The sequence below is a fragment of the Thamnophis elegans genome, chromosome 4, assembly GCF_009769535.1.
Source record: "Thamnophis elegans isolate rThaEle1 chromosome 4, rThaEle1.pri, whole genome shotgun sequence".
NCBI classification, from domain to species: Eukaryota; Metazoa; Chordata; class Lepidosauria; order Squamata; family Colubridae; genus Thamnophis; species Thamnophis elegans.
The window spans coordinates 51002470-51146648 of NC_045544.1; the positions used below are offsets into that span (position 1 = coordinate 51002470).

General features: G+C 38.3%; 3 protein-coding genes across 6 annotated transcripts in view; 1 reads left to right on the forward strand and 2 right to left on the reverse strand.

Moving 5' to 3' along the window:
* Nucleotides 1-4800: 4800 nt before the first annotated feature.
* FBXO30 (F-box protein 30) lies at nt 4801-30937 on the reverse strand. The gene is made up of 7 exons (XM_032215560.1): nt 30796-30937; nt 18964-19013; nt 18580-18672; nt 17672-17711; nt 10550-10636; nt 6461-8513; nt 4801-5782 (listed from the first exon to the last, which is right to left on the reverse strand). Exons 4-7 carry the CDS (start codon nt 17701-17703, stop codon nt 5579-5581), a joined length of 2376 nt encoding a protein of 791 aa, XP_032071451.1. The 5' UTR covers nt 17704-17711; nt 18580-18672; nt 18964-19013; nt 30796-30937; the 3' UTR covers nt 4801-5578.
* Nucleotides 30938-37203: 6266 nt separating this feature from the next.
* Nucleotides 37204-98926, reverse strand: SHPRH (SNF2 histone linker PHD RING helicase). 4 transcript variants are annotated; one of them, XM_032215403.1, is made up of 30 exons: nt 98687-98926; nt 96232-96895; nt 93471-93600; nt 92233-92448; nt 91454-91532; nt 91157-91307; nt 83284-83389; nt 81174-81430; nt 79312-79983; nt 75416-75667; nt 73138-73216; nt 72675-72838; nt 72333-72589; nt 67871-67992; nt 56606-56694; nt 53993-54085; nt 53486-53593; nt 51420-51562; nt 50522-50695; nt 50087-50149; nt 49472-49697; nt 48094-48237; nt 47066-47167; nt 44784-44855; nt 43077-43265; nt 42540-42632; nt 41991-42077; nt 41537-41715; nt 40439-40519; nt 38385-38481 (listed from the first exon to the last, which is right to left on the reverse strand). In XM_032215403.1, the coding sequence occupies exons 2-30, from the start codon at nt 96868-96870 to the stop codon at nt 38385-38387; spliced, it is 5064 nt and encodes a 1687-aa protein (XP_032071294.1). In that variant the 5' UTR covers nt 96871-96895; nt 98687-98926. The 4 variants fall into 4 exon arrangements, with proteins under 4 accessions (XP_032071295.1, XP_032071296.1, XP_032071294.1 ...); XM_032215404.1 differs by lacking the exon at nt 98687-98926 and having other exon boundaries at nt 37204-38481; nt 96232-96870; XM_032215405.1 differs by lacking the exons at nt 50087-50149; nt 98687-98926 and having other exon boundaries at nt 37204-38481; nt 96232-96870.
* Nucleotides 98927-122358: 23432 nt separating this feature from the next.
* The window catches only part of GRM1 (glutamate metabotropic receptor 1), a 260622-nt gene continuing 238801 nt past the window's right edge, over nt 122359-144179 (forward strand). Inside the window, 1 exon segment of the mRNA XM_032214797.1 lies at nt 122359-123073. Within this exon segment, the coding sequence (XP_032070688.1) occupies nt 122374-123073 (700 nt within the window). The 5' untranslated portion in view covers nt 122359-122373.

Here is a 144179-nt window from a genome sequence, read left to right on the forward strand (position 1 = left end):
GCCGTGTCCTATAGCGAGCTCCCCTCCGCCTGCAGAGGGAAAGGGAAGGAAGAAGTGCCCACGTTTCCCTTTCTCCGCCGACCTTCCCCGGCGGGAGGGGAGACTCCGAGGACGGTGCGCAAAGCAGCTCCCAGGAGGAAGAATCGCTGCTGATTGAGGAGGATTTCCTGGGGGCTTGATAAGAAAGACCCAAATAGACTGGACGCTGCTTAGATTTGTCGATATTAATCTGGAGATACCCTAGCTTTCCCACTTCCAAGCAGAATAAATGTCTTGCTGATATAAAGGCAGGCTCCCAAATCCAAGATACAAAAACAGAAATCTCGCAGATTCCAGATCCCAAAAGTTGCCGCGGATGTATAAATTTTAAGGGAATTTGAGTGTTTTTTTTTAAATCCATGGGATTAAGCATCTCTATTGTATTTAAATTATTAAATTTTCCTGAACTCGCCTTCCTGTTGAAGGGTATCTCGTCTGTATATCAATTAAAGCCAAGTACGGCCCATTCCCCCCCAAACTTGTACCCACCTGAGGAATCAATTCAATCCTCAAAATGGAAATGCTTACTCTTAAGTAAGCATTACTTAAGTAACAATTACTCTTATAATTGTTACTTTTTTAAGACTTGAGATGAATGAAAATGCCATCATTTAGTGAAATAGACATATATTCCTCTAATTTTCAAAACTGGTAAGATCCGATGATGGAATCCAGGTTACAATTAGGTTTCTTGGAACCTTTCTTCTGCCTTCTCATAATTACTGGACAAAGCATTTACTATTTCATGGTGTGTTCTCAAATAATTTATTAAAATCTTGAATTAAGTATTGAGGTATGTAAGAGAACATCTTCCTACGAAATCAGGAAGTTGCTTTGCAAATCTAATAGATGACATTTGATCACGTGTAACTTTTCATAATCCTGTCTGTAAGATTATATCCAAATCATTATGCATTTTTGCTACTGCACATTTGCTTAACTAAACAAATATATAGTGTTTCTTGCTAAACATCAGTATTGGATATTACACAATAGTCTTATAGACGTGAAGGGTCCAAAATTATATGGCTCTGACACTTAACACTTTATTCCTTAACAAGAGGAAACACTTTTTGTTATTTGGACAAAGTTTTATTAAATTTGTAAACATCCTTAGGAAAATGCACTTTATTGACAAAGAAACACCTTTTGTTATTTGGACAAAGCTTCATTAAATTTGTAAACATCCTTAGTGAAATGCAGAACTAGTTTTGTAAAATAATGGATAATTTATGCCATCTTTTGGATGGCTTAGAACTGAATTGTCAAACTATCAAATTAAGGCCAAAATTATTTGAAGGCATATGTATGATTGATCAGTAGATACTGAAACATCTGATTGAAGTTCTTGCTAATTAAAGGAGCTGCCAACTATTACTAAAACTTCATTTATTTTCGAGAAAGATTGTGAATATTGGCTGTTTCAATGATGTCATGTCCCAGGACTTTCTTTGTGGTAGTGTTTTGTTAACCAGAATCTTTTTATATGTTATTAGGAGTTAAATTATTACATTGTAGCTCACACAGCACTGCAGGGCTATGGACAGTGCTAAAGAGTTCGTAGGATTAATCAACATATTAAGTCTATTTCATTTCATTTTTTTTTTTCCATTTTCCCTTTATTTGTATGCCGCCCTTTTCCCTGGGGGGACTCAGGGCGGCTCACAGTTCAAAAAAGGGGGGGGGGAAGACAAACAATTTCTAACATAAAGACAATACATCATTATTAAAAACACAACGGTCACACAATTCGAGTGGGGTTAGAATCTTAACCCCAGGCCAGCCGGGACAGCCAGATCTTTAGGGCGGCGCGGAAGGACTGGAGGGTGGTGAGGGTCCGAATCTCCACGGGGAGTTCGTTCCAGAGGGTCCGAGCAGCCACCGAGAAGGCTCTCCTCCGGGTAGTTGCCAGTCTACACTGGCTGGATGATGTAATTCGGAGGAGGCCTAATCTATGCAATCGTATCGGTCTAGTGGAGGTAATTGGCAGTAGGCGGTCTCTCAATTGTCTAAACAATTGTTAGGTCATATTGCTTTCACCTTCTAAAATAGCTGTTTTTAAAAATCTAATTTTAAAATCTATAGATTATAAACAACAAATAATTTATGACAGTATTACCACAATTGATAAATCATAGGGAGTTTAGTAGTAACAGGTAATATTGTTAACTATAGTGCTAGTGTTAGAATGAAATACAGTATTTAGCAACAAATACTTTCAAAATACAAGTTTTCTTCATACGTTTTAATTTACATTTTCAGTTAATGACCCTCTAAACCAGAGATCCCCAATCCCCCGTCTGTGGACTGACACTGGTCTGCAGCATGCCGGAAACTAAGCTGTGCAAACAAGTGAAGCCACTTCCATGGGATGAAGGTAGCATACAAAACTAGTCTGCGGAAAAATCTCTCTCTATAGAACCAGTCCCTAGTGCCAAAGGTTGGAGGCCGCTGCACTAAGATTAGAGAATAGCAAACTCCAGCAATAGAATCATATTTGATAGTGCTGTTGCTTCACCTTAACTTTTTAAGAGTGAAGATTTACTAAATAAAAAGTTATTTCTCAAATTATAAATAAAAATCATGTGCTAACAAAGAAATGTCAAGTGTTTTTATTAGTTATACTAAATATTGCAAAAAAAAACAAAACCCCAGCATTAAATGAACATTAAAACAAAGTAACGGACTAAGAAAAACAGCTGTATATGTGAAGTTTTAAAGGCAATTCAAATGGAACAAGTTAAGAAATGTTTCAGTGTAAGTTTAATATGGAGAGTATATTATCGTAGAGGAAATTAAGTACTGACAAACTATTACTTTGGAAAACTGCACAGCAGTATAAAATACTAATATCCTTTAATTGTATTCTTGTTTGCAAGAATATTTTAAAATATTGTTTAATAACTCAGGAATAATGTTTAATAACTCAGGAATAAAACAAGAAATGGTATTAGAATTTGAAGGCAAAAATGCAAGTAATATTAACAATGAACTGCTCAAAATGCTTAATGTGAAAAAATTAACCAAGCATTCATAGATTTAATCCACACTTCTTTAGAAGCCAAGAAATTCAAGATTTCTTGAATACTGCATGAAGCCTTTACAATTACAGCATATTCCTCTCATAAGGGCTGAGGTATACAGTATTTTGCCCATCTGTTTTTGAGGAAAAGGTAGAATGGTTTATGTATTGGTAAAATATTTGATGAATAACAATATGTGCATAAACAGCTTCCAACACCTGTGGAATGAGTATCCTTGGTTGTTTTAGGCTGATAGTACTTTTTCTGAAGACAGGCATACCTGCCCAAAGATTGCAAATGAAATCTTTGTATGTATCAGGGTTAAGTTTCCTGGCCGGAGACATAATCCAAAATGTTATCAAAACTAATATGATAATGATTTACCTTTCATTCTTTTTAAACTGCTAAAATTAGAATTGTTTTTGCAGCTGAAGGTTCCACTAATTGCAGGAAACTTTTTCTCTTATGTTCTTCAAAGAGAAAGGCAACATTGTGAAAATAATTAACTGATCCCAAGATCCAGGCATTATAGAAAATGGTTATATAAAATATATTCCTTAATGATCTAGCTATATGGCACTAGAGAACAAGGCTTAGCTTTTTTAATATAACTGCTTAATGATAGGACAATTACTTTCCAGATTAAATTTATATGTCAACATAGTCTGAAATCCTTAGTCTTAAATCAAGTATATTTAAATGATTTAATTACATATTACCAATATATAGCTAACTTTCCAATACTCTCTTCTTTAAAACTTGGTTTTTCAAAATTTGTGGCACCAAGCTCAATAAACTAGTTGTATAGGTATTAAAGCTTTTGAATAACATTAACAAAGGCATTTTGTAAGTAGAGAAAACAATCACCAAAATGTCTTCATTATGGAAGACTATGGAAAATATGGAGTTATGAAATAGATTTAAAATACACTTTTAATCCAATGAATTAGTTCTCATCTTATAAAGATGGCATATAAAGAGCACTATCCTAACCACAATTGCTAGGACAGAAATTCCAATGGAATTTAGTGTACTGAGAATGAGTCCTAAACACTTTATAAAGTAGCCTTGAAACCACATGTTACAGACTTTTTAACATAACAGAATGTATCTTAACACCATAAAACTTAAATGTATTAATCTAAGTATTATGAATCCTGTATAACTAACTGTTGTGGCCCAGCAGGAGCCGTTGGAGCTGCCACCAGACTGACAGCGAGGCGCCCTATGAATCGGCTCTGGAGGATGTGGAGGACCCTGGACAGGGTTCCAACTCTGAACAGGGTGCAGAGAGACTGGTTGGCCACCAAGTGGCGCCTGAGCCTTGGACCAGTGGGGAGGAGACAAGGGAGAGTGATCCAGAAGCCAGCAGTGAGTTGTTCCTGGATGCACGCCATCGAAGAGCTAATAGGCGTCAGGAACAATTACGCAATTACAGGAGGTAATTGCGCTCAGCTGATGGTCATTAGGCTCCTCTCCAAACTATAAAAAAAACTGCTTGTAACACGCCCTTCTTGCAGAAGTCAACACATTGACTAAAGAGAACATAACTAACTTGGCAGGTTGGATTGCTGCCAAGGTTTGTCTGAATTGCTGCCAAGGTCCTTTGTTTGCTTGGCTTTCAGCCACAGAGATTCTGGTCTTGTTATTAAAGGACATTCTAATTAAGCTTGTCTCGGCTTTCGTTACTGGACGGAGGAGGGGTCAGAACAGCTAACTACAGCAAACAATACAAATATTTCAAGATTACCTTTTATTAATACCAAACAATGAAAAAGGGAAAAAAGTATATTTATTCAAAATTCTAACCTAGATATTTGGAGCCTGAAATAAAATCGAATTTTGTTCCATTGAACTACTAATAGTAGCAATTTGTGTTGAATTTCGAGAAGGTACTATTAGGAAAAAAAGTTATATCTCAGGATTCATTTGACAGGATTTTGCAGCATTAAATGAGAAGTTTTGATGCTAACTCTGAATACTTGTGGATTATGCTCCTATTCATTTGCATTTAACATTAAAATCACACTTTGCAATCTTAACAAGAAATGATATTAAACAACACTGTATCAGCTTATATGAACACAGCAATCCATAGAATGAAAAGACTCATCAAAACATATGCTGCTAAATTTCAATTAGCATTCAATGTTACATTCAAATTTGCAAAGAGACAAAATTATACAAAGACTTCTTGTTTGGATGAGCATGTCTCTTGAAGTCAATAAAAAGAAATGGGTAAGTTAGTCAGGGAAACTCCAAAAGAAAAAGAAAAAAAACCCTACAAATGATAAAAAATCATACAGAACTCCCCTGACCAGCAAATTCCATTTTTAAGGCAATTTTTGTTGTTTCTAACCAGACCATGTTATAAAAAAATAAATGCCATTTCAAAACATGTACATTATGACAAATTTACCCAGAAATCATATTTAGTAAATTAATAAAGTGTCACAAATTATCATCCAGAGGTTACTTCAGGTGCTTGGGTGTGCAAATAGAATTATTCTTCATCTTTAAAGTACAGGCTTCAAGACTGAGCGCAACGACCTTCCTTCTTTTGTTAGTTCTCTTGTAACACACATACACGGCAGTGGCACAGCTTCTTCCCGTTTCTCTACAGCATTGTAACTGCATTTCTTCAAATGATCAGCCATGCTTACAATGTCTGCAAATTTCCATTCATTTACAGTACAAAATGCTGTGCTGAATCGCCATACCTAAAAAATAAATTTCTTTTAGCATGATGATATATTTATTAGGACTCACTCACATGCAAGTGATGTAGATCCTAGCTATAGATTACTATTACTATTATTACTATTATTATTATTATTATTATTATTTTTAAAAAAATGTCCAAACACCTTTTCCTAGGGAGGATAATGTAAAAAAATATGCCACAAATTTTAGTATAAGCATTAAAAAAAAACAACCCCTGCAAACTAATATGGAAATGTGATGACATACATTTAAACATATTCATTTATAAAATGAAACAGATATATCAGCTGAAAAGGCTTTGAAAAAGTGACCTGATTCCCCAAATTTCCATTTGGTTTTGCCATTTTTAGGACACACATTTTTGGTTGCTTTCTCTTAATTTAGCTATCTGATACTGAAAATCTGGATACAGAAAGCAGCTAGTGAATATTGTAGAGCAGATACCTGTATGCCCATCCCCTAAAAGTTGAACTCTTTCTTGTATTTACTATTATATTAACTATATTTAGTTATACTGTTCTCCAAGTTGTTTCTATCTCACTGCTCCCATACTCTAGACACCTGCCTCCCACATAGCACCCAAGAGAGAAATATTGGAATAACTCAATTTTTATGCAAAAGTCATTCCAATTCAAAACAGAGGTAAGCAAGTTCTCACAATTAAATATACAAACCTTTTCTTTTATTTGCCATGAAAAACTTCCATCTGCATATATCCTCTTTTCCCACAACAGAATGACCATTCCACGTGCCTGAAGTAAGCTTCCGCATACATCCCTCATTAATCTTGACACTTGTGACAGCTGACATAAACTGAAACCATCTAGAAAACCTGCAATGTGTTGTAGGACCTCAAAAGGAAGATTACTCAGATTGTCACTATGCAGCCCTAAGCAGCATCTCTTATCAGGCTCTGACAACACAGTCGATATAGAAGGCTGAACTCCAAAGGACCGAAGATGCCGATCATGAATAATTTTTGCTCCTTGTGTTGAAGGACAAAATCTGCGTTGAGAATATGTACATCCATAATATGCCAAAGGACATCGCTGCTCCATCCAGCCATTTAGGCCAGCGTGAATATCACCGTGTACATTCTTAAAATGTGAAGAAAATTCATTTCGTCTAAACAGTTGTCCACAGACAAATGTAAACATTGAACGCTTTGTTTGGTATCTAGTTACACATTCTAGTACCAGGTCTAGCCCAAGAGTCTGAAAGGGGCTTGGATTTGAGAGCTGTGGATTTGCATGATCACAGGCAGATGCTGAAGCAATTTCCCCTACCATTGTATTTGTGGCCAGAATTGCAGAAGGGAGAGAAAATGTCTGAGTCCCAAAATCAACATGGTATCCATCAATAATACGACAATCTGATATACCTCTGCCACCAGGAGAATCTCCAAGACAAAACAGCAATGCTGCTGTGATTAAGTCTATTCCCTGAAGGTCCATAGGATCCTCTGTTATTTCCAAGTCGGATGTATCTACTGCTTTGTCTTTCTTTGATGCAGATAAACAGTAATTTGCCAAGTAATTGTAGGTATGTTGAGGAATGAAAGAAAATACATTATTTCTGAGTTTTTCTTGTTCTATTTCTCTCTGTAGTTGTTCATCATTACAGTCATGTGACATATATATGTGGTCAGTGGTGCCATTAGACAAGCTGTGCAGAGGTATTTCATATTTAACTTGTGCTACAGGGACTGAGTTGCAAACATTCGCTGCTTTATCACAGGGAGATGCACTGTGAATACTATTTGCTACATTAAACTGGCTGGAATTACATATATTTAGTTCTTCATTCTGTGGCAGTTTCTCTGTGCTTGAATCATCTAGATGAAAACCATTACATAAAGGGATATTATCAAGGCTCATATTCAGTTTGTAGTGTTTTGTAGTATCATAACAAATGTCACTTGACCCATTTTGTTCTAATTGTCCATTTTGATTCAAAATATCCAACTTAATACCACCAACTGCTCCCATGCTATTTTCCTCTTCAGAATCATGTTCTACCATGGCTTGCATGCTGCTGTGTTCTTTTACACAGCAATCTGCATTTCTTTTACATGGTAAGATACTGAGTTTTGAACTCAATAAGCTAGTAGCAGTATTTAGAATATCTAGAGCTGTAGCTAAGCTTTTGGTTGTTTCCACAGTGGCTTGATAAAGTGCACCAAATGATTCCTCATCGACAGGCAATAATCCATTTGCAACTGCAGCATCTGGGGCACTTGCAACCGAAGATTGTTCTCTGGGTTTTAATATGGGGTCAGGAGTTTTTGATGTCATAGTTGCAACTTTGAGAGATTCAAGAAGCATCCGTTGATCTTGAAGGGCAAGAGCCATATCCAACTGTTCAATTTCATCAACATCTTTACTTAGATTCTCATAAGATTTTCGATCTGCATAACTGATTGGCCATCTATTCCATTCCATAGTGCAGCATACAACACTTGCAGGACAGGTTTCTAGATGTTCAGCAATTTTATTTCGGGTTACGGTAAATGGGCAGCCAAAGCCACTGTTGAGACAAGGCACTCGTTCAAGTGGACATAAAAGGCGATGCTCTTCAGCTTTACATAAATGAAAAACCGCTCCACAAACCATAGGGCAGCCAATTAAGTCACAAGAAATTCCAGCTTCTGATCTGGTCATACAACGCCGACTAATACAGTTGACACAATGTAAATGCTGAAGATCTTCCATGGTGGCAGGTTCAGTTCTATATGTAGAAAACAAGAAAGCCGGAGAAGGTATCAAACTATCTCTGCAAGGACCTAAAAGAAGAGCTACAGTGTTCAAAATTAGAAGAAAATTTTGAATACATCTTGTTTAAAAAATTAAATGTATACTTTTATTCCCCTCTCCAAAGAAATTTAGGACTATATGCAGAATATTAAAGTATCCAATACAATGAAAACAATATTAAATGAGGTAATAAAAGAGTAAAGCCAAGAAGAGAGGAAAGACAGTATAATTTTGGTGCCAAATGTACTAATCTGGGAAAGTAAGCAAGTTGCAGCTCACAATAGAGAAGACTCTTCAAATTGTCAATTGTTAATAGTTTTTACTATAGTCTACATGCTCATTTTTTAAACTTATTAAGTTGAAAAACTTCTATATTCACATAAAGCTATAGGACAGTGATGGCTAACCTTTTGGTCCTTGTGTGCTGAAAGCCGGTGCGCATGACAGCATATGTGCTCACACCTATAATTCAATGTGCGCGTCCCACCCCGCACATATTCAGAATGCTCTATGGCAGACCTCAAACTGACTAATTGGAAAAATGAAATTTCATCTCCATCTTTTAAGCAAGAGATGAACTTGCATACATTAAAAAAAATCAGACAATCACAGATTTCAACAAACACAATGAGATTCTAACAAATATACTTTTCAATTGATAAGATACCTTTTAATCTATCTCACATGTAGCCTGCATTTGCATAATCAACCTGTTTTTGTTTCCCTTCCTCTCTGCCTCAACCCAATTTAAATCCTACATCAGTATAGATACATAATGGCTCTGATGAAGTAAACAATAAAATCTGTCAGTTGGAAAAGGTGCTATTCAAATTGGGTGCTATTCCAATTTATAGTAATAATGTAAACTTGTAGAATCTTAAAACTTATTTAGAATCACATTGTAGAAATTTTTCAACTTTTCATTTTTCATCTGGTGGTAAAATGTAGAAATCTACAGGGCTCATGCCTTACTCAAAATTCAACATGGGTGTAATACTATTATAAACTATGATATTTTTTGCTCTACGAAAGGCAAAGAAAACAAAAACTCTGCCTCTGCCTCCCAGCCCCAGCACATGGGTCATCAGGGCTCTGCTTCGTTGCGCCCGCCACTGGCCAGCTGAGTGACAGCTGGATCTCAGCCTCCAGTAGCTCCGCCAATCAGTGGGCTAGCCAACCAGAAACAGTGCTATTGCTGCTTCCACTGTGTCTGCTGCCTCTGCCAGGGAATGCTGGAGCCTTCGAGAATGGTGGGGTGAACAGTGGTGGCGGCAATAGGTGGTGGCAATACCCACCGCCTGGAACAGCTGATTCCGGGAGGCCGATCCAACCACCAATCAGCACCGGCAGCGTCTGGTCGTTTGCTGCTGCACCAATCCCCTCCCCCCACAGCATAGTCTGTGAGGCAATATTCACTCCATAAGACGCATACATTTCCACCCACTTTTGGGGTACAAAAAAGGTGTGTCTTATGGAGCAAAAAATACAATATATTAATATATTAAATATTTCAGGTTTGTTTTATTTTTTCTTCGGGCCTTTGTTGACTCCTGGCAACTATATGAAGTAGTGCTTGCACTTTTCTAGGCCAGATTTTTAGAAGTGGTTTGTTACTGCCTTCTTTTTAAGGGTGACAGACAGACAGGCCCTAGCTGGCTTCATTTCTAAGGTTCTAAGGAATAGAACTCACTGTCTCCATTTTCTAGTCTGGTACCTTTAACCACTACCCTCCATTCAATTATTACACCAAACTGGTTCTCTTCAATCACTTACAAAATGTATTACAGCACAGAAATAGAATACAGCCTACAACTTAATTTTAGATACCATCAATTTTTCTCTGAATAGTCTTAAAGACAAGTGCACGTTGTTTTATTTATAAGTTTGCATTGCATTATTATATTATTGCATTGTATTATATTAGATTACTGTTACATCTAATTACAAAATAATCACCAGCTTGGAGACCAATCTTATCTGAAAATCAAATTAATACATAGTGGAACTTACTTTTCTTCAGATGAGCTCATAGCTTGCATAGAAGAAAGTCCAATTCCTACTGGCACTGCAAATATGATTTTTTTTTTCTGGTGGCACCTGTCACCAAAAGAAATTTTGACCAATCACCAAGTAACTTCAAAGACATACATTTTGCTCGTTCTACATTTACACACAGATTATAGTTGAATTTCAAAGTACATATGCTTTGATCATGTTCATGGTAAATTTGCCTTGATTTGATATTATTAATCTGGTTCTTGGTAGAAAATTAAGTTTAAATAATATTACTGTGCTGCTAAATTCCCCAAGTTTGGAATCTGTCTCGCCTTTGCATCCATTTTGTTAATCTGCATTTTTATATTTCATTTTGTTTGAATTGGATTGTTTGGAATTTTTTTTACTACCACATATATTTTTAACAAAATTTGTAACATGGTTGAAAAGAATGTTGGTCTTATCTGAACGTGTCTTTTAAGAGGAGGGGAGGGAGTGGTCACCTGTGGGTATTCTCAAAGCCTGATTGGTCCAAAAACTGAGAGCCAAGCCTTAAATACTGGTGCCTTCCAATCCTGGCCCAGGTCTCGAAGTCGAACGGTACAACTGAAACAAAAACAAAAACAAAACAAACAAACAAACAAAAAAAAAACCCAACCCCCTGGGACCACCCAGGCCCTCCCTTGGCCCCAACGGAGCACAACTCAGGGCGGGTTGTGACCATTCCCTCCCCTCCTCTTAAAAGACATGTTCAGGTAAGACCAACATTCTTTTTCCAGAGGAGGGGAGGGAGTGGTCACCTGTGGGATATACCCAAGCTATAGTCCCAGGGAGGGAGAACAAGAAACCACTAGGACCCAAGGGGAGCATCAGCCGCCACCCTCTGCAAGACCCTCCGACCAAACGACGCGTCCACAGACGCGAAGGCATCCAGACGATATTGTCGGATGAAAGGCGTCGGAGAGGCCCAAGTGGCCGCATGACAGATGTCCTCAAATGGGGCCCTCGTGGCCCACGCCGCCGTGGTCGCAGCACTCCTGGTAGAGTGGGCCGTGATTCCTGACGGGGCCGGTTGACCTGAAGCCCCGTAAGCTTCCACAATGGCCTGACCCAGCCAACGGCCGATGGTAGCCAAAGACACCCTAGAACCCAGCAACCCGGGCTGGAACGAAACAAACAAGGCCTCTGACCTACGGACCCCCTCGGTCCGCCGGAGGTAGATCCGCAGAGCATGGCGGACATCCAACCGATGCCAGAGCTTCTCCCTATCATTGGACGGACCCGGGCAAAAGTCGGGCAGGACGATCTCCTGAGCCCTATGAAAGGGAGTATTCACCTTCGGGATGAAGGTAGGATCAAGGCGAAGCACCACCCTGTCCTGGTGAAAATGGCAAAGGTCGTCCCTGGAAGACAGGGCCAAAGACACCCTAGAACGCCCAGTTCTGAAATACGACAGGCGGAGGTAACCGCCACCAAGAAGGCCACCTTCAGAGACAAGTACCGAAGATGAACAGACTGGAGAGGTTCAAACGGGGCCCCTGTCAAGGCCCTGAGCACCAGGGGAAGATCCCACGTGGGGAACCTGTGGATGGGGGGAGGCCTGAGATTAGCCGCCCCCTTCAGGAAACACTTGATCAGGGGAACATGGGAGAGGGAAAAAGACACCCCCCCCCAGGATCGAAGAACCATATTCTGCGAAAGCCCGCCTTCAAGGCCCTTATGGAGGAAATCCAAACGTTAGGAATGGTGACCCTATCGGGAGAAATGCCCACAGGAGAGCACCACCGGACAAAGGCTGTCCAGGTGGAATTGTAAATGTGGGTCGTCGATGGACGCCGGGACGCCTCGATGGTACGAATGACCCCAGAGGACAGATTAGCCCCCCTCAGAAGCCGCCGTTCAAGAGCCTGGCGGTCAGATGGAGCCACTGGGGCTCCAGGTGAACCAGAGCCCCCTACAGCAAGACCACCTCCCCCCACGGAATCCTCCACGGAGGGACCACTGACAGCTGGACCATGTCCGTGAACCAGGGCCTCCTGGGCCAATAAGGGGCCACCACAATGACCAGAGCCCTCTCCGCCACCACCTTCCTGACAGTCCCCGGGACGAGGGGAATGGGAGGAAACGCATAAAGAACGTCCGGGGGCCATCGGCTCCTGAGGGCGTCCGTGCCCTCCGCCGACCTGGACTGGAAACGGGTGAAGAACCGGGGAAGTTGGGAGTTTGCGGGCGATGCAAACAGATCCACCAGAGGAGTCCCGAACCTCTGACAGATCCTCCGAAACAGCGACAGGTGGAGCTACAACTCGCCATTGTCCAGAGTCACCCGACTCAACCAATCCGCCTGGACGTTGGAAATCCCGGAGATGTACTCCAACACCAAGGACCCCAGGTGTCTCTCCGCCCAGGCGCCCAGCCGCAGAGCCTCCAGCCAGAGGGCCCGCGAGTGGGACCCCCCTTGACGATTGATGTGGGCCTTGGTGGCCACATTGTCCGTCAGGAGGAGCACGTGATGCCCCTCCACCGAGGACTGAAAGTGACGCAGACGTGCGGCCTTCAGCTCCAGCCAATTTATGTTGTGGCGGAGGTCCGAGGCCGTCCACTTGCCCTGAGCCATCCGAGAACCCACCAGGGACCTCGACCTGAACAGACTCGCGTCTGTGGTGACCGTCACCCTGTCCGGCTCCCAGAAGCAGCAGCCCCACTGAATGGCCGGGGAGAGCCACCACGCCAGAGAGGCCCAGACCCCCGCTGGGAGACGGAGGGTCCGGAGAGAATTGCTCAATCGCCCCTCTGAAAGTGGATGAGCTCCCACTGGAGAGGTCGAAGGTGAAGCCTGGCCCACAGGACAATCCCGATGCAAGAGACCATCTTGCCCAATAACTGTGATAGAGAGAGAATGGAAGCGAACTGCCTTCCGCGAACACTGTCTTCCAGTTGACAAAGACTGCTCTGACGTTCCTGGGACAGACGCACCACCCCCGACATGGAGTCTATGACCGTCCCCAGGTGGAGAATACGCATGGAGGGGGAAAGATGGCTTTTGGTGAAGTTCACCGAAAAGCCCAGGCTCGGAACACTCCGAATGGTGAGCCGAAGGTCCGAGACGGCCTGAGGAAGAGACCCCGCCTGAACCAAGACATCGTCCAAATAACATTGGAGCCACACAGGGATAGAGCGCAGATGAGCCGCCAGGGCCGCTAGAACCTTCGTGAAGGCCCAGGGAGCCGAGGCAATAAACAGTCGACCAGGTCAAGCGACTCAGCCGGGCTACCAGGAGCCGGCGCCATGCTAAGCAGAGTCGGGGAGAGCCACACGGCGCCCAGACATGCTCTCCTCACCCCCACTTGTCCCCCTCAGCAGTAATAGAAACCTCCGGCGGAGCGGCAGCCTCCCGGAGCGATCAGCTGCTCCGCGGGCAGCTCGCACGCTCCACGTGGCGCTGAAGCCGCTGCTGCCGCCGATCCCTACAAGGGAAGCTGCTCCTCTAGCAGCTGAAGACTGGAGCTGGCACCCCCGCAATCCCAGGGATAGGGCTGAGGCTCCGGGCCCGCGGGGGGGGGGAGGCCAAATGCCACACAGGGCCCTCCTCAACCGCCCAAGGCAGAGATCTGTCCCTTGGGGCCGCAGCTGCACAATTTAGAATTTAGAAAAACTTTTAAAGTGCCCAATTAAGCCAAATGGAAAGCCAAATCGCAAACAAACAAAGGCCTACCTATGGAATATTCTCAAACAGTACTTGGACCAAGAAAGACTGAGAGAACTGGACCAGGATTGGAAGGCACCAGTATTTAAGGCTTTGCTCTCAGTTTTTGGACCAATCAGGCTTTGAGAATACCCACAGGTGACCACTCCCTCCCCTCCTCTGGAAAACTAATACGATTACAGAAACTTACATTTTCAAGAAAACAAATTAAGCTGACAACTGGTGGTTCATGCTATATACAGCCCCCAGATAATCACATTGAATTTTAATGGAACAATGTGAGGAATGATACGGGATGATTTGGGGTCTTTATTCCAAAGTATGAAGAATATATGCAAGTCTTAAAATACCTGTTTTCTCTCAGAATTGTTCCTCCAAATACTAAAAACTAATGGCATATAACTGTAATATGATGTCCTTATACCAAGATCACAATAAAATACCCATAGTTGGGAAAAATGGCCTCCAGAATTCTGAAATTCTACAAATACTGAAGATTCAAAGTGGGCAGAATATCCCTTTCACTAAGTCTTATTTCTGTATTATCATGAGAAGATATCAGTGTTGTATCTTCTGCCAAATCTATACCAATTCAGTCTGGTTAAAGTTTAAGAGCCAAGTAGATGTATAAATAATCATCCCATGGGACTAGAATAATGGAAGTTTGCCCAGAATAATGGCTGGTTAACATTATGTCTCTGAATTGTGAACAATTTAATTTTTTTACAATTTTACAATTGTACGTTCTCCTACATACTGGCTTAATCCATAGTGCTAAACAATAAAGTTATTTGTTTTTTGGCAGGATATATTATGGCTTCACAATATATGAATAAGGCCACTAGTTATAAGGGCAGCCGTACAAATTTAAAAAAAAATATATCTTAAAAATTTATTGATAAATCAGTTTAAACTTTCAGATTGTACAACAGACTCTAGAACATGAACAAAATGTTCAAGTACAAAATGTTTTTATCTTTTTCATTTACTATATAGATGACTATTAACATTCAAAAAGAAGTCTGATGGCACATTTTCAAACTAACATATTTTATTAAAAGGCATACGTTTTTGTGAGCTGAAGCTCATTTGCAACCAAAAAAGGGAAATAAAATATTTCATATAGAAAAAAAATCAATCCATTTTGACATCCATTTTAAACATCATTAAAATCTAACTATTTAATATTAATCAGTATTTTCATTACACCATATAAATAGATTTATGGATATCAGACTGAACAGGCTAAAGTTTAACTTATGACACTTCACCTCAGTGGTGAAATCTAAATTTTTTTCCTACCGGTTCTGTGGGCATGGCTTGGTGGTGGTAGTGGGGGGGGGGGGTGTCATGTGACTGGGTGGGCATGACTATGTAGTCATGGGACTGGGAGGTGGGGGTCAAAAGACAGAAACTCACTTTAACAATGTCCTGCTGGAGCAGGGGGTTGGACTAGATGAGCTCCCGGTCTCTTCCAGCCCTGGATTGTTGTGCTCTTTCAAGATATCTTCTGAAGCTGCGTCTACTGCCAGGTTTGTGGTCCTTCCTCTCTTTCCTTTTCCCCTCCCTCCCTTCCTTTTTCCCTTCCTTCCTTCTTTCCTTCCTTTCTTTTGCTCACGCCCCCCATTTTGACCTAGCAGGCCTCAGGGAAGCCTCCTGGGAACAAAAACAGACCCCACCCCCTATTTTTGGCCTAGCAGACCTCAGGGAAACCTCCTGGGAGCAAAAATAGACTTCTCCCATCCCCCGTTTTTGGCCTAGCAGGCCTCAGGGAAGCCTCCTGGGAACAAAAACAGACCCCCCCCCCCCACCACCTATTTTTGGCCTAGCAGACCTCAGGGAAGCCTCCTGGGAGCAAAAATGGACTTCCCCCATCCCCCGTTTTTGGCCTAGGAAGGCCTCAGGGAAGCCTCCTAGGAACAAAAACGGACCCTAAATGCTAAAAAACAGTTTTAAAAAGTTCCTACCATCGCACAGCACTGTTGAGCACCAGAACTTAAAAACTTTGTTAAGCATTTTTTTCACTACTGAAAAGTAGTGAACAGTAGTATTTTGTACTACCGGTTCAGATGAACCGGCCCAAACCAGTAGTATTTCACCCCTGCTTCACCTACGTTTAACATAGAGAGGTTTATAGTCATATTTAAATACTGTTTGGAATGTCCAATAGACATGAAATAAAAGATTCTGTTAACTTATTTTATCTTTTTTATAAGATTATAAGAAACAAAGATTCACTAATTTGTTTATGTAGGATAACCCAACTTTTTTTGAGTTCTTGCAAATATATTACCTACAATCTTCCCGTTTTTAATACCTTAAACAATATCTTGCCCACATCTCCTATATTGCAACAGCTCTATCTTGAGCAAGACAATTCAAATTTACAGAGTAAGAGTAAGCCATAATTATAAATGATGTTTGGAATGTATGCTTTATGGAAAAAGAAATTTGAACACACTTTGAATACCAACGTCAAACTTAAATTAAATTACCAAGAATTAGACACTACTTTTTGGCATTCTGCATTAAAGTCTTATATAGCAGTATTTATATGTATAGTCCTCAAGTTATGAATGGAATGGAGCCTGCCCATTCCATTTGTAACCTGAGGATTCGTGGGAGTGACTCTTGTACCTTGAATGGGATCACTCCTTCCATTTGCCCACACATTCACTAATCAAATGCAAGGCTCGTTAAGTGCACGGGATATTTCAGGGTGGAGAAGGTCATGGGGCGGGCCTACTGATAGAACAGACCACCTGCCTAAGACCACCCAAGGCCTCCTTGACCCACTGAAATACCTCATGCTCCACACAATTGCTTTACCCCCAACCTGCCACACCAGGTCAACTACCTTGTGAAGATGTAGCAAGCAGTCTCCTCTCCAGCCTCTCAGCCTCGTGTGTCCCTCTGCAGTTCCATTCAGGCCTCTGTAGGGCTCACCAGGCAGGGTTGCTGGCTGAAATGGAGCCGGATTTGCAAAGGTTTCATTTCAGCTAGAAGCTCCATTTCAGCCTGCAACGGGCTGGGGAAGGCTCGCAGAGGGCTGAACGGAGTGTCGGATCCGCCCCTCAGAAGTTCCATTTCAGTCAGCAATGTGCCAGGCAAGGCATCTGGATGCCCGGGGCTTCTAAGGACCAGATTCACCCCTCAAAAGCTCCATTTCAGCCAGCAACATGCAGAACAAATGTTGCAGAGCCTCTGCAGTTGTTCGTAAGGGTGAACAAATGCTGTGGTGGTGCAAAATTCGTAGTTTGGGGCCTTGTTCGCAAACACTAAGGGCACTTATCACGTAAATTTAAATGTTCATGAAGGGAACTCTCATAACCCGGGGATTATCTATATAAATACAATACAATATTCAAAATATTTTTTCCACATTTAACTATTCTTTATAGAAACCAAATATTGCATATATGTATACATACTTGAATCTGTTCTCTGAAAAGTCGTAAGTCATAAGAAATCCTGAAAGAAAGATGTTAGTCAATGAAACATATATTTCTAGAAAACCTCTACACATTATTACAAGCTTTACAGTGCCATAGTTGATGTTGATTCATATTTCACATGTGAATAAAATTTATAAAATTCCATCTTACTGTAAAACAGACAGCCCACAGCCAAAAAAGAAACTATACCAACTGTACTCTTAATCAATAGGAGCAGCTGAAATATTAAACATATGAAACATGAATAAGCATCTATTCATTTAGCTATTACACAGATAATCTAACCTTGAAGACTCATTATGTACCTGGGCCAGCAACACCACCACCCCCATGAGTGTGTTAAGAACCTCTTTCATGGTTATGTTAACATCTATTAATTATCATTTTTTCAGGTGATTGGTTGCTACTCAGAATCATTTCATTGAGATAGGTGGCCATATAAATTTAATGCGTGAATGGATGGATCTACAACAGAAGGCTTTCCAGCCTTTAAACAGATCCAGTAAAGAAGAATTGATCTCTAAATAATTAATCCATTTAAATAAATTTAGTCTTAACCTTCATTTGCTTTCTAGTAAATTTAAGGCATTATTTAAAATTTTTCTCACTGGTATGACAGAGAATAGATTTCGGTGTGCGGTGTGACATCTTTTCAGATACTAATCCCTGAAACTTTTGACCTTATTAAACTTTCATATTTTTGCATAGGTGTTTGTATTTTCAAATTCCATGATCATCCTGTTATTTTCAGAATGAGTTCGCTTGTCTGAATCATTTTTAAAATATGATATCAAAAATGAACCTATCAATTGGGGTAAAATTTACTCAATAGAAAATAAGCTAAAAAGATAAAGGCACAAAAAGAAAAGAAACAATCAACTTACCAGATTACAACTTTCTAAGAAACAATACAGCAGTGAAGTTCTTTTGTATAATCTCCATTCTTATTTTATTTAGATGTCGGCACAGCTAAAACACTACAAAGATAGAGAATCATATGGATAAGTTATTTTTAAAAACCCATAAAGCAAAGTCTGGAATATCACTAGGAAAAAAAATTCTTCTTAATTTTTTAAATTATAAAGATGTGAAGTAACTCCTTTTCTCTCTTAATTTATTAAACTACAACCACATAAACAGCACACATGTATAATTAAAACTGTAATATAAAATAACATTTTAAATAATCCCTCCCCTTGTAATTTAATTCAGTGCTTCTCCCCTACTTTCTTCCTCTCCACATGTTTTTAATTTTCTTGCTGTATTACCTTATTGCCAGAATAGATTTTCAGCTGTTGGGGGGGGGGGGAGGGTCCTCCTGCAACAAAAACAAATTAAGTTCAATAAAATGCCACCTCTGTTTTAGTACAGTTTTATTCTTTGGATTGAAATACACTGTGGTGATCCATGGAGAAATTGCACAGTCATCTGAATACTAATTTGAACTTCAAAAAAAAATTTAAAAAGAATTTTCTCTTGATAAACTAGAGAAAAGTGAGACAATGAAACATATATGGGCTATATCCAACTCAGATTTGTCTGCCCATGGAACAGAAATCCACCATATAAATAATTGCAAATTTATTCACAGATGAGTCAATCTCTTAACATATATTACTGAGCATACTCAATCTATTTTCTGGAAATAGAACAGATTGGCAATGAGCTGGCAAAATTTGAGCTGGCAATGAGTTTCTCAGCAAGAGAAGGGACTCAGAGACTGACAGAATCTAAGGAATTCCTAAATGCTATGAGGGGTTTTCCAGTTTCAGTGGTTAGTCATTCAGAGACCCTGATCAGTACTATCTGGTGTACTGTTACAATCAGAGAGCTGATAAGAGTACAAATGCTACATATCTTGTAATGAATGAAATCAAGCATATATCAGGGTGCACACTCAAATCTATAGTGTTGAATAGAAGTGGTGGTAAATGGCGTTTGTTTTTTTTAAAAAAAGCTCGCTTCTGCACCATCATTGCAGGGCTTCCGAAGGGGAGGGGGAGTTGTGTGGATCTAATCTGTTCAAGACTAGCCACAAGGAAGTTTCATTTGATTACATTGCTCACATCATCTCTTAGATACAGTTCTTGAGGATATAACTGACTTGGAAGGGGGTGTCATTTGGCCAGAATGTATAAATCAGTTTCAGTTATTTTGACTAGAAGTACACAAGACACTTCTGGGGGTTAAGCCAACTACCTGTATTCTGATCTCTAAAATTCAGCATGGATACCTTGAATGGGTCCATGGAGAGTCAGTAACCTTTTATGAAGAAATTGGGCCCACTGCAATGTAAGAGGTTATAATCCTCCAGATTTTGAAATTTTGGGCAACAAATGGCAGTTGCAAATATTACAACTATTCCTTTATTGGGGAAAGTGCTGTCCAATTATAAGCATGGAGGGGAGGTACTAACTACATAATTAGACTTTGATTTCAGACCAGCATATAACACAAAACTCTGTTGCCTTGAATGATTACCATGAGAGAAATGTGACTGAATCTTCTGAAACTCTCAGCAAACAGCCTGTAGACCCAATAACCATAAGATATCTACATGTAGGTGGTCTACATTTACATGATGTTTATCTAAAGACTTCAATGTCTATTTCTCCTTTTGAATTGAATCAGGGAAGATTGAACAGGCACTTGAGACTGATGGGTTCATAAGCACCAATAAACTAAAGTCAAATAACAGAAAGGTTCAGTAGAAAGAAACCTGGGAATTTAGCCTGTAGTCAACTGAAGCTACAGTTATCTTATTTGGGCTATCAGATACAAGTCAGTCTGGACCCAAACAGACTAAGTTTGGCAACCTATGCTCTAATAATCTTTTTATTGCACAGAACTATCTATTCCATGTAGGGTGATTGTTGGAGACTAACTAGAAGCTAGAACAGTTACCTATTTGTTATGTGGAACAGTGATATGGGACCATAAAGCACTCTTCCTTTAAACACTGCCCTGGTTGTTCTTGAGCCACCATTCAATTTAAGTTGTTTAACATTAGTCTATATAGCCCTAGATAGCTTATGATCAGATATGCTTCAAGTAATGTCATATGACTGATGTATTTATATCAAACTTGAAAATCTTGGTGCATGATCCCATTGGCTATTTCAGCTTATTGTGCAAAGGCCAAACACAGGTCTTCCCAGTGCTAGTTTCCTTTTCCAATGAACTGAAACAATTATTACCTTAGAAATGTATAGGACAATATCTCTCTGTTGTTATGCGGATGCATGATTTTAAAAATCTTTCTTGTTAATTGTTACTTACTGTTAATAATTGTTGGTGTCGTTGTCTTGATTTATCTAAGTCTAGTCTTTCCCCCCTCCTCCCCCACAAGTCTATTTCATGTGCAATTTGCTCTGGTTATTCTGGAAAGAAGGACAATATAAAATTAAATGCTATGTCAGTCCCAAGCTATGGAATGCATGTCCTCAGTAATTTTATTTCACTCCTGACTATCTCTGCCTTTAGGAATTGGAAAAAGCGTATTTTTGTCAAGTCTTTAACTTTAGCATTTTTTTTTATTTTCTAATCTTTAACAATATTAAACTTAAGAATATTTGAATAGGAAATGAGATATAAATCAAATAAAGCACTAAATAAACCACTTATTCTAATTATTATTATCAAATTTATCAGCACTTGGTAAACACTTATATTCAAGAACCTGTAACAAATGTCCAGCTATAGAGAACACTTTGTGATAGGGAAAGTTAGAGCAGAAAGTAGATAAAAGAAAAGCAGTTATATTCCCCCAAATCAGCCTGCCCTTCTCAAGCATTTTTCTCTAACAAATTTCCAGATGCATTAGTAAACATGCTTATAATGCTACATGAAGATCAGAGGAAGAAGTTACTTTCTTGGCTATTGCAACAGGTGCATATTTGTTTTAAAAAAACCAGACTGGGGAAATAATCGATACGATAAAAATATGCATTTTTCATATATATTCTTAGACAATGGTACTTCACTTCAACTGAAGCTAAACCAAATTCTATTAAAATTCTCAGATATAGGGGTATTTGTAGATTTGTAGTAATTCTATAGTTAGATTATGACATTGTAACTAATGTTGATGAGATGTTGCACACTTTCATAGGACACTCTTGTCAACTGGATGTTCAGTAACAGGCATCAGAACACCAAATACTGGCAAAGAATGCAGAGCTTTGTTAATACTTTACAACCTTTCATGGTTTAACTACTTAATTCTTCATAATCTTAGCATTAATCCAGTTCTTGGAGTCAAAGATACTGTCCTCTGCTATTCCATTGAACTACAAAAGACTACAGTGTCCCATAGGTAGCATTCAATTATCATATAATTGGAATATAGAAGACCTTCTTATTCATAATAGTTACATTCCAGCATACAATCATGGTTAATGAAACCACTTATGAGTCAGCAGGCCTATGAGACTTGGGAGTTAGACCTGGAAAATGACCAAAAAATTACAAAACAAATCATGAAAAATATAAGGAAAAAATTGAAATAAGGATAGGCTATAAAATTATTGAATCAAAATTGGAAGAAGGGGCGAACTCCTCCACTTGTTCCTGCTCTGAACTGTCAGTATTGCTTCCTGATGGAACTTTAGCTGTGGTAGGTGTGACTATATTTAAAAGTAGCAGATAATTATGCTTTGTCAGGTCTTGTTTTCAGAACCTGTCCTTGCAGAGTTGAAAAGCAACTTCTGCCTATTGAGCTTGATGCTGTTGCCTATTAGTGGGTCAAATTAAAACATTTTGTCCTCTACGACACTTCCCAGCTGCAGAATCTTACCTTTTCTCTCAAAGTCAAAGCTTGCATGAACATTTGCCAATCTCTCTGCAAAGTTCTCTGTTATACACTTACTCACTTTCATTATGGAAGAAGTATGTACAGGAAGAGAATGACCATATAAGGTCAAAACAGTGTAGATCACTGGGAAATTGGGAGAACAGAAGCCAAATATGTACCCTTTTGCACATGTACATAATGGTGAGGTTCAGAACTGAGTGCCAAAAACTGCAGACAGGCAAAGCCATTTATCACAGATAATGAGTTCTGGTTTATTTTATCAATGGTAGATATCTGAAATCCCAAACAACAAAGTCATGGATAATGAAGTCCAGGTATAGAATTTTCTCTTAATTGATCATCAAGATGTACTAATATCCCTTCACTTTTGTAAGAGAACACTTGACCAGAGTTCCTGTAATTGAGTCACCTTTTCTTATTAGTTTCCAATTAAATCTGCATTTTAAAAAAAAATACTAACCAAAAGAACAAAAATGCAAGAAAAAAGTATTGCAAATGAAATAAATCTTTTGCTGCTGTTTTGTAAACACTAGTGTATTAAATTGCAACAATACCATCCTTCAGTTCCTGGAAGTTGTACATGAAATATAGTAAGTGTGCTTTCATCTCAAGTTTCTAAAGCCCATAAATCCAACCTTTCATTTTCAATGTGTTTAATGAGAGAACATTTCCATCTACAGAGATATTGTTGAGAGAGTATTTGACATAAACCTCCGGGATTGGACAGCCTAGAAATTTAACAAACAAACAAATAAATAAATAAATAAAATAAAGGAGCATATTTTAAATAAATCTGCCAAAAGAACAACCTTAGTGAGATTAGCCAAAATAGCTGTCATATCCAAGGAAAGCAGGATGGAAACGCCCAAAATACTGAAATGTTTAAATCTTTCCAATGTATGTAATTTATTTCATTGGAGGAATTCTACCATATACACTTTACAATTTTGTTTCTGTTATCTGTTGCAATAAACTTTTAAAACTTTAGCAATGCACTTGAGGGACTTATTTTTTGGGAAATACTTTTGGCGCTCTCACTATTTGTGGATGATTATAGACTAAATCACAGTTGGGTTTAAAATTGAAAAATGGTTCAAATGAACTGGAGCCAAACCCATGAGCATGATTTTGAAATATTTCCGTTCACAGGTTGCTAGATAAAGTATTTCTGTGATTTCTTCCAGCCAACAATATCAACTTTTAATACAGTTCAACTATACTTTTGCATATAAATTATTATTGATTTGAGACACAAACTATCTCTATCTGTTGGGTAAATCTAGAAAATAAACATGGGAAATTACAGGGAGTAGAATGTGTGCGTAAGGAGCTGGCTTGTTATTCAGCAATGTATATTTAATTACACTGTCACCGCATTCTTGCTTGCAAGAACCAAGTTTCGCTTACTGCAATGAAAAAACCCAATCTTAATAACAGAATAATAGCCTTTGATATACTGTGCCTCATTAATGATCAAATCATGAAAAGCAGCTGCTCATTTCTGATTAGGCAATGTCAGCAAGTTGGTTCAGTTCATTAGATATGTTGAAGTATGTGTGCTTGCCTGTTACCAACCAAGAAACCTAAAAATACACACAGTTCTGGTGAGATGTACACTGCTTTTAGAAGGTTCAGACCACCTGATGTTATTGTACATATTACAATCAGCTGACTACAGTTGCCAAAGCATGTTTGGAAAGTCTGCTAGCACAAGTAAAATTCCAACTTTAACAAACAACCCAATCACCAATGTTTATACGAATAACAAAGATCATATTAATGACTTGAAACAGAAAATACCCCAAATATAATCTACCCCTTTGGTAACCAGTTACTTAGTGCAATAGAGTTAAACCCGATAGTTGAATTTTAATTCTACTTCTGATAATCTTTTATCCATTTTATTATTGTATTTTTATTATTTCATGTTTTATTATTTTATTTTGAATTTTTATCTTCCTGTTAACCAGATAAATTCAGACTTCACATTGCACCACAGTTTGTCCTAACAGCAGTTCAGAACTCACAATGCCACCAACAGGAGCCTCCAAGTAGATAAAAGGAAAAAAAGATATATTGATTTACTTTTTCTTCTACTCATTTCTAAAACTTGATATTTTTTTTAATTTAAATGCCTAGGGGCATTTGTCTCAATGATAATTTCAACCTAATTGGCATATTGATTATCAAACCGGATTTAAGACAAAAATTTTTGATGTTTATCCATAATTTGTAGCCCTTTCCCTTCTCTTGTTCCTTCCCAGAAGATACAATATTAGCTATATTTTCTTTGAACCCAGGAACAATGGCTATTAATTTTGAAAAGAATCTGAAGCCAACTTTAATCAAAGGCTTCAGATTCTGGTCTGAATGGAAACCTGCCGACTTCACATGTCACAGTCAGGCATAAAAAACAATGCATAATTTATTAATATAGTCTTCACATGAATGCATTAGCAAAACATTACATCAAAACTATGAATATGATCATATAAGCTATATAAAGTATTATGTGAACAGATTTAGCTAACAAACCTATGAAATACATAGGAAGTATGGGTATATCTCTTTTGACAATGATTTGTATTCTATAATGGAGAACTAGAACTGAATAAAATCCAATTAAAAAATTTGTAGAATACTCAATTTAGGCCAGATCTGTGATTTTAGGGATTTCTTTTAAATTAAGCAATATGATCAAGATTTTTATTCTTGATGTTGTATATCATAATGAAACTATATGTTTCAAGGTACCACTAGATCAGATGTGTTTAGCAAATATTAAGCCAATACAGTATAAAGATAGATATTAAGATATAGAAGAGATTGTCATGTTATCCTAAAAAATAACACAATAACACAATTAGTTACCTTAATAACTAATTTGCCACTTATTCATTAACAGCTGCTATGTTTTCCTCAAAATTTCAACAGAAAAATATCAAAACCAAAATTTGTAAAACTAGAGAAGCAATCTGAAAAAAACTCTAGCACAGGTGACTGAAGCAAACAGCCTACTTTCACTTGTGAGGCACTTGTTCACTTAGGCTCCAAATTTGCATCAGATTCTGTGGGGTAAACATTGTAATTGCTGAGTTCTCTATAGGAGTACAATTCACCAGACAAATGTATGAAATTCTACCAAGTCAAGGATACCTACTGGCAAGTTTCGGCTTTTCACTTCATGATGCACACATTAACACTTTAAATACTTCAGTTTCATTTTCTAAACCCAGTTAGAGATTCTCCTAAAATGACCTATCACATGGGCAATGGTCACTCTGAAGGATTTCAGTATTGCAGGCTGACTCTGTCCACAGGTAGGAAAAGTTCAATCCTGACCTGCTGAAGGTTGACTTAGGCTTCCATCCTTCCAAGGTTGGTAAAATGAGGACCCAGATTGTTAGGGAAAATATGCTGACACTATAAAGCATTCAGAGCATGCTGTGAAGTGCTATGGAGCAATATACAAATGCTATTGGTATTGCTACTTTATGACAGCTTTCATGATTAAGAAATATATCTAATATATGAAATGAGATGACAAAGCTATTACACATTACTCTAAACTTTGCCAACTACACATTACAAATAGATTTAATTTAGTTTGACAGAATCACAGAGACACTAAAGATATATTTTTATATAAATGATTTATCAAACAGTATCACAAGCCATCAATATTTAAAAACAATTTCAAAATGTTATGTACATTGATCCAAATGACAAATTATCTGGATTACTTCATGAAAAATACATGTAGTCCTCAACTTACAATAATTCAATTTAGTGATTTTTGTTCAAAATCAAAAGAACCCTGAAAAATGTGATTATTGTTTTTCACATTACCCTCATAGTTATGTGATCCCCTATTGCAACTGTCTGACAAGCAGAGTCAATGAGGAAGCCAGATTCACTTAACAACCATGTTACTAACTTAATAACTGCATGAGTCACATAACAACTATGACAAGAAAAGTCATAAAAATGAGCAAAATTCACTTAACAACTGTCTTGCTTAGCAACAGAAATGTTAGGCTCAATTGTGGTCATAAGTTAAGGACTATCTGTAGTCTTTGGTGGATGATGTCTAAAACAAAAAATTACCTACTTTATTTGAAGTCTACTACATTCATGTCTGTTAAATTGAGGGTCTATTTGTATATTTTACTAGAATTTTCCATAATCTAATAATAAATCATTTTAAAAACCCTACATGTATTTGGGTTCAATATCAAAAAATGACTTTTGTTTTCATTTCCTTTTTTTCCTGCATATCCTATTCATGGTTTTCTTTTTTGGATCAACCAAATCCATTGGTGGTGACAGGGACTGAACAATGGACTTGTTGCCTAAGCCTGATATCACAGACTGAAAAGAGATTGACTGGCCAAAAATCACCCAGCTGGGTTTCTTGCCTAAGGTAAGACTAGAACTCATAGATTTCTGATCTTGAGCCTTAACTACTAGACCAAACCAGCTCTCATCAAACATCTACATCAATATTATATTTTACTTCCGCCAAGCAATATTTCTGATTTGAAGCTCTTAGGGGAAATGGTATGTAGACACTTTTTTAAAAAAATGCCTAAATAAAGGTGCTGGCTAAACTACTTATCTGAAAATGAATGTTGAAAATTTAGATAAAGTGCTATAAAATATAAATTCTTTAATATGTGAGTCCCTGAATATCTGAAAAACAAACAATATAGCATAATTATTTAAATATTAGTTACATTTTAGTGACTACAAACAGCTTATTCTGTACTCAAAGATATAAATGCCATAGCTGAAAACAGAAATAAATCACCTGCCTATTGAGGCTGGAAATTATTGAATACTGAATGTTAATTCAGAAAATATAGCTTCATAATAAGAAAATTAAATATTCTCAAATATTAGTGGCTATAAGCTATATTACAACATTTGCACACTGGCAGTTTTCTAAACTAGAATAGACAAGAAAAGCTGCCCAGAAAACCCTGCACATTGTATCCATTTATTGTATCCATTGAGGGGAGGAGACTTACACTTAATTTATGACCAATAGATTCCAGACACATATCTCCAACTCAATAAAAAGAATTATCAATACTCTGTTTATCCATGACTTCCTGTACACAATAATTTACCTGTCAGCATATACAGATGTTCCCTGAATCAGAACCATAATATATTTTAAATAAAAGAAAAACACTTAAAAATCTTGTGAAACAGCTCCCAGAAAAGAAATGCAAATTAGGTGTGAAATATATTTCTAAATTAATTACTTCTGATCAACTATGATCTGAAAGTACAACAAACAATTCTATGCTTTATGTCTAGCTACTCACCAAAATGTTTTTACTGTGGTAATGTAGGTAGTCCTTGGCTTAAACAGTTTGTTAGTGACCATTCAAAGTTACAACGGCACTGAAAAATGGGACTTATGACTGTTTTTACAGTTATGACAATTGCAGCATCCCTATGATCATGTGATCAAAATTCAGATGCTTGGCAACTGGATCATATTTGCAACCATTGCTGTCATAAGGTTGCAAAGAGATAACTCTTTGCAACCTTCTGACAATCAATGAAGAAACTAGATTCTCTTAACAACCAGGTTACTAACTTATAGCTGCAGTGATTCACTTAACAACCAGGTTACTAACTTATAGCTGCAGTGGCAAGAAAGACTGTAAAATGGGGAAAAACTCACTTAACAACTGTCTCACTTGACAGAAATTTTGGGCTCACTTGTGGTCGTAAGTCAAGGACTACCTGTAGCTATTTAACCAGCAGTCAATATATCTCTTCACTGTCCTAGCTAACCTAATAGAAAATATCATATAATAGATTCAAAAGGAAACTCCTAGTTATTATATGAATGGCAATTAATCTGAAAAATTGGGATTAAAAAAATAGTTGTGATTTAAAATATTTTAAATCAGAATTAAGGCAATTGTGCCTAAACCTACATAGAAATAATTACTACAGATCTCAAAGACTAATTTCACGGGCTATTTCTCAATGTATATAAGTTTGCATTGTTCATGTTTTGTATTAAAAACATCATGCATTTCTGCATGTAATGTCAGCAGGTGGCAGCACTTCTGGACTTGGAAATGCAGCAGGATCAGGAATACCAAGGCTGTATGCCAGATGGGGAAATGAAAAAAGTGTCTCAGAAAAAGGCAATTTCTAACAATTTTAGTATTACTTCCCAGAATATTATGTGGACACGTTCATAAAATCACACATAAGTCTCACATTCTACCTGAATATGATTTGGGGTTTTTATTTCATCCTATGATTTCTGAAGAACTTTCAGAAAAAAATGCTTTAATGTGGAAGAAAATACAGAAGAGCTTAAATAGCAGACAGTATTTCAGCAGAGCTATTTAAAAATAAAACATGGTTCCTTCACATCCCCCTCCCCCAATGGAAACGTTAATTCTGAATTTCTTGGCTTACACAATAGTCCTTAGTCTATAGTACTGTACTTAAATTAAGAACTCTTCCAAATTTTATTTTCAAAGAACTGTTAACCATTATGACTCAGCTAAAGTGAAAACATTATTATATGACACATTCATATCTGATAATGAGTTTATGCTTCCATTTTCGCTAAAAAAAAATCCAGAGCTAGGCACACTAAATAAAATCCACTCTATTCTTTCATTGCTAGAGGTTTTGACATGTAATTTTTTTTCAAAATTTTATACTGTTCCCTAAGATACCAGCCCGAGGATGAACTGCTTCCTGATTTACTTAACAAGGAGAAGCACATTAGTGCTCCGTTTGTGGCTTCAATTAAAAACATTTGCTGTCCAAACTAGCTGCAGTTCTGACTATGTTGTCTCCAGCTTTCAGATTTGTCAGACCTACTTAACTTTCAGCAGAGAAAAAAGGTTTTTAAAATACTGTAAATTTCCTGTACATACAAGACTACAGTGCTTCTATGAAGGGTTCCCCTAAATAAAAACTATCCTATCTGTCCATCTTTACAAACAAATCAGGACTGGTACAGCACACCTTTCTCTACAGGTAAACACAAGAGTGCCTCTTTTTTAAGATACAAGTTTTCCTCATAGGGCAATTTATTTTGCCTCAATATCTAGTTTAGTTTACTTTATTGTCATTACACATGGTACAAAGCAATTAAATGCTGTCTGCAGTGCACATTATAACTATAAAAATAAAAACACAAAACATTATTACAAAACATAATATTACTTTCTATATAATTAAAACTGAAAACCCGATAATCTATCTAGAGCAGTGGTTCCCAACGTGGGCCCCACACCCCACAGAGGAGCAATTTGATTTTTAATGGGGGCAAAGTAAACCTCGTTTAAACCAAGTTAACGGCCTTCTAGGCTTCCTCCGCCTGAGTAGCGTTCACTTTTTGAGTAAAGTAAGAATTGTGTCAGAGGTGGGGGCATCAGGATTTTAAAGATGCTTTGGTGGGGCACGGCAAAAAAGGTTGGGAACTACTGGTCTAGAGGCTAATACAGAAGATGAGGGCCGCGCTATCGCTTATTCCGTTTCCTTATTCATTTTGAATATCCCCCTAAAAGGAAACCTTCGAGGGAATTATTTCTACCTCGCGCCTTGAAGGAAAGTCGGAAGGGCTCAGAAGAAAAGAAACGGCGGCGACTCGCAGCTGTTGGTTCCTGGGCGCAGTAGCGAACAAAAGAGCTCTTTTTTGGAGCAGCCGGAGCTGGGCGTGCCCGACGTTGTGTGAATCTGCGCACCTTCTCCTTAGTAAGGACCGATACAGCTAGGCGAATACATCAAGACCCCGGGATGAAGAAGGAGACGGCCTACTCGCCCACCCACCCACTCCCACGCCATTGTCTCCCGGGTGGTTGTGGTGGTGGTGGAAGGAGAAGAGGGGGCGGGCGCCCAGGAAAGAAAGGCACCCCAGCGGACAAATAACGCTTTCCTCTATCCTTTCCCACCGGACCCTGCCAAGGCAGCGAAGTCCAAAGCTGAGCAAAGCCCCTCTTCCCCACCCCCACCGTCCGACCAAGCAGGCTCCCCGGGGCCACCTTATAAAGGCACCAGCTGCCAAGCAACGGCGGCAACCCCATCTCTCCCGGTTTTCCAAAAGGCTGTGGCCGCCCGTCCTAGCCAGGCCCCGGACTCCGTTCGCCCGGGCAGGTCCCCAGCCGCAAGCAACAGCATGAACGACAGCCCCGCTCTTCGCTGATTACTCGTCCGGCCCCAGCAGCAGCAGGAGGAGCCTGAGCAGCAGCCGCCGGCTAAACCCCGGACCCTCCGCTTCTCGAGCACCAGGACTCACCGCCCAGCCGGTCTTCCGCCTCCTACGTGTGAACGAGCCCCAAAACGGTACGCCACCCGTCGCCGAGACGTTCTTGGACTCGTTCCGGTGAGGGGCGGGGCAGAAAAGGCCTCGTTCCGGGTGCCGTTCCTCCGCTCCGCCCCTCGGTCCCGACGCTAGCGGCGGCGTCGGTGACAGGGGTGGGGCCTCTAAAGACGTCGCGGTCAGTCACATTAATGACGTAAGACGCGACTCTCTTAACGCGCACGCAGCCCAGTTCCCCAGGGAGCAGGACGGGGTTATTCCAAAGTTGGTAATTGCGCCGCCTCTCCTATGCGGCGTTATGTTCGCTCGCGGTGTTTGATGAAACATTCAATATTCTTTTATTAACTAACGAGAAGTTGTTGACTTGAAAATCGCAGTTGTACATTTCACTTTATGCTAAGCCGCCAGCCTCTCTTGAATGAAAGAATAATGAACGTCACCAATGGGATCTTTTATTGGAGTAGATCAAGAGGTTTCAAACCAAATTGCAACTAAAGCTGAAAATTGCAAGACACAGATAAATATTGAATGTGATTTTTAAAGCATTCATTGCTATTGCTGTAGAACTCTGCACCCCAAGTCAAACAAATGATCTTAACTGCTAGAGAATTGTCTCCATAAAGTTTTCAAAATTTAAGTGGAAAATTAAAAAAATAGTGTGCATTTGTACTAGTAAAATATGATTATCAAAATTATTTGAAGCAACTCTGAATAGCATAAAATTGTTATGACATATTGTTTCTAGGTTGATCACACCAGATCTTTATGGGAAGGGAGAAGGACACAGAACTTTAGTTCAGTCATTGACCAATAAAAGTACAATCAGTAAAATGAACGAAAACTATTCCTTAATGAGGACTATTAGTATATAATTTTGCTACTTTTAAAGAAATTTCTCTGGATTATTTAACAGAAAATCACAGTTAACAGACTGCCTTGGAAATTTAAATAAAAGTGGTAATAACTAGTGGTAAATATTCCTGTAGGACTGGCAATACAGAAGAACATGGACTGTGATTTCTATGATAGCTATATCGCAGGGGTAGTATCCAATTTCACATAAGGTTTGTTATATTTCCAGGGCAGCTGTGGGGGAAAATGGGTGATCAATTCCTCTGCAATTCCTGGTGTATGATGGGTATCTGGTGATTTACAAGGGAGAGACTACACAAGCACAGAAATAATCTTATATTTCACTTTTTCATGGGTAGGGTTAGAAGTAATAGCATATACCTGTTGTCCTGTAATGATGGAGCAATGAGTTTTGCTCCCTAAATGTAAATAACCTAAGCCCATCTGTACTTTCCATCAATTTTTTCCAGTACAGTAACCAATTGTATTTTGATGTAAGAAATGCACAAAAATCTATAGGCCCCAAAATAGGTGTCACACACAGTTAAAATGTTAAAATTCCCAACTCTACAAAAACTGCACTGTTTCTTTAAACATCTTAGTTTCACCCATGTAGATGATGCTTTATGTTCCATTTGTATTGAACAGACAGCAAGGTAAACTGCACACCTCATAAAAGTTATCCATATGTTCTTAGAAGTTTTAACTCTTTTGATATTGTTGCTGTTCTAAAAATACTTCGAAAAGACCAGATTTCACCTTTTTCAAAATTAAGTTACAAAACAATTACTCATTAACTTCATGTATAATTAAATGCTTATAGGACTATGAAGATCTTCATAGCAGTTTGGAAAACAAATGAGGCATAGAGAGCAAGTTTATAAACAATTCAAAAACTGCAGTAGTGTTATATAGATGTTACCATTCTTGTTCCACAATCTGTGAAGTTGATGTTAATGCAGAACACATAGAGGTCTCTTACTTTTGAGCCATGAAATTCTGGATCAATAAGATGCAGATCAGAGCACCTCAAAGAAAAATATGCTTTAAAAATGAACATCAATAAAGCAGTTAACAGCCTATTTATCATTGTGCAATGTAATCAATGTATTTGTGGGTGCTGAAATGTGACTTTTTCAAGATCAGACATACTAAAATGAGGGCAGGCATTCTTAATGATCCATTATTATAAATTAGAAGGGCAGAACAAAATAAATGTCTTCTCCGTCTTCTCTTTTACACCCTTTTGCTTTTTACTTCACAAGCAACAAAAGACTAAGAAAAGAAAATATATAATTGCCAGGAATCTGAATTGTTGGCCCAAGGAATGCTAGGCCTTTGGCATTATGTGGCATTATAACTCTAGGTTGCCCACCTAAACTTGACAAGTTTTAAGATGTGTGGACTTCAATTCCCAGAACCCTTTGGTCAATATTGAGGCTCATAAACCTTAAAGTTGTTATGTTTGAAAAAACGATTGTAGCATCATTTGCCTAAAATAGCCTCTATTTTTTTCATGGTTGCATAATAGCTCAAGCTTTCCCAAATACTACATTTGCCTAACATTATTAAAGGAAGTGGATCTCAATCTATTCCCCACCCAATCCCATAATACATACAAACAAGGAAGACTAATTATGACCACTCACAAGATGAACGTACAGTCAAATTCAGAACATTTTTATTTATTTTTATCCCATCATTAATATATTTATAATTAACTCAAGGCGGCAAACATATCTAAACTCCTTCCTCCTCCTATTTTCTTCACAAGAACAACTCTGTGAGGCAGAGTATGTGACTGGCCCAAAGCCAGCCAGCCAGCTTTCAATCCTATGGCTGGACTAAAAATCAGAGCCACCCAGTTTGTAGCCTGATGCCTTAAACCCTAGACCAAACTGGTTCTTATTTCAAAAGAAGTAGATTTATCAGGCTGAAATAATGTTAATGTACTTTGACTAATTTTTGCCTTTACTGGTAGCTTCATGGAATCTGGATCAGTTAACTTCTTACATACTAAATTCTCTTGAATGTCACTGAGCCATTAGCTTGAAAGTGTAATTTATATTATCTGCAGCATCATTAGCCTTTTACATGTCTTGTCTTTAAAAAAAAGATGTTACCACTTCCAATGGAACACACACACACACAGACACACAAAATTATCAAAAGAAATAGCTAATCTGAACTATCACATTTCTATCTTGTGGAAGATTAGATTTTGCCATTGAATTATAAAAGAAGAATGCACTGATGACCAGGAGGGAGACATAGGAAAATAAAATAAACATCAATAAAAGATTGTTTTTAAAAATCTCAGTAATTCTGCCATTTTTTTAAAAAAATCATAGAAAAAAATGGAGCTATTATTCAGATGATGGTACAATTGAAAATTGAACTGCTTTCTGCCCTAATTAGCAACCTGATTTTGAGTGCAGATTGAAGGTTATAAGCAGTCTTGCTAAAGAACAGTCTTCATAAAAAGCATGCCTTAATAAAATTAGAATTCTCTAAGCAGACATGGTAGGCATTTTAAAAGGTCTGAGATAGAACACAAGAGGCTGGACTAATGAGGATGATCTAATTGCAAGGTAAAAATATTGGTGCAGGAAAGTGTAGCCCAGTCTTTTGGGGAGAAAAAAAAGCTGCAATATAAGATTTTGACTATCTGGTTGGTTTTGTGTGGGGGATGGTATGTGTGTGTAAAACAAAATAAAACTAGACTAATGCTAAAATGAAGAATTCTAGAATGTATTTGTGGCAAGAAGTGTTCTTTCTAGAATACTAAGCACAAGGAAAGAGAGGGCGGGAGCGCGAGAGAGACGGTGGGAGGAAGAGATTTTTCAAAATTCCTTCTTACAGAATCTATAAGTAAATGAATCCCTATTTCTACTTCTGCTGATATCCCAACTTCCAACACATTTAAGGTGTTTGAATGAATTGATTGTACCAAACAAAAATATAAAGAAAAATATATTACCAAACTTCTCTATCTCTTGAAATGATCTTAATAAGATAGAATTTAATTTGGACAAATAACAATTATATTTAATTGTTTAAACAACACAAGACCTGTTGAATTTCTGTAGTACTTTATACTGGCCTTGTCTATCGGCATTTTCCATAAAACCAAGATGAACAGCCAGCTGGCATTGTCTGCTGGACTGAAGCACAGTAGAAACGCAGGACAGAAATTCTTTGATTGTGTGTGTGTGTGTGTGTGTGTATCTGTGCTAAATACTTTTCTCAAAAGTATTTCACTCTTTTTACAATTTTAATTCTAAAATGCAGTTTTCATAACAGCCAGTTTATGAAGTGTGATCATCTACTCTTTTTCTCAAATTGAGCAAGTGAGGGGGAAAAAGTTATATCCTTGTCTCACCCATCCCTGCCCCCTCACTCTAGTGTGGTACTTCTTTAGCTTCTGTTAATAGTACATGACAATTCTTGTAAACAGCTTTTATGTTCCAGGCAACCAAAAAAGGAAGAAAATGCTGGTTCTACTGAGAAGGGATACTTTGCTAGCCAAGTCTTCAGATTGCCTGAAATGGTAGAAACATTTGTCACAACTGACCTAGCTAGCTTGTAGTTAAGATAAATGAGAAACACATAAATATTGCTTGTTTGATGGAGAAAGCTTATGTTATTTCCAGGTTTTGGAACATTACTTCTTCTAGATGTTAAAACGTTTCCTTTAAAAAATTAAACTGGTAATTTAAAAACTTTACAATAATTAAAAGTAAGCAGCTGAAAAGTTAGTTGTACTAAAATTGTGTTTACATACCATCCAAAAACAAACTGTAGCTCTAGCAACCCAGGACACACTGCCAAGCCACTAAGTCCCAGGGAATCTCTAATCCAGCCCTAAATCAAGGGCAGTTCCCAACAAGTCCCAGAATATGTTTCCAAAAATAGGAAGATTCAATTATTGGCATCGTGGGATAACTCAGATTTGCCATCTATTTTTTGTCTTCCTGTCAAGTCCAATAGCTAAATCACTTATTCCCACTTTAAAAGACAGGAACTGCTCACTATGTGCAAGAGTAAATATTTCAGGCAAATCAAATTTTGCAAAGGCAGCTTAATCAAATGGTGTTCAAGGTTACAAATCTAAAAATGCAAATAAGTTATATTTGCTCTATTATTTTTTAAATGTATTTGCTCAGTGGCAGGATTCAAAAATGTTTACTACCAGCTCTATGCGCGTGGCATGGCATGGCCTGGTGCGCATGGCAAGGGAAGGATACTGTAAAATCTCCATTCCCTCCCCGCTCCAGGGGAAGGTTACTGAAAAATCCCCATTTCTTCCAGATCAGCTGGGACTCGGGAGGCAGAGAATAGATGGGGTGGGGCAAGTCAGAGGTGGTATTTACCGGTTCTCCGAACTACTCAAAATTTCCGCTACTAGTTCTTCAAAACTGATCAGAACTTGCTGAATACCACCTCCGATTTGGCTGTTCTCAATGTCTATACATCACACTGTCCATTTTCTGCATAAAGGAGGGAGGGACCAGCCTTCCCCATTCAAAGAATCCTAATGGTATAAAGATGCAACAACCTTTTGCTGTCATGTCTAGGTCAATAGAGATTGTCATTGGGTTATGATGGCAATTGGGACTAGAATTTCTGTTACTAAGCAATGAAGTAGTAAAGCAGAATATTATGTGACTGCATCACTTAGCAATGGTAATCATGGAAGGCCTGGTTGCAATCGTTAACACCAGAATCATGCAGGTCATTAATTGAGTTCATATGGCTGCAACATGGAGAGAGGTGGGAGACCCAGGGAAACAGTCTACAGGTGAAAGCTACAGGAGGGCAGACTTTAGGGATTATGGGCAAATGTTGCCATCCTGCTGGAAGGGAAGGGTCCATAGAACCCAAGTCTTCTGTACCACAGCATGTACCAATGCCAGTTGGGGCAATCTTCCTGCTGCTTAGTGAGGCTGGGACATTTCCACGGTGCCTCCCGCAAGCGTGACCAGGATGCCTGGTAGGTTAGGGAATTCCAAGGTGGCCAGAGAGAGAGGTGGCAGCGAGGCCTTGCACATGGCTGATAAAGCCCATTCTTTGTAGGGCTTGAGGCTAGCTGGCACTGGCAAGCCCAATGGAGGGTAGCCAGATAAAAAATGAAGATATGCTAGCCAGGGCAGCAACAGTTGTAAATATAGGTAGATTACCAAGCACTTGGACCATGATCACATGACTGCAGGGGCACAGCAATGACTGGAACTTCAAGGATTAGTTGTAAGCCCATCTTTTTCAGCACTGTTATAACTTGAAATGGTCACTGAACAAATGGATGTAACCACTAACACACTGGGCCTGAATAGATAAACTTGTAAAAAAAATGGGACTGAACTTGATATCCCATATGTACCAGCATATGTGCGTAATATTTCTTTTACTTAAAAATATTTATTATTTTTTTCTGCCTGGAAAGAGGCCTCCAAGTTAGTAATACATAATAAATACAAACATGGTTAAGGGCAATGCTCAGGAACGAATCTTGGCAACATAAAATATCCACAATGAAACTTTCAGCTTTCAAATTTTACTTTCAATCTGCATCCTTGTCTTTATCCATAATTGTCAATTTTGTAAGAGTATTCTACACAGATACTTTCTAAAACATTCATATGAAATTTCAATGAGTTTAGTTTTATTATCATTAAATTCTTCACTGTTTGGATACATTTATCTTTTTATGTCTACTAATAATGGCTAATAGTAAAATTTGCTAGTAAAACTGAATGAGCAACACAATAAAACTAGTAATTTGCAAGTTTGTCATTCTTTGCTTACAATCGTATTAAAGTGAATGCAAGAGGAAGCATTGTCATTTTTAACAGAATACATATTCTCAAATTTTAAACAAAACAATACAAATGTAAGAATCTTTAAAAATGTGAACATATCTAAACAGATATGTATAGCTATCATTTTAAGACAAAGCTCATACAAAAGACATTAATTTACAAAGAGCACATTAACAGCAAGCTTATGAACAAGAAAAAACTAAATTGGAATATCATAGCATAAATATTATTGTATTATAAAAATTAAAATGGTATCTAAAGATTAGCAGATTAAGGATAAATGATACTGTTACTTGCATGATACTCTGTTACTTGCATGATATCATGGGAGCACCACTAGAAGTTCCTTCAAAAAGGTAACAGCTTATTTTGAAACTTATTTTAATAATTAACTGTAAAAAATAAAATGAAGACAATATCCTTACCATAAGAATTATTTCTTCAATGTTTAATCAAACATGTTGATGAAACAAACAATACATGCATCTTATTTAACTCTCTTAGATCAGAAATTCTAAGTAAAACTCATAAGCATCTAAGCAATGATGCCATTTATTTGCTCCCACTGCTTTGAAATATATTTTCTGATGTAACAAACTACATGGAATTAACTTTTTTTTCCACAAATCAAGATGGATTACGGTTCTTAGGTTCCTTGGAAGTACAAAGTCATAGTTTATTAATTTCTAAATAAAGTGCATTCTGATTCACCAAAATAATATGTTGAAGAAATTCACGATCACAGAACTTAAATTGTTTACTCGTATTTTCATCCTAAAATGAATGAGTAGTTTGTGACAGCTACCGGAATTTCTGACAGTTAGCTCATATTATCTTGTCTCTTAGATAAGTCATGGACCCCTTCCAACCTCGGTAAGTTTGAAATAGATTATTTCATTCGAGTTCTTCAGTTTCTTCTGAGAAAAGATCTGCCAAATCAGCTACAGTTAACACAGAGGCCTCCGACTGTTTCAGAGAAGAATTGGAATGACTTTGGAAACAAAACAAGAAAAAGGAAGAGAACAAATCAAGAAGATTGAGAAACAGACAATACACTTATATAGCAGTAGACTTATATACCGCTTCATAGGCCTTTCAGGCCTCTCTAAGCGGTTTACAGAGAGTCAGCATATTGCCCCCAACAATCTGGGTCCTCATTTTACCCACCTCGGAAGGATGGAAGGCTGAGTCAACCCTGAGCCGGTGAGATTTGAACCGCTGAACTGCTGATCTAGCAGTAGCCTGCAGTGCTGCATTTAACCACTGCGCCACCTTGGCTCTTTTTAGCTCTGCACTAGAGGTTTATTTTATAATGATCAGAGGAAAAGGCAGGTTATCAAAAACAGCACTTACGATGTTATTTAGGTTTGAAATGGTAAACTGTTTTCCAATCCCATTTTATCTAATTTTTAAGTAAAATTATAAAATAAAAAGTTGATATTTGATTCTCCCAACTGTGCTTTTTCAAGAGATAACTGGACTTTCTTGTTTTTCTTTGAAGACGTTTCACGTCTCATCCAAGAAGCTTCTTCAGCTCTGACCGGATGGTGGGGAATGGAAGGATTTATATTCCTTCCATTCCTCACCATCCAGTCAGAGCTGAAGAATCTTGTTGGATGAGAAGCAAAACATCTTTTAAAAAAAGAAGAAAAACAAAAACCTTTGGGACAACCATGATTTGGATGACTGAGAATCTCCATAGACATTGAGATTTGATTATACCATGTTACATAAGCCATACAATAACCAAGTATCATTCCTTAGTATTTTAAAAGCAGAAAAATATACACTATATTGCCAAAAGTATTCACTCACTTGCCTTTACTCACATATGAACTTACTGTAAGTGACATCCCATTCCTAATCCATAGGGTTCAATATCACGTCGGTCCACCCTTTGCAGCTATAACAGCTTCAACTCTTCTGGGAAGGCTGTCCACAAGGTTTAGGAGTGTGTTTATGGGAATTTTTGACCATTCTTCCAGAAGCGCATTCATGAGGTCACACGCTGATGTTGGACGAGTTTACATGGCCTACCACTTTGTGGCTGAGTTGCTGTCGTTCTCAAACACTTCCACGTTCTTATAATACAGCTGACAGTTGACTGTGGAATATTTAGGAGTGAGGAAATTTCACGACTGGGTTTGTTGCACAGATGGCATCCTATCACACAGTTCCACGCTGGAATTAACTGAGCTCCTGAGAGCGATCCATTCTTTCACAAATGTTTGTAAAAACAGTCTGCATGCCTAGGTACTTGATTTTATACACCTGTGGCCATGGAAGTGATTGGAACAGCTGATTTTGATTATTTGGATGTGTGAGCGAATACTTTTGGCAATAGAGTGTATTTGTGAGGGTTCAAAAAGATATCCTAATAATTAATCACCATAAATAAATAACCAATGAACCTGTAATGATTTATATAGACTTCCTATGCATAGAACCTTCTGTGATTCTTGGGAATTTGGCTAATAAAAATGGGATAACTGATTTAAGAGGTAAATTATTTTGGTTTGGAAAGTTAGCCTCCAAGATCAATTTCAGGAATTGATTCAGTTGTAGTAGCTTGAGAGTCCAAAATTACAAAGGTAATTTCTATGGACTTTCACAATCATAGGTTATAGCAAAGTCCAGTTCTTATTTGCTATATTAATCTGAGACATTTTCACTGAATAAAGCTTTCATTATGCTTCAGATTTTTTTTGCAATAAGAATATTCAAAATTTGAAAATGCCTGCAATTGAGAGTTCTTGGACAATGCCTCTCTTATCATAATTCTAATTCCTGATATAATTCTACATCTCCATTCCTGTTTAATTCCATGGAATGTGTGTGTGTGTGTGTGTGTGTGTGTGTGTTTTACAGAGTTGCAGTTACATGATTTTACATATTGGGTGGCTCACTTACACATTTGAATAACAATTTGGTTATCAACTTTTACCTACCTCCTTTCTACAGTTTTCATCATTGTCTGCATACGTTCTTCTATTGTTGCTTTAATCAAGAATCTATGAACAATGGTAGGTCTGCATTTTGAAAACAAAACATTAACAAAAATTATTATATAATATTTCTCAGAAGTAAATTTTACTGAGCTCCAAAGGCTTTATTTACTAGAAGGGAGTTTACAATCTTAACCCTTTTAATTAATGGTTTTAATAGTCATATTTTAAGAACACATTAGAATCAGTTGATATTATTAAAAAATCAAATTAACTAGTTTCAATTATATTTATATTTTTTAAAAAACGATATACAGGAAATAGTCATTATATTAAAGGGAAGGGCTGTTTTTTAAAAAAGCACCAGACCTATTTTCAATGTATTTTGTTCCATTAATTAAATTAACAATCCAAAGACATAGCTAATTGTAGTTACAGTACCTGCCAACTGGAAAAGAACAGTATTTTTTCTAGGTCAATCAAAGATATCGTTTTCCTTGACATTTCATGAAGGAGAAATACCCATAAGCACAAACAAGTGCAAACTATATTTATTTAAGATAAGATGATATTCTAAATCACACTTCCATAGCTTAGATGTCTTCCAAGCGTGTAGAGATTAATTTCCAGAATTCACCAGAAAGCATGGTTACTGTGTGAATGTTGGAAGATAAAAATAACTATATTTGAAGGATCTATAGACTGGTAATTTTGTTAATTTTTATTCATTTATTTTTATCCTGCTTATATTATTTTTACAAATAACTCAAGGAGGCAAACATGTTCAACACACCTTCCTCCTCCTATTTTCCCCACCAAAACAAGCCTGTGAGGTGGGTTGGATTGCAAGAGGGTGGCTGGCTCAAAGTTGCCCAACTGGCTTTCATGACTAAGACAGAACTTGAACTCACAGTCTCCTGCTTTTTACTTTGATGCCTTAATATTAAAACGGCTTTAATACCTTAGATATTCTCCATACATTCATGTTAATGTTAAACTACTTAGGGTAAGAAAGATGGAATCCAGAAGATGCAACTGATACAAAGCAAAATAATTGCATAATATCCATTATGAAATCTAAAATCAGATTTTAGAACATACTTTGTTTGCCCAATACGATGCACTCTGCCAATGGCCTGTAATTCATGTGCTGGATTCAATATGGGCTCAACCAGCAGTACCTGGGTTGCTTCAATTATGTTTAGACCATTAGAACCAGTATGGAGAGGCAAAAGCAGTATGTTGATCTTGGGATCATATTTAAATGCAGAGAGGTTTTCCTGGAAGATAAAAATATTGTTGTATCATTTTAGCAAAAGAAAAGGTTGGATGAGGGGAGAGAACAAATATAAATTCACCACTTTTCAGTACAACTTAATATCTTATTTATCTTTATTTTTTCCTTTTAATTTACAGTATTATAGTTACTTTAGAAACTAAATTAATTTCACCAGTTCAAATATGAATTACTTTAGTACAAATGTCTGTTATTCTTATTATATTAGTATTAGAAGGGAGGGGGGGAGAAAACATATAACAATTATGAAATCAATACCTGAAATTTGTGAATTCCATTGATTTGAGCAAAGTCCATATTATTATCATGCAAAGCTTTTGCAATAATATCAAGCACATCTTGCCACTGCAAAATATAAAAGAAAGTTGTTTACATACTACAAATAAGATGGATAGTTGTACTAGATAGCAATAGTAATAGTAGTTAAGACTTATATACCGCTTTACAGTACTTTACAGCTTTCTCTAAGAGGTTTACATAGTCGGCATATTGTCCCCAACAACTTTGGGTCCTAATTTTACCCACCTCGGAAGGATGGAGGACTGAGTCAACCATGAACCTGGTGAGATTTGAACTGGAAAATTGCAGGCAGCAGAAGTAGCCTGCAGTACTGCACTCTAACCACTGTGCCACTGAGATATGGGAGCTTTCTTCAAAAATAAAGTAGCAGTACGGCCAAATATACAGTTGTCAATGCTCATCAGATTTAGCTTCAATCAATTCTCATTTCATTTATTAATACTTAAGAGCCCTGTTGAATAACACATTTACAAACTGATCTTTTATAATTTTAAATGCTAGAAATACCGTTGAGAAAACTAGAGCTTTTGCCCCTGGATCTTTGAATTGAATTTTCTTTAGAGTTCGGACCACAGCTTCCACTTTAGTTGAGTGGCTTCCCTTTCAAGAGAAAGGAAATGAAAAATCGTTTTCATTTATTCAGTACAGATCATACCAAAATTGCAAAGTAACATTATGTATTATGTGTTTTACAATACTGTTTATAGCATATCAATTCATGTATACCAGGAAACACCCAAACATATGACCTGAGATTCAAGTTATTATGAACTGTTCCCATGAACATGATCCAGCCAATTGACATGTCTAGTTACTTTGGATGCCAAAATTAAGCACTAGAATAACTTAATGAATTACAATAAATAAATAAATTTCATCCTATGAAATGGCTTGCCATTTGGAAGGCCAGAGAATTGTCTCTGGATAACATATATTTTGACACAAAATTGTTATGGAAACTACTAATTCCACAAAACCAACTTCCAAATAAATAAACTGTAAATTTTTCTTAATGAAATCATCAATAATTGGTATCGAATTTACCTTCACAGGTATATCATCGTCCTGGTTTGAGGTCTCTGCTGTGAAGACATAGGAGATTTCTTTATGTGAAGTTGTTTGCCTGCAGATGGCACACTTGATTGAACTTCTGCGGGTGCCAACACTGTATTGTTCTATAATAATAGCTATGCATTCATTGCAGAAACAATGTCCACATGTCAACACTGCCCACTAAATGGAGAAAAATAAGAAAATATGTATTTGTTATTCATATAAACCAACAAGAAAACTAAAAAAGGACTACTCAATTGTTTTTTTTAAAAGTGAAAAGATGCATAAATATGAGATTTTTAAATTAATCAGCTAGCCTGAACAGGTAGGTGCTTAGGTGCCTAATGATAGTTTTTTCACTCAGATTTAAGTACCACATTAAAAATAATGAAATCTTGCAAATGACTGAAATACAAGACCTGGATTTCTTTGATTCTCCATGATATTTAATGATAATCATGATATTTAGTCTATATTTAATATTTTGTAATCTGTTTTTATATTGATAATTGTTTTATATTTCTATTTTTTTCTCTATATTACTATAGTAAAATATTATATGTTTTACGTAAGCTGCCAAGAGTTGCTTCAGATAGCAAGATGCATGGCATATAAGTTTAATAACTAAAAGCTAAATAAGCAAATACATTTATTGTTCAGTGCAGTCATATAAAAGTATGATGGGATGAGTAACAGAGAAATGTGTACTATACACATAAACATCTAAACACCACAAAGAAAAAATAATCAAACTTCTGAGAGAGGGTTTTTCATTTGGAAGGCAGGGTGGACACCCATTGTTAGAATGACATGAAGGCTCAAAAATTAACTTCCAGGGAAAAATATAATTTTGCATTTATTTCATGAAACTTTAAATTAAATTTATTTAAATACAACTCATGCATTTGCTGTAGAAGTCTTCTTTTTCTATCATATTAGAAATATAGAAACTGGAATTTAGCTACAATATTCAATTCCGGCATGCTGTTCCGGCAGGCCTGGGGCTGTTGACCTCATTGTTGAGGTCCAGCCCTGATTAGAATGAATGCATGTGGATTTGTGATTTTAAACTGTCTTTTTTTTTCTTTTTTTTTTCTCTCTCTCTTTTCTCCTTTTGTAAGCCGCCCAGAGTCCTTCGGGATTGGGCGGCATATAAATTTTAATAATAAATAAATAATAAATAATAAGTTTGAAAAACTATAGCCAAGGTTTCTTTTGCTTGTAAAATGTGCAATTATTAGAAGAAACAAACAGCTAATTATGTAGTTTTATAAAAAGCTACTTATGTTGACATCAACCTTTAATATTTATAAAAAAAGACAATTTTTTTTAATATAATACTGACATTTTATGAATGCCTATGATATCTGCTCAGCGGCCTGGTGTTTCATCAGGTAGTGCCATATACTTCAATCGTCATTTTCAGAATTTTAAGAGACAGATATAGAAACATAAATATATTTCTGAATTAAAATTATAATACTTGAGAATGTCAGGATGCAACATTTTGCATAAACATTCTATGTTTGGCAGCTACATGGTCCAACAGAATACATTTTAAAAAATAAATACAGAACTATAATCATATAGGATTGTTTCGAAGGACAACAGCTTTGTATTGTTGATGAAGGAAATTATTTCACATATGCCAATAATGAACTAAATTATCTACTAAAAAGCCACGGTGGAGAATTTTACCTGTTTTCCCAACTGGCGTGCACAAATTGGGCAGGGCTCTGGATTAACTCCTCCAGTTGTTTTATCTTGAGACTATGTGAACATTAAAGAAAAGCATTTTTACAGCGAAAGTAAAAAACTCGATTATTTTTTTCTTAAAATAATTAAGTAATTTGATGTTAATACTATTCATTTTTATGAATCAAATATGTTATTTCACAATAATCAAATGACACAGTTCTCAGAAAAATAAAATGTAGATGGATCAAAAGAGATATAAATAGAACTAAAAATTGAATGCAAAGTGATATGCAAACTTGAATGCAAAGATTTCATAGGAGTACAGCTTGAAAGCCTATTACAGTATGAAAAATACAGTGGCCAATTTCACTTAAGAGTCAGCATGATGACCTTATAAATATGTTTCAGAGATGATATGAAAGGTAATTTAAAGAATTTAAATTTAAAGAAAATGAAACTATACCTCTTTGAATTTAGTCATAAAGTGTTTTTAAATTCACCTTAATTCAAGTGTCTATTGAGCAAGAACCAATATTATGTATCTCATCTCTGCCTACCTGGTATACTCAAAATGATGCATGCACTTAAACAATGCCACTTTATGGGACCTTGGAAGTATGCCTATTGTGTTGCAATATCTGCTCTCTGGAATGTTGCTAAAAGGGACAATTGGAGACACAATGATTGTGGAGCCCTCTTCCACTATAGTTGGTTTATAGTTGGTGTTCTGTTCTTATTGTTGTTTATGTTCTTTCTTATATGTATTGCTTTTATTTATAAGATGCCTAGAGTCATCAAGATGTCAGATGACCTTGAAATTTGATAAAATAAATAAATAAAACCAAATATGTGCATCTTTTCTTAAGTGTCTGGATTTTATAACTCAACTGTAATATAGCTAAACTGTAATATAGCTATTATAGTGTCTGAAAAATTAGGCAGGCTGGCCATCCATCGATGAGTCCACATAAATTGCAATACACTATAATGTCTTGTTCTGTTCTATTTTATTTTAATATTTTAATTTTATTCTGTAGTTATAAAATATTGAATTGTAATATACAATTATAATTATGTGTTGATGTACAGTAAGGCAGATATTCAGATTAAATTTGGCATTTCTATTCATCTATCAAGTCCTTCTCCCAAGCATCTGGGATGACCAGATGTGGATATTTGATGGTGTTACAGATATGTTGCACAATTAACCTGTTCCAAGTAAACCTGCCTTTTGCAACTGACTGATGGTGAATTTGTTAATAGCTGTTGTGTTCAAGTGGGACTCCAATTGTTTTGGCATTGTACCCAAAGCTCCTATTAATATTGGCGCTACCTTTGCTTTCTTTTGCTACAATCATTCTTTTATATATTATTAAAGATGGTTAAAATACATACGGATTATTTTAATTTCTTTCTCTAGTTAGCAAAACAAGAAATATTGAAGACCATTAACTATCAAGGCTTAAACTAGATAACAACTCTGAAAGGCAATGCAAACTTGAAATAAACTCTAGTAGCAGTTATTATTGCTAATTCCAGGCAAGCTGGAATTTGCTGGCACGATCCTAGTGAATTCACAATTGTAAGCAATGCTTTCGTGCTGTTTAAAAACAGCTAGCAGACACTGTATTTAAACATTTTTAAATCCATGAAGAGAAAATCTCTTGAAAATTTTCTCAAGAGAAAATCCTGTCTTCAAAATAATTTCTCCTACCCTCATGCATTCCCATTCTATTGGTCTTTGGTTAGTTTATGGCCGGAAACTGTATAGGACAGTGATGGCGAACCTTTTTGTAAATGCATGCCAAAATTGTCTGTGTGCACATGATAGCATGTGCCGTGTGCTCCACACCCACAATGCAATCATCCCTCACCTGTGCATGCCTGCACGACCACCACCCCCGCGCAGGGGGAGTTTTGGCCCTCCCCAGGCTTCAGGAAAGCCTCCGGAGCTGGGGAGGGCAAAAAATGGGACCAATGGGCCAACCAGAAGAAATCCGGAGGCTTTTCTGAAGCCTGAGGAGGATGAAAACGGTCTCCCTTGGCCCTCTGGAAGGCAGAAAATCAGCTGGCTGGCATGTGCATGCACACTGGAACTGACAGCTCACGTTCTGGCAAATATGGCTCCACAGGTGGCACACATGCCATAAGTTTGTCATCACAGGTATAGGATCATACCAACTAAATATAAAACCCAATGCATCTGGACACACTGGCAGGGGAAGGATGTTTCAAAGTATTAGGCGATAATATAACGTAAACTCAGGAAAGTTCAATCTTACCTTTTCCAAATTATTGAGGTAGAGTAGCTGGCCTAGTTTCTTCTGGAGCTGTGATTTGGCAACTGCTTTGTCATTCAAAAGTTTCACTCTATTTTGTTCCACCTAGAAACCAAGTGTGGTTTGAAAAATCTCCTATTACATTGTGAAAAAACTTTGTAGAATGCTATCTTCTCTAGCATTATCACTAATTAACAAATATCTGTTTTGTTTAAAACTATTCTGTCCTTCAACTTCCATCAATTGCCTGAAACAGGAAGTTCAGATGGATAGAAGAGTGTTGACATACATTATATGACATGATTGTCTTACTATTGCTCCTCCTGTTTTAGTTTAAAATTGATTTAATTTTGAACTATTTTATGGTATTTTTATTGTTAACAACTTTGAAGACCCATTAAGGCCGATGAGCAACCTATCTACTATATACAAACAAATATGAAGCATATGACTTTCAACATTATAATGCAAGATTTGGTTTAAAAAAATGTTAATAAATACAGGCATATTTCATTTTATTGCACTTTGCAGATGTGTTTTTTTACAACTCTTTAGCAGCAAAATCATTATGACTGAAGGCTGAGATGATGATTAGCATTTTTTTTAACCAATACAGCATTTTAATTAAGGTATGTACTTTTTTAGACATAATGCTAATGCACATTTAATAGACTACAGTTTAGTATAAACGTAACTTTTATACACAATGGGGAGCCAAAAAAGTCATGACTCACTCTATTGCAATGATCTGAAACAGAACCTGAAATATCTCTGAGGTATACCTGTAACAGTGTGGAATGTTAGTGGTTTTTAGTTTCAGATTGTAGCCCGCAATGACTGCTAATCATTAGGGCTATGCAGTTTTGAACTAAAATGTCACTTCAGATCCACTGAAGCAATCTTTCAAAGTTAAGTAGCAACTTGTGCCAAAGCCCTCACTATTGAATAAGGTTAGCCCCAACTCAATGCTTTACAAACTGATTCACCTTATTAAGCAATATTCCAGCTTCTCAAGTATAAAGATACGTCACCTCATGTGGCTCAATTATGTGAAGAACAGGGTGATTGGGTTTCGGCTCTTCTGGATGACGCATTCTGAGGCGTTCGGTGGCCATAGCAAGTTCATCAATGGCAGAGACATGGTCTCTTAAGACCATCCAGTATTCATGAAGCAACTGAAAGGTCAATTGTTTTGATCAGGAAAAAACTCTTTAAGTTGTCTTCAATAAAACATAACATTTGTACAGATTCTATGATAACAGGGTCAGAAAATATAACAGGAGCAGTAACGTAGGTTTCCCTCTCTGCTTGCTGGACAAGCAATTCCATCTCTAAAGAACACAGGAAAACAATAAAACTATGCAAAAAAATCTCTTCCAGTAATTTCTACCTGAATATATTCATATATGTGCATATTTATGTGCATATATAGACACACATACCCAGATACACATCTCCTTAACATACATGGACACTGATGTTAATACAACCTTGCAACACCTAGAGAAGTAATCCAAGCAATTATGTCCCATTTGTAAATACGAATTAGGGACAAGTTACATCTTACTTAAAGATATCTAGCACATAACTCATAACTCAGATTATTAGTTAGTGAACGTTTTGGAGCATTCAATTTTCCATAATGAATTTTTTGGTATTGTGTTACTGGAAGAAATACACTTTACCTGATGTCTTAATCTCAAATGATACTGTTACGTTATGCAGGAATTAAGGATATAAATTACACTTAAATAATACACAGCACATGTCATGGAAATCAAACAGATAACTGTACATATATCATGGATATATTTAGCAGTTTCTCCTATGTATTTTCAAACAACCAAAAATGAAGAAATTTCCCCCCACTATTAATATTGATTAATGCTAGCAGTTTCAAATTCCTTACATTCTTTCCTTACAAGTTCCTCCCATTCCAAACAACTATTTCTTACTGGATAAAGCAAGTTGATGCATGAGCAATAGGATTATTCTAAAAAGTCAAGTATATATAGACATCCATCTCTGCCTTACATGCCTGCTATTAACAAATTATCCTGGACACTAGATTTATTGTTTAGCATACCTACTCTCAGATGAGAACGCATCTATCTCTCTAAATGTGGCAAAGTTTTCTACCATCAATAAAATTTGATAGGACCTAATGAATTAACACCTGATTAAATTCACAATATACAACGGCCTATTATTTCATTACTTTTTTATATATTACGAGCATTTTTAGTGTTTTGCAATGGCTTATGTAATAAAGTTAATCTGAATCTTGTGTCTTGCAGCTTACTTATAGTAATATATAATTTCAGGCTATACTCGAATTGTCCACATGCCTGATACCAGGAAACTATTTTTATATTAAGATTTCTCCGAGATTTATTTTTCTTGTTCTACCTTATATTCCTTTTTCCATGCTTCAAAAAGTTCCAAGAAGATGTTGCCTTCTTCAATTGCCTTGGAATCTAGCCTATGAGCTTTGGCAAAAGACAATATCGCTTTCAAGGAGCGCTCAGTTTCACTTGTTGCCCAGAGACCTCTACTGGTGGTAGGCAAACGATCATCAACTAGGCCTTCTTCATCTTCTATCATTTCTTCAAAGATCGCCATCTGGCCTTTTACACTTTAATGCAAAAACATTACAGCTGTCATCATATCTGAAGATTCCATACATCTTAATAAAAACAAAGATATTGGCAAAACAAAACAAAATACACTTTCTTAACTGGAAAGAGGTGCCACAAGGGCACGAGAACACATGATGTGATCTCATTATCTGAAAAAACAAACCCACCATACCCAAATATAATTCCTTCTTCAAAAAGCACAGTGACCGAAAGCAATTCATTTAAGCTCTACAACTGGATAAAGGGCACAATAGTTTCTAAAAAAAACGCATCCTTTTTTTTGCAGCACTAAAATTCAGAAAGTACACAGGCCTTTTTTTATCAATTTTTGATTAATAATTAGTTTTGGATGTTTGATGTTGTCATTAAAAAAAGGAAAGCTTACGTGTGCGAAAAGAGTTTTGATTCATATTCTGTGAACAATTCATCAGCTTTACAAAAGACGCAACTGGAAATACAAATTTTACAAAAAGATCAGTAAACAAACATGCCTGCTAAGTAAGGGGGCTTCTTCAACAGAAATATACAAAATCAATTCCCTTGAAATTTTAATGAGAATTCAACAATTAAAAAACTGCCTTTCTATCTAAATAAATCAAATAAGATAAAATGTATGTATTGTGTCAGCTGCACATCGATTATCTATCTTATGTTAATTAATCAATTAACTGAATAATTCATAACACACAGTATAACAACCAGAATTTTTTTTGTCATAAAGCAATAACGCCACTTACAATCTCATGACAATTTTACCACAACAAACAGAAGAAAAGCAGAACGAAATCTCTTTAATTTGGCCAATATTTTTTACACCTACTTGTTTAGTGGCAATCTTACTGGCCGCAGATGGCAGATCGTGGCAGCCTCAATAACTGCTTTGGAAGGAGGTCCTTCCAGATTTTTCACAGCTTCTCTCACTTGTTTCTGCAGTTTCTTCACTTCTTCCATTTGAGTTGTCAGAAGATACTGCAGTCCTCTGCAGTCACGAAATCTAGGAAAAGATAAATGGATATCCAAGGATTAGAACATTATTTTGGAACAGATTTATTCAGTCATGTATCTGAAATTGATGGGCTTTAGTTACAATCTGCTATTTTCAAGGTGGTGTCATAATTAATCACATAGATTAATGTGGAATAAGTTGTTTTTAGGGATGCACTAAAAGATATGTATAGATTCCATATTATATTTTCAGAACATAAAAATGGCTTTACACATACAACACCCACAAACATATGTAGCTAGAAAAAAAAGGAAAGTTGGGAAGATCAATTTAAAAGAGAGGTGCTATGAAAAAAGCTATATACACCAATTCCATAATAATTGCCATCTTTATGGCAGGACAGAAAGTTATTTCCATTTAATTTAAATTATTTTAATTCTCTTTACTCCTCTGATTGGCTATGGACAGGTAAAATAAGTTATCAGACAAACTACCCTGAGCAGACCCACTGGAAGTCTTAAACTGTTAGAGTAGGCCTTCTGGTATCACGAAGAAGCCAGCTCATGCAATTTGCACATTAACAACCAGCATGAGAATTTCTTACATCTCTCCCTCAAGTTAGTCAAGATTGCCCAGCATGAATGTAAAACCATACAGATCCACTTAATATTGCAAGTTTATTGCAAATGATTACGACTTCTCCCATAAGCAACATTATAACTGCAATGAAGAAGTTGAAATTTAGCAACATTTTTTTCTATTTGTGACTTACTTATCTGCCATAGAGAGCTTATTCATTTGCTGTTTGTAATTACTGGTCAGATCATTTTGTACTCGCTGTACAAGCTCCTCATCTATTGCATACTGTATTGCTGACTGAATCACATCCAACCACCAAGGTGAACTGGAGCGTATCTGGGGTATAGCAGAAAAGTTGTGACCATAAATAAATGTCTCTCATGCTTTCCTGGACCAGGTTGTATCATGACAGGCTTAACAGTACTATGAGTTCAAACTAATGATGAGAAAAGTTGTCTTCTCCAAGTATCAAAGAAAAAATAAATTATGCAGAGAAACTGAGTTAATGGCATAGTAGTATGACTTAAAAATAATAACCAAAGGAAAGAAAAACATCATATATGGATATGCAATAATACACATCTAGTCTGTTTTAACAAGTTCTTATGTAATGCAATATTATGCTAGGGAATCTTTAGCAACTTACTTAATAATTTTAAATGAACCTGAAAAATTCAGCTCTAGATATATGTTTGTCAATGTGTTTATGTGTATCAATTTTGATAGCTATTAACATTTCCATCTTGTGCCCATGTACAACCAGAGCTGCCTTTCAAAAATAGTCTGGCAATGTATTTTTTTCTTGTGCTTAGCATGTCTGGTAGAACAAAGGACTATAACAATAATTTCTTACTATTGGATAAATACTTGAGTTACAAAATTCCTATCACCACCTTACTTTGTGAAATTCTAAAAAAAAAAAAATAGTAAATGCTCCAGATACCTTAAGATACTTTCTGAAGAAAAAAATACAAGATCTACCTGAAGCACAGGTTTTTAATCACTGAAAAACAGCACTCTCAAAGACAATGCCTTGTGAATAATCCATTGCTAATGCTTCCAAAGATGAATGCCTCCATGATTCAGTGAGTCATTCCATAACTACATCTGTCATTTCTAGTGCTGCACAATGCTCTCTCTAGCATGGAGGAACAGTGTCAGACTTTGACCAGAAGGCATGGACGAAGTCCCCACTGAGCTGTGAAGCTCAACCATCTGTACTGTCTTACCTCATGTCAATTTTATGAAGTTAGGCTAAAACATCTGAGCTCATTGCAAAAGCAGAATGTAAGTATGATATCACATTTTCTAGAGATCCTAATTATAAAATGTCCTTAGTTTCCTTAGTGTAAAGATACCTTTTGATTTGGGATATAGAGGAAATAATCTAAGTATTGACTCTCACAACTGGTCTGAAAGATAGTTATCAAAGATACACATTTTTTTATCTCCATGCTGATGCTACAAAATTGCATTATGGTTGAACTTCACACAAAATATAAGTTAAGAGGTCGATATGGCAATCACCTTCTGATTGATTAGTATTAGTTTGGATGTCTGTATAAAATTAAATCTGGAGGAATTACTACACTCAGTGGGTATTGTTCTGTTCTCTGTTTGGTATAAAGGCAGCATCTAATAATAGCATATACACAAACTAAACTGATACCTAGAAAGAGAGACAATAGTTGAAACTATAATAAATGCATTACGTTTTTATAAAGAATTCTTTGAAGCACATGGCCAGAGACATAATGTAGTTACTGTCCTAGCAGATAATTCTAATGTGGAGACATTTTTAAAGTTACCTGACTTTACCATGACACCATGTGTTTTAACAATTTGGCTAAATTAGTCTTAGAACTATTTCTAAGCTAGATGTTTTTGTACTTTGTCTTCTTAATAAAGGAAACAAGTAAGATGTGACCACTATTTAAACATTTCTAAAGAACCTAATTAGCTTTTGAATGATAGGCTGTTAATAAACAATCATATTTTTAATTCACTAAACTTATAACAGAAGCTCAATTTGTGCTGTGCAAAACATTTCAAATTAAAGCATTCTTAATTTGGAATGCGACTATTTGAGTGTGAAAGTCCTATATGGGATGTGGCATCTTACCTGAACATGTTTCTAATATTTTCTAATTCAGAACATATACACATCCTGATTTCAAGATGCCCTGTAATAAAGGATGCAAAAACATAGTATCTCTGTATGTTAAAAAGATAAATCAAATAATGGCAGCCATGTCTTACTTTCCTTTGGAGTTCATGAATTGTCTGTAAAACTGGCTGCAAAGCCTGATGAGCTTCAGCAACTTCTGCATTTGATTTACTCATATAATGCTGGCGGAGTTGTTCACACTGCGTTTAAAGGAAAGATTAGGTAATCATATAACCTTAACAGGAAACCTTTTAACAAAGAAATACAGTTACTCCTTAGATATATTACTGTAATTAAACAATTCTAGAATATTAGCCTGGTTTGATTAATGATTTCAATAAGACAACAAAGTATAATTGACATGGGTGCTCCTAAACAGACAAAGAATCCCCATTCCTAATCCTGTGAAAATGTTTTACTAGCCCTGGACCAGTACAGATTTATTACTCCAGAGTTTATCATGAAATGTCCCATATGGAAATGTTCTATGTTTGTAGACACAACTTATCTATTTTTATAGACTTTTTAAATCTTTTTTTTTTTTTTGCAAATTGGTACTCCTTTACTCATACCCTGAAATGTATACAATGAACAAGTACCTCTTCCTTAAGTCTGCCATCTCTTAAAGTGGGTGGTATCCCAGGATGATTTGCTGTCAGAAGTTCCATCAGATTGTGTGTAGAATGAAGTCTCTGCCAATGTAACATATATGCCTGTCATGAAGTCGAATATATTCTGAAGACTGTAATAGGGAACCGTTTAATGCGTAACAGATTTGCACACTAAGAAAACTTAGAACATAATTTCTTACTTTTAATTGTACAGTACTGTATATACACATATACAGATCAGGGCATCTGACCAGGATGGCTATTTTGTATGGTCACTAAAGTAACTTTTATTTTTTTATTTTATTTTTTTAAAGTAAAGGTCTGTGAGGGCTGCAAGGAATATGGATTATGATGTGATGAAAAATTCTGTTCATTTGAAAGGATTTTGTGACAGAGGAATGAAAGGTTTTAAAATGGTTGCCTTAAGCCCTTTACCTCTTTTGTCCAAAACATGTTATTTCTGAACAGATGAAAACATTTTCACTGCTGAATTTAAATAGTGTACTAAAAGCAAAAAATTTGAGCCAGGGGGAAAGGCTCCTTGAATTCATGGCGTTCTTTGCTCCAGATTCTTTGTTTGACCTTCACAAACCCTGCCAATAGCCATATCAAAGTAATGGAGAGGGAGAAAAAATAGGCTTTTAAAATGGAAATGTATGATATGAAGTAATATAAATATTGTAAATCAATAACTGGAAAACACACACATTCTTTATTTCAAAAGCTTTCAAAGCATTCAGAAGCTGAATTGAAAGACCCATCATTTCAAATTATCGCTGTCAAACATGTGTATACAAATGTATCAGTCACCTGGACAATGACAAATAGAGCTATACAACCACACAAAATTGATTCAATAATTTGTTCCAGAAAATTACTGAACTCAATTCAATAACCATGGAGAACCACAGAAATGACCTTGGAGAAAGAATACAAGTAGTCCTTAACTCATGATTACAACTGGGGCTAGCATTTCCATTGCTAAGTGATGCAGCCATAAAGCGACATCACATGACCCTATTGCTTAGTGATGGCAATCCTGGCACTCCACACTGCAGTCATTCAGCAAATTCCACTAGCCCTTAGGTAAGGATCTACCCCAATCCAAGCCATCCCAAACTTGAACTCTCCTAGCCCTAAGCTTTGGTTCCTCCAAGGTAAAAGACTGCCTCTCCTTCAACTCCCCCCAACTGCCTATGCCCCTCATTTCTATTCTTTTGACCTCCCTGCACCCTGCCTTGCAGGGCAGCAAGCAGCCCCAGAAGCATGTGGCTCAGGTGTTTCATGGCATACCATGACTCTGAAACTGCAAAAAATCCCTCCGCTGCTGCACAGCATGAAACTGCAGCCGTCCTGGAAGCTTCAGCTACCCCAGGATGGCCCAGAAGCATAGCACAAAGCCACTGTGCCCTGGGAAACTCCAAAGATGCAGTGCAAAGCCTCTACATCCCGAGAAGTTCCAACAGCTGATCTATTGCAGGAAGCACCCCAGTCCAGGCCTAGTTGCACTCACCCTTGCCACCCTGAATCCCAGTGACCCTGCCATCTGAGCTGCCCATCACCATCTTCTTGATCTTGCTACTGATGAGATTTAGATGTTCTGGCTCTATGAGGCAGCTGCTGGCCATGTGTGGCCATCTTCTCCAGGTCTCACAAATAATGGGCATGCGACTTGGAGAACAGTGTATGTGATTTGGCGAATGGCACAAGCAGGAAGAAGTCCTGGCACGGCCAGCAGTTACCTTGCATAGTGCCATTCTAGAATACTGTGCCAGCAGAAGATCATAGAACTGCAGCTGGGGGGCAGCAGTTCTATAATTTGTAGGGTAGCAGGGGCAATTGAGAGCAGCCCCAGAGGAGCTGGGGAGGGTGCACAGTTAGAGGAGATTTACCCCAGCAACTTGCTATTTTCTCTGCTGGCTTTACCAATGTGTCCTACGGAAGCCAGTAAATAAGGTTGTGAATGGCAAATATGTGATTAAGAGGTACTTGGCAACTGATTATAAGTGCAAAAGAGTTGTCAATCGCCCAGATTGTAATCACCTGACAGCAGAAGTGCTGCAAGAGCTGTAACTTCAGGGATCAGTTGACCTACATTCAGCATTGCTATAACTTTGAATAGTCACTGAATGAACAGTCATAAATCAAGGATTACCTGTATATCAGTAAAGCAGAATACTGACATTTTTTCATGGAACCTGTTTCCTGACCTGGCATGCTCAAAGGGCTGACCCCAGTCCTGAAAGCCTGTAAAGTACCATGTTCCAAATAGACTGGTGCAATCACTTCAAAAATACCCATAAAGATTTTAAAAATATCACACACCAATAAACTAAGCTAAGTAATTCAATGCTAAGTGGAGTACAAACAGCTTTGTTCTAAAGAAAGAACTGCATTTAAGATATTTATGCCTTGTTTTTTAACAGTATTATTTAGATCCATCTGCATCAATAACAACCACCACATAAAACAAAATTGAGATGTAATAATTGCTCAGTATTTGTTTATTCATAAATGAATTCATAAAGGTTTAGATTTTTTTAAAACACATTTATTAGTCTATGCGCTCTTTCAAAAAAAAAACCAAATTAGTGTACATACTTGCAATGAATCTGTTTTGAGTTTTTCTTTATGTTCTTCAGAGGAACGTAGAACCTCTCTGTACAGGTCTGCTGCCAAAGCATATTCTCCTGAAAAATTAGCACATTTCAGACTAGATCATTGCATTTCTGTTTTCTGCTTACATAAAATTATACACCATCATTACCTTTTTTAAAGACCTTTAATGTGTGTGTGTGTGTGTGTGTGTGTGTGTGTGTGTACGTACTTCCATTCTCTGTCCATCGGCTCGTCACAAGAGACCATCCAGACAGAAACCCAATATTTTTACTGTTGCCTTTTGTTACATTTGTGTTGTATTTGTGCTGATAAATAAAAAATATTGGGTTTCTGTCTGGATGGTCTCTTGTGACGAGCCGATGGACAGAGAATGGAAGTAGTGAACTTCCTCCCATATTTGGGCATACCAGGGGTTGTGACTTTAAATATATACCTTTCTCCCTGGCTCAGCTGATAACGGAGGAGAGCCTGTGGCTTAATGGTTAACACATCTGCCTAAGATGCAGTACAGCCCAGGTTCGAATCCCAGTAAGGGTATGGCTAGCTGATGAGAGCTAAATAGCTTGAAATAGATCTATACTAGTCTCCCTTTATTTATTTATCAGCACAAATACAACACAAATGTAACAAAAGGCAACAGTAAAAATATTGGGTTTCTGTCTGGATATAAACATACATACACACACACACACACACACACACAAGAATACATGAATCTACTTGAAAAGTTCTTGAATTACCAAACTTCCACTCTGAAAATGAAGTTAAAGAAAATGTCTACCACAGAATTACTCTTCCCATAATAAAAAGATGACATTTCTTGAATCATTCTCTTCACTAAAGAGGATGTGGAGGAAAAATAATATGAAGCATTAATCAGGGAATTCTTTTGGAATTAACAAACCAAAATGTCCAAAATCCAAAGCCCCATCTTTGCCTTGCCAGTTCTACCTTGTTCAGCTAGTTCAGGGTGAATCTGCCATATATTTGACAAGTCTGTTTCAATTACCAGCTGGTAAGTCAAACTTCTTACCAAATACACTTGTGGAATGCTTCCACTGAATTTCTTTCCAATGCTATAATCCTTCTATTAAAACTCAGATAAATGAAGTGACCAAATAACAGCTTCATATTATTTGTGAAAATTGATTTCTGCTTGCTGTTTCTCAAAGTACTGTTCTTGCTGTTCCTTGCATGCCTCGTGGTTGAAGTTGGGGGGAAAAAAACAGGAGATGACTGTTAATGTGCTATACTTCAAACAATGAACCAGGCCCAATTCAAGTATAATAGGAAACCACTATCAAGTGATATCCATGTTTCTCTTCCTGTTGTAATTTTAGGACTCCAAAGAAATCAGTTCAATCTGTTTTCAAATTTAAACCATACTCCAATGTGCCTGATATTGAAAAGAATCTGGTATCAAAGTTGGATTTCAGATTCTGACGTGTTCTTTAAGTTAAACAAATCATAAATTTCAAAGCAGGAAATGTGTAATTGTGTTTTCTTAAGTCCAAGCTTCAAATCTTCTCCTTACAATCGTGAAAAAGTAGAGGGAAGAGGAAATATATAAACCAGAAATTCAGGAAGGTTTATTTATGTCCAAGGAAACCATGGTTTCCCATTGCACTTGAACTCTAAAATTGAAAACTTCACTTGCCACTCACTGTAACTTCCATGCAAAATATTATTTAAAGTTATGCTAAAGCTTGAATGACTTGGACAAGACAGTTCCCTGCATTATCAAAACTATCTGGTTGAAATGGTAAACATGAGTATGTAGTATTTTTAAACAATATTTAAATATACAACCTCTTTGAAAAATACAAACAACAATATGCTGAAACATTGTTTATATCCAGTTCATAAGAAATTAAATACAGGTAGTAAATGAGTTACAACAGTTCATTTAGTGACCGTTTGAAGTTACAACAGCGCTGGAAACAAGTGACATAATCATGTTTCACACTTACAACCATTGCAGCATCATGTGATCAAAATTCAGATGCTTGACAACTGGTTTTTATATGACAGTTGCACTATCCCAGGGTCATGTGGTCACCTTTTGCTAACTACTGATAAACAGTCAATGAGGAAGCCAGATTTATTTAGCAACCATGTCACTAACTTAACAACTGCTGTGATTCACTTAACAACTATTAACAATTAGCAAGAAAAGTTGTAAAATGAGGCAAAATTCACTTAACAAATGTCTCACTTATCAACAGAAATTTTGGGCTCAATTGTGGTTAAAAGTTGAGGACTGTCTGTATAACATCAAGATAATATTAAAAGGAGGAATTTATTGCAGTTCTGAGAGGACAAAGCTTATGCACTGTCAGTTTAATAGACAACATCCTGACATAATCATAATCTCCTCACATTAGAATTTACAATCTAAGAATCGTTTTCTTCTCTTCTCAGCACTTACGTCCTTTAATGAATTATTTTCCAAAATTCCACAGATTGAAATATTAAAACCCCAGATTTCCTAAATCGAAATCCATGTGTTTCTGGGAATTTCCCTTTCCTCCCTTCTAACATTGATCAGAGGTGGAAATCACTGTCCTTCCATAAAGACCAATTGGAAAAATAAGACAAAATTGTGACTCTTACTACACACAGAAGTAGGTTTAGGTCATTTTCCTCAATAAATAAATGTAATTTTGACACAATTGTTTAATTGGGTTATCTTTACCTAGTTTTAGAACTTATTTGGAGAACAGACCACATTTTAGATTCATAGGTTCACAAACTTTGAAACTCCACTGTATTTTATGCTGAAAGGTATGAGTGTGGGATCTATGTTTAAGAGACACAATTATTGGTCTTCCTACTTCAATCTGGTCTTTCAGCTCTCATTTCCTTGTTTTTTCCTCGCAGGAAGAATGATATGGATATGATTTTCTTCCCCAAGTTTGCTACCAGGGCAGGTACTATGACAAGTATCTATGAATGTATTATACTGTTCTTCTTCAAGGAAAAAAGTTGCCTTTTGGAAAAAAAAAACATTTTTGAGACAACTATGACCTGGATGACTTTGAAACTCCAGATGTTATACTGTAAGAACTCATTCATGACAAGGTATTAAATTTATTGGAAATGGTTCGTGAGAGTTTTCTTTTTATTTCATAAATCCATTTGTTGTTTTCAACTAAAGCAAACTGCAAAAAAGCTATTTCTTAAGAGTAATGTTTCCTTTTGGCATTAAAATCCAGAATTGACATTCACTTGATATTTAAAAGAACTGCAGGCAAACTACTATGAACAAAAAGAATATTTGTCACTTCATTTTAAAGAAATCCAGTGAACTTAAGACCAAAGCTGAAGCTGCTTCAAGTTTCATAAAGCCATAAAACAATATATAAGACCAAAGCCTTAACAAATGTGCTTTAGAATCAGCAACGGGGTGGGGTGTTCCTAGGGGGGATGAGCAAAGAACATCAGGAATGTATGCCAAGAGTATAGAATCCCAGCAAGGTCATTCAAGCATGAAGGTTTACCCAGTTGCCCAGCTGAACTATCAGACTCCTACATTGGGCAGCAGCGACATACAAGAAGATGCTGGAGGCCCAGGATAGTCAAGATAAACCAACTAACAATATAGTTCTGAATGAGGGCCCCTTCAGGTTGGATGCTCCTCAACAAGCAACTCAGAAGTGCAGAGAATCTTTTGAATTACTAAGGGTGCTCATGGCATGGCTAATTTAAAGATTTCAGGGCATCTAGTGTAGATGCCACAGTTTCATGCAGGAAAAAAAATCTGAAGTTACAATGATAAAATTATAGTCATAACATGGAATCTAAAAAGCATAAATATGGGGATGTTCACCATACTGAAAGATGAAATGAGGTTGACTGAATATTGTGTTGATATCTTAGACATCAGAGAATTTAAATGAACTGAAATTGGGTGCTTTCAAAAAGATTACACTGCTCACTATTTGGGCACAAAAATAGAGAACACACTAAGCTTTCAGTTAGGTAAAAGATAGCAAGAACAATTGACCACAGTGCAATTAATGATTTAATAGGGTCATTTATATGATGCACATTACTCTTTAATATAAAAATTATGCAAGTTAATGCTCCAACTACTGATGCAAAAGAAGAGGAGATTAATGAGTTTAATGCTGAAGTTCAATTTGAAATCAACAGAATATGAAAGCAAGATGAAATACCTGCTGGAGATTGGAATGCCAAAGGGGAAAATATTGAGGATGAAGATGTAATTCGACTATATGGAACAGGAGAATGATTTATCCATTTCTGCCAATGATTTTTCATTGCTAACAATCTTCAAATAACTAAAATGATACCTATAAACATGGACATCAATGCTTGCCATACACAAAAATCAAAGTAACCATATTATTGGTATAAGAAGATAGCAGAGCTCAATTTTAACACCCAAACATAGCTGGAGGCTGACTGTGAAAAGTTAAGCTAAAGTGAAAAAAAGAAAGTCAACCAGAATCCATGATGTGATTTTGAACATATAGCCACCATTTTTAAGGATAACATCAAAAATCATACTGAAGGCGTAAATCTCATTTATAGGGAACTAGAAGAACTGTGGAATGAATTCAAAGGATGAATGTGAAAAGAGACCAAACAATTGAACAAAGCAAACTAGATATCTGAAAATATATTCCCTACTAATACTAGAAGAAGTTAAATCACCATCCTAGTCATTACTAAATCAGAACAAATGGATATTTTTTTCTAAACACATTCCATGACTTAAATGTCTGGAATCTCCTTTCCATAAGGGGCTGTAATCTAGCACTACATTGCTAGAATGTGAAGTTGAAGACATTATACAATAGCTGCATACTCAATTATTCTTTCTTTGGAATTAGTATGAAGACTGACCTCTTCAATGGCCTCTGTAATTTTCCAGATTTGCTGTCATCTTTTTGGTTAGAACCTTTACAAGCTCTTCTTCTTGCCATATTTTTATAGATATTCCACCAATTCCTGTTCAAGCTGGCTTTAGAAAAGGCCAAAGAACATGAAACATTATTACTGCTGAACAATGGACAATTGAGAAAGCCAAAGAATACCAAGAAGTCAATATGTGCTCCACTGATTATAGAAAGATCTTTGATTCTGTTGATTATATCAAACTGGAAAGTGTTTAGAAAAATAAGAATCTCAAAACACCTCATTTGTTTTCATGCAAAACCTATTATTCATAGGTCAGGAAGCCACAGTCCAGATAGAATGTGTTTGGATAGTCTCCCCCTATTTATTCAATCTATACAGATAGTCCTTGCTTACTGAATATTCATTCAATGACTGTTCAAAATTATGATGGTGCTGAAAAATTATTATGACCAAATTACAATCATTTATGACTCTGACAGCCTCCTTCAGTTATGTAAATGCTATTAGTCAATACATATTGTTCTGGTATTTTTTCCCTCTACTTACAGAACAGAAAGATTGAAGAGAAAGGGATTGCAAGAAAGTAAGTTGTTTGCACCTCCACATATTGAAAGTAATGGAATTGTGCCAATAGCTCGGGGATGGGAGCCACGACACGCTATTTAAACAGATTACAGTATGCTCTTGAAATCTCTTCTCCAAACTCTCTGCTCTGCAAATAAGCCAGAGAAAGGAGCTGGCAAGAAGAGATTGCTTACAGAAATCATTTGCTCAACCATCCTCCACCCACCCAAAGAGTGGAAAGAGATTTCAAGAAAGCAAACTGTCCTTCTACTTATTTGTTTATTTGTTTGTAACATTTATTGGCCACCCACTGAAGCAGCTTACAATCACAAAAAATAAAATTGACATAAACTAGAAACATAAATAAGTTAATACAAAAAGCCAAATACTGCAGCCCAATTAAAAGATGGGAAGGGCAGAAGAAGGATGCGGGGGAAGTTGGACCTGTTGTTAATCTATCAAGTCCACTGTGATACTCCCCCATTGGAGCCCCAAGCTAACATGAAGAAGCAGATCTTTAGGTTCTTAGAGAAGGTTGGAGATGACCTCACTCCAGGGGGCAAGCAATAGCAGTAGACTTATATACCGCTTCATAGGGCTTTCAGCCCTCTCTAAGCGGTTTACAGAGAGTCAGCATATTGCCCCCAACAATCCGGGTCCTCATTTTACCCACCTCGGAAGGATGGAAGGCTGAGTCAACCCTGAGCCGGTGAGATTTGAACCGCTGAACTGCTGATCTAGCAGTAGCCTGCAGTGCTGCATTTAACCACTGCGCCACCTCGGCAGGTACAATGGCAGAGAAGGACTTTCTCCTGGACCCCACCAACCAAAATAATTGTGCCAATAAGCCCACAGCATGCTTTCTCTGCTAGCACGGGTGGGGCAGGACAGTCCCAATGGGATGAGATGGTCCCTCAACTAGCTTGGACCCATACTATGATGGGCTCAAAACATGATTAATTACATTGAATTACACCTGGAAACAGACCAGCAGCCAATGCAGTTCACAGAACAGTGGAGTTACATGGGCAATTCTTGGAGCTGTAGCTTCTGAGTGCCTTTTAAGGGTAGCCCTATTGAAAGCAATGTGATTGCATTGGTAGCAGGAAAGGGATAGGCAAAGGAGAAGTTGCCTACAGAAATTGTTGGCTTTTTTCTCTTTCCTCTTGCACAGCAGAAACACTGAAGTTGCAGAGATTTAAAGAGTATTGTAGGCTGCTTATGTAGTGCACCGAGTGTTCTGCTTAGAAAGCAAGAAGCAAAGTCTTGGGAGAAAGAGAGCTGACGTCACGACGGCACAAAGTGCGATCTTGGTGCTCCGAGATTGCAGTCGAATTTCTGCCGCTGGACGGTCCATTTGGACCTAAACCGTCCCGCAGAGACGGTGATTGAGAAGGGCACCTCCTGCTGATCTCAGGAACACCGCAAAGTCCCTGAAAGATCCAGGAATAGCCCCTTTTTTCCAGCGACAGAAATGCAGCTAATGAAGCTGCTGAAGTTGGGACAGCTTCGGAACTGGAAGAAAGCAGAAAGAGAAAGTGTGTCGAATTGGTGAGGAAATCTTATTAGACGAAGAGACTACCTAAGAAAAAAAATTAAGTTAAGATTGAAGACAGAAGACTGTAGGCGGCGAGATTGATCTGCATTGAACTTAGTGTGTTATCCAGTTGCTATTTTTTTTTCACGGATGGAACTTTTGCAGGGGCTCCCTATTTTTTAAACTGAATGGATTAGTTCTTTTTTCTTTTTTCACTTTCATTTATACCTATAGATTAAAATTCTCCTTTTTTTATAATGCTTGATTTGATTGATTGGATTGTTTTTGATCTCCATTTAAGTGTTTTTTTTCTTTCAACTTGGAATATAAAGAAGATAATAAGAAGGATTATAAAGAGGGTTGTAACAACAGGAGGAAAAGCAGTTAAACTGCCACTTAGAGGTTGGAGGCTGGATACATTGTTTTTTCTTCTTTCTCTTTGATCACTTGAGATTCAATGTTCTTTCAGTTTGTTTACTGACAGTGATAGTAGGAAGAGCACAAGTTGTTTATACAGGTGCCTTTTGGAAGTTCTATCACTAGCTATTGGAGGGAAGACAACATTTTGACTTGAAAGATAATAAATAAACCTGTTTGAAGTTTATTAAAATAGCCTTAAACCCTATAGTGGCAGTGTCTGCAAAATTGAAAGACTGGCTCAGCAGGAAAAAGAAACTGTAACATTGCAAATGATTATGTTTGAAATTCAAAATCTATTGTGACAGAGAGAATTGAAAAGAGATTGGAGAATATGGAATATAAAACAGAAAAATCTGATGGAGAAACTGAGGATGTTTACCAAATGAAGAAAGTGGAAGACAGAGTTCAAAAGATGGAAGAAAAAAATGAGCAGAGAGATAAAACTGTGGATACTGACAACAAAGTGAGCATGGTTGGTAATGGCAAGAGCGGAATATGGAAAAGGGAGATAGATGGATTGGAACTCTACCCCAGACTTCAAAGCACAGAAGAAGAAAAGAGAGAAAAATTGATGGAGATAAGGAGAGAAATCTTGACAGAAGCACTAGCGATAACCCAAAATAAGCTGATGGAAAGAACAGATGTTGGGTTTCAAGCTTTTATGAGATACGAAAGGAATAACATGTTGCCAAGAGAAGTTTCTACAAGATTTATTAAGAAAGTAACTAGAACATTAATGCTACAAATGGCAAGAGATAGAAGACGGTACTATTACTGGAAAGATACAGGTTGCAATAAAAATGTATAATACAAAATTAAGCTAAATTTAGTTTACTAGTAGTATGTATAAAATTAAGCGACAATAGCTATCGTTAAATAATGATTAATAATGATAACAATACATATAGATATATTAGTTTGATAATATGAAATTTTATATAAACAACACATGGAGATTATGAGAGGAGGTTTAAAAGTTTTATCTAGAATATGTTATAAAGATGTATTGTGATTGGATGATCTTAGGATGATTGAATGGAATGTTATATAATCCTATTCTAGATTTTGAATATTATATATAAAAGGATGTAAAAACAATTATAGTCAAATTAAGGTTGAGACATAATAATTGTGATATATATGAATATAGGTGAATTTAAAATATGCGATTTGATATGAAAAGCAGGTGGTGACTATGGAAGAGATGCATGGAAATACTGTAACCAACTGACACACTTTCTACAATTTGTAATGAAATATGGTTTTTTTATTTTTATGTCTGTTTGTTCTTGTTCAAAAACAAATAAAAATTGTTTTTTAAAAAAGAAGCAAAGTCTTGGTTCCTGCAAAACCTCTTTTATTTACATGACTGTGAATTCCTTTCATTCACAGTCAGCAACGCTTAGTAAACAGTCTTTCAGAGGAATGTTTATCCAAACATACCTTATCTTGTTTGATAAGCGCTGCCAGATAAATAGTTTCCAAATGCAGGACAAGGCAAACTTGGCAGTCTCTTCAAGTCACACACAGAACTTTCCACTCTTGAACCGACAGAATGAATGAATGGTTTCCTGCAAAAGCCCACTCCACATTCATTCCTCTTTTGTTTCCTATGGGAGGGGCCAATCACCTGCAATATGCGGCTTTACTCTTAAGTCGACCCTGCTTTCTTAGTTGTTCTTGTCTTCTGGCAGCTCTGCACATGCGCACACTGGGAACAGACTCCAGCTGTTCTTCTGCCTCACTGCTGTCTAACTCCCTCTCTGCCTCCAATGCAGAGCCCTCATCTGAGCTTTCCTCAACCCCCAGAACTGGCCCATGGTCTTCCCCAACCTCCTCACTGTCCAACTCTGCTGCCAGCTCTGCTGGTCACCAGCAGGCCACAACACTGGGACTGCAATTTCATTGCTTTTGATGTGTAGAAGAGCAAAGCTGAAAGTATGAAACTGACTAGTCTTGTCTCTTTTTAGCTTTACAGCACAGTTATGATTACATGATTTTCTACTAAGCCACTGTTTCAGTTAGTGTTAAGGTTTCAATTAGGATCATTAAGCGAGGACTACCTGTATACTGAATATGAGGAAAGTTGAAAAAGATAAGAATAATTTTAAAACTGGAGGAATACTTATGCTTGCAGCTGCTACTTTGACAACTGAAAATGCAAACAATGTGCAAATTCTAGTAATAAATGACAAGAACCACTGAGAAAAACTGGGACTAAGATTAAACATAAGGAAGACCAAACTAATTACAATAGGTCAGTGATGGCAAACCTTTTTGGCACCAAGTGCCCAAACCTGGAAATGCAAAAACCAACTGGCTGGCCCGCCTGGTCTTTTGATTTCCGGGACTCTGGCACACACAAAGATCAGATGGCTGGGGCACATGTGCACGCCACAAACCAGAAAAGCAGCTGGCGATGCCACGCATACCTACAGAGAGGACTCTGTGTGCCACCCTGGCACGTGTGCCATAGGTTCACCATCACGGCAATAGGTAGAACAACCATGATAGAATTGACAATAAAGATACTGAAGTGATGGAGAACACCTACATTTCAGGTTCAACCATCAATAGTAAAGGAACCAGCAGTCAAGAAATGCCCTGCAGATCAGCCCTTCCTAGCACAGCCATGAAGGCCCTGGCAAAGATATTCAAATGCCATGATGCACCTATACCTACAAAGATCAGAATTGTGCAGGCATTGCTTCTCCCTGTGACACTCTGTGAAAGTTCAATTTGGACTTCAAAAAAGCAATCCTTTGAACTTTGGTGTTGAAGAAGATTCCTGAGAAAACCAGAGGTAGCCAAGGGAATAAATGGAAAACATTAAAATGTATCAACCCACAACATTTTCACTCCAGGGACAAATGTCCAGGCTTAAATTTGAACACATATTGCAAAAACACAGCTCTCCGGATATAATAATAATGCTAGCAAGTGTGGAAGGAAAGAAAACCAGCAGCAATGTGAATTTTCTGAGTTACAACAGTAATGAATATATTATTTGAAGACTTGACGGGCCAGGCTGGGGAGATTAACCTGGAGAAAACTAAGAAGCAAAGTCTTGGTTCCTGCAAAACCTAAGAGTCATTACCAGTTTGATGACAATCAATCAATTAATCTACCAATAAATCTAAATATGTTAGCAACATAATACAAAAGTCTGATTCAATTTACACACTGTATTATTTAAATTCTATTTAGTTTTGTCTCTGAAAACCAAAATAGTACCATTCCATATATTCATTGCTATTCTCATTAGGCAACTACATTCAGATGAAAGCTACTTTTTGCTTGGAAGAATCTAGTGAAACCAAATAGTTTAACTTAACATACAGGTAGTCCTCACTTAACGAACATTTGTTTAGCAATTGTTTCAAAATTATGATGGCACTGAAAAAAAGTGACTTACAACTGGCTCTCACATTTATGATAGTCGCATTATCCCTGCAGTCACGTGATCATGATCATGACACTTGGCATCTATAGTGTAGTTACAACAATTGCAGCATCCTGCTGTCATTGTCACTTGCCGAGATGGAGTCTGACAAGCAGTAAATGGGAAAGCTGGCAGGGAAGATTACAAGTCACAGTCATGGGATGTCTCGCTTAAAGACCATGGTGATTCATGTAATAACTATGGCAAAAAATGTTGTGAAATCGAGTGCAGTTAAGTGAGATGCCTCATTTAATAACTGTACTGCTTAACAACATATTTTCTATCCTTTTTTTATTCGTAAGTTGAGGACAACCTGTAACAAATTAAGATAAAAAGAACAGAATATATTTCCAAGTCAAAGAATCATCCCATACTATTTCCAAGGTTTTTTTTTTACCTTTAATAATATGAATACCAGCTAAGCCGTTAAGAGCACACACCAATTGGCGATGAGCTTCTTCACATTCTATCCGACATTTTTTCTGCAGAGAGGTTAAAAGCTCTTCCATTGTCATTGTGCTGGAACAAAGACCCAAACATAAATTATAAACATAATTCTAGTAGCTATCCAAATTACTGCAGAACAAAGAATGGATAATATTCTTGGCCACAGGCTTTACAATTTGCACACAATTTGCATAGTATGGGAGAGATCATAAGTGTGGACAGAGAATGTAACTAACTTAAGTAAAAGTGACTGATCAGCACTACAACAATGTCAATTAAGAATGGTTGAGGCCACCAGAAGAGCAAGAGCCAGAACGTTATATCTCCCTTGACACCCGATGCGGTAAAAGAGGAAGTAAAGAAGAGGATGACTGATCAACAGTAATGAATAGTTAAAATAATGGAGGATGCAACAAAGCAAAAGCAGGGAAAACCATATGTTCCTAACTATTAGAATGCCAAAAATAACAAAAACACTCTATGAGTACAGGTGGTGGAGGAGATATTGTGGCTCCATGAATGCAGCAAACATGTGAAGGGGTGTGACAGGACCATGCAAATGTGGGCAGGCATGGGGATGGGATACTGAGGCATTTGTGTAAGTGAACTTGGGAAATGGCGCTGCAGTGCCACACAGATGTGGACTGGCATGGGTAGAGGCACTACAAAAGTGCCTTGTGGCCTTCCCTTCCCAACTCCCCCATTAACTTTGTTTGTGGGAAGCTGACAGGAAAATAACCAATGGCAATCATATGACCATGGGATGCTACAATTGTAAATATGAGCTAGTTGCCAAATGCTTGGATCGGGATCATCTGCCTGTGGGGGTGCTGGGATGTCTAGAACTTCAAGGACCGGACATTAAGCATCACTCATTCATCACTGTCAACTTCAAATAGTCATTGAATGAGTAATCAATAATCAAGACTATCTGTAATCTAAGATTAAAACCACTAGATCCCAGCTATACATTTCCTGAAATTACAATGGTTTAAACAACCATTATGGTAAAATTTAATAAAATAGTAGCCTCTGAATACAGGTTTGTATAATATTTCTAGTACAGTGATGGCATGAACTGTCAACTACAAATTTCACAATGATTTGCTACTCCTTCTTCAAGTGAGGAAAAAAGAGAAAATAGATAATGATTATTTTTTTATTGAAAGTTTTGGAAAAAAAACTTTTACAAATGTTTACTTCCATCCCCCTACCCTCCCCACACAAACCCCCCCATCTCCCCCCCCCCCGACTTCCCAGAACCAATACAGGGTATAAATCTTTAACAAAAATATTATAAAATAAACTTTAAAAAACGTTAATATCATCTTTCATTTGAGCTGGAAAATTGATAATTATTCACTACAATTAATTCTCAGTCACTGGCCTAATCTAAAATTTAACTGAATTTCATTAATGGTGAACACATTGAAGTTAGTATTTCTTCAACACTATTGTTTTCATTGTAAATAATTAGCTTTGAATGAAGTAATCGGTTTTAGACATTTTCTAACTAAATTATTTGGATTATTTGGATCCGCCTCTCATCCCAGAATGTATGGTATGAATGGCCTGCCGGGGAGAACGGAGGCCACGGGAGGGGAAGTGGGGTCTATGGGTGCGGGGATGGGCCTGTGTATCCCGGTCATAGTTGGAAGAGGCAGGTTTGACAGGAGTTATAGGGCTAGTTATAGGGCCATTACCGGGGAAGGAGGGTTCGCTACGTCACAGCAATCCCTCCTTCCGGCCCTGCTATCTCCACTCCAGGACCAGATGGCAAGAGTTGTCAGGGCCCTGGTCTCAGGCTGCTGTTGCTAAATGCCAGGTCTGTGGTTCACAAAGCTCCCCTCATCCGAGACCTAATATTAGACAAGGGGGCAGACCTGGCATGTATTACTGAAATCTGGCTGGGCCAAGAGGGAGGAGTCCCCCTCACAGAAATGTGCCCAGAAGGGTTTCAGGTGCTCCACCAGCCGCGACACCAAAGAAGGGATGGGGGAGTGGCAGTCATCATCCGAGAGTCACTAGTTCCTCGTAGGATCCCTGCTCCGGAGACTGTCGGGTGTGAGTCCCTTCTGGTGAAGCTGGACCTTGGGGTCAAGTGGGTTTGTTTCTAACGTACCTACCTCCCAACTGCGTTACAACAGCCCTGCCTGTGCTCGAGTCAGTAGCCAAACTGGCGGTTGAGTTCCCCAGGCTTATAATTCAGTCCTGTCCCCCCTCCTATTCAATATCTACATGAAGCCGCTGGGTGAGATCATACGCCGGCACGGGATCAAATATCATCAATATGCGCATGATACTCAATTGTATCTGTCCGCCCCGTGCCAACTCGGTGAAGCAGTTGAAGTGATGTGCCAGTGCCTGGAGGCTGTCAGGGTCTGGGTGGGAGCGAACAAGCTTGCACTCAATCCAGACAAGACTGAGTGGCTATTGATTCTGCCTCCCAAGGATAGTCCAGGCATTCCACCTCTTAGCCTGGGGGGTGAAATTATACACCCCTCAGAGAGGGCCCGCAATTTGGGTGTCCTCCTGGACCCGCAGCTGACGTTAGAACACCACCTGTCAGCTGTGACCAGGGGGGCTTTTTCCCAGGTTCACCTGGTGCACCAGTTGCGGCCCTACCTGGACTGGGAGGCACTTCGAATGGTCATTCATGCCCTCGTCACCTCAAGACTGGATTACTGTAACGCGCTCTACATGGGGCTGCCCCTGAAGAGTGTTCGAAGACTGCAGTTGGTCCAGAATGCAGCCGCGCGAGCGATATTGGGTGTACCTAGATACACCCATGTTACACCCATCCTCCGCGAGCTGCACTGGCTCCCCATTGGTCTCCGGACGCGCTTCAAGGTGCTAGTCGTTACTTTTAAAGCCCTACATGGTTTAGGACCTGGCTACCTGAGAGACTGCCTCCTGCCACTTACCTCCCAACGGCCAATAAGATCGCACAGGTTGGGCCTCCTCCGGGTGCTGTCGACTGGACAATGCCGGCTGGCAGCTCCCCGGGGGAGGGCCTTCTCTGTTGCTGCGCCGGCCCTGTGGAATGATCTACCCGTAGAGATCCGGACCCTTACCACTCTCCTGGCCTTCCGTAAAGCCACCAAGACCTGGCTGTTCCAGCAGGCCTGGGGTTGTTGTTCAATATCCAGCCCCACTTAGACAGAATGGATGATGTGTAATTTTAATAATTGTATCTTTTATCTTAAATTTTTAAATGTTTTTTTTATCTTGCTTGTAAGCCGCCCAGAATCCCAAGGGAGTGGGTGGCATACAAATTTTATTAAATTGAAATTGAAATTTATGTGTGAATAAATGACCTTACAAAGCAAATAAAATTCATATCCGATTTGATCTATTTAAAGTACACAGAAAGGAGATGTTGCTTTCAAAAATACTGTTGTCTAAAGTAGCCTTTGTCAAGTTTTATGGAATCCTAGAGACTGTGGTTTCAAAAAAATATTTTGTTTGGACTTCCCACAGAGGTCAGTGCTACTGGTGATAGTGGTGGGAATGTTTAGATGCCACTATTTGTTGCTCGCCTGATGCTTTGCTGTTGTTGTAAATATGACTGTATAGTTTTTTTTTAATATGTAATTTTTATTACAAATTTTTATTATAATAATAAAAGTCTAATACAAGGTAAATTAAAAGAAAACAGAGGAGTAAAAAGTACAGGGAAAAGGAAAAAAGAAAAAGAGGAGGACAAAAGCATCTGGGCATCTCAACTAGGCTTTGGTCATACAATTTATGATTGCTTAGCATAGCATTAACTTGTTTTTTAGACACTAGAAGTATAATGTTAAGAGGACTTCACAGGACTAGAAAATGATGTCTCAGAAACTGATAACACTAAATATTTAGTAGCAATAATACCAAGGATACATATGTATATACCAGGGAATATCTATAAGGAATCAAAGATGAATAATTGACTATTTTAGTTTAGTTTTTTTCTATCTTTCTTCATACAGATGTCTCAGTATATTATTAAAAATTTATTACATGCCATCAAGTTAATGTAAACTCTTTGCAATCACATTACTTGGGGAACCATATATAGCTACAATAAGAAAACAAAGGGCAGAAATCTAGTGTCTTGAATAGAATTTCAAAACAAGCCATATTGGCCATATGTAGTTTTTATGAATTATCAATTACAAAACAATTATCTTTGTTTTGTATACTATCAGAAAAGAATTGTACTGGCTTGCTGTTATAGACTCATATGTAAAGACTAATGGCAGTTACTGGTAATAATGATTCATACACAGTGTGATGGTAGAATTAAAAGCCTGTCTTTTATGAATATCTGTAGGTACCTTTTGAGCACTATAATGTAAATAGAGCTTCAGGGACTAGACATTCCATATTAATAATAAGAATCTAAATCCATTTTAAGAAGTAAAATTAACCTTTTCTGTAGAGGCAAGAATTCTCCACGAACAGCTTGTGGGTGACAACAGGCCTGTCTCAAACGTAGCAAAGGGTACAAAATGGAAGTCACTGTCCTCCTATCCAAGCTACTAAGTTTGAGAGACCAATCCAAAATCTTCCTGAGTTTTACCAACGCATCCTGGCAGCACACCTCATGTTGGCGATGATAAAAATGCCTCTCCACAGGAGAAAAATGAAGCCAATGTATATCTTCTGTCTGAGGAGGGATCTGAATCTAACAAAATGAAACAATAATAAACAACCACAGTTTGGGTACAAAATGTTATCAAAAAACATGTTATTAGAACTGAAATGTTTACTTGATCAATCACGTCCTTCTTTGCTGACCTCCACATTATCTTGGCTATGAAATTGTACAGAGGCTGTGTATTTTTCCTGCAGTATGGTCGATATAGAAGCTGATCCCACCAATATTTGACCCAGTAAGGATCAGCACCAAGGAAAAGTACTAATCCATACAAATCTGTTGCAGAGAAAGAGTAAAGTTTACCAAATGCAGGTGGCAATCTTTCAAAATCTATTTAAAATGCTATTATTATTATTTTATCATCTGACAAGTTAAACCTCTTCAAGAATGTCTTCTTTTGAGGTTGAGGTATTTGAATAGTGTATTTACAGACTAGACTTTTTTGAAAAATTAAAATAAATAGCCCATCATTTTACAAAAAGCCTATGTAATCCACCATCTAGTAATGTTGATTTTCAAAATATTGGTTAGTGATCACTGATAACAACTTAAAAGACATTGTTATGATCATTCACCTTCAAGTCCTCGCTGTACCGGTGTACCACTGACACACCAGCGATTGATTCCACTCAAACGGAGTGCCATTTCTGCAGCCTATACAGGTTGATAGAAAAGATAAGACAGGATCATGATAGGAACAATATTAAATCCAAGAGCTAGGCAGCAAACAGAGCTGTAAGATCAAGGCAATAGCCAGGGGAGCCCTTGTCCAGTTTAGATTGATGCAGTATTAGAAATAGGAAGCAGGAAGCCCTGGCAAAATTGATGCATACAATCACCATGTAGTTCTCTGAAAACCACACCTTGCACAGAATGCAGCTGTCAGCCTGTAAAACTTGTGAATGTAACACTTATATCTTAGTCAAATATCAATTTCTCAATAACTACACTGATTTTCAGCAATCTTTCAGAGCCAATTTAAAATGCTCATTATTATTTATAAAACATTTATAACATAATTTCAGGCTATATTAGAATCTGTCTTCTGCAAATTAATTCGGGTCTACTCCAGATCCTGACTTCTCTCATAGCGAGGGGTCCCTAAAACAAAAGACCAGTTTTCTCTGTTGTAGCCCCAATGCGACAGAATACTTTAACACTGGTTGTTCTGACAGACCACCATGTTACTTGCATTTAACAAGCTTATTAAAAAATATTTTATTCAGGATAGCTTCTAAATTGCAACAATTTATTTTTTAATGTTTTGTTTATTTATTCATATGATTCTTTGCATATAAATAGATGTATGAAAACTATGTTCATAAATGAAGCTTAAGTGTATACATATATACTCCTCTGTATTCATTGCTAAATACATCACAGAAGACTTTATAAGATCCATTTATAAGAATTCTATCTCATCCTGCTTTCAGGTGCTCAAATAGCATGCATAGCACATACACCATCTTCCCCCCATTTCTCCACACAAGTGACATAAATTAGGCTGAGAATGTGACTGGCCCAAAGTCTCCCATGAATATTCATGGCTGAGAATGGATTTTAACTGGGATTTCTTGATGCCATGGTACAATGTGCCCAGGTCCCCAAATCCCAAGGTTAGCTCATCATTGTTCTAGACCAGGAGTGTCAAACTTGTGGCCCATGAGCCGGATGGATGACGTGTAGGCCACCCCCCACCCCAGCTCCACAAAGGCAAGAAATGTCACGATACATCACGTGACACGATCAAGTTTGATACACATGTTCTAGACCATTACAACTGAGCTTCTTCTCTTATATCAAACCTGCTTTATTCTGATTACATTTCCCGTAAATCCCATCGTTACTGAATTGTTCCCCTGCTTTGACTTTTTAACATCTATCCATCTGCCACACATGGTCTGATTTTTTTATCCCAACTGAATGAGGATCTAAGCAGTTTCAGAGGCTTTTTATGCAGCTGTGGAGTTTTAAAGTTTAAATCCCAGAGTTGCTTTGATAGTGAGATGGGCAGCATATAAAATTAATTTTAAAAAAATGTAAAGGAGTCTTTATGGATTTTACTCTGCTAGTCATTGCCAACTATAGGGGGCAGTGATCATCTCCATTCCAAGGTCATTGAGCCAGGGCTGTCTTAAAACATTTCCATGGTCATGTGGCTAGTATGACATCATAGAAGCTGTTACCTTCCTACCAAAGTAATAACTATTTAACTACTCACATTTGCATGCTTTTGAACTGCTAAGTTCGCAGGAGCTAGGGCAAGGATGGGAACTAACCCTGTTATGTGATGCTCAGATCTCAAACTGGGTTGTCGGTTTTCCAACTGACAAGCTCAGCTTCTTAACTGCTGAGTCACCATGCCACCACATAAATTTAATAAATAATGTTTATATTTCTATATGGTTCCCTGAACTATTTAGAAATTGACAGCACATAACATTGTAAAATATAATAGTAATATTTTAAAATAATTGTTTTAGCAATCTTCTACCAGTTGCTGGAATGGCATTTTCAAAGTCAATGCGAACAGTTTTACATCTTCTAAACCCAAAGGGCATATCCTGTGCCTCTTGAGATAGCATTAAATCAATCTCTTGCTTTAAGCCATGAAGCTATGTAACAGACATCATGACCTACTTCTTTAAACTGTCAGAATTCATTATGTAAAGTTATTATTTTAAAAATGGATATGCTTCATATCCTATCAAACTTCCATCAGGGAAAATATTTAGAAGCAAATACCTTTAGGAGAAACTCATAATTTACTCACTTCTGAAGGATAAAGTGCAAGGGCACATTTACATCTCCAATGATTAAACAGTAGCAGAAGTTCCCAAGGGATTGCCTCACCTTTGCAGTAGTGCATTCTACCATCTGTGCCTCATCTAGGCAAATTCTCCACCACTCCACAGCTACCAAGGGACTAGGAATGGCCATATAACGTTTCTGGTTTCTGAAACGGCGCCCATCTTCACTATTGCTATGTGGAATGTCAACATAATTCAGCTCACACCGGAGGACATCATATGTAGTGATCACTACATCCTGCTCTGCTAAGATGTGAGGTTGCAAGAAGCCATGTTTCTTCACTCCTTGATAAACCTGCATGGATTTTGCCCAAAAATATAAGATATAGCAAATGTTGACAGTTAGAGATTTCATGTAGTAAAAAGTGGTGGTACATCATAAAGTTAAGCATTTCCTTGCTCATTAAAAAAAGTAAGGTTATGGTGACAGCTTAATAGTTTAGTAAAGCGAAATAAAACATGGCCAAAGTACTTCTGCGATAGGAGCATGTGACAATATGGGCTGGTGAGAAAAATACATCTCTTCAAGCTTAGAGGAATAGCATCTATTGAAATCCTCACATAGGATTTCAAAGTTGTCTTAGGTTACCTGCATGCACGTGAAGAAGTACAAGTTATTTTTTAAGCAAAAATGCTTCACTCATACGTTTTGCCAAAACATCTATTGACTGCTTCTAACAGTCCTAATAATGAACACTATTTTTACAGTTCCTTCTGTTCTTGATAGCAAGAATAATTGTATCAACAATCAATAACTATGTTTTAAACATTTATAAGGAACTATTTGGGAAGATATAAATCCAGCCACTTCACATTTTTCACAAGAGAGATCTGAATGGAAAAAAGTACCACACAAAAAAATAATTAAAATTTCTTCCCACAATTAGTCTTAATCCCTTTAATACAGAAATACATCAATTTGTGGCTGATTTTTTACTGACTATCTGTAATTTCTTAAATTTGCTACCGCGTTTCTCCAAAAAGACAACCCACCTTGAAAAGAAGCCGTATTATGTTTTTGAGCGCATGAGATCAAATTAAGCCCCACCTACAAAATTAGCTCTAATTATGAACCCACCCACTCTGGGGTGCAGGGGGTGGGGCAAGGCACACAGGTAAAAAATAAGCTAGGGGGTGATGGGGGTGGTGGAGCTTCCCTACTTAACAGGCCTCGCAAACCCTGACACCTGCCTTATCTTCTTCTGTGGCCTCTTTTTCTGTTGACCGTTTGCCGCCATTCGCACGCATCGCCCTGGCCTCTGCTTTGCCTTTAGATGCCTGCTGGAAGGCATCTGCAGCCAATAACAGAGCTCTGGATCGATTCGGAGCTATGTTATCACCTGCAGGTGCCTTCCGGCAGGCATCTGAAGCAAAATGGAGGCCGGGGCGATGCGTGCAAGTGGTGGCAAGCAGCCACAGAAGTGGGCCAGCAGCAGGGTCCTGCTGAGCTGGGCTGTTGGTGTCACCGCCACAAAGTGAGTCATTAAGTAGAACCCACCAAAAAGAAGGCCTAGTCATTTTTTTAGGAGTCAAAAGAAAATAAGACCCAGCCTTCTTTTTGGACAAACATTGTAGCAACAAATTAAACAAAAATATTCTATCCAGGTTACAATGAACTGCAAATTGTTTTTATAAATGCTAGCAATGATATCATACAGGTATAGCAGTGGTGGGATTCAGCGGTTCACGCTGGTTCGGCCGAACCTGTTGTTCATTTTTTGCATAGTTTGGTGAACCGGTTGTTCCCACCATTGGCTCGCTCCTTTCCACCCACCGGGGTTGCCATTCAGGATGGGGAGGCTGCAGGGGCATGTTTGGGAGCCACCCTGATCAGCTGGGCGGCAGCAATGAACTGGCTGCGCCAATCAGCTGGGAGGCTGATCAGTCAGACCTTTCAACTTCACGAGATGTCCCCCCCACCCGAGAAGTTGGAAGGTCTGGCTGAACTTTATTTAAATTGGTAGGATTTTGCATTATCTTTGCTCTGGGATGGGGTGGAAGTGAGGATTTTGCATTATGAATGCTTATAAGTAAGAAAGAACCAGTAAGAGTAATGGAAAAGTCCCTATCTGTAGATCAGCATTTTTCAATTTTGGCAAATTTAAGATGGGTGAACTTCATGCTGCCTTGGGAATTCTGGGAACTGAAGTTTATGCACCTTAAAGTTGCCAAAGTTGAGAAGTATGGGTCTACACTAGAGCTTAGGATTTTCCATTCCTGTTTTATTTAGCTTAGTGCAATTAAATAAATCAGTTGTGGTTTCCTTAACAAATAGTAATCAAAGTGATATGAACCATTACTGGACTTTTTTTTGAGAAACTAAAAGTTGATCTGGGCTTTGATGATTAGATATGGGATTATGGAAATAATGTAGATGTCAGCTTCTGCTTTGCTGTTGCTTCAGCTGCCATGAAACGGGGAGGGAGGGCATGGTATTTGGGTGGGGTTACTCGATGTGCTGGAGGAAGGTTCTGGAGTTCACTGGATGGTCAGACTACGCATGCGTGGGTGTTTCCCGCCTGGACTAACGGCACCGACATTCCATCTTCGTGATGCCTTTTGAAGTTATCTCACACCTGACACTTGAAGGACTTATGATTGGCCTGGGCCTATGATGCCAGGGGGTGTGGAATGGGGTATTCTATATATCAACTGCTTTCGCGCCTAATTAATCAGACTTCGCTATGCAACCGCTCTCTAACCATTTTTTATTAGTAAAAGTACATTTGATTTTCCACGTATGGAGTCTCATGGTCTTTCTTTCCTAATTATTGAATGGAGAGGTGCTGACAGTAGACAAATGTTAATCTTTAGAGTATGAGTTTGATATATTTTTTTATTTGTATCTGTACCAAAGAAAGTTGGAAGTAATTGTTTTTCGGTTTTCCTTCTTACCCTTTCACTCTTTTTCTTCCCTGAACCTTTTCTTTTTTCAGATGTTTTTTATTTGTTTTTACCTCAGCTTTTATTATGTATGAAGGATCACATACTTATCCATTATAGTTCTACATTCCTTATTTACAGAAATTATATCAAAATTTAGAATGAAATCCACTGGAAGCCATCTCATATAAGGCAGGCTCTGAGTCCCTCTAACTAAAAAGTGTTTATCGATAAAAGAAAATATTTGTAGCTGAGGATTGAATTGTGGGGTCCTTGGTGCTCTCTGAGCTTGATGGCTTTCTTGCAGATGTTTCATTACCAAACTAGGCAATATCATTAGTACTAGAAGGGAGTGGAGTTTGCTCTTATTTTCATATATAAGTGACTTACCCTGAGTTTCCTAGCATTCCTTTAGGAACCTCCAACATGCAAACTGTGGTTACTCATCCTAAAATGAATCCTCTTTGCCTGGAGCTTCAAAATTTGCTGTGGCTAAAAGTCAGTCTACACCTGACTTTGGGGATATTTTTTCATAACCAAACAAAAGTGTATTTTCTGTAGAGTTATATCAGCCTATTTGGACCATAGATTGAGAGGTACTGGGCAGAAGGAGTAGAGGCATGGCTGCAACACTTTCTCTCAGTCTATGGACCAATCAGGACTGATAACAACTGTAGCACCTCCCACTCTCCGTCATGGAGAAGCCCACATTCTGTAATTAAACCCCGTGCCCTGTTTTGACTGTTAGAGTGTTGCAGGAGGCTGAGAGTTGTCATGCTCCTTGGCCACGCTCACTCAGCCATATCCAGCCACATCCACCTAGCCAGTCATTAGGGCAGAGAACCAGTTGTTAAATTATTTGAATCCCACCACTGAGGTATAGATATATTGAAAAACCTTGTTTTTTCCACCAGCCTTTATAAAGGCATATATATCCACCTGTGCTATACAAAATAATACCCACAAGAAAATATATTTTCCTTCTCCTTGTTCTTCAGAGATCCATCACATTCTTTGAATTCTTACTGTACTACTGTTTTTATAAAGAATGCTTACCAGCACACGAAGGGATGATGATCTCACATGCCTATTAATTTCATCAACCCACTGGTGGCAGATTGAACTTGGAGAAATTATGAGAGTTGCTCCTGTCGGAACTGGTTTCATTGCTACAAGGCAGTGGGGGCAGTAAAAGGGCTTGATCTTAAGATTTTCTTCTTTATAATTCACACATTCAGCATGTTGCCACAGGTGACAGTTCAGGCACTGTACCCGAGCTTTACAATCAATCAAGCCAAGCTCACCGCAGATGCATTCAAAGCGATAATCAGAGGTGTTGAATGGAAACACAGAACCAGGGTGTTGTTTAAAAATGCTAGTGTGTTCTTGAGAGACTGAACACTGTTCTTCTAAGGCATCCTGCATCTCTTCAGTTTCATCCATATTTTTAGGATCAGCAACACTACAGCATATCTCATCTTTGGATCTAAGCATATTGTCAGTTGATCTACACTGGGAATGTTTAGTTTTGCAACGCTTAGAATCTAGGTTTGATTCACTAGTATCTTTGTTTGTTGCACAGTAATCATGATCTTCTGCTGTAATGTCTATCACCTGAGGTAACTTTAAATCATTTGTAGAACATGCATCCTTATCATTCAATTCTATGATTTCAGTGTTACGGCTTGGCAATTTTTTCTTCTGAGATCTATTTGAAGTTTGCTTTTTCTGTAAATACATAAGAAACCAAATTTAATTTTTGTAGCACAATTCCTAATTCTCATGTTATAAGAAAGAAAGAGCTGGAAAACATCAACTCTGCATTTTGTATTCCTCAATCTGAATCAGAGGTGGGTTCCTACCAGTTCGCACCTATTCGGTAGAACCGGTTCGTCAAATCTACCGAACCGGTTAGAAGAGGTTCCACCAATGGACCCAGAAAGCAGGCCACACCTACAGAAGAGGTTCCAAAATTTTTTGAAACCCACCACTGATCTGAATCCTCTAGATGTGTTCTTAATACAATTCATATAATTCTCACCAGAAAGAAATTCTGGAAGCCTTCAACACATCTGAAAGGTACATCTGGAGAGGGCTTGTATCACATGTGTAAGCCACTATCTCTTAACCTTTATACAATATCAAATGGGGATATCTGTTTAGAATATATATTTCATTGTATTGAGTACATTTGGCAATCTCCAAACTGGTTTTTTAAAAGCATACAAGTATCGATGTACAAGTTCCTTTCTTTCCACAATTCAGTATTCTTGTTAATTAAAATTATAGTGCAATTCTCTTAGGATTCATTAAAAAAACCTATTCATGTTGTATTTGATATATACTTTTTTACTTTATAATATTAACTTATAATAAATGGGATCTATACTCAGTTTTGCCAAAATTGTGCACAATTCTGTCGAAGTGCTAAAGATTAGGGTCAATTAAGAACATACTTTAGTACAAACTTCATTACTATTGAAAAGAAGTCATGAGTGGGAATGGGAAGTCTCAAAAATGTTTTCTAAAAAGATTTTCTATTTAAGTATTAAGTTTCTTAATTGAACATACAAGTCAAAGACATATCAAAGAGACCCACCCATAAACATTCTATACATCATGTAACTCTTTTCTTTATATCTGCAAGAACATCTTGAATACTTACATGAAGAGTAGATTTCTGCATTAGTAAGCGGCTTCGTGATTACCTTTTTTAAAAATTTTGCACTGTATCTTAAACATGATATAATGATGTTGCAGTATAAGGTTAATTTTAAATAAATGACCTACATAGAATTTTGCAATTCCTACTCAATGGATCTGGTAGCCTATCTTTTATTTCCTGCACCCAAAAGTTTCATTATAGAAATGGACATGTATTTAAATAATCCTAAATAATCCTTTTTCTTCAGGCTCACCTGTTTTTTGGATCTGTTACAAAACAACTGTTCCTTGTAGTTTCTGCCCAACTTGAAAGACCCAGCAAGACCATGGCCTTTGACTTGCTCCACTACCTTCTCTGCAATTAATTTTTCCAGAGTTCTTTTAAGAATCCGACGGTTCCTCTGAACATCGTATTTATATATGGACTGGACATACTTAAAAATTGCAACAATGGATGCTCCCTTTTTCACTTTCATTTCTTTTATAGCTGTTAAAAGCATTACTCGCAAACCTATATGAAGAATGAATATTTTTTATCAAAACAGTGAAGAGATTGCAAAGTAACTTTAAGATTTTATTGTAACACTTATAAGCTATGGCTTAATTTTTTGTTAATAATTTTGCAACTATAGTATTTTCTGCCAAACAATTTTCTTGCTAATTTTTTGCTAACCTAACTTTTATTCTCCAATCATAATTCAATTATCACAGGTAATCAAGAAAGCATCATATACTTAAAAATACAACACTACATTGTACATATGTGCCTTAGTTTCTGTACAAGACAAAAAAATTCTTCAGAATACACTAAGTATTTAATCTGATGTGAAGCCATGAGTTTTCCAAAAATGTACAACAATTAACCTAATCTCCTTATAGGAGATTAGGACCTTTGAACAGGATTTCTCACTCAAACCTTAACTGGTATATCAATATAATATATATTATAATATATATCTATGCTTCTGTTTATGTGTTTCTACTTTACTGAGAAATCCCAAATAGACTCTCATTACTTGAGACTCTTATTGATTTTATAGTTGAATTCCTCTGCATGTGATTGTAAATGAATCACATACAAGGGCTTACAAGAACCACCTATGTATTAGAAAAATGTTCTAGGAATGACTGGAAAAAATGCAAGCAGTAAGTTCTGTCTTGAAAGTTAATTAATTAAAGAACAGAAAGTAATTTCACATTAAACCTATGTGACATGTTTTTCCCATAGAGCTATAAGATATCTGAGAAAATCCATGGTTTATTCATTTATAAATAAATAACTGCCTGGAAGAAATAAAGCATTACTTTATCGGGAATTTGTTAGTTCTAGTTTTCAATAATTATGAATACTAAAACTTTTACAATTGTGTTTATTTACTCTGAACATACTGATAGAGACAGTATTATCAGTATCTTAAATAAGTAAAAAAAGTGAATATTTATTATTTATTAAGAAAACACATATGGCGGCCCAACTAACTCTTGGTGATTCTAGGTGGCTTACAGAAATAAAGCCCGAATACAAAACCCAACAAACCTCCCATCCAGGCCACAACAATCAAGCCAGCCATTTGATGGGCTCCATATCGCCCTGGGATTCTGTGGCCCAGTGGCAAAACCAGGGCCTTTCAAAAACATGTCAAGATGGGAGCCAATCTTATTTCCACAGGAATGATGTTCCACAGGGAGGAAGTCTCCACAAAGTATGCACTGCTTTCTGGTCCCACTAGATGGATCTCCTTAAAAAGGGGGGGGGGGCAGTAACATACTACTCTGATGGGTCAGGTAGATGTAACTGGGGGAAAAATGACCCGTCAAATAACCTGGCCACCCTATCATGTTTTTGAATGCATGTTAAAATTAAGCCCTAATCCTAAAATTAGCCCTAATTAATACCGTCCAACCCGGGGGTCTTAGAAAATCCTCTACTGCCAATATCGGCTACAGAAGTCTTTCCAGAAGGCATCTGAATGTGAAACGGAAGCCAGGGGGCGCCACATATATAAATCCAAGCCTGTTTCTCAGTGGCAGAGAACTTTCCGGAAGGCTTGGACAGCAAAATGGAGACCGGGGGCGACACATGCAAATGGTGGCAAGCAGCCGCAAAGTGGGCTGGCAGTGGGCTACTGCTGGGCAGAGCTGTCAGTGCCACTGCTACAAGGTGAGTCAATAATTAGATCCATCCGTAAAAAAGTCCTAGCCATTTTTTGGAGGGGGGTCAAAAGAAAATAAAACCCAGCCATTTTCAGGGAAACATGGTATGTATAGTATGTAGAAACTTCAGCACTAACTTTTTTTCTCTTAAGCGAGCCGTTTTTTTCTTACTGCTGGTTATACAAATGATACCTGCTGAAAAATACTTACTTGGATATTGGACTTTTTCCTTCAGTGTAAATTCCATTTTCATTATATTTTTCTTTTTACTTCCTTCAGAAGGTTGTGGTGGAACAAAGAAATTTACTAAAAAACCCTGAAATATAATTTTAACATTATTATGTCACAGTCTACCTAATAATTAACAAATGCCAGGCATGACAAAAATAATTCATTTACTGTTTATAAAGCGTGTAAGAATTTAGGTGAAAATTTTAACATTGTTATAAAAATTTAATGTAAATAGACCGTTGGCTTACCTGAACGGTCGTTCTCGGGGCACTGCAAGGAGAGTCCAATGCTGGGTTAACACAGCCTATCTGCCCTTGGACTGAGTGATGTTTTTTAGTTGACCACGCCTCCCTTTGCCTCTGCATGCTCAGTTCGAAAACGAAGGAAACCGTCCTGTAATCAGTTACAGTCAATACAGTCACTTGTTCAATAGAAATAAACACCCCGGGCGGGTTTGGACTCTCCTCGCAGTGCCCCGAGAACGACCGTTCAGGTAAGCTAACGGTCTTTCTCCAGTGCACTGCTCGGAGAGTCCAATGCTGGGACATGCCCAAGCTATTGAGTCCCAGGGTGGGGAAGCGCCGGAGCCTCTGGCATTTCAGCCACTCTTTGTAATACTCTTCTGCCAAAAGAGGCTTCGGCTGAGGCAAAGGTGTCAATCTTATAGTTTTTGATGAAGGCCATGGGGGAGGCCCATGTGGCCGCTCTACAAATGTCTAGAATAGAAGCCTGGGTTGCCCAGGCCACAGAAGCTGCTGCGCTCCTAGTGGAGTGTGCGGTGACCCGTCTCGGAGTCGTCTTGCCCTGGTGTTCATATGCCAGCTTAATGCAAGCGCGTAGCCAACGACCCACCGTGTGAGAAGAGACCTTGTGGCCAAGGGACGCAGGGAGGAAGGAGACAAAGAACGCCTCTGAACGGCGGAAGTCTTTTGTCCTCTTTACATACGTGCGCACGGCTCATCTCACGTCCAACTTGTGCCACTCACGCTCCTTAGGGTGAGAAGGATGGGGACAGAAATTGGGCAAAATAATCTCTTGAGTCCTGTGAAACAGAGAGTTAATTTTTGGAGTAAAGGACGGGTCAAGCCTCAGAATTACTCTGTCCGGGTGAACTACACACAGATCCTCCCTGACAGAAAGAGCTGCCAGCTCGGATACCCTGCGAGCGGATGTAATAGCCTCCAGGAAGGCAGTTTTGATGGTGAGGTGGCGCAGACTGGTCTTTCTCAAAGGCTCAAATGGGGCTTTTGTCAGAGCCTTAAGCACAAATGGAAGGTCCCATGACGGATACCGGTGAACAGCTGGAGGGCTGATGTTCGCAGCTCCCTTGAGAAAGCTCTTGATCTGAGGATGCTGACTCAGAGAGCGAGAGGAGCCCCTAGCCAGGATAGTGGACAGCGCTGCAACCTGACGTCTAAGGGTGCTGACCGCAAGTCCTTTATCTAGACCCTCCTGCAAAAAGTCTAGGGTCTGAGGGATCGAGGCTGATGAGGCCTCTATGTCTCTAGTCTTGCACCACTATGAGAATGCGGCCCAGGTGGTATCGTAGATTCTAGTAGTAGAAGGCCTCCTGGACGCTTGGATTGTTCGAATGACCTGGTCAGAGAACTTCTGCTTCCTCAGGAGCTCCCCCTCAAGTGCCAAACGGCTAGCTGTAGCCACTGGGGCTCCTGATGGGTGATGGCCCCCTGGCTGAGGGAGATTTGGTCCCGAGGGATTCTCCACGGTCTCTGAACTGAGAGACTGACCAGGTCTGCATACCAGGGCTTTCTGGGCCAGAAGGGAGCCACCAGGATGAGGTCTGCCTTTTCGGCCAGGAGCTTGTTCACCACCTGAGGAATGAGCGGAAGTGGAGGGAAGGCATACAGTAGTCTCTGAGGCCACACTGACCTCAGTGCGTTTGTTCCCTCCGCCTGGGGCAAGTGGTAGCGACTGAAGAAGCGTGGGAGATGTGTGTTGTTGTGTGTGGCAAACAGGTCTACCTGTGGTTTGCCGAATCTCCTCACGATCTGCTGGAACAGGTCCGGGTGCAGGCGCCACTCCGAGTGGTCGATGCGTTGGCGACTCAGCCAGTCTGCTTCCCGGTTGCTTACGCCGGAGATGTGATCTGCACTGAGAGAAGCCAGATGACGTTCTGCCCACCTGCCCAGAGCTTCCGCCTCGAGCATGAGGGCCTTTGATCGAGTGCCCCCTTGTCGGTTTATATGTGCTTTTGTCGCCACATTGTCTGTCATTAACAGTACATGAGCCCCTTTTACTAGAACGGAGAACCTTCTCAGTGCGAGGCGAGCTGCCCTCAGTTCCAGCCAATTGATGCTGTGGGCAGCCTCCCTCTGAGTCCATCGGCCTTGGGCTAGGTGACCCTGACAGTGGACGCCCCACCCAGGAGACTGGCGTCTGTGGTGACAACTAGTCTTTCCGGCTCCTTGAACAAGCAGCCCTTCTTGACTGCCTTGGACCTCCACCATGCCAGGGACCGGATCACCTTTCGTGGGAGCCGAACCCGTCTGTGTGAGTTGCTGGCCTTGGCCCTCTGCATGGGTAACAGGAACCACTGCAGCTCCCTGGCGTGGAGACGAGCCCAGGGAACCACCCTCAGGCACAATATCATTATCCCCAGGAGCTGGGACAGCTGGATGATTGGTACCGACCTAGCAAGGCTGCAGTGTTTCACTCTGCGTCTCAGGTTGGACAGCCGGTCTGGAGAAAGAAATACCTGGCAGGAGGTGGAGTTGATGACTGCACCCAGGTGCTGTATACAGGTGGACGGCCGGAACTGGCTCTTCTCCATGTTGACAGAGAAGCCATGGTGCTGCAGGGTCTGCACAGTTAGAGAAACATCGCGGTGTGCCTGCTTGGTGGTGAGAGAATGAATAATTATATCGTCCAAATAACATTCCAGACGAACCGGATGACTGCGGAGATGAGCCGCTAGCACTGCCAGAATCTTGGTAAATGTTCTGGGCGCAGATGATAGCCCGAAGGGAAGTGCCCTGTAACAGAACCTCAGGAACCACCTGTGGGCCACATGGATGGGGACATGCAGGTAGGCCTCTTTGAGATCTATTGATGTCAATAGGTCCCCCTCCCTCACACAGTCCAGGATGGAGTGAAGTGACTGCATCTTGAATCTCTTGTAAGCCAGATGCTGATTTATACTTTTGAGGTCCAAGATGGCTCTCCACCCCCCTGAACTATTGGGCACAAGGAAGAGGATAGAATAGAAGCCCTTCCCCTGCTGATCCCTGGGGACTGGCTTTATCGCCTCTATCTCTAGGAGATGGCGGATTTCTGCTCTCATGCGCTCCCTCTTCTCTGGGTTCCTGGGGGTAGGACAATGAAGAAACTTCCTCCGGGGAAAGGTTAGAAAGTCCAGGACAAGGCCCCTCCGAATGGTGTTGAGGACCCACTTGTCCGATGTTATCTCCTCCCACCTGTCGGCGTACAGCCGCAGCCGACCCCCGATGGGAGGAACCCTGCGACTGTCACTTTCCCTTACGAAAGGGACGGGAGCTACCACTGTTGTTTCCGCCTCCTCGGAATGTTCTCCGAAAGGAAGACTGGGATTGGTTGGCACGAGCACCGAAGGATCTGCCTTGGTGCCTATCCGCCCCCTGCCTGAAAGGGTCTCTGGTAGGAAGAAAGGTGAGAGGATTGCCCTGTTTCCTGACTCCTGTAAGGTCTCTTACGAAAGGACCCCGCCCCTTTCCGGTCACCCCTTTTAAGGGTTGCCGGAAGGATCTTGCGTTTGTCTTTGGTTTCGGTGACAAACTTGTCCAGAGCCTCTCCAAACAGAAGGCCTCCCTTAAATGGGGCCGAAGCCAGCTTCCATTTGGCTTTCATTTCGGCTTGCCAATGTCTAAGCCATAGGAGGCGGCGTGAAGTGATATTAGAAGCGAGGGCTCTGAATGAGAATTTGGCTAGGTGGCATCCGCCGAGTACTCGACAGCGGTAATAATTTTGGTTAACTCATGGCGCCATCTAGACTTCCTGGGTGGTGGCCTAGACCTGAGCTGGCGTAGCCAGAATAAGGTGGCCCTGATAAAGAAGGAGGCAGAGGTGGATGCCTTAATGGCCCAGGCAGACGCCATGTGCGTTTTCTGACACGCCTTTTCTGACCTTTTATCTTCTGCCTTTAGTCCCTCTAGGAGCTCAGCTGGCAGGTTTGAGTTGGAAGTTAGAGACACAACCGGGGCATCTACTTCAGGGAATTTCAGGATATCCTCCATTTTCCCCTCCAGGGCATACAGTGTCCTGCCCCCCCCCCCCACTGGGGTTGGTTAGCGTGCCTGGCTGTAGCCACTGGCGCTGCACCGCGTCCATAAAGAGGTCAGGCACAGGGATAACCTCAGGTGTTTCTATTGTCTCTTTGAATAGGCCATGCTTGTGATCCTTGGATGTAGAAGCCTGAGCAGCCTCAGGCCTGGAAGTGGGGCCTAACTCTGTGGCCGTCATGGCTTTGTGTAAGATTGATTTGAATAAGGACGGCTTAAACAGGCCAGTGAAGGCTGGTTTGTCAGAGGTAAGGTTTTCGTCTTCAGAAAGCACGAAAATTTCCCCTTCTTCCTGCTCAGAACTTGAAAGCCCAGAGTGAGATGGGCTGGAAGATGCAGAAGAGGATACAGGCTCTTTGGAGGTGGAGGCCTTAGGCCTGCGCTTTTCCTTTGGGGCCTTGCTCTTGCGAGAGCCCCTGCGTTTAATGCCCTCAGCTATCCCTTGGGAAATGACTAAGGAAATTACCTCCCTCATCTCATCAGAAAGAGCAGGGCCTTTACCCCTCTTCAGTTTCTGCTTGCTGGGCCTGCGATGGCTAGGCCTGCCTGAGCTGGATTCACCCTTTTCACACTGGGAATCCTGAATAGAATCACGTTCCTCTCCAATGGAGGAGCTAGGGGAGTCGGGGTACCCCCAAGAAGCTTCTGGAGACGGATCCCTGGACCTTTAATCATCCCCAGACAAGAATTCACTGTCCCCAGGGGATTGGGCCTCACGATCAGGGGAAGCTGACTCCCTGCTGCGATGGTTCGGGCTAGGTTCTGGCTGATGGGGCCTAGAAACCTCCCTGGGATCCACTGTGGCTCTTGGTGAAGACCTTTCATTGGAGCCCTTGTGCCCTTTGCCTTTTTTCACAGAGGGATCCAGCTTGCTGCGCTTGCTGGAGGGCCCTGCCTGTTCCCCTAAGGCCTCCCTGCATTCCTCTGCCATTTTCAGGTCACCCACGAGGCCTGGAAGATAGCTGGAGCTGGGATGGGCACGCACTGGCCGAGGAGGCTCAAATGCGCTCGCAGAATCTTCAGGAGGGAAGGGCCGCCTGGGGGTCGGATTCCTTCCTCCCACTGCCCTCGGTTCCCCGAGACTTAGCTTTGTAATCAGGAGGGAGAGACTAGCTGGCTCCCCAGGCTAATCTCCAGCCTCCCTGCGGCGTTCTGCAGTCGCTGAGGGCTGGCTGAGGCTCCGCGGAGGCTGTCTGGGCTCTCCGCTTCTCCTTCTTTCACCAAAGGCAAGGCTGGAGGGAATCAGTTCTCCACACGAGCCGCGCGTTCTCTTCTCCTCAACGCGCTCCGAAGCGATCCAAAATGGCGGTGGCTCCTCCCGCTCTTTTTTGCCTGACAGCCTTAAAAGCGCGCGAAGGTTCCAACCGTCGCTGCTGTTGCCGGGCAGAATCGAGCAGCCGAATGGCCCCTAGCTAGAAGGCCTGCAGGCTCCCAAACCTCCGTTTGAGAGAATTTTCCTCTGGGGCTCAGTTGGGGAAGGTCTGCCACCACCCCTGCCGCTCCTGCCACTCGCCAGCCTCCGCTGGGCGAGGGGTTACAGTCCCCTGAAGCGCTTGCGACCAGCAGCTTCAGGGAAGCCTGGGTGCCCTCTTAAAGCAACACAAACCTCCAAGGCATTAATTTTGCCAGTTCTTGCAACAGATATAATTTTCTCTAATATGAGAATCCAAACGTGGTCCAAAGTGGGAAATTTTCCAGCCTATCTGACCTTAGACTGGAGCTCTCCCAAAACAGTCCCAACGGGCGGACTGAGTTTTCGAACTGAGCATGCAGAGGAAAAGGGAGGCGTGGTCAACTAAAAAACATCACTCAGTCCAAGGTCAGATAGGCTGTGTTAACCCAGCATTGGACTCTCCGAGCAGTGCACTGGAGAACAGTAACAATTTATTAACACTGTAGAATTAAGGCTGAGAAAGGAAATTGTAAGAATTAAGCATTATTTCTAAAAGCAGTAATTAGAAATATTAATCTTTCACCAATTCAAATATACAGGTGTGGCATTGTTTATTCATGGGATTCTGTTTCAACTGAACCATGAATAAGCCTGTGAAAAAGCATAATGTGCTTATGTGAAAAAGCTTGTCAGTCATTTTGTGCATGCATTAAGATACATAATGGACACTCTAGAAGAGATCTACATGGCAAATACTAAATACACAAAATGTTTTATCCCATACAAAAAGTTCTGCCCTGCATTTTCCAGGAAGACATCCTTTCTCTTCTCTTCATAGCTATTGACTATTGGTAAAGTTATAATTACAAATTGGTCAAATTAGCAAGCTTCAAATTCTGCAGATTGATAACCATTTTGCAACACTTTCTAATTGAACTGTGTTGTGAATAATACAAGAATACAGGAAACATTTTATAATAGGGTTATCATATTCTAGTTAACTTGATATTTTTAACAAAATAATTTCAAAAGTTTTAGTTGGAATTAGGTTTTCTCCAACGGTAAAGAAATATGCTGCAACCCTTAGAATATTGTTATTGCTTTATATTTTCAATATAAAAAGACTCAGACAAATTATTACAATACAGCTACACCATAACCAGAGTTATGTAATAGCATATGATATAGAACAGATTGATTTTGAACAATTTTCTTCATAAAACTAGTATGCATTCTCTCATGTGTTATACAGAAAAGAGACATTTCCAATATGCTACCAATGAAACCATCCCCAAATGTTCTATTAAATTATCAGAATAACTACTAGTAATCAATTAAACTAATACATTTAACATTCAAGACTTAAGATTAAAATGCCACCCTGAAATCACCAGATGGATATTTATATGGTTCATTAACTGGTTAATGAACAGGTGACAAAACAAAGTAGAAATGCATAATAGAGAATGAAACAATTCTTCAACCATATTTGGATTCCTTTATGTAAATAATGTTACCAACAATTATCCTTGCTGAATTTATGAGCAAATATGTTTCTAATTTAGGAACTGGCAAACTCCAGAATAAATGCTAAAGCCCTTAAATAAAGCAATTTTTAAATCACCAGTATTTGTGAGATACTGCAGATTTTTTAAAATGCCTGCGCCAGTGTGTCGCATTGTATGGTGTTCCAGGAACAGAAACAGAAAAGATGACCAAACACTGGGCTAGACAGTGAAAAACTCAGGGGGTAGTAAAGTATCAATGTTTGAAGAAGACTAAAAAGAAATGAATGTGCAAGCAGACTGTTTACTGCTCTTAAGAGGGTAGATGAATTGGAAATGGAAAACAATGTTAATATATGGATTGGGGAAGGAGGAAAATAATGCTTAACAATGAAGACTGATAGTTGTGAATCCTGTAGAATTATGTTGTGACATGATGTTCTACTTCATTCTAGTTTTTCTAGCATATTACATTAACAACTGAATCTTTCCTCTTGATGCTAATTATAAAACAAAAATAAAAGGGTCATAGAAAATTGTTTTACAAACTTCAAAGGCAACAGATTTAGGAGAAATAATTGCTTACATATTCCAATTATAACTTTCAATTACAATCAGTGGACTGAATAAGATTTGAATATTGGAATAGTTTTTATCCACCCACAATGAAAATTTCTCACCTCTGGTAACATCAGAGCATCTTGTCTGAGATCCTTACGAGTGTGTGACAAAATAAGAGCCAAGACTTCTACTGTTTTTCCAAGGCCCATCTCATCTGCTAATATTCCTCCAGGCCAACAAGGCCCAGCAACAGGTCGATCACGGATTACACTGAAAATAAAATAAATATAGATTTTTGTTACAAATTCAACCGACCTACTGAATTCAACATTTAGAATTCTAAATACATCATCAGTTACACTCAATTATTTCAATGTTCTGCTTTTGGACATAACATTAAAGCAATCTATTCTTACCAGCCAGTAAAAGGATTATAATAGAGCTTCAGCCCATCTAGAGTAATACATTCTCTCCATAAGTAGTGGAGGGCATTATCTGATGAAAGAAAAGAACAAGGCAATGAGATTCATTGAACTTCATATCTCCTTAAACTTGAAGGTGCAAACTGAAGTTCTGAGGAAGGACATTCCTCATTATATGCAATCATTTTAACTAAATTAGTACTTGATGTAAAAATACAGGTAGTCATCACTTACTGACCGAAGCTAAGACCGACAACTCTGTGGCTAAGCAAAACGTTGTAAAGTGAAACCATACCAACATATGAGATCAGTTCCAGCTGTGATCAAGTGATTCACCAGTGGATGTTACGCACAATGGCTCATGACTGCAACTTGCAACTTTGTGCTAACTGCAATCCTTCCCCACAATATAAAAGCACTCCATAAAATCTCTTCTTACAATGTTTGTGTTTCTAAAACTGTTTGGAATCTCTCTGAGTGGCTATTCTTAACTAGAGGGCTCCATGGATTATTAAGGGGGTGTCATTTTTTAAAGAAACAAATGCTAGATTAGAATGTCACTCTTGATACGTTTAAGGACTGCTTATTTAATATACAACAGTTTATATGTTGACCTTTCTATTGATCTACTATGTAGGCTGACCATTGTATTTGCTAATATTTTTTTTAGCCAAAAAAAGGATCTAACAAACTCCTCATAGTACATGATCATGTATTCTACTATTAACATGTTCAATATATATGTATACATCTTGCTATATTGAGATACTTACCATTGGTAGGTATATTTCTAAAGTTCTCACGTTGCAGCATCCAATTTACAGCCTCACTTTGATATGGCCTGAGAACAGGAATCAATGCAGAATGTTGTACATTTTCCTTTAAAAAATGTAACTCTTTTTGGTGTACATGCCTCACATAATCATACAGCTCTTCAATATTTTGCCGTTCTATATCTCTATCAGATTCCTCATCTTCTTCCAGAATGTCTAAAAAATGTGCAATGTTATTGGCTATTAGTAACATTATAAATATTTTAAGTACATAAGAAATAAAAAGATGAAAAAATATCTGCATACTAAAAACATAATAATTGAGTGCAACAATGCTTTCAGGCTTTCAAGGAGGGATAAGAAAACAACACCTCAAAATACAAATACATGAACAAATGTCTGATGAAACAATGATGTTGTGAATTGACTACAAAAAATATATGGTGGTATTTAAGTTTGTGAACCTATTTGAATATTGAATTTTCAATATTTCTCTATAAATATGACTTAAAACAGTGTCTGTTTTCCCTACAAATCCTAAAACTAGATAAAGAGAACGAAGTGTGTCTGAGAATGCATTTGGCAGCATCTTGACTGAAATGTTAATGAGATGAAAACAAATTGAAAGTGGTAGTATGGTTTTTTGCTGGGCAGAAGACGCAGACCAGATTCTTGTTCTGCTATTCACTGAGAAAGTTAATTTATTGAACTTGTATTGATTTTTAAAAAGTGTACAATAAAGTGAATAGCCTTGAATTAGAGAATCTTTGTTTGAATATAGAGTTGAAGGTTGATTGCTGAATTGGATTTATTTAGATTTGGAAGACTACCTGACTCCCAAATAATTCTGGGCAACTCACATTGTTAAAAAAAAAAAGGAGGGGGAGAGAACAATTAGATAAGAATCATGCAAGATTCCATATAACCATATTTATAAGATTACACACACTTCCACAAAACACCCAAACTAATGATAATATTCCAAATTGTCTGTAATAATATTGTCACTACTCCAAATATATCTAGTTCATTCTCTTTAATTTCTTAGGTGCCAAATTTATATTGAAGAATTGACCAAAAGCTGCAATTCCTAAAAGAATTTTAAGTAAATGGCCAAAACTTAATATAGAAAAAACTGGCAAACAAACAATGGCACAGATTCTACCAGAATTCATAATTAACTGATAATGTCATTCATAAACACATTTTTAAGGATCTGGCCTGAAAAATATGATTACCTGGAATTGCAAAGTGATAAAATATTTCCATCAGTTTCTGAAGGAGTTGATTGGCCTTCCTTATTCTTCCCCCACCATCGCTAAGGAATTCTAACTTACTTATGCCAAGTTCAAGAAGATATATTCCAACCTGTGAATTAAATGTTCATGAAAAAATGTTCAAACAAACTTTAGAATACACAATAAAATGTGGGAAAAGTAATTTAATATAATTAGGAAATAAGCAAAGAAGAATAAAAATAACAACAAATGAAATCAATAGTGAGAATATTAAAGCTGCCTTTCTCAATCTAATTTTACTCAAATATACTGAACCAATTCTTAAAACAATTCATCAAGACTGGTTGGAATATGAGAACTAACATATTTATAATGAAAGGGATATCAGGTTATACAATAGTTCATTAAAAATAGTGTAAGTAATTTAACAGGCTAAGTTATAAAGATATGAGAGGTCCTTGGTGCTCTCTGAGCTGGCTTTTGTTCTTGCAGAAGTTTCATTACCCAAACTAGGCAATATCATCAATGTTAGTAAGGAGTGGCTTACCTGCCAGTGTTGGTGGGGTGGTCTTAGAGATTCTTTGGTTGGGCTGTTTGCTCTTGGCTTCTTTGGCAGTTTCTTGACCCAAACAAAGAATTTCTAAGACTACCCCCACCAACACTGGCAAGCAAGCAAAATATAAAGCTGAGAGCACACAGCACTCCTTACTAGCACTGATGATGTTACATAGTTTGGGTAATGAAACATCTGCAAGAAAACAAGCAAGCACAGAGAGCACTAAGGACCCCACATATTAACCAGAATTGGAAAAAGTGCTTGTCTTTTCTTCTTACAAATTCACTCTGGTTGCCTTAATAAAAGCCTCACACATCACAATGCAAATTAAACAAAGAGGTTTTAGCACAGGTTTCTGCTTAGATCCCCACTAGGGTCATTGCCTAAGGGAAAGCTATGCTTTCAGTGTAATTAGGCATTGTCCAGACTATTTCCTTTATTAGTTATAATATATTTTAATATTTTCCTAAAAATTGAAATTATAACTATTATTTGTGATTCGCAAGGAAGTATATTCCAATTATTAACTGCAAGAGAAAAGAAAGCTGGACACATCCTATTAACAAAGCAAATGGTCTTGAACAGTGGATCTCAACCTTCCTAATACCGCAACCCTTTAATACCAAGTTCCTCATGTTGTGATGACCCCCAACCATAACATTATTTTCTGTTTTCCGTATTTTTTTAAAAATATGTGTTTTCCGATGTCTTAGGTGTCCCCTGTGAAAGGGTCATTCGACCCCCAAAGGGGTCCCAACCCACAGGTTGAGAACCGCTGGTCTTGAGAATCCTGGATGAAGATAACTAAAGGCTAAATATATTTAGTGAAGGAGGCTCATAATTAAATACCAAAGAGTTATTGCCATGAACCATAATGTAATTAATAATATAATAGCAATAGCAATAGCAGTTAGACTTATATACCGCTTCATAGGGCTTTCAGCCCTCTCTAAGCGGTTTACAGAGTCAGCATATTGCCCCCAACAACAATCTGGGTCTCATTTTACCCACCTCGGAAGGATGGAAGGCTGAGTCAACCCTGAGCCAGTGATATTTGAACAGCCGAACTGCAAAACTGCAGTCAGCTGAAGTAGCCTGCAGTGCTGCATTTAACCACTGCGCCACCTCGACTCTAATCACTGCGCCACCTCGGCTTTAATCAATGATTTGCATTTCATTTTCCATGATATAATAATTGCTATAAGTGGTATTTAAACTAGCAGAGTAGGAAAAATAAATAAGCTGTTTCACAGTTTCAATGAAATGCAGTAATGGTATTGAGGGAGTTAAACTGAAATTAAAGAAAATGTTAGAAAAGCTAATAATTAACTTATAAAATGTGGTTTGTTCACTTTCTAACTTTTTTAAAAAATAATAAAATTTGCTAAATTTAAAAAATGTTAATGATTTTGTAAAAGAATTGTTTATAACAATATGGCTATATCAAAAGCATTTCCTTTTTAATTAGTTAGTAACTTATATTATATACACACAAACACACATTAATTTACTTAGTAAAGATTTCAGTTAAAGTTAAAAGCCGATTTACAGGTAAAGAATTCCTCAAGCTTAAAGAAATAGGCAAGTTATAAGTCTGTATAATAAGTTATAGTTCCTCTACAGGAAGGAAATTTTATTAGCACATGCCAACAGAAAATTTAAAGCATATGAAAACTGTATTCATATAGGAGGGGGGGGAGGGGAGGGGGGGTTGTATGTTTAAAACGGCATTTGTATCTGTATGTTTTACTTTATATTGTTATGTATGATTTGTCTTGCTTATGTCGTTGTATTTTTCTTTCTGTTTTTTAAAGGTAATAATGTTTAATAAAAATTATATTTAAAAAAAAAGTAAATTAAAAATTAAAAAATAATAATAATAATAATAATAAAAAAAGAAAACTGTATTCTCTAAGATGCTGGGGCAAATCTTTTTATTATTTTAGGTGTCATAATTAACATTTTATTCAGAGATGCTAGTTAATAGATCCTGCAAAAGAATAAAATCTAGTAAAATCTATTATATATATATATATAGAATAAATTGAACTGAAGAAAAGATTCCTGTCTTTGATACTAACATATTTTCCATGTACATATAAAACACATTAGTCACAATATTCTATTCAAGCACCTTTCTACATATTCTTACTTTCAAATATATTCAGCAGTAGATATATTCTATTAATTATATAAATTTACTACCTTTACAGAACGAGTATCTCCAGAACTTTGATACAGTACAATTATTTTTTTCTTCTGCAGCCACATTAAATTTTCCATAATTTCATTATTTAAAGATGATTCAACTAAAACATCTAGTTCGTAAATACTCGGTAATGATTCTTCCCCTTTGTCCACTTTTATAATATCATTTTCATGGACAAGAAGATGCAGATGATCACTAAATTCTGCTGTCATCAAGGTCAGCCCTTTTTTCTGGATATTGCCATTTAAATGTTGTTCAGGAAGAAGCTGGAGTGTAAATTCTCCAAGCAAAGTTTTCCAGGGAGAATCAGGCTGATAAGGAAGTATCAAGATATTTAGCTGTATTGCTATAGATAGCAATGGATGACAAGAATCTTCTACTTCATCTAAGACTGTTGAGAAATTTGGGGATTTGGTGTTCTTTTCTCTGTGAGTCAAGTCTTCATCCGCACTATCATCATTTATCACAATATGTACAGCAGAAGTTGAACTTGTACCAGCAACAGGATGGTCTTCATCCATGACATCTACATCTATCATGTCATTTTTTTGGTCATCATGCATATTCCAGCAGAGTTGCTTCTTTTTTTCTTCATTCATCCTCATGGGAGGAGCACACTTTCGACGGCGACTCATTTTGATAGTTCACCACTGCTAAAAGCTGTAACATAGATAAATGCCAGTCAACTTAGGAATGGAGCATTATATTTTGATTTAAAAAGAATCTGGAACATTGGCCAAAGATTTATTTTAGACATATCTTCTAGTAATAAACCTTGACCCCCCTCCAGACTTGTTCACTTTGGGGTTCAGCATCAGAACTTTTGGTCTGTGAAAAAGCTAGTCTTTTCATGGAATTCAGAGAAATTGCTTTTAAAAGCACATCTCATTTGTTATTTTACTTTCAGAAGTATATCAGAATGAATACATCTTATGGTCTCTAGGATACTGTTCCAGAAAACATAGAAATGCATTATCCAAGGCAATACATTAAAAATCTTTGTATTACATGTGCTTATTGGCATTTATCTTTTCCAGACACATCTTAACAGTACTATTTGTGTGTGTCTGTGTGTGTTTGAGAGGGAAAGGGGGGGGGGAGAGAATGTGAAGTAGTAAGAAAACATGGCCAAGAATTTGAAATAATATTAAAATCTAGTCAATTCTTCTGCCTTTGCTTTTACTGGATCAGAAAAACACTAACTTTTGTCACTCTTAGACATAATTACCATTTAATGCTTTTTGAGACTAAATGTTTAAGGGGTCGTGTTTAAGGGATCACAGAATGGTGGTGTTCCAATTCTTTCTTATATTTTCTCAGTCGTTTATGTAATATCATTTATAAAATTAAAAAATTGCTTCCTAAAGGTGAGGGAATAATTGCAGAATGTACAAATTGCTAGAGCCTCCAATCCTTGCTAACTTTTAAAGCTTTTCGGCATATTTTCACTCCAATTCTCATTCTGTCTTTACAACTTACTGATCTTATTTATTTATTTATAGGCTTAATGGGCTATCCATTCACTAGATAACTAAAAGTCACTTGGTTTCACTTTTTTTAAGGCATGCTGATGAGACACAATATGGCCTCAAACAACTGAGGTAATATATCTGCTTTGCATCGGCAATCTTGAAAAGTTTTTCATTCTGATTTGTCTTTTCTGTGCAGTAGACTGCTACCGAAAACCCAAAAAAGAGTAGGCTGAAGAGGCAAAGTTGCTTTTTCAAGAGGCAACTGGACTTTCTGGCTTTTCTTTGATGACATTTGCTTCTCATAAAAGGAGCTTCTTCAGCTCTGATGGTGGGGAATGGAAGGACTTATACTCCTTGCAGACAGCTGGTCATTTGACTTCTTTTAGTGAAAGCAACAGGATGCATTCTTTTTTCATTAAAAAAATGCAAATGACCACAGACGACAGAGAATGAGGTGGCTGGATGGAGTCACCGAAGCAGTAGGCATGAGCTTAAATGGACTCCAGAGGATGGTATAGCACAGGAAGGCCTGGAGGAACGTTGTCCATGGGGTTGCGATGGGTCGGACACGACTTCGCAACTAACAATAACAACAAAGTAACAAGTTGTTTTAAAGTGTAACTATAAGTAGATGTTTCCATCACATCCAAAGGGAGGGGCGAGAATACAACACGTTTATTTCAAGTCAACTTCCTAGGGCCCCGTGAGGCACAGGCGGCTGTCCTTTCACTGCACTGCAGGAATGCAAAGAAGCCTGGTGCCGGGTGTACACAACGAAGAACCTAAGAGATTATCTCCTCTTTTCGCAGACACCGAGAGGCAGGCGGTCAGGGAAAAACCGCCGGGAGATACGGAGACAACAGAAGACGGGGAGGAAGGGGGGGGATACAAAGGCTTCGGGGCCGCCGCTGCTAGTGGCTGGAAGCACCGGAAAGAGACGAAATGAAGCTGCCGAGAGATGCTCCTCGGACCAACGTACCTGACAGTTCAAGTAGCTTGCACTCCCTTCTGGATGTCCCTTCAGGAAACCGCGCCTCTGGCCGTCGTAACCGACCAACCGCCTCCGAACGGACCACCGCGGAAGGACGGGGGGAGGAGGCGTACCAGCGAACGTCCCCTTCTCCCTCCCCCTCCCCAGGCGAAACCAAAGCCAGCAGGTATATGCCAACCGATAGGCTGCAAAGGCCCAGACAGGCTCCGCCCTCGCCGGCTGGCGCGCGGGCGCCGGAGATGTGACGCCGTAGCGTCCTGAGTCGTGCGTGCCCGCGCGTGTTCGGCCGTCCGGGAGAATGTCGGTTTGATTTGGGGAGGACGAGAGGGGAAGGGGTGGCGAGCTGCTGCAGCGCCTCCTCTCGGTTGGTTCTGCGGTAGAAGGTTTGAAATTTAGCGCGAGCTAAAAGACGGAGGGATCTCCGGGAAGAAGTCGCTTCTTCAATGCGATTGTGCCCCGTGTGTGCTTTTTAGGGGCTGAAATATACTAAAATAGCTGTAGGCTTGGCAGATCTCGAAAAAGCTATAAACGTGGTCGGACTTGTTTAATATTTGAATGAGAGGCTGTGGGAAAATCCAGGAGGAGAAATAAACAAATAAATCAATTTATTCGTACCCATTTACTGTGTTTATATTTATGTTTATACTTATACCTGTTATTTTTTTACATGTTTGACAAAATAAATAAACAAACTTAATTGCCCAAAAAAACCCCGCGCGAACATAAATTAAACAAGTTCGATTAGAACAATATTTCTCAGCCTCAATAACTTAAAAGGTGTTGGATATTGGTAGTGTGGTTAATTGTTGGTTGGAGAATTCTGGGAGTTGAAGTACCGATATCTTAAAAGTGTTTGAGATTGAAAAACACTGGACTAAAGTAACTTCATCCTCCGTGGACCGTCTGAATGATCTTTGCATTTACATTCGTGCATTATTCCTATCCTGCCAATTCTTTCCGTGCAAACTCAAACTTTCCACATAACCAGATTTTTTTTCCTTACAAAAATCTTAGGATGAGAAACCCCAAAGACAAAATTGAGTTAGAAAATCAAGGAGTATATGAAATCCCATGCACCACCTGCCCCACAACATACATCGGACAAACCAACAGAAGAATAAGTGCACGCATTGAAGAACACAAAAACACAATCAGAAAAGAGGAACCAACTTCTTCCCTGGTCCAACACCTTAAAGCCACAGGACATAAAATTGACTTCAAAAAGACCAGAACTATTGCCAAGGCTGAACATTTTAACAACAATAATCAGAGAAGCCATCAAGATAGAAAAACGCCCACACAGCATGAACAGGCGGGACGATACCTCCCGCCTGCCAGCCATTTGGAAGCCTGCCCTTATTGATAAACGAGTCCTTAACATGATGAATGACACCAGGCCTAGATAGATAGATAGATAGATAGATAGATAGATAGATAGATAGATAGATAGATAGATAGATAGATAGATAGATATAGGTTTAGTGAATTAATGATATAGTAGCTGGCAGTGGTACTGAACCCAATCCTATAATCATTACATCAAATTGATTTGATGAATTGATGTTGTCCACATTGTTTCTGGAATGCATCATTATGAAAAGGAATGCATCATTGCAAGAAGTTTAGGTAAGCTCAGGTTTTTCCACTGGTAGTGTGATGCCAATTTCCTTTCCTCACAGAGTCTCTTATCCACTTAGTACATGCAGCTCTGAATCACACAGGTGTCTTAACATATTTTACATGTACAATGAAAACGTGAACAGACTGAGTTTCTCTTCGCCTGTCAACACAGCACTGTACATCCTGTGTTAATATCCAAAACACTTCCTCCGCAGTGCCATCCTGCCATTTTTCCCTCAAGAACATGCCATGAAAACATCACAAGTTTGTGCTTATTCCCAGGATAAGATAGAAATGATTCATTTAGCTATATTTTAAAGTGTTCCTTTAATTCTTCAGACAGTTATTGATAGGAGATAATATTGAGCTGTTTTCACATACCAGTGAATCATGTGTGACACCTTTAAAGATGAGAAATTAAGCATGATAGTGTAAGAAATATATTTTACTAAATTCGTACTGGAGAGAAATAGGTTCTAACTTTCTATACTAAACCGAATGGAGCTCAAGTAAGATATAAGTATTCATAACCCTTTCAACTGTCCATATGGTATCATTGTCAATCCTAAAGGGAGCTATTGTAATCCAGGTCAGACTGTTTTTTCTATTTAGCCCACGGCGTCTGACTGATAGCAACCCATTAACATATGAGATGGAGTTTTCATGCTGAGACGATGTTAAGGCCAGAGCCCAGAATTTGAATTTTGCAACCAAGTTGTTTTGCCACCCAAATTTACATTCTGCAAAAAAAAAAAAAAAAAAAAAATGGGGGGGGGGATACATGGAGAAAAAATCATTTTTATAACATGTGCAAATTCCTTGGCTTGGCTGCTGTTTATAGCAGGTTAGAGGTGGTTAAAACTAGAAAATCCCAGACTTGTAGTCTAGATTGGGCAGCTGAAAAAGAAAGATCTGGAAAAAAACTAGAAAACCACTTCTGCATTTTTGCCAAGAGAATCAAACAGACATGTCTATGTAGACACCATAGCAAGGTTAAACCATGGCTTAACCTAAGCTATACAAAGTTTTGAGACAAGTTGTGGGCCATCAAAGGTATCTTTCTGCAATCACAATTAACTTCACCAGTTGAAAATTTGTCCTCACAATCTTTGATGATTCTTAAAGACTGAGGGCAAAATAATATTATTTGTGTTCCCTTTCTTCTTTCTTTAGTTGTCCTTATTTCAGTTTGATCTAGTGATTAAGACACCAGGCTAGAAAGCAAGAGACCATGAGTTCAAGTCTCACCTTAGCCATGAAAGCCAACTAGATAATTTTTGGACCAATTACTTTCTCTCAGTCCAACCCATTCACAGAGTTGTGGGGAAAATAGGACTAGGATATGTTTGCCGCCTGGAGTTATTTATAACAACAATAAAAGTAGAATACAAATAAATAACCTGCACCTTGGTCCTTATTGACTCTAGGCAGTCTATAAATATGAAAAAAAGCATAAGACTATAATACATTTTAAAACTTCAATAACAGAAAGAGGAATATCAAATAATGAGAAACACAAACAAAGTCAAGCCTCCCAGGTAAACTAGGGAGGAAACAGGAGTAGATGAACTAATTCTACTTTATTGTAAAGCAACATTAAGAAAATCTTGCCAGTCTGAAGATATAGACTTCCCACTGTCATTTTTAATTGCTTGATGCAATATGGTGGACCTTTATAAATTTCATTCTCTGATCATTAAGTCATTGGAGTCCTCTATCTCTCTTTGATTGTTTCCTGGGTAGCATCTCTTGGCACCTTTCCCAGGGTCATTCATACATTACATTACACAGGTACATATTGGTGCTGGTGACTCTTACAGCCGGTTTTGTTGGTTTAATGCCCTAGTGATTGATGTGCGTAAGAAAATTGCAAATACTGTCATAGCGCTTAGAAATTATATTTTAACTGACAGTAGTGCCTTAATCTTATAGTATAGGTCTGGGGTCCCCAACCCCCAGGCCGTGGACCTGCACAGGTCATGGCACGGTTGAAATGGCCATGCAAACAATCAAAGCCCTACCTGTGGAATACAGCCAGCACATGAAGCCATGCTCCCTCCAGTCCATAGAAAAATCTCTCTCCCTGGTGTCCAAATGTTGGGGGGCACTGGTATAGGTCTACCTGATCATCTGAATTATTGAATCATAGTTTTGAATGAGCTTCTCCATGTATGAGGTAATAATTCCCTCCCCTAACAAAGACCTTGTCCTTAATAATAACAGCTTTTCAGTTCCAACAATTAGGTTAATAGCTTAGACTAAACCATGGTTTGTTGAACTCATTTATTCATTCTTTAAAGTTATACTGGTAATTACCAAAATATTTTGTTGCATTAAGGATTTAATCTTCTCACCCACAGGTAACTTTGAATAATAATAATACACTTTCCTGGATTTCGAGGATAAGATTCAATTCTTATCAAAGGACTGAGCTGGGCTTTTTTCTACAATTATTTTCCAAAAACAAAACCTTTAGCAGCCTCAGGCTCGTAGCGTACTCTAAAGTTATTTTGAAAAAAATAAAAATAGTCTGTTTTCCAAGTGTGGGTTTTTCCCCACCTATGAGCACAGATAACATTATGATTATCTTCTGAATAAACCTAGAACTAATCCAATGAATTGTGTTCAATATATAGGTGACTGTTTATGCAATTCATTTATTTACTATGCTGCTACATTCTGGAACAGCATGAGTTGTTTATATCCATTTAATCAATATCAGGGGGAAAAAAGAAGAAACCCTCGTGGATCACAACAAAGATGTATCACCAAAATGGGAGTTAATCATCCTGGTGCCCAAATGGTGGTCTAGACAACCACCATTTATACTCTGCTTCAACAAAATATAATTGTCCTCAAGTTATGACCACCCATTCAGTGACCATTCAAACTTGGGACAATGTTGATTGATGAGGACTTAGTCCCCAGAATTCCAGCAATCTCAGTGTTCCTGTGATGACATAACTATGATTCAGGAACTCGGTGCCTTACTCATGAATATGACATTGTGGCAGGTTACAATCACATGGTCCCAATTTCCAATGTTCCCTGCTGACTTCCCACAAACAAAGTCAATGGGGACGCCAACAGGAAGTTGGAAGTCGTGTGGTCCTCCCTTAATAACCCACCCAATCCTCACTTTATGATAGCAACTGGGACTGCCAGAATTGCCACCTTTACTGTTCATGATGGTGAGCTCTATGACTAACTGCTTAGCAACATCCATTCCAGTCTTAATTGCCACTGTAACCCAAGGACTAACTGTAATAAGTATTCATTACTAAAGACATCTATTACCTCAGAAAGTAAAAGAAGAAAGATTATTTTATATGTTGCACTTATTTTTATTCTGCCTTTGTCAATAACCTCAGAAAACACCAAAACAAGTTTAAAGTAATATAAATAGGGAGAAGATTTCTAGCACAAGAGGGATTCCTAAGAGGTGTTACTTCTGTACATTAGTTTGCGGTAGCACATCTATTAATAAAAATAAAAAGGAAACTCTACTTAATGTAATCAATACTTTCTCAGTTTTCCCCTTCTCAACCTATTCATCTTCCTTGAGAGTTCTTCGAGATAGGCCAGCTCAGGAGACCAATAAGGATTGCAAGAATGCTATTGTTGTGGGTATAATAACAGAAAATCTGATGGTGTTTTTATTTTTTTATTTTTTTTTTGCCTCATTTTATGCTGGACTGAGGATAGAGTTCTTTCAGGTTTCTCTCTCATGATTTCTGCTTTCCAAGTCCAAGTTGTTATTTTCCTTCTCTTAATGGCTCATTGTTCTTTCTTCAAAGCTATTCCCACATCCCATACAATATATTTGTTTTATAATTTGATTCTCATTTATTCACTTTTTATGATCAATTTGTTTTGTCACTCATTTGTATTCAGTTCAGGGTAGATAAAAATCGATGATTTTTTTTAAAAAATAAAAAAATCAGGTTTTTAAATTTAAATTGGATTTTTTAAAATTGAATTTATTTTAATAAAATGCTTTTGGAGTAAAATCTATCTAAAGATAGTTTTCTATTTAAGATACATTAATAAGTCAGTTTATTCAGCATGAAATGGAGCTTAATTATGTAACATGAGGCTGTATATTCTTCAATACTGGGACTGTCCGTGAGTCAAAGCAGGTCAGAGGAGGAGCCATTGCAGGACAGAGATGACAGTTGCTCTTTAAAAATTATGATTTAAATTGAGTTGATTTAAATCAAGCCTTTTTACTAGTGATTTAAATCATGATTTAAATTGTGATTTAAATCGACTTTATTTAAATCAAATGATTCAGTTCACATTGATTAAGTACCCATTCATTCATGACCCTACCTATTCTTTCCCTACGCATACACATCCTAAGTAACTCACAGTCACTGGATTCAACTTCCATTTCCCCTGAATACATTTCCATATACCAAGCTGGATAGAAACATACTTACGCACAGATTTTTCCCCCCCTGCTTCCTTTGAACATTTATCTTCACATGATGCCCACCAGTGGTGGGATTCAAATAATTTAACAACCAGTTCTCTGCCTAATGACCAGATGGGTAGGTTGGCTCAGTGGTCATGTGACTGTGTAGGCATGGCCAACTCAATGTCACTCAGGCTGATGGGCACTTCGCCTTAGCTGTTACAATGTAATAAGGGTTAACCGGCGAGGCAGTTTCTGTAAACAGGGCAATAAAGACAGAGGTAGAAACAACACCAGAATATTTCCTTCCTGCGTTCCATATAGAATTATCCCTATAAAGTGGAAAAAAACAAAATGAGATTTCTTCCAACAACCAGTTCTTCGAACTGCTTAGAAAGTTACCAACCGGTTCTCCCGAATAGGTGCGAATAGGCTGAATCCCACCACTGATACCCACTATGTTTTTTCACTAGCATGTTTCCATGTTTCCATTTTAGGTAAACTTCCTACCAAAATAAATCTGGGCTGCACTCCCCTACGTGGCATAAAACTGCACTGCAGCTCCAAATTTTGCTTATTCTGCCAAACATTATTCTATTCTCATCCTGCTGTGGCTTTTATGTTCACTTTTGCTGCCTTTCCACTTGTATCACTTCATAGCCACTGTATAAGCAAAACATATCCATATTTTATATTATTATGTCTAATATTCATTTTAATTTTACTTTTCAGTATATCACTTATTCCTATACAAATTTTAAAAAATGCTTCTTTCAGCAGTCGTTCATTCCATTCCAGATAATTCTGATTCCATTCATTTCTATTCGGAGCTTCTTTTATTTAACCATTATCATCCTGTACTTTCTTTTAGTCATTATCATCCAATGCTCTATTTAATTGATAACTAAACTATATTCTTATGTATTTTAATCTTACCTGTTTCTTGCTCTCCTGAACTACATTCTTTGCAACTAATATTTTCTATACATAAATATTCTACAATGGCTCTTATATACATTATTTTCTCAGCCATAATGTCAGCCCTGGAAGCCATCTTTACCATTGGAGCTTCAGGGCTGCCACATTTAGTGCCTGGGAAAATGGAAGTGGGGATTGCATGGAGTGGAGGAGGATTAGCCATAACAACATTCCTTTCTCTGGGAGTCAAGGGCATTCGGCCTGCACCTGCATGAGAGTAACTGGGGGTTGTCTCCAGTTGGGATGGTGAATTGATTGGACCATATGATGGATGGATCTTTGACTTTTTTCTGGGTGGGGACAATTGGAACTCTCAAATTTGGGTTTTCCCAGATGTGCCAATAAGACATCTCCAATAAAATGGAACTTTGAGGAATTTCAAGCCTCCAGGTCTTCTTTCATTGGGGGTGTTACTTGGAATCCTGACATTAACCCGAATCTGAGAGTTTCTTTACCATTACATCACTAAGCATCCTTTTTAATCCTTCCCGTTGCTGTAGTGATTCAAACTTCTGTTGCAATCAAACTCATAATTCATAATTCTTTTCATTCAGTTCTAATTAGTGCTTGGGCATTCTTATTTTCACTTTTCATGCATTTTCTTTGCATGAAATTTATCTTCCAATACTTTTTTTATACTGCACTTGTAGTTTCTGCAATTATTTTACTTTTCACCTTTTTAATCCGTTTCTTCTCTGTTCAATTTTTCTCCAAGGTCCATTCTTAAGATTACCATATAGTGGCCTGTTCCACATGCAAAAGCACAAACACCTTTAGAGCCTTCACTGTCCATTCCTTTTTCATGTGTACACATGGAATTCAAGCATCTGATTAATAACAATAATCTATCACCCCAAATATAAATATTTTTTTTAAAATTAGTCTTAATGATGTTGTATTACAATAGTTTTGATTTCTGTAATCATTGTAATTTTTGTTTCAGAACCCTGGGCTCCATTCAGAACCAAATAAAAGTGATTTCCTTTCATGAATGTTCAATTTTAAGCATTTATAAGGGAAACGCTTATGTAAGGTGACCAGATTTTCAGATTGGAAAAGAGGGACGCCCTTGACGGGGGGGGGGGGGGGGGGGGGCTTGATTAAAAAAAAATTTTTTGTCAAAAGGTCACCCCAGGACACTGAAACCAGCATAAATACGAATCTGTTGCCAAACAAAATTTTGATCACGTGACCATGAGGATGCTGCAACGGTCGCTAAGTGTGAAAAATGGTCGCAACGGTCGCTAAGTGTGAAAAATGGTCATCAGTCACTTTTTTCAATGCCATTGTATCTTCCTGATTATTAAAAGTGCAAATTCACTCAGTGTCAATCATGACTCCTGAGTCCATTTCAAAGTATTGTGCATAGAAATTTTAAAAATGGCTTGTTTCAATTTATTTTGGATAGAATCTTTTTTTAAATAGTCTAAGACAATTTAAAAAAAGAATCAACACAGAATACCACTATTTTAAAAAATCATATGCACAATAAATAAAATATTATTTTAAAATACATTAAAAAAATAAAAGAAAAAACCCGGCTCACTTACCAGCAGGCAGGCAGAGTCAGCAGATCTTCGTAGCGATGGATGGAAGCACACAGGGAGCCTATATATACGCAACTGCAGTAACAATGACAATGATGAAGGATTGGATTGAGTTAAAGAATAAAAGAATTCTGATCTTAGAAGGCCATGACCTGCAGGCAGGCTGGCATAATTTCTTATGGAATGAATGACAAACATAAAACGCACAAATACTTTTAAAATCATTTAATTAGAACTTTACTGCAACAATGGCTCAAAATCAAAAAAATCCACTATGTGAAAACCCCAAATTGGCTATCACCAACAGAAAGAACGACACACCCAAATTTTACAGATTGGAACAAAATTCTAAGATACAGAGATCTAATTGACAGACAGGGAAATTTAAAAACAATTGAAGAATTGGCAGATCAGAATATGAAAGGTGATTGGCTAACCTACCTCCAAATTAAAACTAAATACAATAAAGACACTAAAATATATGGTATTGAAACAGAACCACACGAATTGAATAAAATTATTCAAAGTCTGGACAGAAAGATGATAGGGAAAATATACAAATTCCTCTTGAAGTATCAAATGGAAGAGGAAATTGGAAACTGTAAAAGAACCAATGATAAAATGGGCACAGAACTTTGGCTATAACATTGAACTAGACAAATGGGAAAAATTTTGGGGAATAAATTTAAGAATGACACTATCAATCCCATACAAGGAAAACCAGTACAAAATGCTTTATTATAGATGGCATCTGGCACCGTCAAGGTTGGCCAAAATTTCAACAAATACCTCGCTAAATTGCTGGAAATGTGATTCAATACATCATGGCACATATTATCATTTATGGTGGACTTGTGAAGAGGCAAAAAAATTCTGGAAAAGGATCAAAAATTGGTTGGAAGAAATAACAAAGGTTAAGTTAGATTGGAAACCTGAACTCTTTCTATTAGGAATTATACCGACGAAATACAAAAAAGAAATACAATATCTAATATTACGCATACTTACAGCAGCAAGGATAGCTTTCGCCCAGAAGTGGAAAAATAAACTAAACCTAAATGAAGAAGAAATAATAAGAAAAATTATGGACTGTGCCGAAATGGATATATTAACAAAAGAAATACAGGGAAAAGAAGAATCAGAATTTTATTGGATATGGGATATTTCTCTGCACGAACGAGAGCGTGGGGGCAGCGGCAGCTGCCTGCAGAGAACTTCCACGCGCTTCAGGGGCTTCTGCCGGGCGGCCGGAGCCCCGGAAGCGAGAGGACGTTCTCTGCGGGCGGCTGCCGCTGCGCCCACACTCTCGGAGGTGGCGACCCCATTCACGAAGAGGCAGGAGGAGAGGTGGGCGCAGCGGCAGCCGCCCGCAGAGAACTTCCACGCGCTTCAGGGGCTTCTGCCGGGCGGCGGGAGCCCCGGAAGCGAGAGGACATTCTCTGCGGGCGGCTGCAGCTGCCCCCACGCTCTCGGAGGCGGCGATCCCATTCACGAAGAGGCAGGAGGAGAGGTGGGCGCAGCGGCAGTCGCCCGCAGAGAACTTCCACGCGCTTCAGGGGCTTCTGCCGGGCGGCGGGAGCCCCGGAAGCGAGAGGAACTTCTCTGCGGGCGGCTGCAGCTGCCCCCACCCTCTCCTCCTGCCGCGGCGAGCGGAAAATTCTCTGATTATTAGATAGAATAGATTAGATTACTCACCAGTGAGTAAGCGCAGCTGCAACCCCAAAAGACGAAAGGAAATGGAGACTCGCGCAGGCGTGCTGAAAATTTCCCATCCCAGCCAGCTCACTGAATGGCTGGAGTCCAGGCCAATCCAATCAGTGAGCAGCAGGCTGGGCTGGCTTAAATTTGTAGGTAGGTAGGATAGAGAACAGAACGATGAGCCAGCCCAGCAAGCTAGCAGCTGATGGGCGGGAGCTGCGAGCGCCAAAAAAAGCGTGCTTTTTAAAAAAGCGTGCGGGACGTGGGAAAATGCATTAAAAAGCGGGGGTGTCCTGCCAAAAGCGGGACGTCTGGTCACCTTACGCTTATGGACTGCCAAATAAAGCATTCCACCTTTTTAAGATTCATCAGAGTAGAATTTTTATCTGAAGGCTTGCCAATCTTTTTTTCCTCTTAAATCCTATTTCACAATTTTTCTCCACTTTTTTTTTCTATTGAAGCTTATAGTCCAGGAACTGAGCTTTTATGGAGAAATCAACATTATATTTTGCCATTATATTTTCATGTTATTTTGCCTATCTGGAATGAAAACATCTTTCCAGTTGATTATTTAAATTATTAAACTGTACTTAGGATGGGTTTTTTTTCTTGCATAAATGTAAGTCATAGCTTTTTTCTGTCGTTCCCTAATGGCTGCTATTTCAGTATGCTGCCTGATTGAAAAGGGACTGAGTAGTCACCAATATTAGCAGCCATTTGTTTATATACTACCCCTTCCTAACAATCTGAACTGGTAGTTGTCACTACATGTTTCAAAAGTTTAATCCTGCATAGAGTTGAGTATAGCAAAGTCTTTCCCAGGATCTGTAAAGCAACTTGGAAACAAACTGTTTAAAATTTGTTAGCACATTCTTGTCAATCCAAAGGTAAGTCTCACTGAATTCAGTAATAAGCAACAGCAGGGTTAGATACTTGAAGTAATATTGTCCTTGGCTCTGTGAACTTATTGAAGAGATAAGCAATGGCTTCAGCAAATTTTCTATTTGTAAAGATTAATACTAAAAAAAGCTTAGGTAGTTTTCTGAAACAAAGCAGATAAATAACAACATAGTAAAATATTTATCTGATAAGGAGCCATTAAAAACCCATATAACCATACATCATATATAGGAAGACATTTGTCCATCTTCCCCAGGAGGTTCAACAGTCAGGTAGCACCAAAATAAATGAAAAACAGTAAATATACAGTATACAGGACATAAAATAAATAACGGGGGGGGGGATGTTATTGAGCCAAACAAAAGATACCAAAAATATACAGTTGTCACCTTTTCAAATCACAGCAAATATTCTGACAGTGGAAGACTCTTCCAGATGATGCAGGAAAAAAGCCTCCACAGCTTGTGATCATCCATTGTCATTCTGAAGGAACGGCAGTAAAGAAGATAAATATAGCAAGTCGTAATATAAAGTATTACCTAATTAAACAGGGAGGTTGATGAGGAGAAAGCAGCAGTGCTGGTGAAAAAGCTGCAGAAAGTTTGTTGGATTTCAACCATAAAGCCAGAGCAGATTCTGAAGGGTTTTGGTGCTAGTAGAATCCATTTGTCAATTCACTTTTCTTCTATTTATTTAGCAGCCACTGGAGACAGACTGCCTTTTGTGCATTGGCAAAATGGAATCCAAATGGCAACAAAGGACAGGCCAGATGCCAGCAGCTCCTGTTTGGCAAAGTGCCCCAAAAATACCTGGCATTAGAAATTGTAGTCTTTCATTCAACCTTCTTGGGCATCTTCCAATAAAATTTATGAAACATGAAGCCACTTTCTGCAACGGTTAGGTCATTTTTCTGGTAGTTTTGCACAAAGAGTCAACATAGCCCAGAAAGAATGTCTCCATCAAATATTTACATGCTACTCTGTATCTCACAGGCCTAACTTACTGAATATTTCACTTTTCTCTCTTACACAATATTTTAGAATCTCAAAAGACCACAGCAGAAACAAAATCTATAATACAATGTCGTGCAAATCAGTATATCTTGTATACGTTTAAAATTAAATGTAATTAAAAAGGGAGGTTTTGGACTCTTGATTGGAAAACCACAACATATGAAATAAAATTTAAACTCGTACAAAAATAACTGCAAAGAATGGATGAGTGAGCAAAAGATGAACATGTTTGCACTGCAGCAGATGTTTACTGAGTAAATCTATGAAAAGCTTATTCCCATCTTCATGTTTGGAATGGAAATAAACAACTTTATGCTATAAAATGGAAAGCTTTATAGGCATGAATACTTCTTTTGAGTTGTAGCCAAAAACAGCCCATGCAAGTAAGACATTGCACTGGGTTCTAGATAGCCTTTCTCTATAATTGGATGGTTTTAAAAAAATATTTAAAATTCATTTTAAAATTCATTTAAAATAAAATATATATTTCAGCCAAATATTGGATGTACACATTGTACATAATTCTAAGCCTGAATTTGCATATTAAAGCACAAGGGTTAGCATTAGATTTAGCACTAGATTTAAAGGTCAGCTATAGGGTTAGGGTTAGCATTGTGGTTGAATGGAATTGAAGTGCCATGTTAATTTTAAAGACAGTTCTATGTAGTAGATAAGGTGCTAGGCTAGAAATCAGGAGACTGTATGTTCTAGTCCCACCTTAGGCATGGATCCTGGCTGTGTAATTGAGCCAATCACTCTCTCAGCCCAACCCAAAATAGGATAAGGAAGAAGTACTATGTTTGTGTACTACTTGAGTTACTTATAAAGTAATTAGGAGCCAAGGTGGCGCAGTGGTTAAATGCAGCACTGCAGGCTACTGCTAGATCAGCAGTTCAGCGGTTCAAATCTCACCGGCTCAGGGTTGACTCAGCCTTCCATCCTTCCGAGGTGGGTAAAATGAGGACCCAGATTGTTGGGGGCAATATGCTGACTCTCTGTAAACCGCTTAGAGAGGGCTGAAAGCCCTATGAAGCGGTATATAAGTCTACTGCTATTAAGTTGGGATTCTTTTAAAAAAAGCAATCTAATAAATAAATAAATACATGGACGTAGGGGAAGAAAGGATAGTATGTAAGGATAGAAAGGAAGAAGGAGATATAATGAACTGTGTTGGCATAAATTTGATTTAACTGTCTGTCTTGGCTTTACTTTCTTTTCATTATGATTTTTTACTCCATTTTTCACTTTCAATATTTGTTACCCAAGAAAGGAAGCATATGATGATAAGTGTGCATGGAAATGAATAGTGACTCCTCTGACCTTTTTATTCAACAACTCCCGGAATATTAGGACCACTTACATTTTCATGCTTTTAAACCCAGAAATAATTATAAGGTGAAATTCTTACATGTAAGACTACAGTATTCACAATCAGAGTCAGAACTAACCCCATTTTTCAAATCTAGTACCATATCTGTTAAGGACCAATTTTATTTCATCCAAAGGTGGTATTCAGTCAGTTCTCCCCAGTTTGGGCAAACCTGTAGCAGAGGCTGCAGGAGGCTCCGCTCACTCACCCCAACATAATGCGCGAGCACTGCACATGTGTCAAAGGTGGTGCGCATGCACAGACATGGTACATGTGAGCGAAGTGAGCGCACAGGCGCACTCACATTTGCAAACCGGTAGGGAAGGGAAGTTAATTCCACCGCTGGTTTCATTTATGACAATGAGATTTTAAAAATCCAGCATACTTAGTAGTTAACTTTTCACAATTGGAAACAAATGCTAAACTTCCCCCTTAATGAAAAGATGGATACAAATAAAATAAATCAATCAAATAAAATTGTAAATGAGAAGCATAATTTAAAGGAAAAAACAGAATCTATTTTTGATTAGATACTGGTGGCTAATTTAATATCAAGGTCTAATTATCATTTTATCCGTTACAAAAGGTATTCCCAGAGCTATAATGAAATGAGGGCTTGAATTAGAGCCAATATTCTGAGGAATATGCATTTGTATCCAGGGGCTGTTCATATAACTCACTACCACTTTCATCTTGGAATTCAGCCATGCAATCACTTCTCTTTTTAAGGCAACACGTTACAACACCCTAGTATACAGAGGGAGACAGAAAGACAGATATGTAATGAAACAACAGTAGCAGAAATGTTAGATAAAAGAGCTGAAAGCAAAGTACCACAATGTAAACTAAGAAGTTAAATTGTAGCGATTAATATATTTTTAAAAATATAATAACATAAATATCAAAGAATTCAAATGCTTATGCAAAACTTTCATGCAACTGAGAAATAATAGAATAGCCTCAGGCAAATCTCCCTGGGAGAGTTTTCTAGAGCTGTAAAGCTGTAGAGTAGCCACCTCCTATAGTTCAGCATTTGTGAGTCAAGGGTAGGACCTCTCCCCCCTGCCCCAGAATGAGATCAGGATTCTTCAGTGAAGAAATGTGCCAATAGGTGTTATGAAGGACTTTTTAGCTTAATAATAAACAAAGAACCTACTGCATGAATAGCACATTGGTTTGGATACCGAATGAATACGAAACAAGAGCCTTGCCTTGCCTTGCCCTTGCCCTTGCCCTTGCCCTTGCCCTTGCCTTTGCCTTTGCCTTTGCCTTTGCCTTGCCTTGCCTTGCCTTGCCTTGCCTATCCTATCCTATCCTATCCTATCCTATCCTATCCTATCCTACAGTTATGTTATGTTATATTACGTTATGTTGTGTTGTGTTGTGTTGTGCTGTGCTGTGCTGTGCTGTGCCATGCCGTGCTATGTTATGTTATTTTAATGGCTTGTCATCTCAATCATGGGTGGCTTACAGTTCTAAAGTGATAAAACACTTAAAAACAGTAAAAACAATCCAAAATTAAATATATACCTGTTGTGGCCTAGCAGGAGCCGTTGGAGCTGCCACCAGACTCCGACAGTGAGGGGCCTTATGAGTCAGCTCTGGAAGATGTGGAGGACCCTGGACAGGGTTCCGATTCCTAGCAGGGACCAGAGAGGATGGTTGGCCACCAGGAGGCTCCTGAGGCATGGACCAGCGGTGAAAGCCAAAGGGAATTGGTCCCTGAGGTCAGGCCCTGGAGCAGTGATGAGGACGTCAGGCCCTTGAGCAGTGAGGAGGTGCAGAGGGAATTGGTTCTGGATGCCAAACAAAGGCGGGCAGATAAACTCTGAGGGCAACTATGCAGATACAGAAGATAATTGGACCCAGGTGGTTGTAATTAGGCTCCTCCCAAGAGAGTATATAAGGAGACACTTTGGGAGGAGACTGTTTGCAGGATTCAACTAATTATACTAACGCTGGAGAAGCTCTCGGGTGTATTTCTTATCTTGGAAGTCTTGATTGCTACCCAGGTCTTGTCAGTGTGTTAATTTACTGTGAATAAATTGTCTAGCAGTAATTCCTATGTGCCTCGGCGTACAGAGGGAGGGTCAGAAAATATACCATAGCCATAAATTATTAACCAATGAAGAGTATCATTATCACCTTTTCAATTTATATGTTTGCCCATCTAAACAGCTCAAAACAGGTAAAAAAACCATGTTAAAAAAACCCCAACATGCAAGCATATAAAAAACATCTGTGATCAATTTAAAACAAAAAATTCATGATCAGCAGCAGAATCTATTCTTGCACTCAACACAGCCATGGTAAAAGCTCCCCACTATTGCTAAACACCACCCCCCAGGCACAACAGGAGGTACAGCCAAAATTATGTACAGATAATCCTCGATTTATGACCACAATGGAGCCCAAAATTGCTAAGTGAGACATTTGCTAGGTCAATTTTGGCCCATTTTATGACCTTTCTTACCTCAGCTGTTAAGCAGATCACTGCAGTTAATAAGTTAGTAATCCAGTTGTCAAGTGAATCTGTCTTCCCCATTGATTTTGCTTGTCAGAAGATCACAATTAAGGATCACATGACCTTGAGACACAGCAACGGTCATAATTATGAACCAATTGCAAAGCATCTGAATTTTGATCACATAATCATGGGGATGCTGGAAAGGTAGTGTGAAAAACTGCCATAACTCACTTCTCTCAGTGCCATTGTAACTTTGAATGTTCATTGTTGTAAGTCGAGGACCAGCTGTAGTAATTCCTCTCAATAGTCTAGCTTTTTGCGAAATTTCCTACTATATCAAGTTTTCTGGCTATTAGAGTTTAAAGGTCAGGATTCAGGGTGATTTCTTAACTTAGAAATATTGCCAGGATGTAAAATAGGTAAAACAAAGCTGAAATGATAAAGAAGTTTATAAGACACTCGGTGGCAACACCGGGGTGGAAGTTCACTCTACTTTTAACCTTTATTATCCTTTGTGCTCTTGGGAATAGTATTTTTTTTCTTTCTACTCAAAAGCATTTCTACTTACCTTTTTGTCTAGTTTTGTTTTGCCTCCAAAATGCTTGAAATCTATACATGCATATATACACAGACAGGCACAAGATCACATGCATATAACACAAAGTATAGAATAGGTGGGGAGGTTTTACTCTCTAGAACAATGATGGCAAATATTTTTGTCGCCACATGCCAAAACTGCATGCACGCACGCACCCATAATGTAATCCGTGCATGACCCCTGCACATGACCCACCCCCTTCACATGTGCATGTGACCCCCCCATGTGTGGCCCTTCTCCTGCGCATGCATGTGTGACCCCCGTGATCCCCCAACCTGTACATGCATGTGCAATCTCCCACATGTACCCTGCCCCGCATATGCGGTGCACCCATGCATGCACGCACACACCCCACGCATGTGTGCTCCCATGCATGCATGTGTGATCCATGCATGCATATGCCCCCATGCTTGCACCCATCATGCATGTGTGTGCATCTCCCGCATGCGCTCCTCACCCCACGAATGCGCAGCAGAGACCCCAAAACTAGCTGACCAGCGGGAGGCACACGCGTATGTGTGGTACAGCTGAGCTCGGGTGACAGATTGCCATCACGGCCCTAGAAAGTGTTAAAAATCTGCAGTAAGTTTCATGCTTGTAAACCATGGATTATTGTATTTCATGCATGCCTGAAGCCAGATGAAAGCTTGTTCTTTACTAATTTTCTGAAAAAATCTGAGAGCTTTACTTTTATTAAGAAAGATATATGGATTTCTTTATGTGTGTGAAATCAGTCTGCAAGTGATATGTAAAATTGCTTGAAAATCATTAGTCCTGTAATCTTGTGTTGATTTAAAATGCATGCCTATCAAAACTAGGAGATGATTCTTATATTTTATTCTTTTCATCTCAGAAAAGTGTTGGTGTATGTGTATGCATGTACATCTTTCCAGCTTATGCTAGAAGATCAGAAATGCACAACATATACAAAAAATTAGTGTAATGCTATGTTGTGTATTCATGGTTCTTAATAGCATTACAGTGTTAAGACTTCTGAAGTGGTAGTTCTTTCAAGCAATCTTATTAAGTTCATTTTGTTTCACTGTGACAATACAGTACAGGAAAATTATATATAGCTCTTCCCCAAATTCTACAGATTACTTGAAAAATTATTGACTAATGGGAGAATGATGGAATAACTTTTTTTAAACACAGATGCAGAGAATATCTACAAATGAATAGCAATAGTTTAGCTCAGGGGTCAGCAACCTGCAGCTCTGGAGTCACATGTGGCTCTTTCATCCCTCTGCTACAGCTCCCTGTCGCCAGTCGGCACCACAATTTTGAGAGGACTTTCCAGGAGGTAAAGTAGAGTGCACCAGTAAGAGACACTATGGCAAGGGGTGGGTTTTCCAGTCAGCTCCACAATTGATGGGATTTTGGTTAGGACAGGAAAAAGGACGCCATGCTAAGAGGAGACTCTATGTTGGGGGAACCGGACTTCCGGTCAGCACCAGAATTGAATGGGGGGCTTACAGTTAGGGCTTTTGTGACTCTTTGAGTGTTTAAGGTTGCTGACTCCTGGTTTAGATGAAACCACTTGGGATGTAAAATCTTTAAATTCTTAAAATAATACTTAAGAAATATATTCTCAAAATAATTATTATCCATTTGCTTATGTCTCCTTTCCAGGGAAGGTGCTCAAAATGCTGGTGGCCACACAGCTGCATTATGATCCTGGGGAAAAATAAAGATTGATTTGGGCCCATTCTAGGTCAGAACATATGTGATTATGGGGTCTTTACAGAGGAAGAAGTTGGAATGCAAGTGGATTTGCCTTGGGTTTGATAGCAATAGCACTTAGACCTTTATGCTACTTCACAGTGCTTTACAGCCCTCTCTAAGTAGTTTACAAGGTCAACATATTGCCCCCAACAATCTGGCTCATCATTTTACCCACCTCAGAAGGATGGAAGACTGAGAACCTTGAGCCTGGTGAGATTCGTTCTCCAAATTGCAGGCAGTCAGCAGACAGCAGTATTGCTTTCTAACCACTACGCCACTGCAGCTCTTTGACCGTGCTATTTTTTTTTTTGGACTGACTCTGGATTGAAATGTAGGAATATAATATAGTGATTTCCTACTTACAAAGCTATTTTTGAGGATAGCAATAAGGTTATCATTCCATGTATGTCTGTATCTATGTCTGTATCTATGTATGTATCTATGTTAAATGTTTTCATTTATTTATATTTATTTATGGAGTTTATATCCTAGTGCAATCAACTGGGTGGTATATGACTCCTCACTTTTGTAATTTGGCAGTTAAATTATGGCATTCCACAAGGTTCCTTTTTGCCCCTAAAGGACAAATAAAACCCTTGGGAACAGTGATCAAGAAATTTGGAATAAAGTTTGATCAAAGTGATGAGGATCCCCAATTATAATTCTCTATGTCATGGAGCCAGAAGAACTTATGCAGATCCTGGATAAGTGCCTGGATGTGGTGGTATTCTGAAAAAGGGCCAGTAATAATTATAAATGTAATAATCATCTGATAATAGTTTATTACCAACTTGATGAAACAGGCAGTCCACAACTGCCTTGTGGACAGACAGCTCTCTTATCCACAATTTAGGGAAATTACCTGGTTTGGATGAAGTTGTGCTTATCAACAGGCATTCCAAAGTGTTCCAAAGAATTTATTAGCATTATTATTTATTTATTGGCACAGATAGTTTTCAGTCTTTTTCTAGAACTGATTGATTCATCAGTTGTAGTAATTCCTGGATAAAATAAGTGATCCCCTAAAATTCATGAATTTGGAAATGTCAGATTCAGATTATTGCAATGTGCCATATAGACTGGAAGGTGGACATAGTGCAACTTCTTCCATTAGATTGCTGAAAGGAGAAACCTACCACAAATATATTGTGCCAAATGCTTATACTAGTTATAGAAAAACCCACAAAGTCTAAGGTTCTAAATATATGGTGAAGCATCAGCTCCATTATACACTTGATTATTAACTAAAATCTAGTACAAAAGCCCTCAGTGCACAGATCTCAGTGCTGTGTTACTATGTATCTACCTATCCATCCATCCATCCATCCATCCATCCATCCAATTCTTTAAGTGATAATGCAACTTGTTTCCATTTTGATAGTACAGGAAATCCTTCTTTAGAGACCACAATTGTGACCGGCAACTTGATCAGTAAGCAAAAAAGGTTTGCTAAATGAAACTGACACTGTGATTACGATTATGATCTTACTTCAGCTTTCCTTTGCTTTATAGACTTTTGAAGGTTGTAGATGCGAGGATTGGTCATAACATTACTTTTTCATCAGTTGTAACTGCAAAGGTCATTAAATCAAAATTACCTGTATTACTATTCTATACACACACACATAGAGGGAAATGTTTTATTTATTGATGGAGCATATATCCTATTCCAATCAATTGGATGGTACATGACTCCTCAGGTTTGTAATTTGGCTAAAAAAAAACAGATGGATTAATAATCAAGATTAAAACACATTGTAGAAACAACAATATAAAAATTGAGAAATAATTGTAAGACAAATGTTTCATTGAATTATTCATTCTTTTCTTGTAATTCTTTTAATTGGTGATTTTTTTTTTACAATTTAGTTCAATTGGATCCACACTCTGAGTTGTTAAACAGTGAAATGGAGGATACAAATTTTATGAATGAATGAATGCATAATTAATTAAAATCAATGGGTAGATGCCCTTGGATAACCAATGGCTGGTTTTGAAACAGTTTTCCTAACTAACTTCATGATCTAATATGCTTTTAGATGGGTTTTACATCAGTGGAGGGAATATATCTGTGACGGTGAATCTATGGCACATGTGCCATAGGTGGCATGCAGAGCCTTCACCCCAACTCAGCTCCACCATGCATGCACAAGTGCATGCACCACCCGCTGGCCAGCTGTTTTTTAGGTCTTTGCCGTGCATGCATGGAGTGCATGCAGGAGGCGTATGTGGGAGAAATGCATACATGCACAGGAAGCAGGACACAGGGGGTGTCACATGCACATTGCATTATAGGTGCGGGTGCACTGTCACGCAAGCATGCACGCTTTCGGCACGTGGTGACAAAAAGGTTAGCCATCACTGGTATGTATGATTCCTTCCTTTTTTTCCTTTCCTGCAATAGAACTCGTGAGGCTGCTATGAGTAGGCTGTTCCCTTGGTAGTGAACAGGTTTTGGAACCAGTTACCCAGAGGGACATGTTAGGTGAACAGAGTGATTGAAATGAAGATGTAAAAAAGACAGTTGGTAAGTATTCCAGGCATAAAATGTTGTGTGGGTATTTTAGCCAATCTGGCTCCTATTATTTAATATCAACAATGATGCTTATTTTAAACATTAAAGGTCTTATATGAAATGCACATCTCCATGGGTGCCTTTTAGGTAAGAAAATAACTAATTCTTTTTTTTTTCTCAGCAAATACACACACACATACACAACACATACCCCCCCACACATATGCATACACAAAGAGACATACATGCATGCATTTTCTATTGATTTTAAATGAAGATTCTAATAGATGTATCCCGATTATAACAAGGTAATGTAAGATCACAAAACTTAAAACAAAACCCTTGAATATAACCCTCTTTAAAACCATACAGTACCCCAGTTCTATGCCTCATGATACATGTATCAGAATGATTTTTAAAGAATCCACCTTTTACTTAATTTGGATGCCATTTTCATTCATTCAAATGTTTGAAAAAATTCAACAGGGTCTTTCTCTCTCACCTTGTCTCTCCCCTCCCTCTCCCTCTCTCTTCCTCTGAGTAATATTTATTTCCAGTATTAGAAAAGCTAAATTTTAAATTGCAAATAAAAGTACAAAAGTAAAAAAGAAAGGCAGATCTATATGTACACTTCTGAATCCAATTCCTCCCTCCCCTCTTATTTTCTTCTTCATATACTGGTGCTTGCTTATTTGACAGGGAAGCAATGAACTGCTGGTACTTGAAAAGCTGAGCTCTTCCCCCGTTGAGATAAACATACACAATATAGGGAACTGATTATCAGAAAAGAGCTGGAGGAAAGTGGAGGAATCCAGGGAAGGGCGGTGGGAAGGATGGGCAATCTTTGTACACCAGAGGAGCCTTGGCTGACCTGAGCTACACCCCCCCACCGCCGCCCCCTCTTCTTGCTTCATGCGGTAAAACCACGTTGAAGAAAGAGGGCAGTCGCGTACAGCCCATCTCCTTCCATCTGCCTCTACCAGCTTCTGGCAAAGAGAAGAATTGGCAATAAACGTTCTGACCAAGGAAGGAGCGAATTGCGTCCTGGATTCGGGTGAAGGTAGGTCTGTCTTAAGTTTAATCAGAGCGAGCTTAAGATCGTAGGCAAAAGAGCCCAGTCCAAGACTTCATTGTACGTGCCGATGGATGACAGATAGGGTGGATTTCCCGACCAATTTGAGACCCTCGGCTGTATTCAGCGTGCGTGTACGCAGGGAAAAATGGGGACTTGGTTCCCTTCCTCGGAGTATCTTTCTTCCACCCCTTTCATTCCCCACTTTCCTTCGTGGTGCTTTGGGCTTCCTGTCCTTCAGGGAGAAGAGGGAGGGGATGTGAAGAGAGTACGGTGCAATTTGAAATCTGCCTTGCGATAGAAAAACCTACCGCCGCTGCTTAATTCTGTAGGCATTCAAAGCCATTCCGAGAAGAATGGGAAGCAGAAGCTGCTGCAACTGGAATTCTCTGTATGTATTTCATTCTGTTGTCAGGCATTGGCGGGAGGAGGGATGTTTCTAGTGAAAGAGATGCGTGCGCGTGTTTGTCTAAACGAATTTGATAGATACAAAGATAAAAACCAGCGAAAGCAAGAAGTTTCAGGCACAAAATGCTTAGCATCGCCCTTGAATCTCCATTTCCAGGACCGGAGGAACTCCTTAGGATTTGGGTTGCGGAAATCGCTGTCCAGGGTCCTGAAATTCATAAGTAGCCTAGCCCATGCAACAGGAAGCCCAGACTGGCGAGCTCAGCGAAACATCTCTTTCCTATTAGCAATTATCTCGAACACCGGCCGATCGCCTTTTAAATCGCATTAAACTACTTAAACTCTAGCCGCCTGACTTGCCACCTCTTCTGCCCGAAGTCTGCATGAAAACCAAGAGGTGCCAGAAAAGCACATCAGGACTTTGTCTGTGGTTGCCTTAGTAACTAATATGTTTTTCCCACGGCTTGCATAGTTGTAGCTCATACAGAACTACCGATTCTCCTTTCAAAATTCCAAAGATTAATAATCTTGCCACAAAAGGCTGGTGCCTTGTTTGGTTGTTTAACAATTCGAGCTTGACCTTTAAATGACATTTTCTTTCTGCTTTGATTTCCCCTCTTTCTTTTTGGTGATGTTTGGAACAGGTACAGCTTTCTGATCCTTGAGTAAACAATTTGCTCTTTAAAAAAAATTACACAACCTATGGAAGTTTTATAACTTATAAGGTTTCCTCAGTCCCATTCAAATATCAGCTTACAGGTAAAAGCCACTTCACCTAGTACCTAAAATATATTCTGAATGATATACATGCAGGTTGTCAAGTATGAATGAATTCAACTGGTCATGCAAATATATGCCAATGAATGTTGACATATTAGGATATTATGTGAAATGAATTTTCTGTTATCTGCATCTATGATAGATAGATAGATAGATAGATAGATAGATAGATAGATAGATAGATAGATAGATAGATAGATATTTGTGGGGAGGATTTGTATTTAAGGACAACTTGCTCTTTGTAGCCCATTGATTATGGTGTCTACTAGTAGTCCAGGCAGGTGCAGAAGGATACTTATAAAGGAAATGACCTTTACAGTGTTCGGCTGTGCCATACTTTTAGCTGATGAATGTGTTCTGTTCTTTCTTCTCATGTCAACAGGCTACAATTCACGCCTACAGTGACTTCTGTTGCCCTGTTAAGCTTTTGCTTTAAGATCACCTTGGAGATTCTTAAGAAGTAAAACAGTGAAGAAAGTCTGTGGTCTTCTTTATGCTTTTAACCATGTGTAGACAGGAAGATCCCATGAAACTGGTCACTTGGATCTGGATGGTCTCCTGCAACAAGATGATAGGAGTCCTGCTTGTCTTTTTTCCTGCTATCCTCTTGGAAATGGACTTTCTCCCCAAGAATACTGGGAGAAAGGTTTTGCTTTCAGCAGCTACTTCCCAAAGATCAGTAGCCAGAATGGATGGGGATGTCATTATAGGAGCCCTCTTTTCAGTCCATCACCAACCCCCAGCTGAGAAGGTACCAGAAAGGAAGTGTGGTGAGATCCGAGAACAATATGGCATACAGAGAGTTGAGGCCATGTTTCACACTTTGGATAAAATAAACGCAGACCCATTTCTGCTGCCCAACATCACTCTTGGCAGTGAAATTCGAGATTCCTGCTGGCATTCTTCAGTAGCCTTGGAACAGAGTATTGAATTCATAAGGGATTCTTTGATCTCTATCCGAGATGAAAAAGATGCCCTGGGTCGTTGCCTGCCAGATCCTTTACATCACCACCAGATCAGGGCTAAAAAACCCATTGCTGGTGTCATTGGTCCAGGTTCCAGTTCTGTAGCCATCCAAGTGCAAAATCTGCTTCAACTTTTTGATATTCCTCAGATTGCTTATTCTGCAACCAGTATTGACCTGAGCGATAAAACTCTGTACAAATATTTCTTGAGGGTGGTTCCATCTGATATTCTTCAAGCTAGAGCCATGCTTGACATCGTCAAACGTTACAACTGGACATATGTATCTGCTGTGCATACTGAAGGTAGGTAAGGCACTTGATTTAATTGCATTGAACTTTTGTGTAGAATGCCCTTCCAAATATTTATCTACCTTTTATTTTCAGGATGACCACTACAAGTAATTTACATTTTAAGAAGCAATGGCTACAAAATACATACTTGATTTTAAATACCTTCACTCAAATCATACATCATGTTAAATCATAATGCAGGTGGCTTTCTTTTGGGCTTAACAAATTGTAAGAGCCAGTCCTTGTGGCTTTTAAATCATGATTTATAGCTTAATGATTATCAAACACTTTACCTTATTAGGAAACCATAATCGAAACAAGCTACAGTTCAACAATATGTGTGAAATATAACAAGTGACTGGATGGATTGGTACTTGAACTTCCAAGAGTGAACTTCCAACTCTTTGACCACATTAGATAAATATGGCATTTATAATAATGTTATTTATTCACAAGTTTGAACCAAAAACAAATCACACATATATAGACCGTATACAAATTCTCTCTTTTTCTTTATGCTGTTGTAAACAACTGAGAGCTGCTAACCAAGAATACTTAAAAACAGAGAGGTTTAAACCTCCCCTTCCCCACTTTGTAAAGCTGTTTCTCTTTTTAAAAGAAAGCAATTCAAAAGGAATTTAGTATATTCTAGAATTGAATCCTAAATCATCTTTTTTTTTGGCTCTGTACAACAAATCACAAACTTTTCTTTTACATAAAATGCATTCGTTGTTTCAAAGCTTTACATTTTAGCATGAATATAAGACATCTTTGAAATTTCAGCTTTGGTTTTGTTTTAAAATTCTTTCTTGTGATATTTTCATATGAAGCAAAAAAGTGGCTGAGATTTTAGGTTTTGTTTGTTTGTTTTACAAAATAGTAATGAATTTAATCCTTAGATAATATATGGAATGAACTTGTATTTATCAAAAAATAACCACAACAAATTAGAGTTTATGATGTAAAATGACAGCTACTGTTTCTTATTCTCCATGTTTTTAATACTAAACTATTGAATCTGAAAATAAGTTGTAATCCTAAATTTACAGTGGAAAAAGAAATAGCCATGTATCTTTTATTATTGTATTTTACTTAAGATACCATTTCCTTTCAGCAAGATTGAACAACCTCATGTTTCATTTCTTATTAAATGGGTAAAAGTTGCAGAAGTTACAAAGTTAAAAGTGAAATAAACAAATCATTATTTTTAAAGCCCCAATTCAAAACTGAAGTGCATAGATTTTCCATAAATATATTTCATTCTTTTTTATGAATAAAAATACCTCCCAATGTCTATGTCAATTCCATTTTTTCCCAATGATGCTAAAGCTATTTCAAAAACTAAAGAATGCAGTTTGACCCCGGAAAATTTGTTTTCATTACAATACTGTAAATATTAATGCCAAAATACTATTATTCTATAGTGTACTATTATACTTACTATATTATTATACTATACTAATAGTATAATAGTATACCATTATATAGCATATATTATATATAGTTTACTACTGGTATTTATGTAAAATAAATAGTATAATAAACTACTATGGTATTTATGTAGAATAACGTGTTGACAGATTCTCACAGAAGGTTTAATAGTGATGGTTTAATGATGTATTCTAAGTAGTGGATGAACTTTCCAATGATTACTACGGGTAGCAAGAAGATTCATAGAAGAAACTGATCAGAATTTAGAGGCATTTGTCTATAGCCAAGTCATGATAGAAAAGATAAACAATAATGCAGTTTATTATGATGTCTGGTCAAGATGATGATTTGTCTGTTTGCAAAATTTATGACTGGTCTTGGACAAATAATTTTAGATTACCTTTTGCATTCAGTTTCACAATGTTCTCAGTACAGTTTTCTCATAACTCTTTAATCAAATTCAGTCTGGATGAAATAAGTGACAAGTTTTGATTTCCTGTACCTTTTCCAATCTGGCATTCTCTAGATGTGTCGAGACTCCTAGAAGTCTCCCCCAAAGATTTTCAATATTTTCAAGAGCAGAAAATCCTGATCCTAGATCTCACATATGTATTTCCATTTTTATCCTTTGAGTATAAGTGTTTACATAACACAGAATACAAAATTATGTTATGTTGTATCTTTTCAGAAAGCAAGGGGGTGGAGTACAATCTAAAGTTGGCATAATGCAAGCTAGAAATAGTACAAGTGGTTTTTTTCCCCCTTGAATTATAGTTCAGTGAATTTTATACAAATGCAGGCATTTTCACAAATGAAGAAGATGTAAAGCATTATGTGTGCTCCTTAGAAGGAACCTTTTTGCAGTCAAGAGGGTTCCCCAGATAAATTAATGCAGAAATTGCCCTATAAAGTGATTCTCATTTCAGTGGCTTGTAATGTAAGGTCTGAATGCTTGTTTTGCAAGTCCAATATTCTCGTCCCCAAAATGCTGATTTCACACAAAAGTGTGAAAGAAATCTCAGTGCCTTTTTTTACATAATATAAGAAAACATTCAAGAATTAGTCATCTCTGAAATGCAAGTTAATTAACCACGCCAATTTGCTGAGGAGACTGTAGTTAATTTTGTATTTTAAAAAAATTCCTTTTGAAATTGCCCTGCCATAAAGAAATGGTGCAATATGACATCTCTATAACACCTGAATTAAAACTTTAATATCAGAATCTTTCCAGATGAAAGGGAAAATGCCATTCTATTCTCAGTGGTTTATTAGTGCTACCTCCAATTTAGCAAAAGAAAAAGATGACTTGGCTTGCCACATAATCTTGATTTGACCATTTTAATACTATATATATAAAACATTGGAATTCATGGGTAGGCACCTTAGAATTTTCTGTTGAAATTGTATTTATAAGAAATTCCTGTGTTAGGATATGTTAGTAATTTATATAGTAGTGTAACGAAGCTGACAGTAAGAGAAAGTATAGGAAGAAGTCACACTTCATATTTTAGACCACTTTCCAGCTTATGGGCCTTATAATAATACAATTCATCATTATGGTAATAATTAACTTCTGCCATTCCTCTGCTGTTAGGAAAGAATCTTTAGGTAGAGGTAAGACTGAGGCTTGCTATATTTACAGCACAGATATAGTTTCTTTGAATGCTATATTAGATTATTTATGATTTTAGTTTTAGAATCTGTACCTGGTATGTTTTAAGTACCTAATATATTACAGTCACATTCTTACAGAGCAGTTCATTGCCAGATGGCTCAACTTGGGAACATAGATAATTTCTATTTGCAACACTTTTGAAGAGTCCAGTAATTATGCTCTAAACCATAGTACTTTCTCTTTAATGAAGATATTTACATTACCGCTGCATTTTAATCATTTTCCATTTTAACAAAAGGAATAATGTTTGATCTATAATGCTGATGGAGGATTAGTTCCTTTTTTTAACTTGCAGGATGTATCTAAAGTCATGGTGTCCTTCTGTCTGAGGTTCTGTGATTATTTTAATTCTGGAGCTCCACAGGAACAAAGACTAAAAAGATACCTGCAGACACTCCAGAAGCTGTGTTTTCTATCAATGATTCTAACTCAAGAAAGCAGAATGTTGCTGGATTAATACATCATGCTAAGTCTTAATGTGATTTATTTGGTTTTGGTTTTAGCGTATCAAATGAATTCAGTGACTGTGAATTTGTTTTTTGTTGAATTCAGCCATTGTGATTTATTTAATAAACTATGGACAAGCAAATGATAGATTAATATGGTATTTGAAGCCAGATTTTGTGTAGAGCAAAATCTGTTGCTTGTAACCCAAAATCAAGGTGTTTTTTTTAAAACTATCGGAGCTTCTATTAATATCACCATCTCGTATTATCTAAAGGAACTTATAGAAATATTAAGCAACCAAGGTTAGCTTGGGGTATTTACACTAGCTGCTGAGAAGCAGGATATTACAGTATTTCCTCACTATCCACCCCAATTCCACTTATAGAAACTGGTCTGTAAAAACCAAATTTTATTTCAACATAGATGACAGAGTACTGTTCTCCAGCTCAGCCAATAAGCAAATAAGCTTAAATAGTATAAGCAAGCAAGTTAAAATACATAGTTGTGACCTTCAGTAAAGAGGAATGCTGCAAGGACATTTTAGACATTTTAAAAACCTCCAGTTACATTTAAACTCTGACTAAAGATAGGAGGAGAATACAGTGATGTTGAATTCAGACAAGAGAGAATTGTTTTGATTCTCTGCACTTGAACATTTCATTTGGTAATTTATCTTTGATGAGGCTGCATTCGCTCTTCAGGCACAAATTCATTCACAAAGAATCATCCTTGGCTCTACCTTTGACATAGACAACCATGCAAAATCAATGGCAAGGTAGCTTGTTATCCGACTGAGCTAGTAAATCAGTTGTGACCTTTCGTGGAGGAAAGATACAATCAAGGTTGGATTATTGCAATGTGCTCTTCATAAAGTGGCACTGGAAAATGACACAGAAATTGTAACTGACTCAGAAAGTGGTGGCATAATTGGTGAATAACATCTCTCAGAGCCATACCAGTGTTGACACAGCCAAACAGATTACTAGTTGCTTTCTGAGTCAAATTCAAGATGCTCACTTTCACATGCAGAGTTTTAACTGGCTCAGGACCTGTCAGGCACGCTTCCTTCAGCAACCAAGAAAGAAACCACTTAACTCCATTTGTAGAATTAAGAGTACATTTACTGGTTATGAAAAGATAGCAGCGAAGTAAAGCAAGGTCTGAGGCAGAAACACACGAAATCATACATATCAAACATTTGCCCAACCCCCTCCACCCAACAAACCCCACCCCATTGCCCAATCTGCAAATCCCTTAGGTGTCATGTGGGTGCATCTCCAAGAAGCATCATCAGGTATGGTATGCAGGACGGTTGGTCTTGACCAACTCTAAACATCAGCCATCAGCATGAGCAGAAGAGGGTGAGAACAAAACTCCCTTTTTAACTATCACTCCTGTACCAATTATTCCCATCCCAAATACCAAGCCCCCCTCCCCGTTTCTATGGCAGCCAAAAGTAAGTAGCGAAGCAGAGGCTGACAGGACCGTTTCTTCCCACATACACCATTTTATCCAGGTTCTGTCATGGATATGTCTAACACATTAGGAAAATCTGTTTATTTACAGATAGAGTCTTTACTTGTGGAAGTATTGCCATTGGAATTGAGGCAGACCTAATGTTTATTAAAGGGATGTGGTGGTTGATCAGAAAGTTCAGCAGTTTGGCAGTTCGAATCCCTAGCACCGCATAACAGAGTGAGCTCCCGTTACTTGCCCCAGCTTTTGCCAGTCTAGCAGTTCAAAAACATGTAAAAATGAAAGTAGAAAAATAGGGACCACCTTTGATGGGAAGATAAGCGTTCGGTGTGCCTTCAGTGTTTAGTCATGACGGCTACATGACCACTGTCTTTGGACAGTGCTGGCTCTTCAGTTTTGAAACAGAGATGAGCACTGCCCCCTAAAGTCGGGAATGACTAGCACATTTGTGCAAGGGGAACCTTTACCTTTAATGCTTATTATAATAGAAGACAGAACCTAAAACCTGCCTTTTGGCCCAGGGATTTTTTTTTATCAAAATCTACATAAAGGTATTGCACTGACCATCCCAGGCATCTCTCCCTAAACAGAGAGCCAATCCTACAGTTCATGCTCTGGGATTCTTGGTGGTCTCTGAATTTGTTGCTTTTCTTGCAGACATTTCATTTTAGGTAACATCTTCAGTGTATTGAATGAAACATCTGCAAGAAAACCACCAAGCTCAGAGAGCACCAGGTACCCCACAGTCCAACTCTGAGTTACAAATATTCTCTTCTATTGGTAGTTTATATTTTCTCTTTGTCTACAAGACAGATACTTAAGTGTGGAGATAACTGCTGAGCATAAAGAATGTTCACATTCAATCGTTCATTAAATTCTGGTAATGTCAATTTGCATGATAGAGAATATTTATATAGATGCAGTAGCAAAAAGATTTGAATTATTATCTTTCCATGTGGCTTTTACGTTGTCTTGTCATTTGCATTAGATTCCATCTTCTCCCCAGTTTTTCATGCTATTATTTTGTTTGAGGAAATAGATCACATGCATTGTCTGCCCTTACAATCTCTCTCCATTACTGCCTGAATACCCAGGCTATGAAGGACTATATTAGTGTGTACATCAATGCACAGAAACAAAAAGTGTGCATAAATTAAAGCATTAGGAAACATTATGAAATGTATCTTATATGTATGCATGATCTCATTTCCAGGGAAAATATATCTTTTAGCATTGCTTGTGAGGTCAATATTTCTATATACTAAAAGATGGGCTTTTTATTGTATTACTATACTTCTTCCAAAAGGACAGAAATATATTAAATCAGCCATGCATAACCACAACCAGCCAAACTGAACACAACTCCCCTGGCTTGTGTTGTGGCTTGTCAGATGCTTGACAACTCCCAGTTCCAACCAAGCAGTAAAATCAGGATATTTATCACATACTGCTGTGCTAAAAGAAAAGGTTGGAGGTTGTATTTAGCTGGTTGGGTCACAGGCTGTGGAGATTTCCTCTGAAACATCTCATGACCTAAAACAAAGAACCTAAACCACAAGAGGCTAAAAAGCAGAACGACTGTACATTGCATTAGAATTGTATTACATTTCAATCGATGCTTAGACAGGAACACATTATATTTATCCATATGTGCAAAAGAACAATCACATCCCCATAAACTCTGTGTGAATCTATAGAACTACTCTAATTCCATACATTTGTGAGGCGTTACTATTGAGGCAGTAGATGTCCTGTTATTTTGCAGCAGCACAAGAATCCAAAAATGGTTAGGATGGGAACTGTATTACTGAAGCAGCATGATACAGGGGGAATTCTATAGTTCTGCTTTGGAATAATGACTAATAAAGGTATATGGTATGGATGAAAACATTGAAACAGACACACGCACACATTCTCACATGCCCAGCTGCTCATCTTGTGTGTAGTACAAAGATCTGAAAACGGGTGGAAATGACATTTGCCTAAATGTTCTGACAAACTTCCTGCCTTAAATGTTTCCCAATCAAAGGCAGGTTTGCAAATATTTTGACAGTTGAGGACAAATACTGTATATAGCTTGGCCATAAATTGTCAACCAATCATGGAACATCATCAGAGACATCAAAGTCTTAACCAGAGAACTCTAATCTTATATGGACATTAAATAATACTACAGCCTCAAGTCCATCACATTTAAAATGCACAAATGAAAATGGCACACATACAAAAAAAAGTCAAGAAAAGCATATTGTAATACTTGTCTCCTCAGAATTTTTTCAGGTGCTTTCTTCATGGCTCCCATACATCCAACTGGATTCTAACTCCACTGATGCAAATGGACAGCACTGAAGCATGCCCCAAGCAGGTAAGTCAGAAAAACTGAGCTATCTGCATAGTCATGGACTCTATCATTATGTAAGTGAGGAATAGCAATAGCAATAGCAGTTAGACTTATATACCGCTTCATAGGGCTTTCAGCCCTCTCTAAGCGGTTTACAGAGTCAGCATATTGCCCCCAACAACAATCTGGGTCCTCATTTTACCCACCTCGGAAGGATGGAAGGCTGAGTCAACCCTGAGCCGGTGAGATTTGAACAGCTGAACTGCAGAACTGCAGTCAGCTGAAGTAGCCTGCAGTGCTGCATTTAACCACTGTGCCACCTCGGCTCTGGAAGAAAGTGTTAGCTTAGCAACTGTCCCTTATTCCAAAGGTAGGAATTCCCCATCCACATAGCAGCATGGGGAGTATGGATATGGCTTAATAATAATTCCCCAATATCAGGTAAGCTTTCTCTATGCACCTCTGAAAGTAGTGAGGGAACACTGGCTAGTAAGCGCCAACCTCTCTGATAATAAAACAGAAGAACTAGAACACTTATTCATGATATGTTTTAATTTGTAGGGCCAGAACAAAAGTATGTGGAGCAAAATGAATAGTGGTGGAATGCTGGTCCATATGCCTTGGGTAAGTTTTTTTTAAAAATATTTATTAATTCTATATGCTGCCCATCTCACTGTCAAGTGACTAAGAGTATTGACTTTATTACTCTATTGTCTCTTAAAGTAGGCTAATCCTTAAATGTAGGCCTCAGGTGGAGGGCCGCTGGAAGAATGGGGAACTTGGTTGGGACATGGGAAATGGAGACGCATCTAGATAAAAGAACTGCTCTTAGTCCATCAGTGGGTGAGCTTTCATTTAGAGCAATTGTCTGTAACAGCTTTACACTTCTTTGATTTTTCTTGTCACTTAATAGGCAGCTGCCAATTTTCTGCCAGACAATGAGGAAATCTACATGAGAAAGAGCAGCAATTGCAACTAATAGAAGATATCCATTCTTCTGGAAGCTGTCAACTCTACTCTCCCAAAACTTCTGTTCTTTTTCACAGCACAATACTATAGACATAGTAAAGCTTACCCAGCTGCAATCTGTTTGTCACAGCCAGAGGCAGAGAGACCTGAAAGATGAAAAGGCCTGGTATCTGAACTTCTATAAAATGCCTGTAGAATCCACCCCACTACTGATGTTAGTAAACCTGTGGTTATATTCCGACAAACTCACTAAACTATATTGTAATCTGGCTTCATGTGTCATCTGTAGCTGGACCAGGGTCCTGATGGTGATTTTGTTACTACCTTAACTGCAATCTGTAATCATGGTTCGGTTTGGATTATTTACCTAAACCACAGGGCGGATGTCATTCAAACCTGGATGCATAATTCGTTAATAGCTAAATTCTCCCTTTAACTTCCATGGCATGAAACCAGGTGACAAGAATGATGACAACAAAGCAAATCTCTGCTGCTCCCATTTGGTTTACAGTATTCTTCCAGGAACTAGAGAAAGGATAAGAGGGCAAGAGCCTTGCCTCATTATGCTCCTAACGCCTGTGACCTCAGGTGTTCCATTAAGTGCCTTGTGTTTCTTTGAGAAAACGAAGTTGTAGTTGGTCAGCCAACAGAATGGTGATTGAGGGACCAGCTGAAAAGAAGAATTGCTGGTAAAACTGCAGCCAACTGAAGTTAGCTGTAATCTGGCAATGTTTGTAACAGATAAATACCTCACCTGTGGTTAACACTAAGTGAACCTTAGCACATTGTGCAAAAGCAGTATTTGCTATTGACTGTGCTTATGTAGCTTCTTTATTAAGCCGCAGTTGTTTTCACAATGGCATCTATTCTGGGAGCTGGTGACAGTAGGTTATTTATCACAGTTGCCTTTAATCTCTGAGCATCAAAGAAATGGTTTTGTCACCTAGACCAGATGTTCTCAATCTATTTTTTTGCTCATGTCCCCCTTTTAGGCCTCATTTATCTCTTAGTTTCATTTACCACTATTAGCTGAAATATATTAATGATAAATGTGATAATTTGCAATACTTATTGCTGCGGAAATTAGCACAAAGAATGAGATTTGACAATTATGTTAGATGACCTGCCAGATGTCTGAACAGCTCCCTCAGAAATTCGCTCTGTCCCTTACAAATATAGCATTAAGAACCACTGACTTAGACCAAAAACAAGAATGGGGAGAAAGCTCTGCCTTGTAAATAATCTTCTTCATGCTCTTCCTGCTTAATATAACTCAACCTCAATCCATTATTTATGAGCTGTGGTGGCGCAGTGGTTACAGTGCAGTACTGCAGGCTACTTCTGCTGACTGCTGGCTGCCTGCAGTTTGGCAGTTCAAATTGAATAAATAAAACATTTTAGATAGATAGATAGATAGATAGATAGATAGATAGATAGATAGATAGATAGATAGATAGACAGACAGACAGACAGACAGACAGACAGACAGACAGACAGACAGACAGACAGACAGACAGATCCATCCATCCATCCATCCATCCATCCATCCATCCATCCATCCATCCATCCATGGAATGATAACCTCATTGCTATCCTCAAAAAAATAGCTTTGTAAGTAAAAAATCACTATATTACATTCCTACAGCTCAATCCAGAGTCAGTCCAAAAAATAGCATGGTCAAGAGTATCAAAGAGCTGTTAGAAGGCTGTACTGCTGCCTTCTGGCCACCTGCAATTTGGCAGATCTAATCTCACCAGGCTCAAGGTTGACTCAGCCTTCCATCCTTCTGAGGTGGGTAAAATGAGACCCCAGCACAATATGCTTAGAGAGAGCTGTAAATCACTCTAAAGCGGTATATAAGTCTAAGTGCTATTGCTATTGCAATATTTAAGTAACTGCCCCAAAATGCAGGTAAAATAAAATAAAATAGAACAAAAAACCCCTAAGCAGCAATAATGGAATGGATACATATCCATACATTTGCTTCTTTGCAGGATAAGCCCACCACTGCAGGAATATCTAGTATACAAAGCTAACTTGAAAGCTAACAGGATTAGGATCAGTCAAAACTGAGAAGTGGGGAGAGGGATAATTCCACAGGGCAGGCACTACAATTATTAATATAGCTATTAATAAAGTTCATTGGTAAATAAGTAGTGGATAACAGCAAGAAATCAATGCTATGTCAAGCTATGTCAAGTTTCATAAGACTAGAGATTTCAAGCTTTCTGCTCTTTGGTAGTAGCTGCAGAACTGCAACTTGAAACAATTCCTAGCTAAACCATTGATACAGAAATCAAAAGAACAGAAACATCTGCAAAATCAAATAGACCATTCCAAAATAAATATGTGAAATCAATGCCATCTCAAAGGGAGTTATTGTAGCACACAACCACATGATATTAACTAATACTGCGCTATGGAATTATCCATATGAGTTAACAAGTACTGCACCATGAGTTTATCTTTTTGATGCAGGCATATAATAAACACTTTTGACTTCCTTGAAGGGCTGGCTGGCATCAAAGCACTTTCAGTTTGAGTTAATGAATGAGTGACATCACTGTTGCCCAGGGACACCCAATTGGGGGCCCCTTTCATGTCCCTTTACATTGCCCACTAAAGTGGTACTCATCTATCTACTTGTGGTCACCCAGTTTCAAACTGTTGGGTTAGAAGGAGCTGGAGCGAGTGGCAATGGCTCATCCCATCATGCTTCAACTGGGGTTCAAACATGGGCCTGGCAATCATCAGCCCAGCATCCTAACCATGTGAGCCACTGTACTCCTCTAGACAGCCTCTAGATAGCCCCAGGAGGTAAGTATTAGATTGCAAGTATGAATTTGAGGCTCTGCAGCATGTTCTGTACCTCCCAAGGTTTAAGGTCCAAACTTTCTTGCTTTCTTCAGATATTGTAGGAGACATTTCCCTTACTGGTTTTGAAGACTTATTCAACTGTCAATCCTTATTACATTTAGTTTTCTGCTCTGTGCATGAAAAGGTGTTTGGCTGGCACTATCTCTCACATGGATCCAAGGTAACTGTTTTATATTAGTAGCAGAATGAATGGTTGTATGACAACTCACCGATGAATTTCTGAACCCTCCTAGAATGCCCATCAGTTCTTTGGAAAACTAGAGATGGTTGGATCAATTCTCTGATTTCACCAAGTCAAACATTTGCCTTTGGGGATTTCTGGTATTTGTGGCAAAAGAGTTAGTGGGGAAAAAAGGAGTTGAGAGCAGATGATCATACATGGAAAGTAAGAGTAAGAATGTTGCAGTGAGCAGAGTGAGCTTTGAAAGATGTCTTTGGGTTTTTTTTATATAGTGTGAATGAAGCATTCCCTAAAACCTGTTAGTGTAAACATGTAGTCCATATAATCCTTTAGCTTCTAAGAGCAAGCAGAGTGAAGCAGCCTCATTGCTTCACTTCACTTTCCTCTTGTCTGACATATAGTATAACAACTGGAAGAGTCTTCGGCTTAGGCACGGCACCTAAGCAGAACCTTCTGCCAATGCATTTTACACTCCAAAGCATCTTCAAGCTTCCCTAAGTGCTAAAGAGGTTGAACACCAATAAAAGGACCTTGTGGAAGCAAATTGCATTGTCTGTTTGCTTCAGTGAAATGAATCACATCACCTTTGCATCATGAAATGCCTCTGCAGGAAAAAAGCCACCTTGCTCAGCTGTTAGCCCAACCTTTTATGTTTTGGTCTATATTTTATATCTAAGGGATCACATATAGCAAGCCTGTTTATGTGTCTATATGCATATACAGTACACAGTCATGTACATGTTCAGTGTCTGTGTGTGTAAAATTTGAATTTGTAATCAACTAGTTGAAGCAGGGAGAGGCTGTGCAGATACCGAAAGAAAGGAACTGCAAATCAAATAGGAATTTCACAGCTGTTAAATGCATATTTGAAGTTAAGACTTTGAGTAGATCAGCATGACATTTCCAAAACTACTGTACGTTAATCCCAAGAAGTGATGCATTTGGGAACTGTTGATGGTCAGATTCAAGTATTATTTAATTTCTGTATCTATATGCTCAATGAAAAGCCATTGAGTAACTCCAAGCTTAAACTTTGCACAAATTGTGAAGCCCTTTTGCTAACATTTAGGGAAGTGGTCAAGACAGGAAGTTTCAAAGAGCATGGTTTCTGACCACGAATCTCTGCATCTACATTTCTATGGGCAAAGGCTGTATTCTGACAGACATTTGTAATAGATGATAGATAGATAGATAGATAGATAGATAGATAGATAGATAGATGATAGATAGATAGATAGATAGATAGATAGATAGATAGATAGATAGATAGAAAGATAGAAAGATAGAAAGATAGAAAGATAGATAGGATAGAATAGATGGATATATGAGATATTCAGTGGAAACGTATCTCTACACATGTACTGAATTAAGTAATTTAAATAACTCTTGTACAGGGTTAGTATCTTGCTTGATAAGGGGAATTGATCAAAAATGTAAATGATTCAGAAGTAGACCTTATTCAATAGGCTTTATGTTTTGTGAATATAATTTAAGTGCTACCCTTGCAATGCAAAACTATACTATATCAGTTTATTGACTACTACTTTCTATTTTGTTGTTAGTGGTTTAGTTCCTGATGACTATGCAAACGTGTAGATGAATAAATGTTGTGATAATCAACAGATTTATGACTGGCAGTACAATATGAGCAAGAGCACTATGCGAGTTTTGGCATTTATGTCTCACAAACAAAAATCATAAATGATATAAATTTGAATTATTGATGACAGTATCCACAGAAAGGCCCAGACTGAGAACTAAAATATGGGAGGATACCTCATTTGTGCAGATAAAAGATGCCAGGCAGTACTGTCATGTAGAGCATGAGAACTAATGTGCATTGGATTGTTTTGATGGTCTTCCAGTCTTTATGAACTCATAAATTCAAGAAAGAAGATCACAAAAGCTTCATGTAGAGTTAGAGATGAACAACAGAATCAGAGGTTCCTTATACATATATAATAGTAACTATATTTTGCCCTTAGAGGATCATACTAGACATTACATTAAATGTACCAACGTTTGGAAAACCATTGCTCCTATTTAAAGCAATTTTTTGTATTTCAACATTGTAAGATTCTACAATTTTAACTACTTCAGTCTCTGTCATGTCAACATCAGAATGATATTTTGGTCCTGAAAATACATTTTTAACTAGACTAAGAAGATTACACACTGGAGCCTCTGAATACAAGAAAGAAACTTCCCTCCAGCTACACTAAAAAAATGAGAAAACTCAAAGTACAAGTAGAAAAGGGTGAGAAAGTAAGGTTTTTGTTATTTTATTTCTCATTGTTCATGATGGCTATTCTAAACATAGACTGCATCATATCCAATCATAATAGACACCAATTCTCTCTGCTTTTGTAACATATTGTGATGTGGGATGACTTTTAGTGAAATAAAATGTCCTGGATCTTACAGTCTGTCTTTTCATCTGTAGCTTGCTCCTGTTTGGATGATTTGCCTCAGTTGAAAAAGAAAGAAATGTCATTCCATTCATTTCCTTGCAAGACAATCCTTGTATTATTCAATCCAGGAGCACATGGCAAAATGAGAAAGGAAGCATTTCATTTGTATCACCCTGGTTGTTTTTCAAATGTACTGAATAATATATAGAAGGGATTATCTGCAGCTCAAGAATTTCTTATGCCTTAATAAAAAACTCTTCCTGAATCTTGGTTTTTAGTTCTTGTGAAGACAACAGAATAAGTACTTTCAGCTCTGATTCTAGAGGCTGGTGCACAGATTTTTTTTTAAAGGCTGTAGTAGATTTAATCATCTGGGAGCATACCATATATAACCTTTGCCCGAATAAACCTACATCTTACCTACTATGCCTGAGCTTACCACACATTAGCTTGCTTTAAATTCATTGCAGAGAGTTCAATTATTTTACCTAATATTGAAACAAGTCTAAATGGATGACATTCAATAATCAGTAATTCAATATATATTTTTTCAGAAAGCACCAATTCTAATTCCACATATTGGCTCTAAATGGGATTATTAATATTTGATATTGAGTTTGGGTTGTATATGAAGTAATAAAATCACACGTCCTGAACAGGTAGCAGGAATGTGTGTATGTGTGTGTACACATAATTGTTTTCTAGTATAAATTCTGTATAGAAAAACATCAGCTTATAGTTACTTCTCATCTTTTTGAACTTGTTTATTTTCATAAATTTTCTTTTGTTTGAAAAGGGTATTTAGCAATAGCAATAGCAGTTAGACTTATATGCCCTTCATAGGGCTTTCAGCCCTCTCTAAGTGGTTTACAGAGTCAGCATATCGCCCCCACAGTCTGGGTCCTCATTTCACCCAGGATGGAAGGCTGAGTCAACCTTGAGCCGGTGAGATTTGAACCACTGAACTGCAGAAAGCAGTCAGCTGAAGTGGCCTGCAGTACTGCACTCTAACAACTGCGCCACCTCCGTTCTTGTTGAATCAGAAAAATAGGCTTAAATGTGTGGCTCTATTTGTGAAATTCAGAAGTCATAAAACAATATTCAATGTTTTAATTGATTTGAACAGCTGAATATAAACAGATGCCTTTACTTTTTTTGGTGGGGGGGGGAAGGGAAGATGTTAAAGGCAATTTAGAGATACTAGGCACTTTTTGGGTCTGCTGAGGTTTCAACATTGTTGTAATCAAATCAGATCCGATCAAATGAAATCAAATTATTTACTACAGCCATAAAGCTGGATACAATAAAATATCCAATAATAGAATTGTTATACACATCTGTAGATAAAAACAAGAAAAACAATGAACATAAGATCTAAAGTTAAATAAGAACATGTACAATAAAATTAGAAACAGTACTATAAAAAGTGATGTATCTGAGTATCCAAACTTAGTTAATAGTGCAAAGCAGGGGTGGGTTGCTGCCGGCATTACTGCCAGTTTGGCATGCAAATTTTTTTGTAAAATAAGTAGTCACAGGATAGTGGATCTTTGATCTTAGTAAAGTTTTCCTTTTGGGGTTCTGCTGTACTATAGCAATTGGTTTTTCCTTTAGCACCTGACATAAATTTTACCCTTCCAATATTATGGGTGCTTATTAAGATTTTAGCTGTACAGAGTCCACATATATACCATTTTTAAACAATTTTACTGATGAGATCACACATATTTGGATCATTTCCCACTTGTTAAGCAATATAAGCAGAAAAATCTAATCTTTCTGATTTTGTTTATAACTAAAGGAACAAGACAGATGTGTACATCCTTTTAGTTTTTTAAAAATGTAAACACACCTTACAAATGCTTTGAAATGTTTGTCAAAATCATATTGCATTTGAATACTTTTAACACTTTTTCCACAGTGTTAATTAGCACATGGGAATCCCTCATGCAGTGTTTTCGGAAAGCAATATGCATATGACTTGTCTTTTAGTGGAAACTTGTTCTTTGGAAGTTTGAATCATCAAAGTGGAGAAAAACAGGTTTAGACATAGAGCCTTTCTAAACAATAGTGAGAACTTGAGATGGACTAAGATAATTCAAAAGACTGTGCAAGCTTTCATATTCTCCAGAAATATTCATCATACAAATCCACAAATTGAGCTAGCACCAAGAGAAGAAAAATATGTAGGGTTGAACTTTGGAGAATTTGGTGTTCTCTGAACTTGGCTGTTTGCTTGCAGATATTTCATTACTCAACTAGGTAACCTCATCAGTGCGAGTGAATGTGGTGTTTGTTCTCTGTTTATATACAGTTTACTTTTTACAAAAAAGTATACACATATATACAGTTTATGTAGAATAGCTCGTCATGCCAGTGTTGGTGGGTATATGCAGGGGTGGGATTCTACCAGTTCAGACTGGTTCAGGTGAACCGGTAGCTCTGACAATCAGCTGGGACTGAACCGGTTCGCTCTGGCGATCAGCTGGGCCCTCCCACTCATCCCTGCACTATACTGACCTATATTCCATTTTCTGAAGCCCAGCTGATAGGCGCGGTAGAGCGGATTGCTGCGCCTCAGCTGTTTTGCACCGGGGCTGCAGTAGAAGGTAAGTTTTCAAATGCACTGTGTGCATGTGCCCACGGGAAGCGCACACTCAGTGAACCGGTTGTTACACCCATTGAATCCCACCACTGGGTGTATGGTTTTTTTCCCCCCTTTGGTAGTACTTTGATTAAAGTGTTGTTTTCTGCCTGATCATTGGTCTTATCTTAATCCTTGCCTATAGGCTGCTGAAGAGCATATAGTCTGATCTTTTGTTTCGTTCTTAGCTTTTTTTTTTAATGGTGCGCAAATATGGTGGCGATTAACACATTGTTGATAAATATCTTCATCCAAGCCCAAAGCAAATTTGTCCAAAAGGGCTTCTTCACCCCATCCCCTCATGTAATTACATAGGTGTTGAAACTCCTGAATGTACTGTGACACTGGCCTGTCCTCCTGCGCGAGGGTCATAAATTTCAGTTTGCCCCGTTTCTCAGTCAGGGGGTCATCAAACCGTCTCTTGAAAGCTCCCATAAACGCATTGAAATTCCTCAGGAGGGGGGAATTTGATTGGTGCAAGCCTGTTCCCCATTCAGGGGCCTCTTCATCTAATGCAAGCAAAACCATGCGTATTCTCATGGTATCTGATTCAAAATCGGGCCCATAGATTTCCATGTAATTATAAACTTGCATGATGAAAGACCCCAGCTTCTTAGGGTTTCCATCATATTTTACAGGTAATGGGGGGACTTTAGCCATTCTGCGTCTTCTGGGGGGTGGGGCCCCTGGTCTGGCAGCACCCCTGGCAGGGGGGGGGTGTGAAGCTGCTCATGGGTTTTCTTGCTCCCATCCCCTCTCGGCCTCTTCACCCTCCCCAAATCTTTGCCCAGAGTACCTCTGTTCCAAGTAATCAGGTTGATCTCTTTCCTGGGGTCTTCGTTCGGCTCCCGCCTCAAACGGCCTTTCCTGGTGTCTTCTTCTGGTAACGGCCGCATCCCAGTTTGCCCCCTCCTCTCTTTGTCCCACCGACAAAGACCAACGGGGGGGGGACTAGCAGGGCTCGATATCTCCAGCTGAGCCAATTCTTCAGGAAACAAGATATCAGTGGGTTCTTTGTCCTTTTCTCCATCGCTGGCTGGCGAAGACATTTTTTTTTCTCTGTTCTGTCTCCTTGTAATTTTGCACCTTCCACGGTAGATTGTAGTCTCCTGGAAAGGTGTTGTTGAGACTTCGCTAACTGTCAGCTCCTCTCCATTAGTTAATTAGGGAAGAAAGACCATGAGACTCCATGTGTAGAAATCAAATGTACTTTTACTAATTAAAAATGGTTAAAGGCAATGCATAGCGAAGTCTGATTAATTAGGCGCGAAAGCAGTTGATATATAGAATAGCCCATTCCCCACCCCTTGGCATCACAGTCCCAGCCCAATCATAAGTCTTCCAAATGTCAGGTGCAAGATAACTTCAAAAGGCATCATGAAGATGGAATGTCAGTGCCGTTAGACCTGGCGGGAAACACCCACGCATGCGCAGTCCGATCAGTCGGTGAACTCCAGAACCTTCCACCAGCACAATGAGTAACCCCACCCAAATACCATGCCCTCCCTCCCCGTTTCATGGCAGCTGAAGCGATAGCAAAGCAGAAGCTGACACTATCTCTACATGCCCATTGATGGCTGATTTGTGTGCATGCTAAGCTTCAGGATTTCCATAGCATTTTTGATTTAGCTTGGTCTAGGGTGCTTATAGCTTCCCAGTTGAAACTATGGTTAGTCTGTCCATGTGCTGTGAGATTAAGACGTTTTCATCATTCTTCGACTGCTAGTCGGTTTTCATAAATACGCTCTGCTTGTCTGACCTTTAACATGGCTGTTGCAATCCTTACATTATACGTAGCAGTTGACTCTTGGTCTTGCTGCTGTTGTTGTTCTTTTTTGGTCTACTGGGTCTCTTGCTTTAGTTAAGATGTTTTGGAAATTTATTTTCCCTATCTTTATCTTGTTCCATTTTACCTGACAAAATTTAAAATCCTTATATACTTTGTGATTCATTTAGATTGGTCCTAATACATTTCTTACTGATAATAGATTGAATAATATTATTAAGTCACAAATATAAAGATGAAATCTATCTTTATATTTGAGATTAGGAATATGGCTTGTCAGAAATAATAAGTTATTTCCTATTATTCTCATAGAAGCCAGCACATGGATTTGCAAATTTGTCTGATTGTTTTCCCCATTCATTAGTTAACAACTAATTTTCATCTTTGTATTTATGCATATTAAACTTGTTTGCATTGAGAAACGATGATTAATAAATTGCTTGAAGGGAAACATTTGAATATACAGTATGTATATTAATATTTATATTTCTCTTGCAAAGTGTATCTGCATGTTTGCATATTGTAACAATGCTAAGTAAGACTTCAGGAAGTTGAGACCTAAAGTGTTATAATACTTAAAGGGAGAGATTGTGGGGTACAAATGAAAGGCTTAAAAGGAAATGTAAACCAAGTTAAAGCAGTTGTAATTTACTTGTTTTACTATGCAGAAAACCAATGGCTTCCTGATGTGTTATCCTTACTTTGAAACTCAGAATGGGCATCCTCCTATCTTCCTGGGTGTTACAAATAGAAAATGAAGTCAACACCTCAACCTGCTTAGGCACCATTGAATATCATCTTCTCAAGAGTTTGTTTCATCCATCCGTCCGTCCGTCCGTCCAACCATCCATCCATCCATCCATCCATTCATCCCTTGTTTCCTTCTGAAATTAAAGGTAGTATAACAGGCCCTGTCTCCAATTTTTTTCAGGTTGAGATAGATTGACTTCCCAAAGTCAGCCATTGTTTCTGTGGCTGAGGAAAGACATAAACCTGGAACTACCTAGTCTTAATCCAATATCTTAACCTTTATGCCACACTGACTTGTATTGGACATCTGATGGTCAAAGAGCAGATAATATTACAACAGATACTGTAGTAGACTGGAGTGGAGTGGAGTGGAGTAGAGTAGAGAGTAGACTAGAGTAGAGTAGAGAGTAGAATAGAGTAGAGAGTAGAGTAGAATAGAGTAGAGTAAAGTAGAGTAGAGCAGAGTAGAGAGTAGAGTAGAGTAGAGTAGAGTAGAGTAGAGTAGAGTAGAGTAGAGTAGAGTAGAGATTGTAAAGAAGCTTAGCTGGATCCTAAGAGCAAATTATTCAGTTTAAGGATTCAAATGTGGAGTATAGAATATCTAAAAAGGAAGTTGTCTTGATGCTATAGAAGCCTATACACACCTGTCAGTTCCTGTACATTCTGGTACCATTTCCAAAGTTTTGTTCCCACAAACACCAAAATGCAATGGACTGGCTGCTGAATTTGATGGCAAGCTACTCAGAAATAATCTTTATTTATTTGGAAAGCTTTGAGTTATGTGGCAAAATATCAAGACTATTAAAAAAAATATCAGGATGATTTGCAGGAAGAGTCTAAAATTAAAGTTGATATATACGTATTATTTTAATTTTTAAGATACAGCTTTTGCTTTTTTAAAAACATGTCACAGTGACAAAATGGGTTAAGTATGTTTATACATTCTGGTTTCAAACAGTTTATCTTCATGTTTAAAAAAATGTTGGAAAATTTAGCATGTACAAGGGTATATTAAGCTTTTCATGCTTCTCTTCTTGACTTGTAGAAAATATTAGTCTCAGCAGTATAGATGCTATTTATTAATATATTCCATGTATTGACTTTTTTATCTGCCCCCAACCACCAAATCCCGTCCATATCCATAATCTTAAAAAAAGGGAAAGTAACAGCTGGGAAGCTGTCAAAGATATTGGTCCCCCTTTTGTGCAGTGCCTCTCTAATCTTGTACTACCAGCAGGTGGGGGCATTTTCCCCAGGATAAAGAGGAAAATACCACAGTTGGAGGTGTACTCCGGGCTTCCACTGCTTCATGGCAAATCTAACCACCTCTTGACCTCAGAAAGCCCAGAAGGCTGGGAGGGTAGACAATGTGTCGGCAGATCCCTAACCACATCAAGCTGCTTTTCGGTGTATTGGCTTGTTTTAACAAGATTGACAGAAATCTTGACTCAGAGTGAGAGGAAATATTAATGAGCAGAGGATTGCTTCCCTCAGCATCTCAGTAGAAAATTGTACATCAAGGAAACAATGGCTCATATTCAATGTGGTGGCTCTGCCTTCCTGGCAGAGGAAACAAATGGCAATCCTGTCAGTACGGAAGTAAGGAATCCCCATGATCCAATTCTTGGCAAGGGTTTTGCCCACCTTAACTCCTTTTTTTGACTAGTGTGCATGTTTATCCACCTGAGCAGCAGATGCAAGGGAACAATAATGCAGCTGGATTAGAGAAAACATCCACAATGGTCTGCAACAGTCTGGTTTTGCTTTTTAAAACACTGGTCACAAAACCAAATGACTACAGTGGAACAATGTTACAGTGAACGTTATCTGAGAGGTGAAGGCAGGATTTTGTAGTGATTTGAACCTACTCCCTATTTATATTTTCAAACAACTTTCTGCTGGGGAAATTATGGAAATCTTGGGATTGAAGATGCTACTCAAAGTGGAATTCTGCTATCTATTTCTTTTAGTGGAAAAATACTTTAAAGTATTTTTTTTAAAGTCAGGTGGAGCAGCAGACCTGCAAGCTCCAAAGGAGATGTCGGCAGGCCCACTGGTGTTGATGGGCACCAGGATCTCAGAGGTATAAAATTGCATCTTAATTCAATGAATGGCATAGAAAAATAGAC

Coding starts and splice junctions, on each gene's coding strand:
- FBXO30 (XM_032215560.1), bottom strand. CDS start 17,703: ATGACTTACGACTTTTCAGAGAACAGATTCAA. Junction 10,637..17,671: donor TTTTCAGAGAACAGATTCAA/GTATGTATACAT, acceptor TTTTGGTGACAG/GTGCCACCAGAAAAAAAAAA. Junction 8,514..10,549: donor ATGAGCTCATCTGAAGAAAA/GTAAGTTCCACT, acceptor TTCTACATATAG/AACTGAACCTGCCACCATGG.
- SHPRH (XM_032215404.1), bottom strand. CDS start 96,870: ATGAGTCGCCGTCGAAAGTGTGCTCCTCCCATGAGGATGAATGAAGAA. Junction 91,308..91,453: donor TATAATCCTTTTACTGGCTG/GTAAGAATAGAT, acceptor TTTTATTTTCAG/TGTAATCCGTGATCGACCTG. Junction 83,390..91,156: donor ATGCTCTGATGTTACCAGAG/GTGAGAAATTTT, acceptor ATTATATTTCAG/GGTTTTTTAGTAAATTTCTT.